This window comes from Arvicanthis niloticus, chromosome 13 (assembly GCF_011762505.2).
Source record: "Arvicanthis niloticus isolate mArvNil1 chromosome 13, mArvNil1.pat.X, whole genome shotgun sequence".
Taxonomy (NCBI): Eukaryota; Metazoa; Chordata; class Mammalia; order Rodentia; family Muridae; genus Arvicanthis; species Arvicanthis niloticus.
This window is the reverse complement of record NC_047670.1, coordinates 2,688,380-2,832,558: the sequence shown is the minus strand read 5'-3', so window position 1 is coordinate 2,832,558 and position 144,179 is coordinate 2,688,380. Positions and strand designations below refer to the sequence as shown.

At 39.1% G+C, this 144,179-nt stretch overlaps 3 protein-coding genes and 2 pseudogenes across 9 annotated transcripts; 3 read left to right on the top strand and 2 right to left on the bottom strand.

The window, feature by feature from the left end:
- The first annotated feature begins 8,912 nt into the window (after positions 1-8,912).
- LOC143434185 (solute carrier family 7 member 12-like) lies at positions 8,913-13,582 on the top strand (annotated as a pseudogene).
- Positions 13,583-37,882: 24,300 nt separating this feature from the next.
- On the bottom strand, positions 37,883-52,047 carry LOC117718658 (Y-box-binding protein 3 pseudogene; annotated as a pseudogene).
- Positions 52,048-52,418: 371 nt separating this feature from the next.
- On the top strand, positions 52,419-88,822 carry Lrrcc1 (leucine rich repeat and coiled-coil centrosomal protein 1). Of its 6 annotated transcripts, none has more exons than XM_034516450.2 (19): positions 52,419-52,654; positions 54,601-54,806; positions 55,078-55,143; positions 55,817-55,984; positions 58,314-58,489; positions 58,588-58,791; positions 61,905-62,101; positions 63,667-63,814; positions 64,532-64,680; positions 68,793-68,997; positions 69,949-70,088; positions 72,887-73,088; positions 75,448-75,633; positions 76,499-76,673; positions 77,865-78,028; positions 78,675-78,883; positions 78,974-79,111; positions 79,476-79,611; positions 88,546-88,822. In XM_034516450.2, exons 1-19 carry the CDS (start codon positions 52,566-52,568, stop codon positions 88,567-88,569), a joined length of 2,982 nt encoding a protein of 993 aa, XP_034372341.1. In that variant the 5' UTR covers positions 52,419-52,565; the 3' UTR covers positions 88,570-88,822. The 6 variants fall into 6 exon arrangements, with proteins under 6 accessions (XP_034372341.1, XP_034372339.1, XP_076767327.1 ...); XM_034516448.2 differs by lacking the exon at positions 88,546-88,822 and adding an exon at positions 82,226-82,589; XM_076911212.1 differs by lacking the exon at positions 88,546-88,822 and adding an exon at positions 82,226-82,545 and having other exon boundaries at positions 58,588-58,743.
- Positions 88,823-94,486: 5,664 nt separating this feature from the next.
- Positions 94,487-119,098, top strand: E2f5 (E2F transcription factor 5). Of its 2 annotated transcripts, none has more exons than XM_076911210.1 (8): positions 94,487-94,893; positions 103,396-103,505; positions 104,244-104,407; positions 113,763-113,804; positions 115,407-115,471; positions 116,357-116,624; positions 117,894-117,938; positions 118,383-119,098. In XM_076911210.1, exons 1-8 carry the CDS (start codon positions 94,696-94,698, stop codon positions 118,490-118,492), a joined length of 1,002 nt encoding a protein of 333 aa, XP_076767325.1. In that variant the 5' UTR covers positions 94,487-94,695; the 3' UTR covers positions 118,493-119,098. The 2 variants fall into 2 exon arrangements, with proteins under 2 accessions (XP_076767325.1, XP_076767324.1); XM_076911209.1 differs by having other exon boundaries at positions 104,244-104,417; positions 113,758-113,804.
- Positions 119,083-124,275, bottom strand: Rbis (ribosomal biogenesis factor). The gene is made up of 4 exons (XM_076911211.1): positions 124,135-124,275; positions 122,582-122,698; positions 119,971-120,087; positions 119,083-119,202 (listed from the first exon to the last, which is right to left on the bottom strand). Exons 2-4 carry the CDS (start codon positions 122,693-122,695, stop codon positions 119,140-119,142), a joined length of 294 nt encoding a protein of 97 aa, XP_076767326.1. The 5' UTR covers positions 122,696-122,698; positions 124,135-124,275; the 3' UTR covers positions 119,083-119,139.
- Positions 124,276-144,179: the final 19,904 nt, after the last annotated feature.

Genomic DNA, 144,179 nt, shown 5'->3' with positions numbered 1-144,179 from the left:
AAAGGACCACTAAATGTCTTCAACAAAATTATAGATGAAAACTTTCCTAACCTACAGAAAGAGATGTCCATAAATATACAAGAAGCCTACAGAACTCCAAATAGCCTAGACCAGAAGAGAAATACCTCTCCTCACATAATAATCAAAACATCAAATGTACAAAACAAAGAAAAAATACTAAAAGCAGTAAGGGGAAAAGGTAAAGTAAAATATAAAGACAGACTTATAAGAATTACACAAAAGTTTTCACCAGAGACTATAAAAGTCAGAAGATCCTGGACTGATATCATCCAGACCCTAAGAAAACACAAATGTCAGCCCAGACTACTATACCCAGCAAAACTCTCAATCAATATTGATGGAGAAACCAAGATATTCCATGACAAAACCAAATTTACACAATATCTTCCCACAAATCCAGCACTTCAAAGGATAATTGGTAGAAAACTTTAATACAAGGAGGGAAACTACAACCTAGAAAAAGCAAGAAAGTAATCTTCCAATAACCCCAAAAGAAGATAGCTACACAAATATAACTCCACCTCCAATAACAAAAAATAGCAAGAAGCAACATTCATTTTTCCTTAATATCTCTTAATATCAATGGACTCAATTCTCTAATAAAAAGACATAGACTATCAGACTGGATACATAAACAGGACCCAGCATTTTGCTGCATACAGGAAATGCACATCTGTGAAAAAGACAGACACCACCTCAGAGTAAAAGAATGGAAACAATCTTCCAAGCAAATGGTCCCAAGAAACAAGCTGGAGTAGCAATTCTAATGTCAAATACAATTGATTTTCAACCAAAAGTAATCAAAAAAGATAAGGAAGGACACTTCATATTCATCAAAGCAAACATGTACCAAGATTAACTCTCAATTCCAAACATCTATGCCCCAAATGCAAGGGCACCCACATACATAAAAGAATCTTTACTAAAGCTCAAAGCATACATTACACCTCACACAATAATAGTGGGAGATGTCAACACCCCAATCTCTGCAATGGACAGATCATGGAAACAAAAACTAAACTGAGACACAATGAAACTAACAGAAGTTATGAACCAATTGGACTTAACTGAAATCTATAGAACATTTCATCCTAAAACAAAAGAATATACCTTTTTCTCAGCACCTCATGGTACCTTCTCCAAAATAGACCATATAATAGTCACAAAACAGGCCTCAACAGATACAAAAAGATTGAAATAATCCCTTGTACCCTATCAGACAACCATGGACTAAGGCTTGTCTTTAATAATGACAAAAACAACAGAAAGCCCACATTCACATGGAAACTGAACAATGCTCTACTCAATGATGACTTGGTCAAGGAAGGAATAAAGAAAGAAATTAAAGACTTTTTAGAATTTAATGAAAATGAGAACACATCATATCAAAACTTGTAGGACTCCATGAAAGCAGTACTAAGAGGAAAACTCATAGCTCTAAGTGCCTACAAAAAGAAACCGGAAAGAGCATACACTAATAACTTGACAGCACACATGAAAGTGTTAGAACAAAAAGAACCTAGTATACCAAAGAGGAGTAGATGACAGGAAATAATCAAACTCAGGGCTGAAATCAACCAAGAAGAAACAGAAAGAACTATACAAAATATCAACAAACCAGGAGCTGGTTCTTTGAGAAAAGGTAGATAAACCCTTAGCCAGACCAACCAAAGGGCATAGAGACTGTACTCAAATTAATAAAAGCAGAATTGAAAGTGAGACAAAACAACAGAAACTGAGGAAATTTAAAAAATCATCAGATCCCACAACAAAGGCCTATACTCAACAAAATTGGAAAATCTGGATGAAACTGAGAATTTTCTAGACAGATACCAAGTACCAAAATTAAAACAGGAGCAGATAAACTACCTAAATAGCCCCATAACCCCTAAAGAAACAGAAGTAGTCATTAAACGTCTCCCCCACCAAAAAAATTCCAGGACCAGATGGTTTTACTGCAGAATTCTATCAGACCTTCCAGGGAGACCTAATACCAATTCTCTTCAAACTATTCCACAGAATAGAAACAGAAGGAACAATACCCAATTCGTTCTATGAAGCTACAATTACGCTCATACCTAAACCTATCAAAGATCCAGTGAAAAAATGGAACTACAGATCAATCTTTCTTATAAATATTGATGCAAGGGGGCTGGAGAGATGGCTCAGTGGTTAAGAGCACTGACTGCACTTGCAGAGGTCCTGAGTTCAAATCCCAGCAACCACATGGTGGCTCACAATCATCTGTAATGAGATCTGATGCCCTCTTCTTGTGTGTCTGAAGACAGCTACAGTGTACTCATATATAATAAATAAATAAATAAATAAATAAGAATATTGATGCAAAAATACTCAATAAAATTCTCACAAACCGAATCCAACAACACGTCAAAACAATCATTCATCATGATCAAGTAGGCTTTATCCCAAGAATGCAGGAATGGTTCAATATTCAGAAATCCATCAATGTAATCCACTACATAAATAAACTCAAAGAAAAAAACCACATGATCATCTCACTAGATGCTGAGAAAGCATTTGACAAAATTCAACATCCCTTCATGTTAAAAGGCTTGGAAAGATCAGGAATTCAAGGTCCATACCTAAACATAGTAAAATCAATATATAGCAAGCCAGTAGCCAACATCCAAAAAAATGGAAATAAACTGGAAGCAATTCCACTAAGATCAGGGACTAGACAAGGCTAACCAATCTCACCCTACCTATTCAATATAGTACTGGAAGTCCTAGAGAGAGCAATTAGACAACAAAAGGAAGTCAAAGGGATACAAATAGGAAAGGAAGAAGTCAAAATTTCACTATTTGCAGATGACATGATAGTATACTTAAGTGACCCTAAAATTTCTACCAGAGAACTCCTAAACCTGATGAGCAACTTCAGCAAAGTGGCTGGATATAAAATCAACTCAAACAAATCAGTAGCCTTCCTCTATTCAAAGGATAAACAGGCTGAGAAAGAAATTAGGGAAATGACACCCTTCACAATAGCCACAAATAAAATAAAATATATTGGAGTGAATCTAACCAAGCAAGTGAAAGATCTGTATGACAAGAACTTCAAGTCTCTGAAGAAAAAAATTGAAGAAGATCTCAGAAGATGGAAAGATCGCCAATGCTCCTAGATTGGCAGGATTAACTTACTAAAAATGGCTATCCTGCCAAAAGAAACCTACAGATTCAATGCAATACCCATCAAAATTCAAAGTCAATCTTCACAGAGATAGAAAGAGCAACTTACAAATTCATTTGGAATAACAAAAAACCCAGAATAGTGAGAACTATTCTCAACAATAAAAAAATTTCTGGGGGAATTACCTTCCCTGTCATGAAAATGTACTACAGAGCAATAGTGATAAAAACTGCATGGTATTGGTACAGAGACTGGCAGGAAGATCAATGGAATAGAATTGAAGATCCAGAAATGAACCCATACACCTATGATCACTTGATCTTTGACAAAGGAGCTAAAACTGTCCAAAGGAGCTAAAACTGGAAAAAGGACAGCATTTTCAGCAAATGGTGCTGGTTCAACTGGAGGTCAGCATGTAGAAGGATGCAAATCAATCCATTCTTATCTCCTTGTACAAAGCTCAAGTCCAAGTGGATAAAGGACCTTCACTTAAAACCAGATACACTGAAACTAACAGAAGAGAAGGTGGGGAAGATCCTTGAATACCTGGGCACAGGGAACAAGTTCCTGAACAGAATACCAATGGCATATGCTCTAAGATCAAGAATTGACAAATGGGACCTCATCAAATTGCAAAGCTTCTGTAAGGCAAAGGACACTGTCAATAAGACAAAATGGCAACCAACAGATTGGGAAAAGATCGTTAGCAATTCTACATCCAATAAGAAGGCTAATATCCAAGATATACAAAGAACTCAAGGGGTACAGAGCTAAACAAAGAATTCTCAACTGAGGAAACATGAATGGCCGAGAAGCACCTTAAGAAATGTTCAACATCCTTAGTCATCAGGGAAATGCAAATCAAAACAACCCTGAGATTCCACCTTACACCAGTCAGAATGGCCAAGATAAAAAACTCAGGTGATAGTAGATGCTGGCAAGCATGTGGAGAAAGAGGAACACTCCTCCATTGTTGGTGGGTTTGCAAGCTGGCACAACCACTCTGGAAATCAGTCTGGTGGAAAATTGGACATAGCATAGGAGAGCAACAATACCACCAACCAGAGCTCCCCAGGGTCTAAACCACCAGTCTGGGAGCATATAGAGGGACCCATTACCCCATCTGTACATGAAGGGGAGGATGGCCTTGGCAGGCATAGGTGGGAGAAGAGATTCTTGGTCCCATGAAGGATGAACACCTAGTGGTGGGGAATTTGAGTGTGGGGAGGTGGGAGATGGGGGGTAGGTGGGGCAGGAGGGGGGGTTGAGATAGGAGGTGGGTAGTGGGGGGAAGGGGGGAAGGGGATAAAATCTGAAATTACCTGACGATCCAGCTATACCACTCCTGGGCATATACACAGAAGGTGCTCCAACATGTAACAAGAACATATGTGCCACTATGTTCATAGCAGCCTTATTTACAATAGCCAGAAGCTGGAAAAAACCCAGATGTCCTTCAACAGAGGATTGATACAAAAAATGTGGTACATCTACACAATGGAGTACTACTCAGCTTTAAAAATAATGAATTTGAGAAATTCTTAGGTAAATGGATGGAACTAGAAAATATCATCCCGAGTGCAGTAACCCAATCACAAAAGAACACACATGGTATTTACTCACTGATAAGAGGGTGTTAGCCCAAAAGCTTGCTATAGCCAAGACTCAACTCACAGACCACATGAAGCTCATGAAGAAGGAAGACCAAGTGTGGATGCCTTGATCCTACTTAGAAGGAGTAACAAAAATACTCAAGGGAGCAAATATGGAGACAAAGTGTGGGATAGAAACTGAAGGAAGGGCCATCTGGAGACCATTCCACCTGGGTATCTATCCCATGTACAGTCACCAAAGGTAGACACTGATGTGGATGGCAGCTGTCTCCCTAGAGGTCTGCCAGAGGCTGACACATTCAGAGGCTGATGCTCACAGCTAACCACTGATCTGATCAAGGGTTTCCCAATTGAGAAGTTAGAGAGAAGACTGAAGGAACAGAAAGAGTTTGTTGTCCCATGAGGAGAGCAACAATACCACCAACCAGAGCTCCCCAGGGTCTAAACCACCAGTCTGGGAGCATATAGAGGGACCCATTACCCCATCTGTACATGAAGGGGAGGATGGCCTTGGCAGGCATAGGTGGGAGAAGAGATTCTTGGTCCCATGAAGGATGAACACCTAGTGGTGGGGAATTTGAGTGTGGGGAGGTGGGAGATGAGGGGTAGGTGGGGCAGGAGGGGGGTTGAGATAGGAGGTGGGTAGTGGGGGGAAGGGCGGAAGGGGATAAAATCTGAAATGTAAAAATAATATCTAATAAAAATAAATTAAAAAAGAAAATATATATATATACACACATATTTTTCTCTCAAACACGAAATTTGCATCTCTTGTAGAGCACAAAACAGTGTATACTGTGAGCTCAAAGGTTCACAAATCCAAAAATAAAGGACAAAACATATTAAAATTATTTTTAAAATAAATAAAAATGTTAGAATTCATTCCATAAATGAATATTAGAAAGAAAACAAAACTTTTAAGTAGTTAAGGAGATAAGTATGGCTATAAGGCATATTTCCTTGTAATAGAATTATAATAATGCCTTCAGCTTAAACTTCCCAGTCTACTTCCATAATCATTTATCTCTATCTTATCATAATGTGGAATTTCTTTTTGACATAAACTTGTTAAGTTTCAGTGATTGTCCTCTTCTACTCTATTAAAAACATTTATTCATTGTCATACTCTCCATATCTATCTACATTCCTATATCCAAATATTTCAACTATATTCGTACCACTCACTTGAACATCCTAACGCCCTTGTACTTGCAGTTAGAAAATATCAACACCAACTAATCAGATCATCATGACTTTTAATTTTTTCTATGTTTTTATGTATTTTTATAAGAATGATGTATCACTATTTTATTTGGTATATTAAATTCTCATGATATAAAATTATAACTGGTACACCTTTTGAAAAATTTAACTTATGCCTCGTCTGTCTCCCTGGGTTAAAATATGTAGAGCTGACTTGCATTCTGTCCCCTGATCCCCAATGTCTAGCTCTAGACTCTCTTTTCAGTCTGGAGGAGACTTGGTGGACTCTAAGAGCATCCTGCTTCCCTGAGGAAATAATCTGAGCCCAAAGGCTCAACAGCATGGAACCCTGCTCCATCAATCCCTTCCCAATAGGGTCTGCCTATAACACAGCCTGCAGAGTTGAGTTGCACTCAGACCTCTGAACTCCATTGTTAACCTCTGAGCATTCTCTTTGGTCCTGAGGAGCCTAATGAGACCACACAATTCTCCTACTATGACATATAAGACTGTGGAGACCCCAATATCTAAGAGTTTGGAACATTTCCCCACCAATCTGCTGCTTGAGGCAGAAACAACAGAGTCTGGTACCCTAACCTCCATTATCTGGCCTACAACTCCAGCAAAATGCAGATGCCTAAAGTACAGTATAAGAACACAATCAATGTGCTCCACTATGTTTACGGCAGCTTTATTTGTAATAGCCATAAACTGGAAAGTATACTGGTGTCAAGACCTTTAAAAATGTAGGGGATTATATCACTTAACTACTAAAAATGAGATTGTGCCTCTTCCTTGAAGAAAAATAATATTTTCTATTAACCAATTATGATCAGTCAGAAATGCTAGACAAAATCTGACAGGCCATGCCCCAAAATTCAGCAGCTATCTGAATCATAGGACTCATGGTCTAAAGTTTGACATCAGATGTCTTGGTTGCTTACCTTGGCACTCTATATTTTTCCTAGTACTATTCTTCCAATCTTGTCAGTCAAAATTCTAAATTAATTCGTTAATTTTTATCTAGATATTAAACTCTAATTATTATATCAAGATTTCAGATCAATCCTGGGACAAGATTCGAGTCTCATCTAGATCATCTAGGCTTAGAGTGTATGGTCCCTTGTAGATTGAGACAACATGTCTATGTAATTCGTAGCAGTTACTTAAAATGATGTCTCCCATGCTTCACCTTTTCAAAAAGACTGGCAAGGATTGTGTTTCTCAGTGATAGAAAAGATGGGAAAATAATGCCACATACATAAAATTATTAGCCATTAAGAAGTTATTCATAGGACTTAACAATAAAGAAAACACATTTTGGAATTTTTCTGGACCATCTCAAGGACTGTATAAACCTACTCCATACATAGCCAATAAATCATCTGTCAAGCCTAAAAGGATAACCCCTTCTAAAAGTACTCCATATCATTTATAAAGAATAAAAATGTTAGACTAGGAAAGATGAAGCTTTGAAGTGGCATGATTATTCAAGCTTGATACCATCCTGTGGAGATTCTTTATGCTTTTACTCTCAGCTTCCAAGAAAAAAAAATTCACCTAGTACTCCATATATTTCTCCTTTTATTCAATCTACAGAGAACACAGAAATCAGCTCAAAGACATACCACAGAGACCCTCTCTGTTAACAAAAGCATGATCCACTCATGTGTCAAACTCTCACATTTGAAATGCATTGGTGAGTATGAGTAACGTACATTAATAATTATAAGAAAATGAATTAATTTCTTGAAATTAGAATAATAGCATCTTACTAAAAATTGTTGAATGGCAAAGTGAAATTCAACTCTTTTCCAACTTGAATTCAAACTAAAGAGAATACAATAGAGCTTGAAGACACTTTTTTAATGTAAATGCATAAAGAAATATTTCAGGGTTGCATAAGGATATAACTGCAGTAACTCTTTTCTTCAGAGTTGTTCTTTGAGATTAAATCACCCCTTCAATACTGCATTCTACATTCTAAAGAAAAGCAATCCTAACTACGAGTTTCACTGTTGAATAATTGTGTTTTGATTGGCAGAAGCCAGAACATTTGCTGACCAGTTCACATTACATTGGTGGGAGTTTTTCACTCTTCAGTCATGTATATCAACTGAGCGAAAGTAGGTAAGCTGTCATAATGTTTAACTTGTAGAAAAATGCACTTGACTGAAGAATTCCAGGAATTAATTTCAGCAGGCCAAGATGAGATGCACTTTTCCTGACAGAGACAAGAAAGACAAAAACAAAATAGGAACAGAGCAGGCCTTTCCAAATAGCTCATCTTGCTACCCTTTGCATCACCTTATAAAAGCACATTCAAATACTTTACTTACCTGGGTTGACTATTTCTTTCTCTCTCTCTCTCTCTCTCTATCTCTCTCTCTCTCTCTCTCTCTCTCTCTCTCTCTCTCTCTCTCTCTCATGTGTGTACAACCAGGTAGTATGCACTAGCTGGTACAAGGCTCCCAGATACATATAGATCAGAGGGCTGCCTGGTCAGGCCTCAGTGGGAGAAATGCAACTAACCCTTGAGAAACTTGTGTTGCCTGGGAGTGGAGAGGGCTGTCTCAGGGTAACAAGTATATCCTCTGGAAGACAGGGGCCAGGGGGAATGAGATGAGGAGCTGCAGGAGGGAGAACTGGAGTGTAAAAAAAAGTAAAAGTAATTTTTAAAAGAGTATTAATAAGAAATCTGTTTGTATGAATCTGTTTAGAAAGAAGTCACAATTCTGCAGAATAATTCAAAAGTTAATTATTATCAAACCCAAGTTATGTTCAGATTTTTAAAACTTATGTAAAGAACAAATGAATTCCAAAGGCAAAATTCTGTTTGAAAGAGTTGTTCACAAATTGACAGAGAAGCATCATAAAGAAGAACTGCATTTTTCAGTACATGAAAGATCAAAAAAGGCATAACCATGAAACTCTTGAGGGCACTAGGATTCTTCCACGTAAACATGCTCTTACTTAGAGCCACTCTGGGGACAGGGATTTTTGTGACTCCTAAAGAAGTATTAAAATACTCCTCACTAAATATCCCTGTATTTTTAAGTATTTGGGCAGGCTGTGGCATGCTGACCATAATGAAATCTCTCTGTCTTGCAGAGATGGCAGCCATCTACCCTGTGAGTGGAGCATCTTATTATTTTCTCAGAAGAACTCTTGGATCCTCTGTTGCTTTTCTCAGTCTGTGGATTAAACTTTTTAGTCATTTTCTAGCCATTGGTGCTCAGTGCCTGCTAATAGATAGTTCTCTAATCCAGTGTTTCTATTCTGGGTGCCCAGCTCCAGAGCTAGCAACAAAATGTCTGGCTTCGGCTGTTTTGTGGTCATTTGGAATTCTCAGTGCTTGAGGGATAAAAAACAGTGGCTTGGTTTAATACCATCAGCAGTTTTATGAAATTGAGTATTGTTTGCCTCATTTCTCTAACTGGGATTGTGCTGTTAGTGATTGGCAAAAAGGAGAATGTGTCCAGATTTGAGAATGCTTTGGATGCTGAACTTCCTAACGTCTCACAGATTGCAGATGCCATTCTCCAAGTGTACTATTCATATCTAGGATCATCATTCCTCATCATCTTAGCAGGTAAATCCATTTTTAAAACTATCTGGCATTACACAGAAGGAATTGTCAATAGCGGGTAAATCCATTCATAAAATAAGCATAGTTCTTAATAAAAAGGCTAATATGATTGCATCATGTTTTATAGTGAAATTCAGTGTTCTCTATAATGCTCTTATAATTAAAACACCTATGTATATTCATACATGTAGATGACTGTATAGACTTTACCTTTCTTAAGTCATGTCTTTTGTATAAAACTCAGGCATGCTAAGAATTTTCAAAAGACAATTGAGATTATATATTATTCTCAATTTTATTTGATGCAACATTTACCTAAACATTTTAACTGATATTTCTCACTACTGAGCTTTTCAAGTGTCTCTGATATTTGCATACTAGAGAAAGTGGTATAATGAACATTTCTGAAAATTCAACATTTTTCTCTATGGTGCAATCTCATGCTGAAGTCAAAGTACCAAGAGAATTTGATAATAATTACAGACCAATCTGCCTGCAATATCTACGATTTAAAAAAGGAAATCATTACATATTGTGTACATTTTTATTTCTTTTTCTTTTCTTATTGAGGACAGATGCTCTTATCCTGATCACAATTTCCCCTCTCTGCACCCCACTCATCTCTTCTCTATCTCTCCTCCTCCCCAATTCCACTCAACCTGCATTTCCTCTCAGAAAATATCAAACTTCCAGGAGACAATAACCAAAGATACAAAACTGCTTAACATACAGAGTGATAAATTTCACTGTGGCATACTTACCCATCTCAGTTAGCATTTTATAGTGTTGTGATAGAACAACCATGAACAAAAGTACAAGTTGATGAGGAATGAGTTTATTTCACCTTACAGTTTATAGTCGATGATCCAGGTAAGATAATGGCCGAATGGGGATGATTTCTCAGTTTAGGTTCGCTCTTCTAAACTGACTAGCTTGTGTCAAGTTGCCATAAATCTCAGAAGCAGAAGTGTTATTGTACTCTGACATCAATTGGTTCTCTTCCCACTAACTTTCTTCCACTCTCTCTGCCACCCTTTGGCTCTTTCTCATTCTTCCTGATAGTTGTCCTTCTGTTTTCTTATCATATGTATTGTTATCCTTTTCATTCCCCTTCCTCAGCAAGCCTCCACTTCTTTCATGAATATGTTTCTAGGTTTATGACCTACAGAAACATGTATATACATATAATTATATTTTATGTTTTAATTGAAGTAGAATCACCTCAATTTTACCTACCATTTCCTTCCCCAGATATGCTTCCCCAAACTTCTCAAATTTCTTCTCAAACCCTCAAAGTAGATAGCCTCTTGTTCTTTAATTATTATTTTTCTGTTCAAATACAAATATAAATTTAAGCTGCTGAATTGGTCTCTATTGTACAATGTGTGTGTGTGTGTGTGTGTGTGTGTGTGTGTGTACACATATATAAGTTACAAGGTAAACATTATATATTAGACAACCAGTAAGTTGGCTTATTACTTAGAGAGTAATTCTCTTTCTCCAAATAGTCATTAGTTGCGTATTGTTCTTTACCTAGAGGTAGACCCTGACAATTTTGCACATCTCACCTTAAAATTTATTCAGTAATTCATAAGAGAAAATGTTTCAAAGTACATTTCCTTGTATTCTAATTTCTACAGTATTTGCACTCCCTTTTCTCCTTCTTACTCAAGCTACAGATGTAGGAGCTATAATTTAGATGTAGCCTTTGGGGCTGAGCTCACTATCACCTGTTTGTCGCTGTCCATTAAATCACTAGCCCCAGAAATCAGGCTAGGTTTCAACTGTCAAGCATGGTTTTTTCCTATTGAGTGGACCTTAAAGCCAATTGTACTTAAATTAATTGTTGCCATTGACATACTGTAAGTATCACTAATAGTGTATATTGGCTTTTTAATATAATAGATGTTATGTGGGAATGAGGTGCTTAATTTCTTTCTTCCTTGGTTTTTGACACAGAATTTTCTGGAATCATGGAACCTAGAGTACAGGGGAAAAGTTTCTGAGCCTTTGTGTTAATATCCACTTATTAGTGAGTGCATACCATGTGTATTCTTTTGTGATTGGGTTTTCTCACTCAAGATCCATCCATTTGCCTAAGAATTTAGTTCCATTCATTTGCCTAATAATTTCATGAAGTCATTGATTTTAATAGATGAGTAGTACTCCATTTTGTAAATGTACTAGATTTTCTGTATCCATTCCTCTGTTAGAAGACATTTGGGTTCTTTCAAGGCTCTGGCTATTGTAAATAAGGCTGCTATGAACATACTGGAGCTTGTGTCCTTATTACATGTTGAAGCACCTTCTGAGTTGTATGCTCAAGAGTGGTATAGCTGGGTACTCAGATAATAAATACTATGTCCAGTTTTCTGAGGAGCCAGCAGACTGATTGCCAGAGTGGTTGTATTAACTTAAAATCCCACCAACAATGAAGGAGTCTTCCTCTTTCTCCACATCCTCACCACCACCCGAGTTTTTAATCTTAGCATTCAACTAGTGTGAGGTGAAATCTCACAATTGATTTGATTTGCATTTCCCTGATGACTAAAGATGTTGAACATTTTTAGGTGCTTCTTGTCCATCCATATTCATTAGATGAAAATTCTTTGTTTAGCTCTGTACCCCATTTTTAATAGGGTTATTTGGTTCTCTGGAGTCTACCTTCTTGAGTTCTTTGTATGTATTGGATATTAACTCTCTACTGGATGAAATATTAGTAAAGATCTACTCCCAATCTGTTGGTTTACGTTTTGTCCTATTGACACTGTCCTTTGCCTTACAGAAGCTTTGCAATTTGATGAGGTCCCATTTGTCAATTCTTGATCTTAGAGCATACGCCATTGGTGTTCTGTTCGGGAACTTGTTCCCTGTGCCTAGGTATTCAAGGGTCTTCCCCAACTTCTCTTCTATTAGTTTCAGTGTATCTGGTTTTAAGTGAAGGTCCTTTATCCACTTGGACTTGAGCTTTGTACAAGGAGATAAGAATGGATTGATTTACATCTTTCTACATGCTGACCTCCAGCTGAACCAGCAAGATTTGCTGAAAATGCTGTCCATTTTCCAGTGGACGGTTTTAGCTCCTTTGTCAAAGATCAAGTGATCACAAATATGTAGGTTCATTTCTGGATCTTCACTAATGCCGAATCCAGCAGGCATAGTGGGGGAAAGCGCCTATGGGGAGATTGACCTGAAACTTATTGGGAGGTCGATTTCACAGAAATCAAACCTGCCCAATATGGCAACAAATATCTTCTAGTTTTCATAGACACTTTTTCAGGGTGTGTTGAAGCATTTCCCACCAAGAAAGAAACAGCAAACGTAGTGGCCAAGAAGATACTGGAAGACATCCTCCCCCGATTTAGAGTACCTAAGGTAATTGGGTCAGACAATGGGCCTGCCTTCATCGCCCAGGTAAGTCAGGGACTGGCCAGACAACTGGGGATAAATTGGAAGTTACATTGTGCTTTCCGACCCCAGAGCTCAGGGCAGGTAGAGAGAATGAATAGAACTATTAAAGAGACCCTTATGAAATTATCGATTGAGACCAGCGGGGGTGACTAGACAGCCCTTCTCTCCCTAGCCCTGTTCCGTGTCTGGAACACACCCAGACCTTTGGGACTAACGCATTTTGAGATACTGTTCGGTTCCCCTCCGCCTCTGTTTGAAACCCTAGATAGTGTGACACGCCCTGATGACAATAATTTTATACCTTCCACCCACCTTTTAGCCCGTTTAAAGGCCCTTGAGACGATCAGAAGAGGTATTTGGGAACAGCTGAAAGACACTTACACCGCTGAAGACCCTGCAGTTCCCCATCAGTTTGAGATTGGAGACGCCGTCCTGGTATGGAGACACCGGACAGGAAATCTCGAGCCATGCTGGAAAGGACCCTACCTGGTACTGTTGAGAACCCCAACCGCCATTAAGGTGGAAGAGATCCCCACCTGGGTTCATGCTTCACATGTCAAAAGGGCCCCTCCAGAAACTAGTCCAGATGAGTAGATTTTAGAAAAGACTAATCCTCTTAAGTTGCGTTTATGTCGTAAATGCAATCTGAGTCAGGACAGCAACCCCCATGCCCCGATGTGACAAACCTGGGAGGTGATTAATGAAGAAGGAAACGCTGTGTGGTCAATTACTGCTATACATCCTCCATGGACTTGGTGGCCAGATCTTACGCCTGATATCTGTAAGTTAGCAGCTAGATTGCTTACCTTGGATCTTCCAGACCACACAGACCTATCTAAACCACCCACTGAAAGACAGTGTGTTCCTAACGGGATAGGGAGCACACTTGGGTACTCAGGGCAATTCTACCGGGCTAATCTCCGGTCCTCGGGATTTTATGTTTGCCCTGGTCAGGGCCACAATCAGAAGCTCTGACACAAGTGTAGGGGGACCTCTGATTTTTATTGCGCTACATGGGGATGTGAAACTACCGGTGAGGCCTACTGGAACCCTACTTCCACATGGGACTTGATTACGGTAAAGAGAAACAGCAGCTATGATAAGTCCAACCAAGGAGAGAGAGAGATAGTTCTAAATATCCTGAGAATGAGTGCGGATTTGAAAATAGTCCCAATGGAGCCTGTAAAAATAGCTACTGCAACCCCATAGTTATAAGATTCACTAATGCAGGTAAACGAGACCATTGGAGTTGGCTTAAGGAAAACAACTGGGGATTGCATATAGATGCTGCTGGAAAAGACCCTGGGTTAATTTTTAAAATTAAGTTGACCCTAGAAACCCCCTCTCCAATGCCTTTGGGACCTAACAAAGTCCTTCTTGATCAGGGCCCCCCTCCAAAGTCCCTTACTCAAACACCAGTCCAACCTGCGCCAGTGACTGCTGGTCCTTATGACTTTACCCCCTCACAAGGCCCCAAAATCTTGACCACACCACCTGATCCTTCGACAAGACAGAGACTATTTAATTTGGTCGTTGGAGCCTTCCACGCTCTAAATAATACAAGCCCAGACTCTACTGAATCTTGCTGGCTATGTTTAGCAACAACACCCCCATACTATGAGGGAATCGCCATGAATGGTGCCTTTAATAACACCACTTCCCATCACTCCTACACTTGGAGAACTGAGAAAAAACTAACTCTAACTGAAGAATCGGGGTCAGGTTCAGGACTCTGCCTAGGTACCCCACCTGCCTCCCACAGACATCTGTGTAATCAGACAGTCTCTTGTCCTAAAACATCTATCACCTATTATTTGGTACCAGGGCCCAACCGATGGTGGGCTTGCAGTACAGGACTCACCCCTTGTGTGTCTACAAGTGTATTCGAACCAACTACAGACTTTTGTGTGCTTGTGCAGCTGGTACCCAGAATTTACTATCATGCTGTGGGTAATTTCAAAAATAAATTTGATATTAGGCCAAAAATATACAAGAGAGAGCCAGTTTCCCTCACTTTAGCCATCTTACTGGGTGCAGGCATTACTGCTGGCATAGGAACAGGAGCTGCCGCACTGGCCACTGGCCAGCAAGGCCTTAATGCTCTCGGTACTGCTATTGATGAAGACCTAAAAATACTAGAAAAATCTGTTTCCAACTTAGAAAAATCTTTGACATCTCTATCAGAAGTAGTGCTCCAAAACAGACGAGGGCTCGATTTGTTGTTTTTAAAAGATAGTAGACTGTGTGCAGCCCTTAAAAAAGAGTGTTGCTTTTATGCTGACCATACTGGAGTAGTCAGAGACTCGATGCAGAGGCTTAGGGAAAGACTAGATAAGAGACAAAAAGATCGAGATGCCCAACAGGGCTGGTTCGAGTCCTGGTTCTCACGATCTCCCTGGATGACTACCTTATTTTCTGCCTTAGCTGGACTGGTGATGATAATTTGCTTAATTTTGATTTTCGGCCCATGTGTGATAAATAGAGTTATGACCATTGTCAAAAATAGAGTTGATGCTGTCCAATTAATGGTGTTGAGACTACAGTGCCAACCACATGAAGATCCTGATAAGATAGAAAATGATTTTTAGAGCCTAGGCTAGATATTTTAAGGTTAAAATTATTCAGGAGAGGGAGAGGGAAAATAAAAGAAAATTTTATGGGTCCCATGAAAAACATATATAAAAGGGCCTTATAGATTCTTTCTCTCTAGCCTGAGTAGCTAAAGTCGCCCTTCTGGTTTGCCAACCAGAGGCCAGTTAATCCGTAAACAAAGAATGCAGAGTTACAGGACAATGGGCTACTGAGTCATCCCAGGAATGAAGATAAGAGATAAACATCCACCTGCAGGAACTGCTGCCCCCCCCCCCCAACCAGTTTGGCCAGATGTTCAAAATTTGGAAAACAACCAATCGTGTGCACCCGGGCAAAAGTTTCCCCTTTTCCCCACCCCGAGCTTATATTAACCCTAAACCCCGGAGCCACGAGGTAGATGCCCCTGTCTCCTACATTGAGACACGTGTCGGCCCGGAACGTTCCGCCATTAAACTACCTTGTGTTCTTGCAGCAAGTTGGTCTTTTGTGTGTCCTTTGGGTGCGTGCCATCCTGTGACTAGAGTGGGGTCCCCTTTGGGGGCTTCTGAGCCTTACAATTTGACCTGTGGAAGTAAATTAGATGACTTTTGATCATTAAAGAAATCTCAAACAAGTTGAAAAAGTGTGGACATATATCATGAATGCTAGACGGAAAAAGAATCATTTAAATAAAGAAGCAAGAAAATCTTGGGTTGAAAAGCACAAACATCATTTCAGTTTATTCCTGTTAGAGAGAACAAGCATTAAAAACTTGGGTTAAGGGTCTCAAGTGTGATTCTCTATTGTCTTTGGCAGATTTAAATGCAGTGGGGGAGGGCCTACTCTGCCACATGGTGGCTGGGTGCTCTAGCAGAGAGGCCCTCTGTATTCCCTATCTGTTTTTTCTTAGCTGGTAAATCCTAAATGTAGAGAAGGAGAAGAAAGGCCAACCTTGAAGAAAAGATTAAAGGAAGACGCATAGAAGCTTGATAGGAAAGTCAGAGCCAGAAGGAGTGAAAGGCTGTGGAAAAAACTTTACCCATGTGGTGAGACATGTAGAAGCTGGGTTGGAGCCTGCGCTTCTGAGAGCAGTTTCTCCAGGATTGGCCTAATGTTCTCAGCTGAGAGAAAGAAACTGTCTCAAAAGGAATATCTCAGCCAAAGGAAGGGGTCCTAGAACAAGGATCAGGTCAGGTCCTGCCATCTGAAAGGCAGCTGTTAGCTGTGAAGGAGCCCTCTCTGTGGAGCTGAGTGATAGGCAGAGAGTGAAGGCTAGGGGTCTTTGCCATCTTGCCAATGAGTTAGAGACTGTAGCTAGAGGTCAAAGGAAAGAAGCTGGCCAGGAACACATGGAGAGGGAGACAGAGAGTGGGAAGGACAGAGAGAGAGAGAGACCCAGACATATATCCACGTACCTATGTCCACCTGATTCTTGATAAAGAAATCAGAAATGCACACTAAGTACAAGACAGAATCTTCAACAAATGATGCTTATCAAACTGGTTGACTGCAGGTAGAAGAATGCAAATAGATCCATACCTATCATGCTGAGCAAAATTCAACTCCAAATGTATCAAAGATATCAACATAAATTCAGATAAACTGAACGTGATACAAGAGAAAATGAGGAATAGTCTTGGATGCATTGGTATAGGAGACTTTCTGAAAAAAATTACCAATAGCACAGGTACTAACATCAATAATTAAATTAAACCTCAAGACATTAAAATACTTGTGGAAGACAAAGTAAACTCTTTCAGGCAAAGCAGCAGTCTACATAGTGACAAAAGAATTTTACCAACTAAACATCTGATAGAAGACTGATATCCAAAATATAAAAAGAAATCAAGAAACTTTCTACCAAAAATCAAATCACCCAATTTAAATAGGAAATTTTCAACAGCTAAAACCCAAAATGGCTGAGAAATATTCAACCTCCATAACCATAAAAGAAACACAAACCTAGTTTTGATTTGCATTGAGATTTCACATATATTGACATTTACTTTGAGATTTCTTCTTACTACTTTCTGAATCCCTAAAATTAATAATAAAAGTGACAAATCATGGTGGAGATGGAGTGCACAAACAGAAACACTCCTCCTCCATGGCTAGCAGGAGTGCAAACTTGTACAAACCCTATTGAAACCAGTATTACATTTTCTCTGAAAATGGGAATCAATCTATGTCAAAACCCAGATCTACCACTTTTGGACATACACACCAAAGGACACTTCATCTTACCACAAGGACACTTGTTTAATCATGTTCTTTTGGTGCTTTATCCATAATAGCCAGAGATTGGAACTAACTTATATTTCTCTCAACAACAGAATGGATAAAGAAAATATGGTACAATTATACAATGGAGTAGATTCATCTCATAAAAAGAAATGACATTATGAAATTTTAAGGCAAATGGGTAGAAATAGAAAAAAGTCATCCTGAGTGAGGTAACTTAAACTCAGAATGATAAATACAGCATTTATGTCAGTATTATTTAACCAAACTTCAGTCCATAGACCCAGAGAGGTTAGACATTAAAGAAAGGACTAGTGAAGACACATTGATCTCCAGGGAAGGAGAAAATAGATTTTGGGGGCATATAATGGAGGCAGTGGAAGGGAGCACAGGAATGGGAGTTATCAGGAGGAACAGTGAAGAGGAGATGGGATTGAAGACACAGAGCTATAATTAAGAGCATTTGAAGAACATTTAAATGGTGGTATAGAAACACTGTGCAGTGAAAATCTCTATAACATAGAGAGGTGATCCTAATGAAGTATCTGAATACTGAGAATGACAGAAACACTATTGGCTATCTCTTTTCAGAAATGAAGTTTCAAGTGTCTGGATTAGGTTTCATTTCATTGAGTTGCTGGCCAAAGAATTTCCATGGAAATCTATAAATAACCCAGGCTTTAGCCAAGACAGTAGGTTGCTCACCGAAAAGCAAGTCCTCACTAATTAAAACAATATCCACAGAAATCATTAAACACAGAAATCATAAACCTAGTTAAAATGTCTATGACATGGAAAGGTATTTGGCATCTAACCCAAAGAAAAAAGCAAAGACCAAACCAACCACAAAATCTTTGATGTATATTCTGTCCTGCCTGCAAAAATCTGCTAGGGTAATGGCAGCACAAACCACATGGTAGTAACAAAACAATGTCTGAATTGACTTAAGACTTACTTCAGGAGATGGAACCTCTATGTGACAGTGCTTGGGTGACCAAGATCCAGAGTCTAGATAGTCCAGAGACATGGGGAAGAAGACCAAATTCCACAATCTTTTTTTAAGTAACAATAATGACTCCTAATGATATTCAAAAAAGCTCATAGACTCCTAATGATATTCTGAAAAGATTATAGATTGCCTTATTCTGCAATCATCAGAGAGGCTTCCTACTGCAACAGGTGAAAAAAAAATACAGAGATCCAGAGCCAGACATTACACAGACAGAGAGAACTTGGAGCTCAGAGAAGAGGAACACAAGGTGTGGAGAAAACAGGCAATGGAGCACACAAGGAGAACAAGGCCTACTAAAACAACTGAGTAAGGCTCACATGGACTCACAAGAACTGAAGCAGAATGCAAAAGCGTGCATAGGTCTACACCATATCTTCAGTATATATACTATAGTTTTAAATTTTGTACTTTTATAGGACTCCTAAATGTGTAAGCAAGTGAGTGTTTGATTCTTTTGACTTTTCTTGGGACTCATTTTTCTTTTGGTTTGTCTTGTCCAATTTTAATATGATTGCTTTTTATCTCATTATATTTTATTTTTTATGTATTATTGTCATCTCTTAGAAGCCTATACTTTTCTAATGAGACACAGGTGAAGAAGAATTAGAAAGAGTAGAAAGAAGAAAAACTATATTCAGATTATTTTATTTAAAAAAGAATCTATATTTAATAAAGGGGAAAAATAAAAAAGAACACAGCCCACAGGATCTCACACATGTTTCAAAAACCTCAGGGTTTAAAATGATATAACAGGAAGAATAAATAGGTAATTTCAGTTTGGTAAGACAAGCAGTATTGGCATATTGCATGTGTGACACTTATGTTTACTGTTTGGTTTGTTGCTGTGTATGGTAATACTAAACACTGGGCCACAAGATCTCAGCAGGAACCTCAGGGACAAGAAAATCCTCATATACACCAAGTGATGTTATGTAACTTTGCTCCTCAATTTAAAATTATTGATTAAAAAAGGAACTGACAGCATGTAGATGGATAAAAAAGGCAGGGCTTCAGTTGCAGGGCTTGAAGATACTAGGAGCTATTGGAGAGGAGAGAAGAGAAGAGGAGGGAAGGGGAGGGGAGGGGAGGAGAGGAGAGGAGAGGAGAGGAGAGGAGAGGAGAGGAGAGGAGAGGAGAGGAGAAGAGAGGAGAGGAAAACATGTCATGGGGTAAGGGATAGTGAGGTGGCCCAAACAGAACATGACAAGTAATACCTTGGTGTAAGTGACAGGAAAGTAGACAAAATAGTTTAGAGAGGTGATATCTTCCAAGCTCTAGTGCCATTAAGGCTTATTATAAATTTGTACCTCTTGTGAAAAAAAAAAAAAAAACTCAAGGCCAAGTGGATAAAAGACCTCCAAATAAAGTGAGATACACTGAAATTAATAAAAGAGAATGTGGGGAACAGCCTCAAACACATGGGCACAGGGGAAATTTTTCTGAATTAAACACCAATGGCTTATACTCTTAAGATCAAGAATCAACAAATGGGACATCAAAAACTTGCAAAGCTTCTGTAAGGCAAAGGACACTGTCAATAGGACAAAGGGGCAACCAACATATTGGGAAAGATCTTTAGCAACCCTACAACCAATAGAGGGCTAATATCCAATATATACATAAAACTCAAGAAGTTAAGACCCACAGAACCAAATAACCCTTTTAAAAACATGGGTTACATAGCTAAACAAAGAGAAAGCAAAGCATATTCCTCTCAACTGAGGAATATGGAATGGCCAAGAAGCATCTAAAGAAATGTTCAAACTCCTTAGTCATCAGGAAAATGCAAATCAAAACAACCCTGAGATTCCACCTCACACCAGTCAGAATGGCTAAGATCAAAATTTAGGTGACAGCAAATCTTGGTGAGGGTGTGGACAAGGAACACTCCTCCATGGTTGCTTAGATTGCAAGCTGGTACAACCACTCTGAAAATCAGTCTGTCCGTTTCTGAGGAAATTGGACATAGTATTATCCGAGGACCCAACTATCACACTCCTGGGCATATATCCAAAAGATTCTTCAACATATAACAAGGACAATGCTCCTGTATGTTCATAGCAACCTTACATAAAATATCCAGTAGCTGGATACAACTCAGGTGTCCCTCAACAGAGAAATGGGTACAGAAAACGTGATACATTTACACAATGGAGTACTACTCAGCTATTAAAAACAATTACTTTGTAAAATTCTTAGGCAGATGGATGGAACTAGAAAATATCATTTTGAGTGAGGTAATCCAATCATCAAAGAACACATATACACCCACTGATAAGTGGATAAGAGCCCAAAACCTCAGAATTCCCAAGATACAATTCAAGACTACATGAAGCTCAAAAAGAATGAAGACGAAAATGTGGATGCTTCTGTCTTTCTTTGAAGGGGAAACAAAATACTGAAGGGAGGAAATATGAAGACAAAATGTTGATCAGAGACTGAAAGAAAGGCTATCCAGAGACTGCCCCACCTGAGAATCCATTCCATATACAGTCACCAAATGCAGACACTACTGCTAATGCCAAAAAGTACATGCTGACAAGAACTTCATATAGGTCTGCTGAGAGGCTCTGCCAGAGACTGACAAATACAGAGGCAGATGTTCACAGCCAACCAGTGGACTGAGCACAGGGTCCCCAATGGAAGAGTTAGATAAAGGACTGCAGGAGCTGAAGGAGTGTGCAACCCCATAAAAAGAACAAAAGTATCAACCAACCTGACCCTCCCTGAGCTCCCAAGAACTAAACGACCAACCGGAGTACACATTGAGGGACCCATTGCTCCAGCTATATATGTAACAGAGGATGGCCTTGTTGAGCATGGGAGAAGATGCCCTTGGCCCTGTGAATGCTCAGTGTCCCAGTGTAGGGGAATGCCAGCACGAGTATGGGGGAAGTGGTTCGGTGGGTGGTGAAACACCACCATAGATGCAGGGAGATGGCATAGGAGTTTCTGGGGAGAAAACTGGGAAAGGGGATAACATTTGAAATGTAAATAAAGAAAATATCCAATGAAAGAAAAAAATTAAATTAGGACTGCTAAGTACCCTGCTCCCCTGAAGACACCACAGCTGAGGTATCCCAGGAGATCTGCTACACACAGGGCAACTGAGCAACTGATCACCAACATGTCTGCTCTCCTAAAGACACCACAGCCTGAAGGCATCCCAGGAGTTCCTCTGCACAAAAGGCAACTAGGCAACCAACACCACACACTGAAAACCTTCAGGGGGCTCCTGAGCATATAGGGCAACTGACCAAACAGATTGAAAGCCTCCATGGAGTTCTGCTGCACACAGGGAAACAGAAACCAGAATTTTAATCCTTCCTGGGAACAGCTTCACACAAGACAACAGGTTGACTGCTTCTCTGAAGAGCCAACAATCTGAAGGCCTCCCAGGAGATCTGCTGAAGCCAAAGCAACAGATCAGCAACTTCTCTGCCTTTTTGAACACCTCATAGTCAGAAGGCCACATAAAATGTATGCTACAGATAGGGCACAGGTCTACCAGGAGATCTGAAGCAACCCAGGGAGAAAAGAGGCAGGCTCCAGACAGACACCCAGACCAGCAAACACCAGGGATAACCAGATGGTGAGAGGAAAGTGCAAGACCATCAGCAACAGAAGCCAATACACTTGGGTATCATCAGATCCCAGTTCTCTCACCCTAAATATACCAACACACCTGAAAATCAGGAAGCTGACCTAAAAATCTGATCTTATGAAGATAATAGAGTTCTTTAAGGAGGATATAAATAACTCCCTGAAAAAAAATTTAGGAAAACACAGGAAAGCAGGTAGAAGCCCTAAAAGAAGAAACAAATCCCTTAAAGAAACACAGAAAAATACAATTAAACAAGTGAGGAATTGAATAAAGCAGTTTAAGACCTAAAAGTGGAAGTAGAAACAAGAAATAAAACATAAATGGAGGCAAACCTGAATGGAAAACATAGGAAAGAGATCAGGAATTACAGTTGTAAACATCACCAACAGAATGCAAGAGACAGAAAAGAGAATCTCAGATGTAGAAGATACCATAGCAGAGATTAAAAAAAAATTTTTTAAACATAAAAAACTCCTAACCCAAAACATCCAGGAAATTCAGGACACAATGAAAAGACCAAATCTAAGAATAATTGGAACAGAGGAGAACAAAGATTCCCAGCTCAAAGGACCTGAAAACATCTTCAACAAAAATCACAGAAGAAAACTTCCCCAACCTGAAGAAAGAGATGGCCATAAATGTACAAGAGGCCTATAGAATACCAGATAAATGGGACTAGAAAAGAAAACCATCTCATCACATAATAATCAAAACACTAAATGCACAGAGCAAAGAAAGAATATTAAGAGCTTCAAGGGAAAATGTCCAAGTAATATACAAAGGCAGACCTATCAGAATTACACCAGACTTCTCACCAGAGACTATGAAAGCCAGGAGATCCTGGTCATGCAGACTCTAAGAGAACACAAATGCCAGCAAGGCTACTATACCCAGCAAAACTCTAAATCAACATAGATGGAGAAAACAAAATATTCCAGGACAAAAATCAAATTTAAACAGTATCTATTAATCCAGCCCTACAGAGGAGTCTAAAGGGAAAATTCCAACACAAGTAGGATACTGACACCAAAGAAAAGACAAGTTATTAATTATCTCAAAACAAAGGAGAGAATCATATGCACATAATGCTACCTATAAAAATATAACAGTAACTAACAATATCTGTCTTTAATATCTTTTGATATTAATGGACTCAACTCACCTATAAAAAGACATAAGCTAAAAGACTGTATACACAAACAGGATCCAGCATTTAGCTACATGCAAGAAACACACCTCAATATCAAAGACAGACGTTATCTTAAAGTAAAAGGCTGGAAAAAGGTCTTCCAAGCAAATGGTCCCAAGAAACAAGCTGGAGTTGCCATCCTAATATCCAATAACATAGATTTTCAGTCAAAAGTTATCAACTGAGATGAAGAAAGACACTTCATATTCATCAAAGGGAAAATCCCAAAGGGAATTCATCCAAAGTCTGAATTCTGAACATTGATTACCCAAATGAGAACGCACCCACTTTCTTAAAAGAAACTATGCTGAAGTTCAAAACACACATTGAACCCACACACAATAATAGTACAAGACTTCAACACCCCACTCTCACTAATGGGCAGGTCATTAAAACAAAAACTAAATAGAGACACAGTGAAACTAATAGAGGTTATGAACCAAATGGATTTAACAGATATCTATAGAACATTTCATGTTAAAACAAAAGAATATACCTTCTCAGCACTTCATGGTACCTTCTCCAAAATTGGCCATATAATTGGTCACAAATCAACACTCAACAGATACAAGAAGATAGAAATAATCCTGTGCACTTTATCAGATCACCATGACCTAAGGCTGGTCTTCAGTAACAACAACAACAACAAAAACTAACAACAGAAAGCCTGCATATACATAGAAACTGAACAAATCTCTACTTAACAATAACTTGGTCATGGAAGAAATAAAGAAATTAAAGACTTTTAGAATTTAATGAAAATGGAGGCACAATATACCTAAACTTATGTGACAAAATGAAAACAGTGCTAAGAGGAAAACTCATAACTCTGAGTGTCTCCATAAAGAAATTGAAGAGAGCATTACTAACAGTTTAACAGCACATCTGAAAACTCTAGAAAAAGTAGAAGCAAATATACCTAAGAGGAGCAGATGGCAGAAAATAATCAAACTCAGAACTGAAATCAACCAAGTAGAAACAAAGAAAACTATACAAAGAATCAAGAAAACCAGAAGCTAATTCTTTGAATCAATGAAATAGATAAATGCCTAGCCAAACTAACTAAAGGGCCTAGAGAGTATCCAAATTAACAAAAGGAAGACATAACAACAGAAATATAGAAAATTCAAAAAAATCATCAGATCCTACCTATATACCCATCAAAACTGGAAATCTAGATGAAATGGATAGTTTTCTAGGCAGATACCACATACCAAAGCTAAATTAAGAGTGGGTAAACTATCTAAACAGGCCCATTTCTCCTAAGGAAATAGAAGGAGTCATTAAAAACCTAGCAACCAAAGGGAAAAAAGGCCCATGGCCAGATGGATTTAGTGCAGAATTCTACCAGACCTTTACAAAGACCTAATTCCTCAAACTATTCCATAAAATAGAAGCAGAAGAAACACTAACTAATTCTTTCTATGAAGCCACAATTACTCTGATACCTAAAACACTCAAGGACACAACAAAAAAGAGAACTTCAGACCAATTTTGCTTATAAATACTGATGCAAAAATACTGAATAAAATTCTTGCAAACCAAATCCAAAAACACCTCAAACCATCATTCACCATGATCAAGTAGGCTTCATCCCAGGGATGAAACTTTGGTTCAATATAGGAAAAATCCATTAACGTAATCCACTACATAAACAAACTCAAAGAAAAAAATCACATGATCATTTCCTTAGATGTGGAAAAGCATTTGACAAAATACAACACCCCTTCATGTTAAAAGTATTGGAAAGATCAGGAATTTAAGGCCCATAATTAACTTTAATAAAAGCAATTTACTGCAAACCAATAGCCAATATTATTAAATGGAGAGATACTTGAAGCAATTCCACTAAAATCAGGGAAAAGACAAGGATGCCCACTCTCCCCATTTCTATTCAATATAGAACAAAGTTCTAGCCAGAGCAATAGGACAACAAAAAGGGATTAAGCAGATACAAGCTGGCAAGGAAGAAATAAAGGTATCATTATTTGCAGATTATTAGTATACAAAAGCAACCCCAAAAAATTCTACCAGAAAACTTCTCCAGCTGATAAACAACTTCAACAAAATGGCTAAATATAAAATTAAATCAAATAAATAAGTAGCCTTCCTTTATACAAATGATAAACAGGCTGAGAAAGAAATTAGGGAAACAACTCCCTTTACAATAGCCGCAAATAATATAAAATATCTCAGGGTAACTCTAACCAAACAAGTGGAAGATCTATATGACAAATACTTCAAGTTTTTCAAGAATAAAATCAAAGAAGATCTCAGAAAATGGAGAGATCTCCCATGCTCATAGATTGGCAGAATTAATACAGTAAAAGTGGTCATCCTACCAAAGGCAATCTACACATTCAATGCAATCCCCATCAAAATGCCAACACAATTCTTCAAAGACATAGAACTAACAATTCTCAAGTTCATGTGACATAGGAAAAAAAACAGAATAGTGAAAACAATACTTAACAATAAAAGAATGGCTTGGGGAATCACCACCCCTGACCTCAAGCTTTACTACAGAGCAATAGTGAAAAACTTCATGGTGTTGGTACAGAGATAGACACATTGATCAATGGAATAGAATTGAAGATCCAGAAATAAAACCACACTTTGGGACACCTGATCTTTGACAAAGAACCCAAAATATACAATAGAAAAAAGAAAGCATCTTCAATAAATGGTGCTAGTCTAACTGGCTCTCTGTATGTAGAAAAATAAAAATAGACTCATGTTTGTCACCTTGCACAAAACTCAAGTCCAAGTGGATCAAGAACCTCAAGAACCTCAACATAAAACCAGATACATTGAATTTAATAGAAGAGAAAGAGGGAAAGAGCCTTTAACTCATTGGCACAGGGGGAAACTTCCTAAACAGAACTCCAATGGTTCATGCTCTAAGAAATCATAAATGGGACCTCAAGAAACTGGAAAGCTTCTGTAAGGCAAAGGATATAATAAATAGGATAAATCAACAATGTACAGATTGGAAAAAACTCTTTACTAACCCAACATCCAATAAAGGGCTAATATCCAAATATATAAAGAACTCAAGAAGCTAACTACCAAAAATCCAAACAACCCACTCAAACATCAGAGTATAGAACTAAAACAAAGAATTCACAACAGGAGAATCACAAATAGTGACAGTATATGTCAAGGATGTGGAGAAAGAGGAACATTCCTTCATTGCTGGTGGGAGTGCAAACTGGTACAACCACTCTGGAAATCAGAAAATTGGAAATAGATCTACCTGAAAACTCAACTATATCACTCTTGGGAATATATTCAAAAGATACCCTATCAAGCCACAGGGGAATGTGTTTTATTATGTTCATAGCAGCCTTGTTTGTGATAGCCAGAAGCTGGAAACAACCCAAATGTCCTGAAGAATGGATAAAGAAAATGTAGTTCATTTACAGGGTAGAATACTACTCATCTATTAAGAACAAGGACATCATGAGTTTTGAAGGCAAATGGATAGAACTATAAAATATCATCCTGAGTGAGGTAACTCAGACTCAAAACAACATGCATGGTATGTACTTACTAATAAAAGGATATTAGCCAAAAAAAAAAAAAAAAAAAAGACATATAGTTCACAGAACTCAAAAAGGTCAACAAGCTGAAAGGCACAAGTGAAGATGCCTCAATCCCATTTGGGAGGGAGAAGAAGGCAATCACAAGGGGGGAGGAGTGAAGAACTTGGGTGGTAAAGGTGACAGCATGGAAGAGGGGAAGAGGGCAATATGATCTGGTATTGGGTGGGAGAAAAAGATAGAAGCCCTGAGGGCCAGCAAAAAGAATGGAAACAGGCAACCTTGGGAGTTAAGAGGTGAGGGGAACCCTCCAGAGTATACAAGAGACCTGGGGTTGAGAGACTTGCAGGACTCAAAGATGAAATGCCCTACCCTGGGGAGAGAGAACTTGTAGAGCCCACCTCCCACAGAAAGTCAGGGTATCAAGTGACTGATGGAGTTGCCATCCCACAGTGAAAACTTTGACCCATAATTGTTCCTGTCTGAAAGAACTGCAGAGAACTGGAGAATATTAATATCATCTTGAGTTGTTTTTAATATAGTTATTGTTCTTTTGAATATTTTGGACATTCTTCAAGGTCATTTTCACTGGGTATATTACTAATGGGATTAGTAATTTTGGAAGAGACATGGTGAATTTTCACAAATTTTCAAGTTATTTCTTTCTGGATCTGAGTTACCTCTCATTCTGGTATCTGCAAATAAAAATATGTTGATTTTTTTCTGTTCCAATTTGTGTTTCATTGACCTCCTTCAATCATCTCTAACTAATACTTCAAGTACTATATTGAATAGATATGGAGAAAGTTTTATTTTTGACTTATTCCTGATTTTAGTAGAATTTCTGTAGAAGGCCAGATTGGAGCTGGTGCTGATAGAACCTGACAGGACTCCCCTACTGATATAGTAACAGGCTATTTACCAGCCAACATTGGTAGTGCTGATTGGAGCAAAACATAATCTGGGGATTCTCTGTGACCAGAGAGAAAGTCTGGTTTAAACATTTTAAACTCTTTGGGGGCTGGCACAAAAGAAAAGGGAAGAGAGAAAAGTCATATACTCACATATACAAACTTAGTGGATAAAGCAAAGCAGACTCTAACAACTTCACACATACAAATAAATTCATACACACATACAGGCACACATATACACATTCACATATTGAGTGGATGAAGCAAAGCTCCAACAAGCAAGCTCCAAACATTTTGCACATACACATATATACATTGTAATGCTTTGAATATGCTTGACCTAGAGAGTGGCACTATTAGGAAGTGTGGCCTTGTCGGAGGAAGCATGTCTCTGTGAGGATGGGTTTTGAGACCTTCATTCTAGATGCCTATATACAGTCTTCTTCCTGAGTGCCCTCAGATCAAGATGTAGAACTCTTAGCTTCTTCTCCAGCACCATGTCTGCCTGGACACTGCCATGCTTCTTATTATGATGATGGACTAAAACTTTGAAACTGTAAGCTCCCCCCAGTTAAATGTCTGCCTTTATAATAGTTGCCTTGGTCATGGTATCTCTTCATAACAATGGAAACCCTAAGATATATATATATACACATATACACATATACACATATACACATATACACATTTGGTGGATGATGCAAATTCCAATGAACTGGCTCCAACTACTTTACATGTATACACACACACACACACACACACAAATACATACAGTTCGTGATTAGAGCAAAGCTCTACTAATCAAACTTTAACAACTGTTTTTCTTTTAGCCTTTTTATATCCCCTAAGACAAAGTTATCTAGAAAAAAAAATACCTTATTCAAAACAGATAAAATCATCACACAAGAGGGAGTTACAGCAGTATTATGGATTACATATTTTCCTATTAAAACCCACAGCTTGTTGGGAGCCACAGTGCTAAGATGGCGTGGACATCCTGTCCTCCCACTTGTAAACAACTGACTGCGCAGGTGCAAAAGGCAAAAGGCACGCCAAAGTCACTGCCCATCCCGGGGCGTAATATGGGGTGATGAGTGAACAGCCAATCAGAAGTGAACACGCCACTCTAGGGTATATATAGCAGTGCCATTCCCGGGCTTGGGGTCTTTTCCGCTTTTGCTGTTACAAGAAGTAAAGCCTCGTCTGTAGTGATACCCGATTACTGCCTCTGTGTCCTTATTCGAGGGCGAAGGGGACACAGAAGAGGTGCGCGCAACAACTGGAGCCGAAATCCTGGAATTTCAAGGCGCCGCGGAAGACCACCCAAGTTTTGGGGCGGGTTAAAAAAATTACAGGATACGAGGTACACCTTTGGAAGGTATGCTTGGGGTAGAAACCTTCGTTGCGGGTGGATATTCACCCATTGCCACCGCAGCAATAGCTAGCCTCTTGTTTGCGTTGCTTTCAGCTATTAGGGAAAGTCAAGAGGTTTCAAGAGAGGTCAGCTCCAGGCTATCAGAACCAGAGTGTGTTAGTGTTAGCCGGCATCAGGCCAAGGAGCCTGGAGGTCAGGCCAAGGAGCCTGGAGGTCAGGCCAAAGAGCCTGGAGAGATAGAGTACTCAAAAGGAACAAGGGCTACCGCAGAGTCCATTAAGCTTGAGGACCCTCCACCGGATGGTGGAGAGAGAACGGAGGTCAAAAGGACCCCCCTGTACTTCATTAAGGAGCCTGACTCCATAAAACCGGGCAGCTCCGAGGAGGAGAGCATAGAGGAGGAAGTAGTCGCTTGTGCAAAGGATAGCCGTTCTGAGATAAGACTAAGAAAGATCTTAAGTCACTCAGCCCAGCCCCACCGACCTCTGCCGGTGCCAGCGGCTCGCTCGGGCTCGAGGGTCCCCTGCCGTGCTTCTCGCCTTGGGCTGTGGGAACAGAGTCCCTGCGATGGGGCCTGGGTCAGACCGGTTGCAGAAGCGTCTGTGCTCTGCTACCAGCGGCGGCTTGCAACAAGGCAGAGCAAGAGCAAGGGTGTGGGGCGGCGGGCACACGGGGAGTGTCCTGCGGGCTTAGAACAGGCAAGGCCAGTGATGAAACGTATGATTTCTGAGGATGCCGCGGCTGAAGGCCGTGCAGCCAACGGGAGGCTTCGGGATTGGCTAAGGGCTTGCTGTGGCCCAGGGAGGGGGGCTGTTTGTGCTTATTCCACAGGTGAAAACAATTCAATTTGGGTCCCTACGTGGCTGGTGCAGATTGTGAAGAATGAAGCTAGGTTGCAAGATTACGGTTCTGAGTCTCCTGACACTGCCGTTCGAGTTGGTGATAAGTATACCACTGTGGGCCATAGTCAGATCTTAAACTGTTCTCTTGCCAGTATATTCAAATGCTGAAGTACTGCCTAGTTCAAAGCTATTGAGAGTTACTTGGTTGCCCTGGCCTCAGGCGCATCCACCAAAAGCCTGGGTCATAAATGCTACAAGTTTTCCATTAGATTTTACACTTTGTTTTGTGGCAGCAAACTTTATAACTAAAGGTAATCCACTTGGTGTTGATTTGAGAGAAAATAGATTGCTTACATCGTTAAAGATTGGTTTTTTGATTTGCCTATGTTTATAGAGAAAAGATACAACATGTGTCTTTTAAGGTTTACAGTTTAAATTTAAGGTTCAAAGCTAAAGCCAAAATACACAATTCGGCTTAGCCAAGCCTCAGAGAGCAGGCCTGAGGGAGGTTACATTTACATTTGAATTAAGACAATACGACTGAGCTGCAGAAGCTCAGGTGTTAAAAGCTCCTTTTGTTCTGGGTCTTCAGACCAGGCCCTAGAAATGTGCTTAAGGGAATTTGTCTTTTGTTCTCATTGTTTCTTGTGAGTGGAGGGGTAAACCTAAGACCCAAAGATTTTACAACAGTCTGTGGGCTAAAGGTTATGATTATGCTGCAGAAATTAAATTTATGCCTGCTTCCCTCCATGAGTATAGCTGTGCCTGCTGATAGAATATGGTTCAGGTTGTTTTAATTCCTCTGTATTTGGAATTGTTGAGGATGAGATGCTTTGGATTCCTCTAATATATATGTAACAATTATTGGAGAATAAGGTTGGCTTTTATCCGATATTCTCATTGGACAAAAAAAGATTGGTTATTAAATTAATCCAAAATAAAGTTCAAATTTAAGATTTATACAACCTAACTTGTCTATTCCAGCTGCCATTTTAATAAATGCTTATAGAATTTTATAGATATAAAAGATGTTTTTTACCATCCCTTTACATTTCTGGTAAAGGAGAAAGGTTTACAATTAGTAAATTTATTCATAATTTTTAAGAGCCCATGAAGCAATATTTGTTAGAAATAATTGCTTCAGAAAATGGTTAATTGTTTTACATTTTATATATATACAAATATTGTTGTTGCTTTAATACAAAAAATTAAGAGGTTAAATCTTTTAGTGTATATTATTCATTGTGTGATACTTTATTAGTGGATTTCTCCAAAAGAAATTTTTTCTGCAAGCTATTGCTTCAATATAGCGAGCTTTAAAAATTTTTTAAAATACTTGTTACTTCAAAAAAAGGATTCAAAGACAGTGTCTTTCAATATTTGAGTCAATTTGGCGTTAGAAATAGCTCAGCCATTAAAGGCTGGACTTAATTTTAAAAATATAAAGGCTAAACTCCCAGCGGCCACGTGGTGACTCACAACCATTTGTGGTGGGGATCTATCGCCATCTTCTGGCTTGTGAGTGTACATGCAAAGGAAAATAGTTTACTTTTAATCTTGATTTGCTCTTAGTGATTTTAAAACTTGTTAAGAGATATTAATTGACTAAAACCTCATCTTAAGCTTAACATAGGAGGATTTAAAACCTCTGTTTAATGTTTTCAAAGGGATGCAAGTCCTAAATTAAATCATATGTGTATTTTCTTGAGTTTATCTTGCTTCAACACAATTAAATTATGTGTTGTAGCCACTGTTTTAAATGTTAAAAAGGGGTATATCTGCCTTTGTCTTGTTAAATATGTTTCATGAAGTGCAGAATGTTTCGGCTACAAGATTTAATATCTCTAGCCATTTAAATAACATTAAAATTAATAAAATGTTTTGGGAATGCATCTGCACAACCGGTGTTGGTGTGTGTAGACCCTTCATTTTTCTTTATGTTATCCAACTTTCAGAATAATTCTGATATCTTGGATTGTAAAAATGTTACATGCTTTTAGCACAATGCTGGAATGGATCACTAGACCTAGCCTTGGTTGTGCATGTGCCTACCTTTGTGTCCATCCCAGTACATCATTATGGAGACTTAAAAGAGACTTTGGTCAATCAGAGTTGATTGGCTCCGAGCCCATGGGAAGCAGCTCACGGATGTGGTTCAAATAAGCTGTGTGTCAGCAGCCCCACATCCAGGTGTTACACCTCTGAGATTTGTGAATGATGCATTTACTTAAAGCCATAATCTTTCTGCTTATTTAAAAGGAAAGTGGAATGGGAAGCTGGACCAGGTACAACACCAATTACAGATCCGGATTTCGAGCCTTGTTGGAGCACGAGTGGAATCTGTTTCCCGTGGAGATTTTACTTCTTAAATTTCTTCTGCCTTTTCTTTCTTTCTTTCTAAAGAGCGGGAATAGGCCTGTTTTGATACAGCTCTATGTTGTGGATTAGTGTTCATGATGGTTGGTCTGTAAGCTCAGAGCCCAACAAAAACGTGACAAGGTCGCTATCGCCCAAGCACTAGTAGTCTTGGAGCAAGCATCTCCCCCTGAAATTTGGCTATCTAGGCCAAGAAAGTAGCTGATGACTGAGACCCTCAGTCAATGCACCCCAATTGCACTGGGGTTCAGCCCATTGCACTGGGTCGATGAGAGGTCTAAGTCCAGCCAGCCCTTGCCTGAATAACTGGTACCTGAATATTTAGAGGTGTTTGTGAGTGGGTACTCGACAGGGAATGTTCCACGAGTGTGGATAGATTTCCCGAAAGTATGCCTGATTGCACAAAGGTTTGATGCCAAGAAACCTCCCCTGGTGGCGCCCCAGGGTGGAGGCTCCCTTTCCCCGTCAAAAGGCATCGAGATGGGTATGGGAAGTAAACCCATTACAATATCTCATTTTGCACAGGGGATCAGGCCTCTGCTTTCCCTCACTGAGTTGGTGCCGCGCTTGATAGGCAATAGGCTGTTCCATCTTAAATATATAGATAGGGGGAGATGTTGGGAGCCGCAGTGCTAAGATGGCGCGGACATCCTGTCCTCCCACTTGTAAACAACTGACTGCGCAGGTGCAAAAGGCAAAAGGCACGCCAAAGTCACTGCCCATCTCGGGGCGTAATATGGGGTGATGAGTGAACAGCCAATCAGAAGTGAACACGCCACTCTAGGGTATATATAGCAGTGCCTTTCCCGGGCTTGGGGTCTTTTCCGCTTTTGCTGTTACAAGAAGTAAAGCCTTGTCTGTAGTGATACCCGATTACTGCCTCCGTGTCCTTATTCGTGGGCGAAGGGGACACAGAAGAGGTGCACGCAACAATAGCTAACTAAACATTTTTAATCTATGTTTTATCCTACAAGTTCTTGATAAACTCAAAGCAATAGTTTTTATCTTCTACTTCATAAATTTATTATAACTTCAGGTAAGTTTTATCTACCTTTTATTCCATATGTTCATGATAAGTTCAAAACAATATTTTTTATGTCATAGGCTAATAAATGTTTTTACCAAGAAACAGGTCATCTATCTTATGTCTTATTTATAAGTCTAGCTAATCATCCATTTTTTGTTCTTACACTCATAATAAAATTGTTCATGAGTGGGTACTTATCATGGTTCACACCAAGATCTGTGGCCTCATCCCTGGACCTAACATAGAATGAATTTTTTTCCTTGATCATTAATTTATTCCAAGCCTATTTTTCTTCCTAGTGCAATTTACATTCCTGGAATGCATAAAAGCTTACTTTACTCCTTTCATAACTTACCCAGCCTTTGACCTCATGCTCATTATGGCACATGTGTGTGCACACATACACATTAAGAAATATAAAAATGGTGCCGGGCAGTGGTGGTGCACGCCTTTAATCCCAGCACTTGGGAGGCAGAGGCAGGCAGATTTATGAGTACGAAGCCAGCCTGGTCTACAGAGTGAGTTCCAGGACAGCCAGGGCTACACTACGCCATTGGGGACTTTTACTTATTATTCTGTAAGGAGGAAGTACATTCTAGTCTTGATTCTAACTTTATCATATATTTCTGTCAAAATAACTTTAACCATCTCCTCAAGTTTTCTATCAATTACTCTAATTTCCTAAATCTATTTAACTCAAATAAAGAATTCTGCAAATTCATTAATTCATCTAAACAATACTATTTTTGGAAGTTCATCTTCATATTGATCTGCAAGAAAATTGCCCAATAAAGTAGACAATCAGCCAGGAAGAAATTACACCAAACTATAGGCCGTGAAGATCTCTTAATGCGCGATAACACTATGCCAGATATATGAGGAATACAGCAATGACAAACCTGAGAAGGAACATCAGCTGCAAAAAGCAGTCCTGGAACAAACTCCCTGAGGTTGTGCCTCTCAGTGATTCACCCACCATAGCCATGCAAAATGGTGAGCCATCTCCGGGAGGCCCACTTGCCCACTGCAGCTCCTCCTCCATGGTGTCCATCAAATTGCTTTGAGTTTTTCTCTGTTTAAGCTGATGTTAGCTATAGGCTGACTATAAACTGTCTTTATTATGTTTAAGATGTTCCTTGTATGTTGTGTGTAATTTTAAAAACAGTCTTACTCTTTCTTAGAAGCTCTCCCCAAGTGCCTGGCTATGCTCTGATAATAACTGCCTTTATGTTGCCAGCTGGCATTGCCCCCACTCCCAGAGTGCTGCCTCTTCCTCCAGCTGGCTTTGCTAAGCTGCATGACAACTGCCCTTCCTAAAAACGCTGGGAGCTGCTGTTCACATGCTAGCTCTAGCAACAGCCAACTGCCGCCCTTTCTCCTGCCCACCTGAGTCACTGCTGATGGAAAACACCAGAGTGCCTTAATATTTTAAAACTGGCCAGATAACACAACTGCTGGGCAAAGAATATCCTGCCCCGTCTTCCTTAGCCTCTGCAGGCAGCTGTGGAGGCAACAAACTATCGGTCCCTAGACCTACTTGTCTGTCCTTATCCGCTCAATGGCCTGGTCCAAATTCCCAATCCTCTCTGCATCCCTTTCTCTTCCACCTGGAACAGTAGGGTTTATATGTCTAAGTTACTTTATTCTTTATTTAACTTGAGTAAGTAATACACATCAAGAAAATTATTCTTTTATTTTAGATTTTCCAACTTGATTAAGTAAAAGTTATCCTTATGTTTCTCTAGATTTTCTTGGTATATGCTGTTAAAACCCCTTTTCACTTTTTAATTTTTTTTAATGTTGTCATCTCTCTTTCCACTTTTTAGTTATTTTGGATAAGTGTTGTCAGTGTCATTGACTTCATCAATGAACCAATTCTTTGTTTTATTGACTGGCCCTGCTGTTTTTGGTTTGTTTCTATTTTATTAATTTTAGTCCTGTGTATATTTCTTGTGGTCTACTCCTTTGGGGTGTGCTTTCTTCTTTCTGTTTTAGAACTTTCAGGTGTACACTTATGTAGGAAAAAATATGACTGGGGAACCCAAGGTTCCTCCCGCCATGCTGTGGGTAGTCCGCTGGGAATGCTCTGGGTTCCTCCAGCTGGAAGTTGGGCCCAGCTGCTCATTAACTAAAGGCCTCTCCACGGTTCTTCACGGTTCCTCGAGGAGCAGCCCCAACACACGAGGAAGTCCTTGGGTTTCCAAAACCAGTTTATTGACATGGTGGATGGTGGATGAATCTGGATGCACACCCTACAAAACCCAGGGTGGACCTGAGTTAAATAGGGAGGGGAAGAGATGGGAGGTGCAGGGGAGGAATGCTTAATTGGCTCCACCCTCTGCCTTCAGGTACCTCATTAGTATGTAAATCTCTCTAGTGCCTGTTCATTGAGCCCTCCACCTGTGTAAGTGACTGAAGGGTGCAGGTTGAATGGAGATTAAACCTCATGACAGGAGCCTGGGTTCTGGGGGCATGGCTGAACCCACAACCCAAGAACCAGGACACCCTTCCATGGCCTGACATCCCACTCTCTTTTCTTTCATAAAAGGAGAGGCAACTCTGTATTAATGAGAGATGTGGACCACATGGAGTAGTCTGGAATCCGGAAGCATGAGGAGATATAAGCCATCCCTGACAGGTAATGTCCTGTTGGGTCCCCAGCTATTTCAAACCCAGAGCTCTACCAGGGAGACCAAACCACCTCTTTATGGCCCAAACCTCACTCTTTTTAGTGAAAATTTTGGATGAAGGGGTTAAAAGAAAACACTATGAAGGCCATAGGGTGTGGCACAATTAAGCCAAAGGGTAAGGGGAGCTGGGAGTGGGGGTTAGGAAGGCAAGAGATCATTGAAACAATTGAACACAGGTGGTACAGTTTGAGGGTAATAACATCTGATTAATCTAAATAGACATTATGTTTTCCTTACTAACATGTAACTTTAGCTATGTGACTTTGGCAAAAGAGTTCATTTGTAGCTGGAAGGTCTGGATCTGTCTTCTGTAGGAGTGCCTCTGGGTCTGGCATGTGTCCCTGGAGCCTTCAGCGTGTGTCTCTGGATCTCAGCATGCATGTCTGGGTCTCAATGTGAATCTCTTGGGGACTTCAGTCAGAAGAGGTAGCTGGAAGAAGGCTGTGTCACAGTCAGGTTCTGTAGAGTGAAAAATTATAAAGGCCATTTTATGAAATATGTGTAGATTTTTCGCCTTACAGAACTCGGAACTGAAAATAAGATTTCAGGCCTTCACATTCCAGGTGAAGGACACTTGCTGGATTACATTCCCCAAGCCTCGCCCAAGGCAGGAAGACATTCCTGATTACAGATAAAGATGCTACCACCTAGGTGGGGCTATAGCCCTATAGCCGGAAAAAGTAAAGATAGTAATCTGAAATGGCAGGATAGGGCACAATGGCATGGTAAAAAACACATTTTTGAGAAGAATGCAGGGCGATTTCCACATGACACTAATCATTTAGAGTGAGTACCTCTGAATTGTTCCACTGTTTTCATGTTTTGTATCTTTGACAACCCCTCACCCCCTTCCCACTCCCCTGGTTTGTGGTTTTTCCCTTTAAAACCCTCCAAGGACTGGCCGAGGAGGTCGGACCTTGACTCCAGCGCGAGTACCTGGTCAGACCGCTGACTGCCAGCTCTTTCCCTAATAAACCTCTGCTGATTGCATCCAGGTATGGTTTCTTGTGATCTTTGGGTGGCCGCAATGTCCTGAGGTTTGAGGAAGGGTCTCCAGAATTTGGAGCTCTTCAGTTCCAGGAGATGGCGTTGTCTCTGCTGGACTTGTGGGAGCACCTATAGGATAATCACAACAGGGAAGCAGCACCCTGGCAGGGGGATGTCTGCAAAGGGTGTGTAGCAAGCATTAGGCTACTTGGGAGCAAGCATGTCATGGTCTGTCGTTGAGATCCTAGAAAAGCAAAGGTGTTTGAGGAAATTTAGTCTTAGAAGGCACCTTTCAGTCTGCTTTGGATGTCTGAGGAAGAAAACCATCATGTTAATTATGTATGTGGGGTAGGCAGCAACAGTCTGTAAAAAGAAACTAGTTGTTAATTAAAAGCTGAAACTGGTGATCAGTATGTTGATTTAACCTGTGGAAGTAGAGTAGATGTCTGTTGAACCTTAAAGAAATGTTAAAAGTTGAAAAAAATTTGGACATGGATCACGAGTGTTAGACAGAAAAGGAGACATTTAAACAAAAACCAAGAAAATTTTTGGTTGAGAAGCACAGGCATTGTTGCTGTAGGTGTTCCTGTTAGGGAGAAAAGGAAACATTTAAATTTTTGCTTGAAAACCAGGAACAGGTCTTCCTGTTGTGGAGAAGCAGTAATGGTGGGTTTAGAAGCAGTGGGGGAGGGGCTTGCTCTGCCATGTAGAGTCTGGGTGCTGTGGCAGAGAGCCAAGAGTCAGAGAGAGTGAAAGGTTGTGTCTATGGAAGAGACACGTGGCAACCAGGTCGAGCCTGGTGTATTTAGTTGAGAGGAAGAAAGGCGGAGGTGGGGAAGGGAGCAAGCAGGGTCTAGGACCGGCTGCTTTGTTCGGTGGCTGGAGCGGGGTTCTCAGTTGGTGCTTTACCTGCCGTGCTCTCTTTGTCATCTTGTGAAACAGGTTGAGGGGACAGGAGCGGCGCCTATAGTTGTAGCATCGTCAAAGTCCATGGTGGGCAGATGGCTGGTTTGGACCATTGGCCGCTTGCTCATTTTTATGGGGAGGTCCACAGCGCCCGCCATAGTAGCCACGTCTGTACTGGCACCATTCAGCAGCATAGGGACTCCCTTCTACAGGAACGCCATCTGGGCCAGTCACATTTGCTGCTTCAGCACCCTTTTCTCTTTCAACCACATCAAACTCTACAGTTTCTCCATCCCCCACATTTCGCAGATACTTGCATGGATTATTCCTCTTGATGGCAGTCTGGTGTATAAACACATCTTTGGCGTCATTTCGGTTTATAAATCCATATCCATTTCTAAAGTTGAACCATTTGACAGTGCTAAGGACTTTGGTGGTGAGAACTTTCTTTTTTTTTTTTTTCTCTTTTTTTCCCCTTTATTAAAATAGGTTATAATATTTACATTTCAAATTTTATCCCCTTACCCCATTCCCCCCACCACCCAGGAACCCCTTATCCCATCCCTCTCCTTTTGCTTCTATGAGGGTGTGATTTTCCTGTTTCTATGATGCTGTTTCCATTAACATAAACTGTCTCCTAAATTTCTAAATCCTTCCCTTTGTGTTATTAAATCACCTTTTTTCTTTCTTTTTTCTTTCTTTTTTTTTCTTTTATCTTTTTTCTTTTTTTCTTTTTTTTCAACTTATTTTTTTTTAAAAAATGGGTATTATATTTACATTTCAGATTTTATCCCCTTACCCCACTTCCTCCCACCACCCAGAAATCTCCTATCCCATCCCCCTCCTCATGCTTCTATGAGGATGTGCCCACACCTACCCCCCCGCCCCCACTACCCCCTCCCCACCATCACATTCCCTCCCACTCTGTGTTTCTTTTTCATGGGACTACAAATCTCCTCTCCAACCTATACCCAACAAGGCCATCCTCCCCTACATATACAGCTGGAGTTATGGGTCCCTCACTATGTGCTCCCAGGCTGGTGGTTTAGACCCTGGGGGGCTCTGGTTGGTTGGTATTGTTGCTTTCCTCCTGGGGTCACAAACCCTTTGTGCTCCTTCAGTCTTCTCTCTAACTTCTCAATTGGGAAACCCTTGATCATATCAGTGGTTAACTGTGAGCATTGCCTCTGAATGTGTCAGTCTCTGTCAGACCTCTAAAGAGACAGCTATATCATGTTCTTGACAACATGCACTTCCTGACATCCACCTCAGTGTCTAGCTTAGGTGACTGTACCTGGGATGGATACCCAGGTGGAATGGTCTCCTGGTGGCCCCTCCTTCAGTTTCTGTCCCGTGTTTTGTTCCATATTTGCTCCCTTGAGTATTTTTGTTGCTCGTTCTAAGTAGAACTGAGGCATCCCCTGTTGGTCTTCCTTCTTCATGAGCTCCATGAGGTCTGTGAGTTGAGTCTTCTCTATTCCAAGTTGTTGGGAGCCAACTTTTAGCAGAAAGTGGCTAGATTATCTTTGCAGCCATCTGGAACCATATACCCTGATAAGAGATTTGGTTTTCAATAGCCTACAACAGCTGAAGCACACTCTGATATCCCACATATTTTGTGTTGCTGTTTACTGCCCCCAGCTGCAAGGCGCACGTGGTATCCAAGCCTGCAAGGTGCTCGGTGCACATGCTGACCACACTATAGACGCCTGTAAGGTTTAGGTCATATCAACACCTGCAAGGCATGAGGTATCCACGTGCCTACAAGGCACGTGGCAAAAGCGTATAAATATCTCAGAATTCCCGTCAATAAACAAGACTTGATCAGACTTTCTGTCTTGTCTCCATTCTTCGAGTCTCTTCCCCTTTATCCCCAATCTCTCTCTCGCTAGACCCTGACCCTTGGACCGGAGCGGCAGCTTGGGCCAAGACACAGTGGCCGCCAAGCGTGGAACAGAACAGGCCACAACATTTTGGCCCACAAAGCCGGACAGTATGGACCGAGACACCAAGTTTTTGGGCTAACATCCGGTTATCAGTGAGTAAATACCATGTGTGTTCTTTTGTGATTGGGTTAACTCACTCAAGATGACATTTTCTAGTTCCATCCATTTACCTAAGAATTTCTCAAATTCATTATTTTTAATAGCTGAGTAGTACTTCATTGTGTAAATGTACCACATTTTTTGTATCCATTCCTCTGTTGAAGGACATCTGGGTTCTTTCAAGCTTCTGGCTATTATAAATAATGCTGCTAAGAACATAGTGGAGGATATGTCCTTGTTATATGTTGGAGCATCTTCTGTGTATATGCCCAGGAGTGGTATAGCTGGGTCCTCAGGTAGTGCTATGTCTAATTTTCTGAGGAACCTCCAGACTGATTTCCAGAGTGGTTGTACCAGCTTGCATTCCCACCTACAATGGAGGAGTGTTCCTCTTTCTCCACATCCTCAGCAGCATCTACCATCACTTGAATTTTTTTTATCTTAGCCATTCTGACTGGTGTCAGGTGGTATCTCAGGGTTCTTTTGATTTGCATTTCCCTGATGACTAAGGAAGATGAGCATTTCTTAAGGTGCTTCTCAGCCATTCGAATTTCCTCAGTTGAGAATTCTTTGTTTAGCTCTATACCCCATTTTTTAATAGCATTATTGGGTTGTCTGGAGTCTAATTTCTTGAGTTCTTTGTATATATTGGATATTAGCCCTCTATCGGATCTAGGATTGGTAATGATCTTTTCCCAATCTGTTGGTTGCTGTTTTGTCTTATTGACAGTATCTTTTGCCTTAGAAAAGCTTTGCAATTTTATGAGGTCCCATTTGTCAATTCTTGGTCTTAGAGCATAAGCCATTGGTGTTCGGTTCAGGAAATTTTCCCCTGTGCCTAGATATTCCAGGGTCTTTCCCACCTTCTCTTCTATTAGTTTCAGTGTATCTGGTTTTATGTGAAGGTCCTTTATCCACTTGGACTCGAGCTTTGTACAAGGGGATAAGAATGGATTGATTTGCATTCTTCTACATGCTGACCTCCAGTTGATCCAGCACCATTTGTTGAAAATGCTGTCCTTTTTCCACTGGATGGTTTTAGCTCCTTTGTCAAAGATCAAGTGACCATAGATGTGTGGGTTCATTTCTGGATCTTCAATTCTATTCCATTGATCTTCCTGTCTGTCTCTGTACCAATATCATGCAGTTTTTATCACAACTGCTCTGTAGTACAGTTTGAGGTCAGGGATAGTGATTCCCCCCAGAAGTTGTTTAATTGTTGAGAATGGTTTTCCTTATCCTGGATTTGTTGTTGTTGTTGTTGTTGTTGTTGTTGTTGTTGTTGTTGTTCCAAATGAATTTGCAAATTGTTCTTTCTATCTCTATGAAATTTATTTGGAATTTTGATGGGGATTGCATTGAATCTGTAGGTTGCTTTTGGCAAGATGGCCATTTTTACTAAGTTAATCCTGCCAATCCAGAAACATGGGAGATCTTTCCATCTTCTGAGATCTTCTTCTATTTCTTTCTTCAGAGACTTGAAGTTCTTGCCATACAGATCTTTCACTTGCTTGGTTAGATTCACTCCAAGATATTTTATATTATTTGTGGCTATTGTGAAGGGTGTCATTTCTCCAATTTCTTTTTCATCCTATTTATCTTTTGACTATAGGAAGGCTACTGATTTGTTTGAGTTGATTTTATATCAAGCCACTTTGCTGAAGTTGTTTATCAGGTTTAGGAGTTCTCTGGTGGAAGTTTTAGGGTCACTTAAGTATACTTATCATATCATCTGCAAATAGTGAAATTTTGACTTCTTCCTTTCCTATTTGTATCCCTTTGACCTCCTTTTGTTGTCTAATTGCTCTAGCTAGGACTCGCAGAACTATATTGAATAGGTAAGGTGAGATTGGGCAGCATTGCCTAGTCCCTGATTTTAGTGGGATTGCTTCCAGTTTCTCTCCATTTAGTTTGATGTTGGCTACTGGCTTGCTGTATATTGCTTATACTATGTTTAGGTATGGACCTTGAATTCCTGCTCTTTCCAAGACTTTTAACATGAATGGATGTTGAATTTTGTCAAATGCTTTCTCAGCGTCTAGTGAGATGACCATGTGTTTTTTTTCTTTGAGTTTATTATGTAGTGGATTACATTGATGGATTTCTGAATATTGAACCATCCCTGCCTTCCTGGAATAAGGCCTACTTGATCATGATGGATGATTGCTTTGATGTGTTGTTGGATTCGGTTTGCGAGAATTTTATTGAGTATTTTTGCATCAATATTCATAAGAGAGATTGGTCTGTAGTTTTCTTTCTTTGTTGGGTCTTTGTGAGGCTTAAGTATGAGCGTAATTGTAGCTTCATAGAACGAATTGGGTAGTGTTCCTTCTGTTTCTATTCTGTGGAATAGTTTGAAGACAATTGGTATTAGGTCTTCCTGGAAGGTCTGATAAAATTCTGCACTAAAACCATCTGGCCCCGGACTTTTTTTTTGGTTGGGAGATTTTTAATGACTGCTTTTATTTCTTTAGGGGTTATGTGGCTGTTTAGATTGTTTATCTGCTCCTCATTTAAGTTTGGTATCTGGTATCTATCTAGAAAATTGTCCATTTCATCCAGATTTTCCAATTTTGTTGAGTATAGGCCTTTGTAGTAGGATCTGACGATTTTTTTAATTTCCTTTGGCTCTGTTGATATGTCTTCCTTTTGATTTCTGATTTTATTAATTTGAGTACTGTCTCTGCACCCTTTGGTGAGTCTGGCTAAGGGTTTGTCTATCTTGTTGATTTTCTCAAAGAACCAGCTCCTGGTTTTGTTAATATTTTCTATAGTTCTTTCTGTTTCAACTTGGTTGATTTCAGCCCTGAGTTTGATTATTTCCTGCCATCTACTCCTCTTGGGTATATTAGCTTCTTTTTGTTCTAATGCTTTCAGGTTTGCTGTCAAGTTGTTAATGTATGCTCTTTCCAATTTCTTTTTGTGAGCACTTAGAGCTATGATTTTTCCTCTTAGTACTGCTTTCAGTGAGTCCCACAAGTTTTGATATGATGTGTCCTCATTTTCATTTAATTCTAAAAAGTCTTTAATTTCTTTCTTTATTTCTTCCTTGACCAAGTTATCATTGAGTAGAGCATTGTTCAGTTTCTAAGTGTATGTGGGCTTTCTGTTGTTTTTGTCCATGTCAAAGACAAGTCTTAGTCCATGGTGGTCTGATAGGGTGCAAGGGATTATTTCAATCTTTTTGTATCTGTTGAGGCCTGTTTTGTAACCAATTATATGGTCTATTTTGGAGAAGGTACCATGAGGTGCTGAGAAAAAGGTATATTATTTTGTTTTAGGATGAAATGTTCTATGGAGTTCAGTTAAGTCCAATTGGTTCATAACTTCTGTTAGTTTGTGTCTCGGTTTAGTTTTTGTTTCCATAATCTGTCCATTGCTGAGATTGGGGTGTTGAAATCCCCCTCATTATTATTGTGTGAGGCGTAATGTATGCTTTGAGCTTTAGTAAAGTTTCTTTTATGTATGTGGGTGCCCTTGTATTTTTGGCATAGATGTTTGGAATTGAGAATTCATCTTGGTACATTTTTCCTTTGATGAATCTGAAGTGTCCTTCCTTATCTTTTTTGATTACTTTTAGTTGAAAATCGATTTTATTTGACATTAGAATCGCTACTCCAGCTTGTTTCTTGGGACCATTTGCTTGGAAGATTGTTTCCAACCTTTTACTCTGAGGTAGTGTCTGTCTTTTTCACAGATGTGCATTTCCTGTATGCAGCAAAATGTTGGGTCCTTTTTATATATCCAGTCTGATAGTCTATGTCTTTTTATTGGAGAATTGAGTCCATTGTTGTTAAGAGATATTAAGGAAAAATGAATGTTGTTTCCTGTTATTTTTGTTATTGGCAGTGGAGTTATGTTTGTATAGCTACCTTCTTTTAGGGTTATTGGAAGATTACTTTCTTGCTTTTTCTAGGTTGGAGTTTCCTTCCTTGTGTTGGAATTTTCCACCAATTATCCTTTGAAGTGCTGGATTTGTGGTAAGATATTGTGTAAATTTGGATTTGTCATGGAATATTTTGGTTTCTCCATCAATAATGATTGAGAGTTCTGCTGGGTATAGTAGTCTGGGCTGGCATTTGTGTTCTCTTATGGTCTGTTTGATATCAGTCCAGGATCTTCTGGCTTTTATAGTCTCTGGTGAGAAATCTGGTGTAATTCTTATAGGTCTGCCTTTATATGTTACTTTGCCTTTTTCCCTTACTGATTTTAGTATCTTGTCTTTGTTTTGTATATTTGATGTTTTGATTATTATGTGACAGGAGGTATTTCTTTTTTGGTCTAGTCTATTTGGGGTTCTGTAGGCTTCTTTTATATTTAAGGACATCTCTTTCTTTAGGTTAGGGAAGTTTTCCTCTATGATTTTGTTGAAGATATTTAGTGGTCCTTTAATTTAGGAGTCTTCACCCTCATCTCCTCATCTATACTTATTATCCTTAGGTTTGGTCTTCTCATTGTGTCCTGGATTTGCTGGGTGTTTTGTGTTAGGAGCTTTTTGCATTTCACATTTTCTTTGACTGTTGTGTCTATATTTTCCATGGTATCTTCTGAGCATGAAATTCTCTCCTCTATCTCTTGTATTCTGTTGGTTGCTTATGTCTATGACTCCTGATCTTTTTCCTAGGTTTTCTATCTCCAGGGTAGTCTCCCTTTGAGATTTCTTTATTGTTTCTAATTCCATTTTTAGGTCCTGGATGGTTTTGTATAATTCCTTCACCTGTTTGGTTGTGTTTTCTTGCATTTCTTTAAGGGCTTCTACCTGTTTACCTGCATTCTCCTCAAATTCTTTGAGAGTGTTGTTTATGTCTGTTTTAAAGTCCTCTATCATCATCATGATAAGTGATTTTAATTCTGAGTCCTGCTTTTCTGGTGTGATGTGGTGTTCAGTACTTGCTATGGTGGGGGAATCTGGGTTCTTGTGATGCCAAGTAACTTTGGTTTCTGTTGTTTACATTCTTACACTTGCCTTTTGCCATTTGGTGAGCTACTTGCACTCACTGGTTCTGACTGGAGTCTGTCTTTCCAGTTATCTTGATTGTGTCAGAACTCCTTGGGGTCTGGATGTCTCCAGCTATTCCTGAGCTCCAGCTATTCTGGGTACAGTGGCTCCTCTAGGATATCTCAGGATATGGTGTCTCCATGGTAGTAGACCAGCTAGGTGTTTGCTGCTCTGAGTGTAGTTTCTCCTCTAGGATGCTCCAGGATATGGTGTCCCCTGTTCTGCAGCTCTGTGGTTCGTGACCTCTCTAGGATGCCTCCAGATGCAGTTTCCTCAGGGAAGCAGATCAGCTGTGTGACTGCTCCAGCCTCCCTGGGATCCGAGCAATAGGCAGAAGGGGAGTGGTTTTCTGCAGGGGCATGTTCTTGTTGCCAGGTGCGCTCTGGGGGCTCCCTACTGCCAGTTGTGCTTCTGGGGCCTAGGGCGGTGTGCTGTCCTCCTACCTGCAGCTCTAAGCCTCCAGATGCAGTTTCCTCAGGGGAGCAGATCAGCTGTGTGACTGCTCCAACCTCCGGGGATGTGGGCAATCAAGAACTTTCTTCTCTGCGTCCTCGCTGCCACAGGCGCTGATGAGGCTGGGGCGGGCGGGGGGGGGGGGGCCGGGGGGATGTGTGCATCTCTGCCAGGGCTTCCTGCAACCAGCATGGCAGGCACCGCTGGCCGCCGGGCTCTTAGGCGCAGGGTCTGGGGGCGCTGCGGAGGGCATGTCAGCCATGGCCTGTGGGAGTGTGGTGCCACCAGTAGTGCCTCACTCATCTGGCTCCAGGGTGGGGGACGCACACTAGCGGTCTTGCTGGGTCTCCCAGCCCCTAAGATGGCAAGTTGTAAGGCATTCATCCTTCCATTGTCCTGCTTCTCCATATTTGAAGCAGATGCCTTCTGTTTTTACTGCTGCCACAAATGCCTGAGCTATGGATGCGACCTGGTGTGATGAGGTTCCTATTTCTAGGGTTGCTACAATCCACCTATTGTGATTCTCTTACCAGAGACTCTGGCAAGCTAGCCTAGACTCAGAAGTCATGCCTTCCCAAACAATGTTTTTAAAAAGAAGGTCTCTAGCTGTGGGGTTGGAGATTTTTCTTTCTAAGCTCATTTTAGTTCTGAGAATAAAATCAGATAGGGATTCTTCAGACTTCTGATGAAGGGAGAGCAGGGAGTGGGCAGGGTCTTGTGACCCCGAGGGTGAAGTGAGCCTGTTCCAGGCTTGAATGGCACAGAGGTGGACCTGCTCATAGTACCCTGCTGGCTGATTTGCCTGCTGTGTCCCAGTAGAGAAATCTTCCTGGCCAAAGAGTTCTTTAAAACTCCATGGAGTGGCATTGCCCCTCTGCTGGTTTTGCCTGACTTTTTGAAGACATTCATCATGATAGTAGGCTTTCCACTCTAGAAACATTGGGCTAGGAAGAGCAGAATGGCATATATCTCTCCAATCTTGAGGGGTGTTTAAATTGGCAATATGGCTCTGTAGGAGAGATTTTGTCCATGGTGCGTGAATGCCATCTTCCTTCACTGCTTGTCTGAGTTCTTTTAGGTCCAAAGCTTGGAGTGGGTACCAATTAAGTGGTTTAGCTCAAGTGGGGTGGATATTAACTGGGAATACTCAAGCAGTTTGGGTTTTAAGTTCTGTATCAGATTCCTGAGTATTATGGGAGGCAGGGTTATTTTTTGAATGAGAGTCCCTGAAATTGCAGAGTTGTTGAGTGGTTGGTGGTTGAGTATGAGGGACTATGGGATTTGGCAGGGTTTTATTTTGAAGGTCTGCTTGAAGAAGGGGGAGAGGATTTATCTCCCTTTGGTTGAACAGGAGTTGGTGGAGTAAGGGGAAAGGCAGATAAGAGCTCCTTTGGCATTTTAATGGAGCCTTGCCTTTGGGCAGGGAGGGAGGGGCAGGAGGAGCAGATGGTTTAATTGGCATTTCCTCCAAGGCATAAGGGAAGAGGAGTGGGTATATGGATTTTATCTCTCTTATTAGTTGGGTAAGGGCCTCAAGGTCCGAAACAAGGTGATTTTGGGGATCTTGATCTTTGGGTTCATTTGACTAAGGGGGCCCAGGAGCTGTGTTGTTGTTCTCAGTCTGTCCAATTTTAGATGATCCTATACATTGCCAAATTGCAGCTAAGATTGGCAAAAACTCACAAGGAGGTTTTTTATCTCTGTTTTTGATAAGGGAAGCTACTCTGCTCCATGAGTCTGGACTGTAAATATTGTCCTCCATCATGCATGGTGCTATCTGAAGGACTCCCTCCCAAAACAAGGAGGCTTGTTTTTTGCCTATTTTTATTCCGTGGGACTTTAGTAGGGCATATATTTGCCTGGCCTGGGGTGATTTTTTTATGTGATGTGGAGTTGCCCATGACAGGAAAGAGGAGAGACGCTTTGTCCAATGGGAATGTTCCCTGGGCCTATTGGCTTTGGGGGATTCCACAATGGTCTAAGAGCGCCAAGCCTTCCCTCAGATTTAAGGATTGGCAGCCGCCCTGTGGCTTTTAAATGGTTGCTGCATTACCAGGTTTTTTCTTTTTTGTTTTAAAGAGAGTCTAGATAGAGAGTCTTTGTCAAAGCTTGTCATGGGCTGTCAGGATTTAAGCAGAGGCCAGAGGAACCTTCAACCAACACCAGAGAGTGCTCTGGCCAGGGGGTATCAGTTGTTCCTTCAGCTTATTTAAATCCACCTTATGGCTCTGAATGAAAACACAGGAGGAAAAAACAGGTTGCTTGTTTCCAGAGTTGGGGGGCTTACCTTCCTGTGGTATCAGTTCCTGTGGCTGCGTGGCTGTCTGAGCCTGACGTTTGGAGTGCCAGCTGTGGGAAAAAATATGGCTGGGGAACCCAGGGTTTCTCCCACCATGCTATGGGTAGTCTGCTGGGAATGCTCTGGGTTCCTCCAGCTGGAAGTTGGGCCCAGCTGCTCATCAAATAAAGGCCTCTCCACAGTTCCTCAGGGTTCCTCATGGTTCCTCACGGAGTGGCCCCAACACACGAGGAAGTCCTTGGGTTTCCAAAACCAGTTTATTGACATGGTGGATGGTGGATGAATCTGGATGCACACCCCAGAAAACCCAGGGCGGGCCTGAGTTAAATAAGGAGGGGAAGTGAGGGGAAGTGCAGGGGAGGAATGCTTAATTGGCTCTACCCTCTGGCCTTCAGGTACCTCATTAGTATGTAAATCTCTCTAGGGCCTGTTTGGGTGAGCCTCCACCTGTGTACATGACTGAAGGGCACAGGTTGAATGGAGATTAAACCTAGTGACAGGAGCCTGGGTTCTGGGGGCATGGCTGAACCCACAACCCAAGAACCAGGACACCCTTCCATGGCCTGACACACTTAAGTTTCTAATATGAGATGTTTTCAATTATTTTATGTGGGAAATTAGCACAATGAACTTACCTCTCAGAAGCACCTTCACTGTATCCCAAATTTTCAGTATGTTTTGTATTTATTTTCACTCGGTTCTATTGAGTCTTTAAATTCTATCTTGACTCATTTTTATTCAGTAGAGCCTTGTTTAGTTTCCATGGCATTTTAAGTTCTCTGTTGTTGCTGAAATCAGTGGTGTCAGACAGGATGCAGGGAGTTAGTTCTTCTGTCTGTTAAAACTCACTTTGTTTCCAAATATATGATCAATTATAAAGAAAGTTCCATGAAGCACCAAGAAGAAAGTACATTCTTTGTGTTTAGGTGAAATGTTCTTTAAATATGTTAGGTCCATTTGGTTTATAACATCTGCTAGTTGCTGCATTTCTTTGTTTAGCTTTTGTCTGATGACTTGTCCGTTTGTGAGAGTGGGCTATTGAAGTCTCCCAAGATCAGTGAAGTTTCTGATTTAAGTAGGAATGGCTGCTGGACTTTGGGCCTGAAATAGCATAAGTAGGGCGAAAGTTTGGAGGGACGGTCTATGTGATCTGCTGGAGAGGGGAACAGAGAGAAAGAGGAGGCTGCATCTGATTTGTGGGTGAGACTAGGGGGTTGGGAAAGATTAAGGAGCAGTGAAGAACTGCAATTAGGCTACCTGCTATCCTGTTGGAATGTACTAGGGGTCCCAGGGAATGCCTGCTGGAGGTGACAACTCATATAAAAGTATGAGTAGGAGGAAGCAAGGTTAGAGGAGATCTGTGTGTGTCACTGGAGCTGTGTGAGGAATGGGGTACAGAGCTGGGAATGAGCCTGGGTAATTGGATTTGGAAGAAAGAGAATAGAGGTGAATATCTGTAGTTAGCCTACCTGCTTCCCTGACCAGAATCGGTCTTTGCAGTTTCAAATGTATCACTGGCCTTTTCAGTTATGTAAGTGGAGCTGAGTGAAGAAAGTCTTACAAACAGCCTAAGTAAGTGCTCTTTCCTGCTTGTCACAGACTGCTAATCTACTGCAGAACTTTACCTCAGCTATCAATATAAAACCTTGATTTTTAAAGTTTTTTTTCTTTTCTCTGTGTGTACTTATGTGTGTTTATACATGTGTGTGGTATATGCATAGCCATGTGTAGATATGTTCACAAGTATGATCCTGAGATCAGAAGAGGACTTTGGGTGTCCCACTCAAACACTGTTTGACCTGTGTCCTTGAGAAAATGTCTCTCTGGAGCTAGGCTGGCAACCATCATGTCCCAGAGACTCTCCTGTCTCAGCTATGGATAGTGCTGTGGTTACAAGCCATGCCTAGCGATGACTCAAATTTTATGTGTTCTGGTTTTTAAATCAGATTCAATCACTTCCACAGTAAATATTTTTAACCGCTTTGCCATTTCCATAGCCTCAAAACTCTCTTTCAGAAATAACATAAGATTTTAAGGAGTAATCTGTCATAAGATCAATCACAGGATCTTGAGCACTCTCAAAATGAGTTACTGTTGGTGTCCAGCCTCAACACAGGATTGGAGCTCTTAAATGGAAGCAGGAATATCTGGAATACACATAATAAATAGACACAGAATACTTTTTGGGTACAAACTGACAGGTAATTTTTTGAGGCTAAAAGTTTCTCTCTCTTTCCTCTCTCTCTCTCTCTTCTCTCTCTCTCTCTCTGTCTCTCTGTCTCTCTGTCTCTCTGTCTCTCTCTCTCACACACACACACACACACACACACACACAGCTTGAGGCTGCACTCTGCTTTTCTCCTTTGTGCTTTTCTTTTCTCAAACTCTCACATTCCTATACACCTGTGTGTTCCCCTTTCACTCACACTCACACACACACACCACATGCACTCTCTTTTCACTCACACAAACACTTTCACACACATCTCACATTCTCTCCTCATTCCCTTGTCACATTCTCTCCTCACTTACTCTTCACATGCTCTCTCGACTTTCTCTTGCCCCAGGCTTTTATTGATACTCCAAAATTAGGTAGAAAAAAAGACATTGTAAAATGATTCCCAAATCAAATTCAAAAGAATAACTACATCCCACCAAGAATCAAGAATTACAATTGTTTCCCAAAGTTTCAAGCTTTCTCTATTCCCAGTCCTATAGCCAAAATAATAATAGTTGCACACATCATTATTTAAACTTTAACTTTTGACTTATTATATTTCAGAGATCTGAGTCCAGCTGCTTGCATTTTCTTGTGAAGTTCTAATGATAATTGACATGGGCAAAGCTGCCAGGCAATGGCCAGAAAGAATCAAGTTAACCCTTAAGTCAACGATAGTTCTGCTAGTTTTCCGCTTCTGTACATTGCACACAATGACTCTCCTAAGAGTCCCAGTGTTTTGACTTAGGTTTACTAATATATAATTTTATGTATTCTTTACTTTCTTATCCAGAAATCACTCTTAAATTATGTGCAAAACTTATTTCATAACTTTAATCGTTTTTTTTTTTTCCTTTCTTGGAGTCCCAATGTTGGCTCTAATTCATTTTCTAATAATTTCTTCAAACTTTCTTTGCAACTGAGGCATTAATCTGGAACTACCACTGTGCAGTTATTGCATTGTTTCCAAGGTGAGAACACACAGCATGCACCTGGGCCATTAGGACTGTGCTGTGCTGTGCCCTGTGCCTCAGTTTTTAATTGTTCAAGAATCATTACTTCAAGGACCATCTAGTTTCAGACAATTTATCAGAACAAAAGGAGAAAAAAAAAATAGGAAAGTCAGATATAATAGAATAATTATGCACACCAAGGCCTACTGAAAAAGTCACGCACAAATGAGATCTATACAGCTGTTGTCCAGGGCTAAGGTTAGGAAAAATTGGAACAACTGGGTTTTTTTTGTTGTTGTTTTGTTTTTTGTTTTTTGTTTTTTGTTTTTTGTTTTTAGAAAGAGCTGCAGCAAGCTACTAAGATGTCTCCACCCCAGCCTACTGCTAGCATTCTATGTCATGGTATGCTGTCCCCAACAAATTATGTATGTGGTAGCCAGGAAAACTGTATTTTGGTGGCTGTCTCCTTATCTTTGCAATGCCTTTGTGTGGCTACACATCCTTGAGGCTGTAGATAGGTTGTCCCTACTATATAAAAAACTAAAGTATCAGGACATTTTCCTACATGTGTGCACTAACAAAGTAAACAAACACTTTGGCTTCGTTAGAATATCTTTTTCAACATAGTCTGAGCATCCCCTAACATTTGGTGAGATTTTCTGAAAAACTGTGGAAATACAGTCCCTGAAAGGAGATCAGTCCGTGAGTTGTGAGGGAAAGGATCAACTCATTTCATGACTGTCATCACCTACCAAAAAGAATTATTTTAATCCACAATGGAAAACCATCGTACCGCCAACTCTTATCTTGGAACATCTTTGGAGTGTTTGCTTTGCAGAGGCATAAAGAGTGTCTTCTCAGCGAACTCATTTAAAAAGCTGAACATTTTTTCTCATCACAGGGAGACCAACATACATAAAGGCATTGCACAAATACTTAACGATCTAACAGGAGCGTCAGTGAACAAAAAGGGAAACGTTACTATGACTGCAAGATCATGTCACGAAGTACAAAACCAAACTATTGTGAAAAACGCCTTCATATGGCAGTAGGCTATAAATAACGATCACATACAAGGATCTAGGATAGGCCCACTCATCCCCAAACCAACACATGGAAAGCCTGTACTTTAAAGGCATATGCCGTAAAAGTCAAGCCTTCTTTGAGCAGCACGATCGCCACGCTTTGCGGCCGCGCAGGGCAGGAAAGTGCAGCGGGCGGTTGGAGGCCACGCCCCACCCCTTGCTCACGCCCCGCTCCCGCACTTAGAGGCCTGAGCAAGCTGGGACCCAGCGCTGGGCGCCGGTTAACACCCACTCCCCGTCGCGGGTACCATGGAGGCGGCGGTGTGTACCGACATCGAACCGGAGGATGGCGACAGCAGCTGCGGGGATGTGTGTTTCATGGACAAAGGCCTGCACAGGTAGCTGCGGCCACCCGGTCGGGCCTCCGGGTAGCTGGTTTCGGGGAGGGGGTTTGGGGTGGCCAATGGGTTCCTCTCTGTCCTCCCAGCACGGCCCGGGGCTCCTCCTCTCTGTTCTCCCAGCGCGGCCCAGGCTTGTTCCCTGCTAAGCCCGGAATCCCTCCAGGCTCACTCTGCTGAGCCCGGGGTTCTTCCGCATCCTCTCCGCAGATCCTGGGGTTCCTTTCTCTCCTCCCACCCAGCGCAGCCTGCGGTTCTTTCTTACCCCGCTGCCGAGCCCAGGCTCCCTCCTTCCCCTCTTCTCGGCCCCACTTTCGCTCCCCCTTAGCTGTTGCTCTTCCTGGCCTCCTTCCCTAAGCCTGAGATGTGTCCCTAGGGCTTGCAGCCAGTAGCACAGCAAGCCCTGTTTACACCTCTTACTTCAGTTCTCATCCCCATTTGCATAAGGCACAATCAGAAACATATCCATATGCTTGCTGAAGGTACCAAATGTAACTTAGCTGACCGTTTTTATGTGGCCCAGGCAGTTCAGTGGTTTGTTGTTGTTTGTTTTGTTTTGTTTTTCTGGCTCCTGGATATTCCATGCTCTTTGAGTCCTGTTCACCAGTTCAACCTAGACCCTTTCTTCAGTTTCACAGGACAGCTAGCAATTTCTGAGATCAAGGCATTTCCGTTACAGTAGTCTCTGTGTCTTTGTGGAGGTGCCTGCCCTACCTCATCTGAACCCTGGTATTTATAATATAATGAAAACAGCTTAGTCTCAGTCCTGATATAAGGGTTGCCAACGAAGGTTTTTTTGTTTTGTTTTGTTTTTTTCAAAAGAATGCTTAATTTATACTTAATCACTTCGAGGATGCTGTCTATGTGAATGTTATATATGTGTTATATATGTGTTATATATGTGTTATATATGTGTTACTAATCACCACAGCAGTTAGGCAAGATCGTTTTTTTTTTTTTTCTAGTAAGCAATGGATCGGGGAATTTAGACTGCAACTAGTGAGCAATTAAATTCAAAGGTATTGATTTCTGATATCAGAAAACAGATTGCTATTAAGATCGTATAATAATACGATAAAATCTGTCCCTAAATAATTCTGTAAATAATAGAAGCTAGATAATGGGAAAATACTTCAGACACCTTTAGAAATTGGTGTTTTGAGGTTTGCAAATGTTTCCTTGCTCCCAGTTAGTAGGTTTCTGCAACTTTAGAGTAGCCAGCACAAAAATCTACCACAGATGGCCTTGACATTGTTTGTGCTGTTCCAAACTACTTTTAGCACCTCTGAGCAGTGCACTATAGTTCTAGGGGGAAAAAAAAACCGTTCTACTCTGCAAGTTCAACTTATAAGTGGTAATTGAGGGAGTAAAGAGATGATTTCTGTTTGGAGGAAATGCATTCCAGCCTGCATTTGGAGAGGACCTGAGCCTTTCCACCGGGAAGAGCAATAATTAGTGGGGGGAGGGATTGGGGTTTTTTTCTGTTGTTGTTTTGTTTTTAGAAATCAACTACATTCTGGACTAACTAGCTATCATTGACAGTAAAGAAAATAAAGTTATAAACTCGTGCATAAGATCTGGATTCATGTCCGGTCAGCCTTGGTCTGTTCAGTTAGCACAACCATATACCAACTGCTTAAGAGTTTGAAAATTAAGTAAGAAAATAGCTTTAAAGCTTGCAGTTGCTCATTTTTAGTGACCAGAAGGTCAGTTTTCTCTAAGAATAATAAGTCTACCATACTCTAGTAGAAGGCTGCACATACAAGGATATTTGGGCCACACACGTTGGTCCTAATTGTGAAAACAGTCCAACCAAAAGGGGTCTAGGACAGATTTTTTTTTCTAAAGTGAGTAGAGCAAATATTCATTATAGTCATTCTACTTAATTGATTGTTACTATTTGGTTATGCTTTTTAAATATGTTTTTACAATATTTTCTTTTATAGTATATCAGAGTTATCTTTAGATTCATCCCTTCATGCCATCAATTTGCATTGTAATAACATCTCCAAGATCTCATCCATTGACCACATTTGGAACTTACGACATTTAGATCTGTCATCTAATCAAATAAGTCAAATTGAAGGCCTGAACACACTGACAAAGCTATGCACTTTAAACCTGTCCTGCAATTTGATCACAAGAGTGGAAGGTTTGTAAACAATTGCATGTGGTATTTTCTGTTAGAAAAAAATGAAAAATAATATTATGTGTGTATTTTCTTCCAATAAATGGAATTAATAGAATCATAAGCTTTTGAAAATTGACCCTAAAACCACCTAAGCACTTTTTTCCCGTAAACCTGCCTTTTTAAAAGTTAAATAACTACAAAAATGGCAGTTGATTTCACTATCAATGTGAAGCAACGCTGTGGCTTTGTTTAAAGTTTATAAAGGCTGTGGTACTTTCCCCCTCCTTTTTAGGACTTGAAGCACTGGTTAATCTGACGAGACTGAATTTGTCTTATAATCACATAAGTGATCTTAGTGGTAAGTAGATTTGTTTGTATTTTTATAATGCTGAAGCTTTGCAGGTTATGAGAACTTAGCTCATTGTTGGAAAACTGCAAACAATGATGACGTTGTGACCGAGTGTTTTATCTGAGTGATATACTTATATTAAAACCTTTGTTGCTGCCAAAATAATACCTGAGTAAAACATAGAAATGAAGACAAGTATGGTCAGTAGCAGAAAAAGCTAAAATGAGGAAACCTACTTTAGGAGGGTTCTGCTTAATCTTCAGTGGGTATTCACTGTACTCACATAGGAAGAGGTGGCTCCAGTAGAATGTCAGATGTGATGGAAACTTTGGTGCCCTCTCACTTGTGGCTGCCAGTAGTCAGATGTGACTATATTGACTTGAAATTTGATGGTTGTACTGGATATCTAATTAAATATTAATTTAAATATAAAAGCAACTAGTGACTACTACATTATACAATATAGATATGAATGATTCCAGGGACTTGTATCTTAAAAGTTAAAATCAGTTTTTCGTGTGCTTTACATGTCTAAGAAGATTTTGAAATTATTACCTGTTTTTTATTAAAGTGATATAACTGATTTACAATTTTAGAATTACTTGTTGGAAATAACAAAATTTCACTGATTATCCTCATGGGCTGTTTCTTTGCTTTAAAACATGTGTTTTTCCTGTTGCAGGGTTGATGCCCCTTCATGGACTGAAGTACAAACTTAGATATATTGACCTACATAGTAATTATATAGATAGCATCCATCACTTGCTTCAGTGTACCGTAGGATTGCACTTCCTAACCAATCTTATTTTAGAGAAAGATGGAGAAGGTAATCCTATCTGTCTTATACCAGGTATGAAGTGATTAATTAAATATATTTCTTAATACTTAAATGGGAAAACATTTATCTCCTGAAATTATGACCCCTTCATTTTACTCTAAAGCTTTCCATACACATACATACATGTTGGGGCGGGGAATTGGGTATGTGTATGTTTAAGAAAACATAAAGAATTAATTGGAAAAAAACGAAATTGCTTCTGTAAACGTTTAAAGTATATAGGATTCCTCCCCTCCTGCTTGCTTGCTTGCATGCTTGCTTGCTTTTCTTTTCTTGTCTCATTCCTTTTTTCCCTGAGACAGTATCTCTTACAGCCTAGGCTGGCTTCAAATTTGATGTGTAGTACAGGATAAGCATGAACCTTCCTCCTCTCTTGAGTGCTGGGTTCATAGTCATGTACCTTTGTGCCCAGTTAAGTGGTGCTGTGAATTGAACCCAAGGTACCATGGGAATTGAACCTAGGTATCATGCATCAAGACAAACAGTCTACTAAGTGAGCTGCATCCCCAGCAGGGTAAATAGGTTGGTGGTGTTATTTAGATAGTTTATATATCTGATGGTGAATATTTCAAAATTTTATAACTATGGTTTGTCTTAGTTGGGGTTTTACTGCTGTGAAGAGACACCATGACCATGGCAACATCTCCTTGCTTTCTTTTATCTTAATATAGCCAAGGATAAAGGGAATGTATTTAATTGGGGCTGGCTTATAGTTCAGAGGTTTAGTCAGTTATACTCATGGCAGGAAGAACTGTGGCATGCAGGCAGACATGGTGCTGGAGAAGTATCTGAGATCTGCATCTGGATCCATAGGCAGCAGGAAGAGAATGTGAGCCGCACAGGGTAGAGCATGAATATATAAAACCTCAAAGCCCAGCTCCTAGTGACACACTTCTGCCAACATAGCCACGCCTACCCCAACAAGACCATACCTCTTAATAGTGCCAATCCCTATGAACCTATGGTGGTGGTCCATAGGGATTCTATTTTTATTCAAACCATTACAATTATACTCTAGTATTATAATATTATGTCACCATGAAAAAAGAAAGTAGAATATTTTTATCTACTAATGCTCCTTTATCCCCGGGTATACTAAGAGAAACAAAAGCAAGTAATATTTATGTAAAAAGTAACACCACTCTTCCTATTACATATATATATATATATATATATATATATATATATTTAAATGTAGCATACCTATATATTGATATATATGATATCTAGAAGATTGCACAGTAACTCCTGATAACAGGACTTAAAAGTGGGAATGTGAGTATCAGGGAAGCTCTATTTTGTAGCTTTTGGGTTTATGCCATGTGAATTCATTGTATTATTAATAAATGTGTCTTTTGAAAGCTTAAACTTACAGGTTCATTTCCCAGCAGCTGTATGGTGGCTCATAACTATACATAGTTGCAGTTCCAGGTGATCCAATTCCCTCTTTTTACTTTATAGTCACCAGGCATGCATGTGGCACATACATACAGAGGCAACACTCAAATACATAAGATAAATGTTTTAAAAAGTTCTAGCCCTGATTTTCTAGACCTTACTTTTGGAGTCTTTCCAATCACTTAATTGATCCTTTTTAGAAATATTTAGTATTGAAGTTACTTGAGTGGTTAGTGAGAGGATATAGCTTGCCAGCAAGCCCTGTGACCTGAGTTCAGTTTCTGGAACCTCCATGGTAAAAGAAGAGAAATGACTCCCACAAGCTATCCCTTGATCTACACAGAGTGAAAAAGGAAGGAATTGGTTGAGGGGTTAAGAGAGATGGCTTGATGGTTAAGAGCACTGGCTGCTCTTCTAGAGAATCTGGGTCATTGGTTATATGTATACCAATGTAATGTTAATTTGACAGATTTCTCATTTAATTGTTCTTAAGAAAAGCAAATATATTTTTCTTTAATATATGATATATTGCATATCCTAATATTAACAATGTATAATTAAGAAGAAAAAGTTTCATTAATGTCTCAGCTATTTCATTAATGTCTCACTATGGAGAATTCTGCCACTCTAATTACAATTTTGATTCATTTTATGATGGTCATATTAAACTAAGCAAAAGCCCTGTTTATCTTCCTTCTCAGAGTAGAATGCGTTTATAATCTTGAGGTAATTTTTCACATCATATGGTTCAGTGATCTGACTATCAGGAATGGTGCTTGGGATGGGGCAGGACTGCTTCGTCTCTTCTATATTTACTGACTGGATGTTGAAGGTGTTGAGTTCATAATGTTTATACCCATTCAGCCAATATACCTAGTAGCTTGGTTGGTTTTAGACATAATCCCTTAAAGTATTTATTTTGATTTTGAACTCTGTTTTCAAGGGTACAGAGCAATCATTCTCCAGACTTTACCACAGCTGAGAATCTTAGATTGCAAGAATATATTTGGTGAGCCAGTAAGTTTGGAAGAAATAAACTCATCACACCTACAATGCTTAGAAGGTCTTTTGGATAACTTAGTTTCTTCTGATTCCCCCCTGAATATAAGTGAAGATGAGGTAAATTATTGATGTTTTTCTAAGAGAAATGACAGCTTCAAGAGTTAATGTATCAGAATATGAACTTTAAAGGACATTGGTTTGTTTCTGTTTCATAGGTCAATGATAATATGTCAGCACCACCAATGGACGTGTTGCCTCCTTTGAAGGAATATACAAATACACCAGAAGAAAATGTTTTGGCCTCACTTTTATCTGTGTGTCCATCTTCTGAACCAGAAAAAATTAATCATGAAAACGATTTTCAGAATGAGGTGAAACTTCAGAAATTAGATGATCAAATTCTACAGCTTCTCAATGAAGTAATTTATTTTTATTTTATTGAAGAAAAATTAGTTAAGAAAGTATAAAGTAGAAATTGTACATAAGTTGACCAACAAGAAACATCAGATTGACTGTATCTGTATTTTTTCTTTACAGAAATAGAATTATGTACAGTAACAATGGCAGAAAACAATGGAAGATATTTTTCACTCATTTTTTCTGTTGCCTTCCTTCATGAGTGTTAGTACCTGTATTGCCAATGTGATTTTCTTGTTCTGTATATGTGATATCAGTTCATAGACATTTGACTAGTAGTACTCTGGCAACTGGATGATACTACTATAATACTACTATTCAAGTTTTTAATTGGATACCTACATGTGCAATTGCTTGTCTCTAGCTTATGGTTTTAAGAACTGCCAGGTTTTTCAGAGTTGCTGCAGTGTTCTATGTCCCTAATGACAATTCATGAAGGTTCTAGTTTTTCTTTCCTTAGTTGCTTTAGTTTTCTAAGATGAGGTCTTACTGTGTAACACAGACAATCTTGACATCTTGCCTCTGCTTCTGGAATTCTGGGATTACAGTCATATACCACCATACTTGACTCTGATTTGTCTTTTTCGTTATTGTTTTTCTTCCTGTTGAGTTATAAACCCCTTCATCTCCTTCAGTCCTTTCTCTAACTCCTGCATTGGGGATCTCAGTCCAATGGTTGGCTGAGAGCATCAGCCTCTGTATTTGTCAGGCTCTGGCAGAGCCTCTCAGGAGACAGCTATCTCAGGCTCCTGTCAGCAAGCACTTCTTGGCATCCATAATTGTGTCTGGGTTTGGTGTCTGTATATGGGATGGGTCCCCAGGTAGGGCAGTCTCTTGATGGCCTTTCCTTCAGTCTCTGCTCCATACTTTGTCTCCATATTTCCTCCCGTGAATATTTTGTTCCCTGTTCTAAGAAGAACTGAAATATCCACACTTTGTTCTTTCTTCTTCTTGAGCTTCACATGGTCTCTGAATTGTATCTTGAGGATTCTGAGTTTTGGGCTAATATCCACTTAAAAGTGAGTGCATACCATGTTAGTCTGTGTCTTTTAATTAGGGAATTGACTCCATTGATATTAAGAGATATTAAGGAAAAGTAATTGTTGCTTCCTGTTATTTTTGTTGTTAGAGATGGAATTATATATGTGTGGCCACCTTCTTTTGGGTTTGTGCAAAGATTATTTTTTGCTCTTGCTAGGGTGTATCTTCCCTCCTTGTGTTGGAGTTTTCCATCTGTTATTCTTTGTAGGGCTGGATTTGTGGAAAGACATTGTATAAATTTGTTTTGGCATGGAATATCTTGGTTTCTCCATCTATAGTGATTGAGAGTTTTGCTGGCTATTTGCTGGCATTTGTGTTCTCTGAGGGTCTGTATGATATCGGTCCAGGATCTCCTGACTTTTATAGTCTCTGGTGAGAAATCTGGTGTAATTCTTATAGGTCTGCCTTTATATGCTACCTGATCTTTTTCCCTTACTGCTTTTAATATTCTTTGTTTTGTGCATTTAGTGTTTTGATTATTATGTGATGGGAGGATTTTCTCCTCTGGTCTAGTCTATTTGGAGTTCTGTAGGCTTGTATGTTCATGGGCATCTCTTTCTTTAGGTTAGGGAAGTTTTCTACTATAATTTTGTTAAAGATATTTACTGGCCCTTTAAGTTAGGAATCTTCACTCTCTTCTATACGTATTATTCTTAGGTTTGGTTTTCTCATTGCATCCTGGGTTTCCTGGATGTTTTGGGGTTAGACGCTTTTTGCATTTTGCAATTTCTTTGACAGTTGTGTCAATGTTTTCTATGGTATCTTCTGCCCCTGAGATTTTCTTTTCTATCTTGTATTCTGTTGGTGATGCTTGAATCTATGACTCCTGATCTCTTTCCTAGGTTTTTTTATCTCCAGAGTTGTCTCCCTGTATGATTTCTTTATTGTTTCTATTTCCATTTTTTAGATCCTGGATGGCTTTGTTCAATTCCTTCATCTGTTTGCCTGTGTTCTCCTGTATTCCTTTAAGCGAGTTATTTGTCTTTTTTATAGTCCTTTAGCATCATCATGATATGTGATTTTAATTCTGAATCTTGCTCTTCCGGTGTGATGGGGTATCCAGGACTTGTTGTGGTGGGAGTACGGGGTTACTGATGATTCCAGGTAGCCTTGATTTCTGTTGCTTATGTTCTTGCTCTTGCCTCTGGCCATGTGGTTACCTCTGGTGTTAGTTGGTCTTACTGTCTGTGACAGAAGCTTGTCCCTCCTGTGGTCCTGTGAGCCTATGATCTTAGGTGTGTCAGCACTCCTAGGGAGACCAGCTCTCTCCTTCGTGTGAATTGGATGTGGTGGGCTATGGGACAGCCCTAGCTCAGGGGTACAGATGGAAACCGGAAGGATCCTGTTCCCAGCTACTCTGCTGTTCCTATGCCCTGTGTGCTCCTGGAGGGTCCCTCTTTGGACAGTTATTGAAAAAGTGGTGATCTCACCTCTGGGCTTAGAAGTGAGAGGACTCCTGGGAGACCAGCTTTCTCCTGGAGGGATTTGGGTGCAGAGGGCTGTGGGACAGCCTTAGTTCCAGGGCGCAGATGGAGACCGGGAAGTTCTCTTAGGGTTCTAAAATGTTGGCATTCTATTATTTAGCACAATTTGATTTGACTTTAACTCTAATTTTGTCTGTTGATTTCATATTTCATTGGACTTTAGAAACTGCCTTTTATTGTCTCTGGTTTTCAGCCCAAAAGTCTTAACGTTGAATACCTGGCAGTCAAAATTTCTCTGTAGTAAACTGATAGTCTCAGATTGAAGCATGGTCTCATTCTGGTCCATTTTGCTAAACTAGTCTTACCTTTTATTTCCACTTCTGAGGTCTTTAAATAATTTTATCTTTTTCTGTTTTTGTTTTCTTTTTCATTTTCCCAGATTTGAGTTACTAAAACTCTTTCCCCACCCCCCACCCTTTTTTTTTTTTTTCCTGTGCCAGAGCTGGAGTTCTTGTTTTCAGTTTCAAAAATACATAATTTATAAATCTTTAATCTGATAAAATATCTTAATATTTAAGAAGGCATTAAATTTTAATTAGTTATACTGAGAAGAACTTTTAACAGGCTTCCTTTCTGTTTTTATATTCTAGACTAATAATTCCTTAATAGATAATGTTCCTCAGAAAGACCTCAGACCAAAAAGAGACACAGATGTAACTTCTGAAAGTGACTATGGAACCAGAAAAGAGTGCAGCAGAAAAGTTCCTAGAAGAACAAAAATCCCATATTATGCCAGAACTATTCAAACTATTAAACACCACAATAAAAACAATGGTGCTTTTGTAAGGTACTTGCTTTGGTCTTAGTAGTCTAAATAAGTCACACAGTTAGGAGTAACTGACTGGCTTCCTACTTGCTGTTTCATGATGATAAACTTCTCAGTTTACCGACATAAAAGATTTTTTTTTTTCTTTTTAGCCTGGCAGCTCAGATTTGTTCAGCTATCGGCCCCTCATATCCTACATTTCTGTGTCCATGTATTCAACCAACCACTGATCAAATAAAATCAAACCAAGAATTACACCTTTACTAATATGGACTATTTACTAGGTTTAAAATTATTGCTTCTGATTGAACATTCACAAACTTTTTCTTGTCATTCTTTCTTAAATAATAGCGTATAATAAATTAGCTTTATTAGGTATTATGACAGATATTATGTTGATATTAAAATTTGTCTAGACAGTTTGATATACACTCAGATGTGTTATATGTAAAAATGCTATGCCATTGTATGTAATAAAGTAAGCATTTAGAGATTTTGGTGTTTTCAGGTGGTTCAGCACCCAACCACTGCAGAAACTTGAGAACTGTAAACTCATAAAAGATTGTTTTCTCTTCGAGAAATTAATGTATAATACCAAACAAAAGGCCACTGTAGTATTTGCAGTGAGTAGGAGGTGAGGCTGATACACTTGCCTTTACCTGACTAATTTCAACTCTGTCTGTAGACAGATCTAGCTGGGAGGCCAAGGCCTAATTAAACAGTACAACTAAGCCAAGATCAGAGGCAGACAAAAGGATTATTTTTTGATGTGCAGATGTAGAAATCTAATGTCTGTATTTTCATAGCTGGGCTATCAACCATGATAGCTGTTAAGAATTTACCTCAGAGTAGGTATAATCCACTTTTTACCTGCATAATTCTCTTTTAAATGTACTCATTGGTTATTTTAATTCTCCATAGTGATCCATTTATAAAATGTTATGTATTAAAAAAAAATCAGTCCTTTAAAGTTAGGATATGCCCAAGAATTTCTTTTTATTCTGACTATTGATACAATCTATTTACTCTAGTATATTGTGTCAATTTAAAACTTTTAAGTGCCATAGGGTAATTAAATCATTTTCTTCAAATTTTTCTATTTTATGATCGTAGTTTATTTCATCTTGAGTATGTTGAACACTACACATATAAAGTCATTATTTTTTTGAAAGCTCTTGAAACTCTAAATAGTGAATCAGCAAAGTACATCCCTTATAAGATTCATGAATTAACTTTCCAAGTTAACTATTACCTTACTTAATACATTTTTTGTTAAAACAATTATTGTATTGGTATAGTTGTTTTACCTGCGTATATGTCTGCACCATGTCTGGTGCCCACAAATGACAGAAGAGGGCATCAGATCCCCTGGACCTGGGTTACAGATTGTTATGAGCTGCCATTTGAGTGCTGGGAATTGAACCCAGTTTCTTTTGGAAGAGTAGCCAGTGCTTTTTACCACTGAGATATCTTTCCAGCCCCTTAATTAATATATTGTTTTAAATACTAGATATGTGGCTACAGGTGTTTCTACTGGAAAACATAAACTGTACTTTTGATTATGTTCTGCCTTTAATTCTTTGCAGTTGTAATCGTAAAATGAGACAACCTTACTTTAAAGATTTATATGTAAGATCATCTTTAGTAAACTGTAATAACGTAAGAGACATAGATGAGCAGAAGACTGGCATAATTAAAGTAGACAAAAGTGTCTCGGACGACAGCACTTATCGGGTATGGTTTAGAAAATTAAGAAGAGTTAATAATCTTAGATTTAGATACAGAGTCCTAGAAACTTAACAAAATTTTTATGAGCAATATATGTTGTTAATAGTTTTATCAGAGTGATTAAAATTAGGTAATTTTACCCTTCCCAGTTTCTAGATTTTGTGTAATATTACTGCTTTTAAATTTGCTAGATCAGTTGAAATGACGTTACATTAGGAAAATTCCAGTTCTTGTTTCCCAAACTAATAGTTCGTGCTTTGAGAGGGGATACTGGAACCCTTCAAATAACAAAATAAATCTCTGTGTTTTCTCAAAGAAATATTCTTGATACATACTGTCTTGTTGGTTGTCCTGAAAACCAGTTTTGGAAAAGGATTCAGAGATGCTGAAATTATTTTAAAAATTTAATATTCATTGAATATATTAGTTAGCATGCCCTCATTTTACATGTTATAGTATTGGTTATTCTACTATGTACTGGAAAAAATAGAATCTAATAATAGGATTGCTTTCTATAATTGTCATGACAGTACCAACCAACACTCTTTTGAAGTGATTATGTACCCAGCACTATCTACTCTCTTCTGTGTGCTTTATGTCCAATATTGTAATTCTCATTGTGACTTCTTACAATAAGTTACTGTAAAATAAATGAAAGAAATGGGGTGGTGAGAAGTTTGCTGACTTTTTTCAAGTTCATGAAGCATTGCTGTTTTCTTTTAGTCCCTCGTGGAACAGTTAGACCAAGAGAGAGAGATGAGGTGGAAAGCTGAGCAAACGGAAAAGAAACTCATGGATTACATTGATGAGCTACATAAGCAAGCAGATGAGAAGAAAGATGTTCACAGCCAGGCTCTCATCACCACAGATAGGTAAGGCAGGCAAAAATAGGACTCTAAATCCTGCAGAAGAGGGGAGGAAAGGACCTTGACCAGTGAAGCCAAGGACATCACAAGAACTCCCACAGAACCAACTAACTTGGGCTCATAGGGGCTCACAGGGACTGCACTAACAACCAGGGAGCCTGTATGAATCTGAGCTAGATCCTCGCATATGTAGCTGTGGGACATGTTTCCTCCTACTGAGTTACCTTGTCCATCCTCGATATGAGGGAGATGGGTAGTCTTTCTGAGACTTGATATGCTGTGTTTGGTTGATCTGTTACTGAGAGGCCTGCACTTTTCAGAAGAGTGGATGGGGGAGGGGCACTGGGGGGAGAGGAAGGAGGTTAAACAACATTGTGGATATAATATATAAGAGAATAAATTAAGAAAAACGAAGGAAAAATATGAGTCTAAAGATGTCTCTCAGAGCATGAAGCTTATTGGGCTTAGAATAGGAATGCCTTGATGTAAAACAGTGAGAGTTAGGAAAATGCATGTATGTGACATTCATTTGATTTGAAGATTTAGTAATTTGGTCAGGCTAACATGCTTTGTAGAGTGCCATATTTGTAAAATGGGCTGGCATTGGCAAATTTCTTTTTAAGTTTTATCAATCCTAGTCTCTTTTAACATATTCATTTCCTGTGTTAGCTTTGGTAACTACATAAACCAAGTTCCTTAATTCTTTTTTTCTTGTCCGTTGAGTCTCCTATTTGCCTAAGGAGTTTTTCACGCCAGTAAATTCTTATTCCCTCCCCTTTGATTTCTATAGTTAATAGTTAGGTTATCCCTTTCTTCAAATAGTTATTGGTTTTTTTCACCGTTACTTTTTGGTTCCATTTTTTTTCTTATCTTTAAGGGAACACTAAGTCTACAGACTTGGTATTGGCCATAAGTAAGATCTGGAAGTCTTAGTTCAGTTTTGTGTCTATAAAATGGATAATTCCTCTTACAAGATCTCATGTGAATATTAAATTGAGGTAAACAGTTTCCAACCTAATCCCTCATTTATTTTATACATTTGGTTGTGTGATACTGATACTTAAAGAAAACAGAAAAACACTTCTCCTACCTGCTTTTATATGTTGTGCCTGTGTGAAAAGAGAAAAAGAAGCCATGCTACCTAAATATATTCACTGTGAAAATCACTGTAACTGGATATTTTGGTGTATTCTGTTCTTATGTGAGTACATCTGTCACCATCTGTCACCATCTTTGGTGGTTTGAATAGGTATGTTCCATATCTCATGTGTATGCTAAGCCCATGGAGAGTAGCACTTGTAGGAGGTGTGGCCTTGTTGGAGGAAGTGTGTCACTGTGGGAGCAGTCCTTGAGGTCTTCTGTGCTCAAGTTGTGCCCAGTATGGAACACAGTGATCACAGGAGTGTTCATGTAACTGGGTTTAATGCTGCCCATGGATGAAGATGTTGAACTCTAAGCTCCTCCAGCACCATATTGGTCTATATGCTGCCATGCTTCCTGACATGATAATAGACTAAAACTCTGAAACTGTAAGCCAGCCCCAATTTAATGTCCTTTATAAGAATTGCCTTCGTCATATTGTCTCTTCACAGCAATAAAACCCTAAGACACCATCTTTATTTGTGTTTGAGGGATCACTGTTTCTAAATGGATAGAAGAAAATCCTGGTCAGGAAATGAGAATGGCATGAAAAAAGGAATAGTGCTCAAACTTCTTCAGAACAGCCCCATTACATGACAGGCTTATAGAGATCCCAGGATGTGTCACAGGGAGACTGTACAAGACAAGAATCCCCTTGTCTTTAGAATGAAGCAAAACTTGTTTTAGGAATTGTTTTTATTAAATGTTATTTCCCTTTGCATTATAATTGAAATTCCTTTTAATATTGGCATACTTTTTGTTTTGTTATGTTGAATTTTTGAGGCAGTGTCTGACTTTGTAGTTGTGGCTGGCCTAGAAATCAGAAGATATCTATCTGCCTCTGCCTTCCAGGTGTCTGGAATTACAGGTGTGCACCACTATCCAGTTTGACATTCTTGATCTTTTCATTTTGGCTATATGCAAATAGTTTTTGCTTTATTTTAGGTATAGGTATTAACTGTGGTATATTAGAAAAAGTGTCTTAACTGCTCACCAGATTGAATTTGGGAGGTTTGAAACATACCACCATGCTCCTTGCTCTCTTAAACAGTCAGTCTCAGTTGTTCTTACACTTCTATCCATACTCATATTTGTTGGTATAAAATCTTGAGATTAATGCCTTCCAGCTCTTGATGTTCTTGTGTGTGTCTTGTATCCATTGCCCTGAATACCAAGTCTTTGACAGCTAGATGCCACCCTCTGAATAATGTTATGTCAATAAGTGAATCTCATGTACTGTGCTTATTGTTTCAACCTTCTTGGACTTTATTGATCTAGTTAGTTACTAAAAGTGCCTCTCCTACATTTCTCATAAGTGTTTTCAGGTTAGCCCATCCTGAGGAAGAACCATCTTGTGTCTTATTCTGTGTTCTTTGCCCTACTAACTGGTATGCCATGAATATTTTGTCTGCTAACAAAACTAGAAGTAATTGTTCTGCCACCTCTTTCTTAAATCTCAAAGCTAGTTGGTCTTGATATCTTCTTGATTCTGTTTTTTTAAAATACCCATTTCCTCTACATCCTAAAACTGTACCCTTGGCTTATGATTTATTACTTAGATAATTATTTGTCTTATCTACAGCCCTTATCTGTTATTTTCTCATGTCAACCTAGAATTGACTGAATAAAGGAATAAAGAAGTATTTTTTAAACTGTTCTCATTAAAGACAAAAGGAAAGAGATAATAAGAATTGAAGAAATTATCATCATAGAGCAGTTGATGGATACATACATATATAACACACACATATGTATGTATATATATGTATAGGTGTGTGTGTGTGTGTGTATACATGTATCCTAGAAATTACAGTTGGTAAACATTGAACTACTTTAGCTCAGTACTTAATTCATGAGACTCTTCCACAAACTAGAGTTATATCAACCATTTAGCTGCTTCTTGTATTTGGATAAGGTATGAACTGAAAACCCAAGTTAATAATATAATAGCATGACACAATGACTGGTTCATGGGATACACATATAAACTAAATGAACTCATCTGAGCCTCTTATGGCTCTTCTAAGTTGAATTAAACAAAGATCGTTCCTGTTGTGACTGTTAGAATGTAAACCCAGGGCTTGCAGAATGGCTTAGTGGGTAAAAGAACTTGCCACACAAGCCTTACGCCTGAGTTCAATTCTAGAACCTTCAGTGAAAGGAGAGACCTGTATATGAAAATTGTCCTCTGACCTTCATGCATGCACACACGTCCACACACATATACAAATGCTCTTAACTGCTTGCCACACTAGGAGAAGCTGAAACTGGTTCCTGAGAACTAACTCTGTGGTATAGAATCCTAAAGGGATTCCGTGCTTGGTTTCAGTGGTGTCTCAGAAGAGTACCAGCCAGCCTGTCTAAGTTTGGTTGTGTATACCAGTAAACTTTTCCTTTTTGTTTACATAAGTTTTTAGTTGCAAGCAAAATATTCTAGCACATACAAAGCTGGCATCAGTACTTTGGTCTGGGGAAGATATAAGGAAGTCAGAACTGACCAGCTACTTATATAACACTTCCATCTCCTAGCTTTAGTGATTCCAAATCAGTTTGCTCTGCTTGGCATTGAGCTCTTTGAGGGCAGTGACTTATAACTTAGTTATACTGAATGCTTATTTATACTGAATTTTTAAAAATTCACATCTAGCTCAAAACTGAAACACACTAGGGGCAAACCGTTACTGTGAAATAATAAAAGTTTATGTAAATGTCTTTAGTTTATGATGAATGTTTTTCCCTTACAGGAAAACGTTATTTTCAGGGTTGGGACAAAGGCATATATATACTGCTTTGTAGTCGTTTTTTGTTTTTTGTTTTTTTTTTTTTTTAAGTATAATTAGAGTTTGACAATACTTCAGATATTGATCACTGTTTTCAGCCTTAACATTGACTACAATTTTCATTATTTTTAAACTTGTAATATTATTATTATTATTATTATTATTATTATTATTATTATTATATACTTTATGCTCCAGACTAAAGGATGCTATTTTTAAAGAGAGACATTGCAAGGCTCAACTTGAAATTATAGTTCACAGACTTCAAAATGAAGTTAAAAAACTAACTATTGAATTAATGAAAGCGCGAGATCAACAGGAAGATCACATCAAACACCTGAGAACCCTGGAGAGGGCATTGGAAAAAATGGAGAAGCAGAAAGCACAGCAGCAGCAGGCACAGGTATTGCTGAGTGGATCAGTGATATGAATGAATGGATTAATGGTTCTTCCTAAAACTAATTACATACCATAGTAGGCTCAAAAGATGCCAGCCTGTATGCACAAATTAAGTCACTGTTATTTTTAATATCGCAATCATGCAGCCTGCAGGTTACATCCTTATTCTACCAACACTACTTAAATAAAGAATTGGTAGAGTTGGTAGAAATATTAGAAAGAGATAGGTTCTTGCTTTGAGGTCTGTGGGGTACTTGAAAGACTTTCAGTTTCATGCTGTTGGCATCAAATTCCTGTCAAAAAATGTATACAAATCAACAGTAATTCATGCCAGTACAATTGCTGCTTCTATATTGGTAATGCCATTCTTAATTCAATAAAGTTTGAAAACAGCTTAATTGTTAGGCCATGCGATTTAATGAGCATTTAGAGGAACTGGTATTAAAATAAAAGCAGGGACAGTTACTGGGGTGGCCATGAAGCTCTGAGGTAGGCCAGTCTTTCTGAGGAAGGACTTTCCCATTTTCTTTCCTGTTTTTGTTTCCCTGTCTTCTTTCAGATACTGGCCTGAATCTGGATATGCCATCCCTACCACTTTCAGCTTCAGCATTCCCCAAAGCTGCCTCTCACTCACAGTGTGGCCAGCCTGCCTGACTTCCAGGCCTAACTCTAAGACATAACTCCTTTAACTTTTTCTCTTCCTGTTCTCCATCTTCCTCCTTCAGACAGCTGAAAGATCTGCAGCTTGCCTACCCTGTGGCTTTCTTCTAAACTAATGAAACTGCTCTTGTCCTTTAAACAAATCGACCAAATAGAAACTAGAAGCAGGGGAATGTCTGTGTAAGATCTGTGACCATGTGTACTTCACTCAGATAAGGCTAGGAACAGGCTAAGGACAAGAACTAGAAGGAAGAGGCATGCTTGTGTAAGCTCTGACCATGTGTACTTCACTCAGATAAGACTGATCCAAGAGGTGGAGCTTAAAGCCTCAGCTGCTGATCGAGAAATAAACTTACTTCGAACCTCTCTTCACCAAGAAAAACAGCAAGTGCAACAACTTCATGAACTTCTGGCATTGAAAGAGCAAGAACACAGGTGAGTGAACATATATCAAGATAATACTAACATTTAAAAGTATAAAAGGGAATTCCTGGCTCTTTTCTTGGTCTTCCTTACCCAGTGATTGACCATTGGTGAAATCTGGCAGAATTAACCCACGGAGGGCAGGCAGGATGCTGCCTTAGTCCCCATGCTTGAAAGGTGTGGTTCCTAGGATCCACTTGATAGGAAGAAAGCCAACTCCCACCTGGTGCCCTGTGCCTTCAGTGCATGACAGACATACAGGCAATTCATCAATCGGTGTAGTTAGAGAAAGATTAAAATCAGAATTAACTCTTAGACAATACCGTGTTTGCTTCTATATTAGATTCAGTCCTATAGAAATGCAAGGAGCTAAAAATCAAATATATGACTTCAGTGTCGGTATGAGAGGGGCTTATAATAATGCATCTTGTTTTTATATTTCTTCAGACTTGACCAAAAATGGCTCATCATATAGAGAGGACGCTATCCTAAATGACTTCCAAATAACTCTATAAAATTTCTCAGGATTGATTCTGCTACAACAGTAGACTATAAACTTTCTCTGTCTACCTAAGTACCATTTCTGTGATTTAAAAAAAGGAACTTGTTTTCCATTAACCTTGGGTAATGCAAAATGTTAATAGTTATTTAAAGACCATTGAGGGATTTTTTGTTTTTGTTTTTTGTTTGTTTATGACTTTTAATGTTTTTACAATCCAGTCATTATCACTTTCTGGTCCACCCTCCCACAGTTCCTCATCCCATTCCTCCTCCCAACCTGTCTGCAAGAGGATGTCCCCACCCACCAGGCCACCCAACTCTGTAGGGCCTCAAGTCTCTCTAGGGTTAGGCACATCTTCTCTCACTTAGGCCAGACCTGGCAGTCCTCTGCTGTATATGCCTCATACCAGCTACTGTATGCAGCCTAGTTGGTGACTCAGTGTCAGAGATCTCAGGGATCCGGATTAGTTGAGGCTGCTGGTCTATGGAGTCACCCTCCTCAGCTTCTTCCAGCCTTTCCCTAATCCAGCCACTGGGGTCCATGACTAAAGTCCATTAGTTGAGTGGAAGTGTCTGCCTCTATCTAAGTCAGCTGCTTGTTGAGCCTCTCAGAGGACAGCCATGCTGGGCTCATGTCTGTAAGTACACCATAGCATCAGTAATATGTCAGACCCTGGAGCCTCCCCATGAGATGAATCACAAGTTGACCTGGTCACTAGACCTCCTTTTCCTCAGTCTTTTCTCTGTTTTTGTCCTTGAAGTTCTTTTAGATAGTAACAATTCTGGGTCAGTGTTTTGACTATGGGATAGCAACCCCATCCCTTCACTTGATAGGGTCTTTCTACTAGAGATGGACTCTGCAAGTTCCCCCTCCCCATTGTTGGGCATTTCATCTAAGGTCCTTCCCTTTGAGTTCTAAGAGTTTCTCACCTCCCAGGTCTTTGGTACATTCTAGAGGGTTCCCCCAGCTCTCATGTTCCACTCCTCAAGTTGCATATTTCCATTCATTCTGCTGGCCCTCAGGGCTTCTCTCCTACCCTCCCCACCCCAATACCTGATCATGTTCCCCTTTTCTTCTCCCTCTCCCCTCTTCCACCCAGTTTCCTCTCTCCCTCCCTCTGCCTCCTGTGACTGTTTTCTTCTCCCTCCTAAGTGGGATTGAAGTGTTCTCACTTAAGCCCTTCTGATTGTTAACCTTCTTGAGTTCTGTGGATTGTATCCTGGGTATTCTGTAATTTTTGGCTAATAGTCACTTATTAGTGAGTACATACCATGCATGTCCTTTTGGGTCTGAGTTACCTCACTCAGGTTGATATTTTCGAGTTCCATCCATTTGTCTGCAAAACTCATGATGTCCTTGTTCTTAATAGCTGAATAGTAAGTATTTCATGTAAATGAACCACATTTTTTGTATCCATTCTTCTGTTGTGGGACATCTGGGTTGTTTCCAGCTTCTGGCTATGACAGATAAGGCTACTATAAACATAGTAAAGCACATGCCCCTGTAGTATGATGGGACATCTTTTGCGTATATGCCTGAAAGTGAGTATAGATGAATCTATTTCTGAGGAACCTCCAGATTGATTTCCAGAGTAATTGTACCAGCTTGCAATCCCAATAGGAATGGAAGAGTGTTCCTCTTTCTCCACATCCTCACCAGCATCTACTATCACCTGAGTTTTTGATCTTCTGACTGGTGTAAGGTGGAATCTCAGGTTCATTTTGATTTGCATTTCTCTGATCAGTAAAGACTTTGAACATTTCTTTAAGTGCTTCTCAACCATTCGAGATTGCTCTGTTGTGAATTCTCTGTTTAGCGCTATACTGCATTTTTTATTAGGTTGTTTAGGTGTTTTGGGTGTTAACGAATTGAGTTCTTTATATATTTTGGATATTAGCTCTCTAGCAGATGTGGAGTCAGTGAAGATTTTCTTTTCCTAGTCTGTAGGTTGACGGTTTGTCCTATTGGCTCTGTTCTTTGGCTTACAGAAGCTTTCCAGTTTCATGAGGCCCATTTATGAATTCTTGACCTTAGATTGTGAGCCATTGGAGTTCTGTTTAGGAAATCCACCACCCCCACCCCCCCATGCCAGTAGGATTAAGGCTCTTTCCCACTCTCTCTTCTGTTAGATTCAGTGTATCTGGTTTTATGTTGAGGTTCTTGATCCACTTGGACTTGAGCTTTGTGTAAGGTGACAAATACAGATTTTCATTTTTCTACATACTGACTGCCAGTTAGACCAGCACCATTTAATAAAGACCAGTGAGTTTTATTAATGTGAATTGCATTGCTTTGGTTTTCATTTCAGGCAAGAAATTGAAACTCGGGAGTTTTTCACTGATGCTGAGTTCCAGGATGCATTAGCTAAACAATTGTCCAAAGAAGAAAGAAAACATGAGCAAGAAGTAAAAGAATACCAAGAAAAAATTGATGTATTAAACCAGCAGTATTTGGATTTAGAAAATGAATTCCGTATTGCTTTAACTGTTGAAGCCAGAAGATTTAAAGATGTAAGAATTGATATCCAGCTCACTACTGATGAGAGGACATTTTAGAAACCCACCCAAAATGAGATGATGTTTAAAAAAATGAATTTGTAGAGTTTTCATTTCCTTATATAATAGTAGCTATTTTTATTGCTGGTGGGAAAACTAATTATGGCAATAAGTGGAAATCTAACGTGAGAATCAGAACAGGAGTGAGGAACCTGAACTTGTAGAGAGGGGCCAGCACAGCTGACAGTCCCGCATCCGCTCCTGGGCCAAAGGTGCTCCACTGCCTAATTAGTATTTCTTTATTATTAATTAACTTACTGTATATCTCAATCACAGTTTCCCCTCCCTCCTCTCCATTCATTCTCCCCTCTCCCAAAACCCGCTCCCCATTCTTTCTTTCTTCTCAGAAATGGGGAGGCCTCCTGTAATATCGGCCCACCTTGGCATATCAAGTTGGAGTAGGACTAAAAGCATCTTCTTCTATTGTGACTAGACAAGGCAGCTCAATTAAGGGAAAGGGATTCAAAAGCAGGCAACAGAGTCAGAGACAGCCTCTGCTTCTAATGTTAGGAGTCCTGCATGAAGACCAAGCTGCAGAACTGTTAAATATGTGCTGAGGGCCCATGCATGCTATCTGTTTGGCAGTTCAATCTTTGAGCCCCAGAGGGCCCAGGTTAGTTGATTATGTGAGTTTTCTTGTGTCCTTCTCCTCTCTGGCTTCTGCAATCCTTCTTCACCATCTTCCATAGGATTTCCCAAGCTCCACTTAATGTTTGGCTGTGCTTCTCTGCATCTGTTTCCATCAGCTGCTGGGTGAAGCCTCTCAGATGACAGTTATGCTAGGCTCGTATCTGCAAGTATAGCAGAATACCATTAACAGTGTCGGGGTAGGCTCCCTCTCATGGCATGGGTCTCAAGCTGACTCAGTCTTTGGGTGGCCAATTCCTCAATTTCTACACTATCGTTACAACCCTGAACAGCTTGTAAGCAGGAAAAATTGTGGGTCTAAAGTTTTATGGCTGGGTTGGTATTCCAGTCCCTCCATTGGAAGTCTTTTCTGGTTACTGGAGATAGCAGTTTCAGGTTCTGTATCCGCCATTGCTAGGAGCTAGGGTCACCCCCATAGATTCCTGGGAGTATCTGTTGTTCTAGGTTTCTAGCTTGTCCTATAGATCCCACTGCCACCATCAGTTCAACTTGTCTCTCCCAGTACTCTCTCCTGTTCTTCCTTACCCTGTTCCATGTCTTGTTCTTTTTCCCTTCTTAGTGAGATTCAAGTGTCCCTCTTGGGCCCTCTTTGTTACTTAGCTTTTTGGGGGGTCTGTGGATTGCAGTGTGGTTATCCTGTACTTTATGGCTAATATCCACTTATAAGTGAGTGCATACCTTGTCTTTCTGGGACTGGGTTAACTCACTCAGGATGATCTTTTCTAGTTCATCCATTTGCCTGCAGATTTCAGGATGTCATTGTTTTTAATAGTTGGGTATAAATCTTTTGCCTTTTACTAGTTGGCATATCTCTTAAACTGAAATTTCTCTATATTTACTTCAAGTCTTTCCATCTATATTAATGCTATTCCCAGGCCTCTAAGTGATTGTGTGAAAACTAATGCTCCTCTTTTTCTGATTCTCATTGATGCCTCTTTCTCTGATATTCCATAACCTCAAGAGCTTCTTATAATAATTATATTTTTAAAATAGTCTTCTTTCTTACCACCTTTGTGTTAGAATGTGCAAGTTAGCTGTATGCCACTCCTCGTATACCTTTGTTCAGAATAATAAAACTCTTTGTATTCTGTCTGATTTCATGCTCTGTCATCTTTCCACTCATGCCACTCTAACATCACCATGTCTTCTAATGGGACTTGTAAGCACCTTCCTGCCTGAAACACCATCCCTTATAGCCTTTTATTCCCTGTTAACCTCTTGATAATAATGGTCACTAAAATTAAACATTCCCCTTACAATACTGTGCATCCCTCTCAGCTTTTCTCAGTAAAGGCATGTTCTTTCTATATAGTTTCATAGTGCACAGTTTGTTCCTATTGCTATATTGTTATTCCCTACCTTCTAGAAGACAGATGAGTCTGTTTTGTCCCCTGATCATTGTGGTACCAAACAGTGGCTGACGTACAGCAGTTGCTCAGTGAGTTATGTGTCATACAAATGGATCTTGGTTCTTACATTCAGTAGAGATTAGCAAACTCCCTAGGTCTGCGTTTTACTTTCTAGATACTAAGTACATTGAAACATGATACCTCTGAGTTTTGTTTTACTAAAACTTAAGTTTTAAAATGAAAAGTGTAAACTATTTCTAGAAGCAGATATTTTCTACTTGGAAAGCTTCTGTTTATAATATGATTTTGAAATGCAGGTTAAAGATGGCTTTGAAGATGTTGCAACTGAATTAGCGAAGAGTAAACATGCTCTTATTTGGGCTCAACGTAAAGAAAACGAATCTTCATCTTTAATTAAAGATCTGACCTGTATGGTGAAGGAACAAAAGACAAAACTCTCAGAAGTCTGCAAATTGAAGCAGGAAGCAGCAGCAAATTTACAGGCAGGAATCTGCAGTGTGCTTTCCCTTGGGGCTTTCACATCATCTCACGTGTGAGCAGTGACTTTTAGGAAGTACTCAGGAGTAACTCTGAGATTGTATTATTCATACATTGGTGTTCATTATGAAAGTATACCTAATGAGATTCATGATTTCATAGATGATACTGCTTTCATCAAAATATCTTAAGAATGCTAGGTATGGTGGCATACCCCTTCAGCCCCTGCTCTTGGGAGGCAGAGGCAGGCAGATTCAAATCCATTGTAGTCTACATTCCGAATTCTAGACTGACCAGATCTACATAGTGAGACCCTGTCTCAAAAATAAATAAAGATACATGAATAAATGACAGTAAATTTATTCTATATACTAGTCACCAGTTGTACAGTGTTATAACAAAATGGGAAACTGATACTGAAAAGGTGCTAAGCTTTGAGAAACACTACTCATATTACTAGTAACTGGATGGTATAATGGTATTTTCAGATACATTTAACCACAATAGCTTTGAAATTATCTCTTAATATTTGTGCTATTTCACCTAAGAAATCAACTTCTGGAAAATAAATTATATATAGATGCTGATTTAAATATTTCCTGAGAAATTTTGACAATTACAGATTCAGTTTTTCTCTTATAAATATGAAGTAAAACTCAATGTTAAAAAGTAGCATTTTAAATGTTAGCATTTTGTTTTACAGTGTATATCTTAAAACTTTTGGTGTAAAAGTTGGTAATCATTACTTTTTAATTGCTTAAAGAGCATTTTTTCATAAGATACAAAAAAGAACTACTTTAATAATTTATAGCATATATAATTTTAATGTTTGTAACTAAGTGAAATAATTTGTGTTTTGGGGTTATACAGAATCAAATCAACACTCTTGAAATTTTGATTGAAGACGACAAGCAGAAGAGCATTCAAATAGAACTTCTCAAACATGAAAAAAACCAGCTGATTTCTGAACTGGCAGCCAAAGAGTCGCTGATTTATGGCTTACGGACGGAAAGAAAAGTATGGGGACATGAACTGGCATGTCAGAGTAAGAGTCTCAAGTTTTTCAATGGAAAGTAGCCATTATTACAAAGCAGTATATCTGGATATGGAAGAAAAGGATGCTTCGCTGCCTCCCAGTGAAGCTAAGTTAAAAAGAATGTATTGTCTAGCAGGCAATGTAGGCATTTACCAGCCAAACAGGAGCACAAGTCTCTAGGGTGTTCCGCGCCCCTCCGTGTCCCCTTCGCCCGTGAAAGAGACATGAGAGGCGGTGTTCGGGTGGTTACCACAGCGAGGCTTTACTTCTTGTATAAGCAGAAGCGGAAAAGACCCCAAGCCCGGAAAAGGCACTGCTTATATACACCCTAGAGTGACGTGTTCACTTCTGATTGGCTGTTCACTCATCACCCATAATACGCCCCGGGATGGGCAGTGACTTTGGCACGCTTTTTGCCTTTTGCACCTGTGCAGTCAGTTGTTTACTAGTGGGAGGACAGGATGCCCGAGCCATCTTGTAATGGCAAATGCTGTCACGCTCACGCGGCTCCTAACACTAGGGAAATAAGGCATTTCAGTAATTAAGGTGTTTAAGTGGCCAGGAATGGAGATACATGCCTTTAGCTGCTGCTGCTCTGGAGACTGAGAGAAGTCACTCAAGAGTAGCTTTTTCACTGATAACATAAAAAGATTAAAGTTGAATATTTTCATGAGATACTGTGGTAATACTGTTCTTTATATTAATACTAAAGCGTCTAAAATGAGTGTCCATATTTGTAACATTTTCCATATTTTTCATGGATAGAAATAAAATTGCACATGAATGAAAATCACTGTAGATTTTAGGTAAACCCTTAGTCTTCTTTCTGACTGCTGTATAGCAAAAAATAAATACTATGTCTTGACATTAACAGATTACTTAAAAATTATGAATAATTGGGGGTCAAAATAAAGCATTGCTTATTTATTTTATAGTAATCTTCTGCTGTAATTGTGTTTGCTTCATTTTACCTAAATAGAGTTTTTAATAGCTCAGATGTTTAATAGCTCAGATGTTTAAAAGACTTTCCTTTTCCTGTTGATTTGCATCATTGTATACTTTGGGCTTTAAATCAGTTTTTTTTTTTTTTTTTTTTTTTTTTTTTTTTTTTGGATGTTTTTCGGCTTATTAGGTGGCATTTTATAAGTACAAAAAATCCCAAGGTATATATTAAGTTCCTAACTGATAATTCTTTCTTAGGCTCGTCACTATCCCAGAGTCGTGGGAAATTAGAAGCCCAGATTGAAAGTTTATGCAGAGAAAATGAATCTCTAAGAAAAGCCCATGAAAGTGACTGCGATGCATTGAGAATAAAGTGCAAGGTCATCGAGGACCAAACTGAAACCATCCGGAAACTGAAAGACGTAAGCCTCACGTTGGTCCTTTGAGATAAGAGAGGGTAACAGGTTTAGAAAATGGTAATATACCTTTGTGATCCTCGACTGTTGTAGATTTTAAAGACAAAAGGAATATCATGTTTCCTTTTATAGTTTCTCAGCTTTGCTCTTAAAAGCAGTATCTGAGCCAGGCGGTGGCGCACGCCTTTAATCCCAGCACTTGGGAGGCAGAGGCAGGCGGATTTCTGAGTTCAAGGTCAGCCTGGTCTACAGAGTGAGTTCCAGGACAGCCAGGGCTACACAGAGAAACCCTGTCTCGAAAAACCAAAAAAAAAAAAAAAAGCAGTATGTGATGCTGATGAAGTTGAATTCTACTTTGACTTTATTTTGTTGTTACTGTTTGTTGAGATAGGGCCTATGTATTCCTGGCTGGCAACCAAGTGAGCCTCAGACTCAGAGAGATCTGACTACCACTGCCTTGAGTGCTGGGACAAAAGGCATGTAGCACCAAGCCTGCCTTATTATTATTGCTTGGGAAATAACAAAATACGAGTCATCAATAAAAGATTAGACATCTCAAGAAACCTTAATATTTTTATGGTCCATTTCCTTTTAGATCTTCACTTATACCAATATACAACATCTAAAATAAATGACTGCTTTTCTTTTTAAGTGTTTACAAGAAAAAGATGGGCAAATCAAAGTGCTACAAGATCAGATCACTTTCATAGAAAAATGTTCTCAAGAGCAACTTAATGAAAAGTCTTCACAACTAGATTCTATAGTTGAGAAACTGGAGAGACACAATGAAAGAAAGGAAAAACTAAAGCAACAGTTGAAAGCAAAGGAATTAGAACTTGAAGAAATCAGAAAAGCTTACAGGTATTATACAGTATTGCCAATGAGAAAAAGGGTTAGATGAGTGATTTCATGTTCCTCACTTAATTCTAAAGTTATTTCTTGTCTTTCTAGCACACTAAATAAGAAATGGCATGATAAAGGAGAACTACTCTCTCATCTTGAATCGCAGGTAAAAGAAGTAAAAGAAAAATTTGAAAACAAAGAAAAGAAACTGAAAGCAGAGAGAGACATAAGTCTTGAGCTACAAAAGTAAGTATTAAGTTATGGAGAATGTGGGATCTTTTAAACACACATACTACACTGGAATGGATGAAATACATGTAAAGAAAAAATGCCAAAGATCTGGAGGGCATAATTCACTAAGAAAGTTATTTTTATTACACCTCTAAAATAAGAAAATTCCCCATAATAATTCTCATGAAAAATAGGTAATACAGTGTAATGACTAGTTTTTATTTCAAGATGTAGAATGGTATTAATAATAGAGCCTGCAAACAGCTTCTCACTAGAAAGCCCTCTTAATCTCTGTGGATCCATATGCATAGGAATTATTTTCTCTCTCTCTCTCTCTCTCTCTCTCTCTCTCTCTCTCTCTCTCTCTCTCTCTCTTTAGGGATGCGATAGAAAAGCTTCAAAACATGGATGATGCCTTTAGAAAACAAGTTGATGCAATTGTTGAAGCTCATCAAGCTGAAATAACACAGCTAGCAAATGAGAAGCAGAAGTATATTGACTGTGCAAATTTAAAGGTACAGTAAGCTAAGATTTATTTTACTAATGTTAAATTATTATGGTTAAACAAATTAGATTTTTGGAAACTAAAAGAGGAAAGGCTGAACATTTTGATGACCTAACCTTTAAAGAACATATTGCCAAAGTTATCCTGAATCTAGGCAACATTTCAGGCATTAGCAGATAATAACTCCAGGGAACTGAGTAGTAAGTTAAAACCCTGCTTGCAGCACTCTATGATCTCGGCAGTGTCCGTGAACATCCCTATGGAAGTGCAACCTACACTGCCTGGAGAAAGCTCTCGGTGATCACTTCCCTGTTCATTAGGGTTTAAGCCAATCAGATTTGTCATCTTGATGAGACTAAGTTTCTGGTGCTTCTGAGACAAACATCATAGGCTTTAACCTCAGGAAGATCAAGGTATTTTAACAAATACACAAATATTCTGATTTTTTTGAGGTCCACTACATTCAAAGATACTTAAGAACTTCTCATCAATTTTCAAGTGGTAATGAAAAAGCCAACAAAAAGAACTAAGTTATGTAAGATTCAGAAATAAGCAACCAAAAAGCATTCAAGAACAGAGACCACATGGTGCATGCTTATTCTGTAATCTCAGTTCTTAGGGTGAGGCAGGAAGATCAAATATTTATGCCAGACTGAGCTAAGCAGAAAGACCTGTCTCCAAAATGGTGGGGGGAGGAGGGGAGACTGAGAAGATGGCTCAGCTGTTAGGAGCACTGAGCTCTTAATGAGGCCCAGAGTTTAGATCCTAGCACCCATGTAACAAGCCAGGTCGCTGTACTCTATAAATGCCTATAACTGGGTCTGAGGGATCCAGTGCTATATTCTGGCCTCCGCACTCATTCACAAATGTGGTTACAGACAGTACTAACACATAAGAAAGTTTAGATACGAAGGAAGAGTCAATGTCAGAATGTGCTTAAGGTAGAATTACCCTTAGGACTCAGCGAGGAAAGATGACAGTCTTATTTAATCAATTATCAGGAGCATAATGACCATGTTATTTCACTTGTAGTCAGTGATGATTTCAGGTATTTTATTTAACATGATACAAAGGTACTGTGGGCAATACCAAATAAAACATGAATTGGGCTTGTGACTGAAAGTACTGAGTATAATGTTGGACCTACTACCAACATGATTTGGTAAAGAGTTGAAGAAATGCTTTCTTAAGTTGTTTTTGACAGACAGGAGACTTAGTAGAGTCTTACTACCTGAGGTTTATCACACGTTCAAGTTTGCGTTATATTAGAAGTTACAAGCCTTTCTTTTCAGGATGATGCCAAGAGACTCCCTGATGCTGCACAAGTCTGTTTCATGATGTAATAAGTTCTTGAGAATTCTTAAGTCCAAAGGCTTTGCTCCTGATTGTCCTGAAGATGAAAAGCAGTTGCTGTTCCCAAGCCTCTGAGATGAACAAAAAGGACATGGATGCTAAATTCTACCTGATTCTGATAGAGCCGGATTCACCGATTGGCTCATTATAAGCTTAAGTGGGTCTTTCATCCAACCGGAAATATGAGTCTTCCTCAGCCTCTGCTCTGATGGCATAAATTTTCCTTGTATACTAAAACAATAAAATCACTTTAAATTTAAAAAAAAAATTAGAAAATAGAACCAGAGCTTAAAAATAATAATTAGGCATAGAAAGTATACAGATCTTGAGGCACAGATAGGTAATAATTTAAAGTAGGAGAAGTTGGGGCTGGAGAGTTAGTTCAGCCTTTAAGAGCACTAATCACTCTTGAAGAGGACCCAAGTTCTGTCGCCAGCACCCACATGGCAGATCACAACCATCTGTAACTCTAGTCTCAAGAGATCCAATGCCCTTTTCTGACTTCCATGAGTCCTAAGCATGCTTTTGCAAAACATGCATATATGCAGGCAAAACACTCTTACACATAAAATAATAAAATCTAAAAAAATAAATAAATAAAAATAAATAAATTAGGAAAAGTCATTTTCTATGGGAAAAGAAATTAGGAGATCTCTATTAAGGGAATGTAGTAGCAGAAAAAGATTGTCACGGTAGCTGTATCTGTCAGACATGTCGAGCTAAATACAAGAAAGTTTCAAGCAAAGGTCTGTAGTATGCAGTACACAGATCTTGGGGAAATCTGGGCTAAGAATGAATGGTAAAATTATGTCACAAAGAGAAAATGCCGCCAGAGCTTTCAGAAATGCTGGAGGGACCACATTGAAAAGATTGCTTTGGGAGGAAGCTGTGTGAGTTGCAAGTCTTTAAGGCGTGGATGTTTTAAGTTAAACTGAGCATTGACAGGCTGCTCAGGACAATGGGATGATGGAATCAGAAAACTAGGTTTCTGTTCTCTGTAAAATAGGAATTTCACATTTTCTAAACTCAAAATGCAGTTAAAATACATTACTTTATCCTTTGCAGGAGAATCTTATGAGGACTAAATAGGTAATACACATGAAAGTACTTTATATAGCTTTCCATTTTATCATTTGAAAAAAGTTGCATCTTACTAACTTCATTTAATGAATCACAACTTATAGAGTACATAAAATACAGCGTTGACTTTTCAAAATGCACTTAAAAATATTTTTAGAAAATTAAAATGTAAAATGTATACATTGGTTTAGGTTCAACAAGTTGAAGACGAAATGCGAGGACTTCTGGAAGAAACATGCAAGAACAAAAAAATGATGGAAGGAAAAATTAAGCAACTTGCTTTTGCTATAAGTGAGATACAGAAAGAAATGTGATGTTGGTGGGAACAAGTTTAGTTGAAACGGGCCAACAGACCTATTGTAAAAATTATTAAATACTGTAACAGTAGTAACTGCTGTGACTTTGAAATGTCTCTTTCTACACATTTTATTATGAATATATTTTAAGAGACTTGATGAAATATTGTATATGTGGGGTTTTTATAATAAAGTATTATTAATTATGTTTATTAGATGGACCTATCATAATAACTAAACTTAAAGCACTTTTCTTGTCTCTGTGCTGTACCTGTGATAATTAATTACACACTTACAATTGACTATACACTTTGACTATAGGAGAGATACAGAAAGACACATGGTTGAGCTTGTGCTAATGAAGAACTAGCTGTATTTACAGGTTATCCATTACTTGATGCAACTCCCTTTAAAATGTCTATAAGATGTAGCGAAAAAATATTGAAAGTCTATAGGATAAACAAAAATGTGTTCTCATTCAGAAAGGTCTAGCTGTCTCCACATGACTCAGTTTCCTCTTTTCTGGCACATTTGTTCATTAAAGGTGAAATGTGTAGTTTTATAAATATTGCCTCATCTATAAGAGCACAGCCGTTCACCCTCATTCACACTTCCACTCACTGCGTGAAGAGACTTCTGACTCTGCAGTGGAAACATTCATTTCACTTTCTATCTAGTTTCATATTACTAATTCACTGTCGTCAACACTTATGTTGGTAAATATATGTCCTTACCCCTGTGCTGTTTCTAAGAGGAAGAACATATAACACATTCAAAAACTAATATCATTAATAAACTAAATTTTAAAAAGTAAACAGAACCCAAATAATCTTTAAATATTCCTAAAGAGAAGGTCTCATGGTGTTTTTATAGCTGAGCTACATGCTTCAGTCAAATGGTAGGTTACAGTCTAATTCTTACCTGAACCAGTCAGTGCCTGACACTTCCAGTTTCATGCATCCATAAGTTTTTTGTATAATGGCAAGCATGGAATTGAGTTGGCACAGATTTGTGAACACAGATGCTGTAATACAGAAGATGTTTCAGGAGGGCTGTGGAACCTTTGGTGTTCTCTATAGAGGTAAAGATTTCATGCACTTTGCTTAGTTATTACCACATCGCATTCCTGAGTACTCCATTTCTGCTTGTTGACAGAGTACTGGGCTCCCCTATCTGTGAGATGGAGGACTGGAATGCTGAGGTTCACAATAGGAGGATAGATTATGGTATGATTGGATTGGTGTGTGTGTGTGTGTGTGTGTGTGTGTGTGTGTGTGTGTGTGTGTAGTTTTTTTTATTGTTTTGTGGTTTTTGTTTCTAGCAGGGGCAGGAGGAATCAGATAATCCATACATTCACTGAAATACCAGTTTTAGAAATCATTCAGTTTTCTGAATCTAGGGGATTCTCCAAGAATTCTGTCTACCAACTTACCTTCAGATCTAAATTCTTGACTTAAAAGCACCTCAACTTAATGATCTTTGAACTTACATACTATGACATGAACTTGGGTTCTAATACATACTTACATCCCAACGTGGAACTTATTCATACAACTAACCAAATTCTCAAAGCCAGGATCTCCTCTCCAAGACCATTGAACTCCTGTGATATTAGATTCAGAGGGCTAGTTGAGTACTTTGAGTAATAACTAGGAAAACATCTACTGTTATCCATTGGAATCCCAATATACTTGTGCATGGGGTAAGATCCTGGATGTGTTCAAGGATAACAGATTAACTCTTCACTTCTTTGTCAAGGTGTCCAGGAATACAGAGCAGTGCTCCCAACTCTAATAGTTTTATGTATCACTCATGTGGCTAATGACAAATATCTGTAGGTTAGTATTATTACAAACCATTTAAACATTCCTGAGAAAAATAATAGAGAAATGTATATATGGTAGGGTAAAAGTAAAGTTGCCAACACTGGTAACGGTCCAAATAACTATGGATGACTCATCTGACTTACATTTATGGGCATACTATGCTATAAGCAGATGTGAAAGAATGAGAATGATAGGGTAGTCCTAAGTATCTCTTGTCCTCCTGCTGGAAATTTTCTTCTACTCCCCATTAGCCATAGTGTTAGGGACAAGATACAGGTTTCAGTGGCATCATCTTCAGTAAGGGACCACAATCTGGTTTTCCATTTTACCCACAAGAGTAGACTATTGGGCTGCTGGAGTTTAAGTAGAAGCTTCCAATATATTCTTTTTATATTTTATTATCTTCTTTTCTGTATATGAATGTTTAGCCTGCATATATATCTATGTGCCACATGTGTGCCTGGTACCCATGTAGACCAGAAAATAGTATTGGAGATGCCCTGGACTCAGAATTGCAAATAGTTGTGAGCTGCCATGTGGGTGGTAGAAACTGCAACCAGGAAATCTAGAAGAGCAGCCTATGCTCTCCCTCTCTCCATTCCCTCCATTATACTTTTGTTGGATTTGTTTTGTTACAACAAACTTACATTTCTTATATTTCAATGTGCATCATTTCTATGCATGAATATGATTTCAGGCTTCATTTATCAAATAAGTAATAGGATAGTGAAGGTGAAGATTAAAATTCTCGCTGGTGAGATGGGTCAGCTTCTAAAGGCATTTGCTGCTAAACTTGAGTACCTCAGTTTGACCCCTGACCCCTCAGTTCACATAGTGGAAGAAAACTCCCACAAATTGACTCCTGACCTCACACGTGTATGAACACACAAATGTAATACAATTTTAAAAACTTCAATTTTACAATAGAGAAAGAACAAAAGAAAGGAGAGGAGACAAAGAAAGAATGAAAGAAGAAAGGTGACCCAGGATAGAGACAGCAAAAGGAAATGCAGAAAAGAAAGAAGGTGACCTAGGAGTGAAATACATATACCATTAAAATTAAGATACAAAAGAAAGAATTGAAGACACAAGAAGATCAAAAGATTTCAAGGATTGGAAGAACTATGAAAATTACTATACTATCAAAAGCAGTATATAAATTCAATGCAACCCCCATCAAAATCCCAATGCCATTCTGCACAGAACTAGAAACTGTCCTAAAATTCATATGGCAGCACAAAAATCTCTGAATAGTTAAAGCAGTCCTTTTTAGAAACAATGGAAAATGAACAATATTTTACGTCCACTGACATAATAAAGCCTAGTAACAAAACAGCATAATGTTGACAAAAACAAAAAACAACATGTAGGCCTAAGGAATAGGCCAGAAGACTCAGAAGTAAATCCATAGACCTAGAGTCACCTAACATTTGATAAATCTCTTTAAAATAAACATTAGAGAAGTAACAGCCCCTTTAAAAAAATGATGCTGGGGAAATTGGGCTTATAAATGTAGGTGAAAGTAGGTCAATGTCAACTACCTTCCACAAAATCAACACAAAAATGGATTTAGACCTTAATGTAAGATCTGCAACATTGAAACTTGCAAAAGAAAACATAGCTAATGTATCTTGAAATATAAATATAGTCAAGCATTTTTTGAAAGACTCCAATAGCACAAGAAATAACTTTAAGATTTATTAAAAATAAGAATTGCATGAAATTAAGTTTCTGCACAGCCAAAGATAACCAAATAACCAAGGGAGTGAGAAGATACCTTACCGAATGGGAAAACAGAAACTTTGCCAACTACATATTAAGCAAGGGATTAAATTGAAAAGTACATGAAGAATAATGAAAGTTTAGCACCAAAAAATTCAAATCATTTAACCAATAAATAGGTTAAATGGTCAATATGTACCTGAAAATGTATTCAACATCCTTCACCATCAAGGAAATACAAATTAAAACTGCTTTGCTAGTCCATACCACCCCAGGCAGAATGCTATCAGTAAAATAAATGGTGGCTGGGCGGTGGTGGTCCACACATTTAATTCCAACAAAGGCAAGCAGATCTCTGTACTTGAGGCCAGCCTGATCTACAAACCAACAGCTAGGGTTACACAGAGAAACCTTGTCAAAAAAAAAAAAAAAACAAGCAAAAAACAAAACAACAAAAAAAAGGAGGAACAAAAGAAAAACAAGGAAGGAAAGAGAAAGAATGAGAAAGGAAAAGAAAATGCTAAGGATGTGGAAAAGAGAAAAATGTTGGGAAGAAGAGTTTAATTTATCAATAATTGGGAGTGTCATTTCATGCAAGCACTTTGGAAATCAAGCATGGAGGTGTCTACCATAGAACACAGTTGTACATTCCTGGATATATACCCAAAGAACTCTGAGTGAACATACCGTACATATACCATATGTATGTTCACTCAGAACATACATATGATATACTAATGCCATAGTATTAGTCACTACAACTATGAAACGGGTCAACAGATGAAGGGATAAGGAAAATGTAGTATGTAAGCACAGTGGAATTTTATGCAGATGTACAGAAAGAAAAATCACATCTGTAGGGAATTAGAATCATTGCTAAGCAAAATAAGCAGATTCAAAGAAAAATAACATTTCTCATATGCAGAAATTAAATTTAAAACTGTGTGCGTACATGCACATATGTGCATGCATGTACATTTGTAAATCATAATCAAGATGAGGGTAATGAAGAGGAGACCTTAAGGGGGCAGGAACTAGAGTAATGAAACACATGTAATAGGAAAGCAGAAGGACTAAGGGGACGTAAGAGTTATAGAAGGGGAGGGCACAAGGAAAACCAGTGGAGAGGATAATAAATGAAAAAAAAAAAAAGAATAGTGACACGTACATATGAGGATGTCTTGATGAAAACAATTGCTATGAATGCTACTTTAAAAAAAATGTCAAAACATTCTCAGTTCCATTCTTCCAGAGCAAAAAAAAAAAAAAAAAAAATTAATTATATACTATATTATATACTCCTTTTGTAAGTCGCTTTGGAAAGGCAAAAGAGAAGAGTATGAGACTACAATCATTCCACTGCACATTCTGTGTTTAAATACAGTCTGTACTTCCTGTTTGTAATTGCTGGATATACACTTTCAAAAGGCCTTTGCATTGTCTGTCAGATTGCTATGCTAGGAGTGCTGTGAGCAGGAGCATTTAGCATGAGAGGATTAACTACCCTTGAAACATCCTTTAATCTAGAAAATGCAGAAGAGAAGTGTTTCTATGCTGCGAGCATTTGAAGGAAAAATAGCCAAAGTTGAATTTAGAAATGTGACAATGAAGAGTTATTATATAGAACCTCTTGATGGATCATTAGCGCAAGGGAGATCTGGCAGTTGAACATTGATATTATCTATGATCATTGAATAAGATTATTTATTTTAAACTTGCTCAGTTATGTTTGAAGACACAACTCAGTGTTAGGGCACTTATTTAGCATTCACAGGGCTCTGGGTTCAATCCTCATACCTCAGTACTTCTTCCCATGAAGATGGGGAAGTGGCAAGAAGGAGGAGGAGGAAGGAGAAGAAGAAACAGTGTACTGCCATCATCAAATAAAAACTTATTTTCTTAACTATTTACTATATTATAACACAGTGCACATTTTAAATTTATTCTATGTATATACGGATGGTGTATGTGATGTTACACAAATGTCATATACTGTAAATTCAATAAGCTGTGAACTGATAAATTATTCTCTTTATTACAAAAATACTTGCAACTCATCCCTCAACTCAATCCTGAATCATAGTCATTTTCTAAATGCATGTAAAATTACTAAGTAATATTACAACATGTCACGTTATAGTCCAAATAAATCTATGTGATTAACTTAAATTTATTAAAAGATTGCTGGCATGCAAATATTACTCTACAGGTCAATGAAATACAGGTTAGTTCCATTGTACTAGCAAGTGCACAAACATCTGACTTGGAGCTTGCCAACTGGTTTGAACACTGACTTGAGGTAAAGATTTCTGAGGCCTTTCTCCAAAAAGGCACACATAAGTGTGTAGCAAGTTGATTCTTTTTTGAGTACTGTATCCTTTATAGCCTCCCCCCCAAAAAAAAATTGAAATCAAAGTCAGACTAAAACTAAAAGCATGATGTTTATAGTCACTTAATATTTGTTAAGTGAACAGTATGCAATAGTAACCAGTAGTAGCATCTTAAATGTTTTTTTTGTATTCTGGTTTCTAAATATTGCATTATCAACAGAAATTTCAAAAAGGTCCAGCAGTATTAGAAAGATTTTTTCACCATCAATCTCATTTTCAGCAATGTTTGGGGAAAAAAAACATCATTATTTTTCACTGTGCTGTTCATTATTCACAGGGGGACTATGCACGTGAGGACTGAAACTGAAAAACACCACCCTCCAGGTCATGTTTTCATCTCAGTTGCGGATGTGCTTCTGAGAGCTTGGACTTAAGCACCGACATTGTTCTGTGTTTGACAATGCTGATGACAGTTGCACTGCTCTATATATTACAACCCACAAAGACTGAATTGTATTGTGTATAAATTTTACATCTATGAAATGTTTTTACAACAAATAAAAGAATAAAGGCAAAAGTCTACATTTATAACAGTTTTCTCTCTGAAATTAGGGAAACAGTAGTGTAATTTTATTTTCAATATCAGGCAACAAAACAAAACATTTTGATGGCTAATTGAAATGTTTGCTAATTTGTTAATACATTTATACTTGAGACCCAGAAAATTTAAACAAATGAATATTCTATTCTGAAAACCACAATTACCAATCAAAATTTTAGAGTTGATAGTCATATTTCTGTTTTTAAAATATCTAAACTATTATATTAAAATATGTTTACAAAATTACCCAGAAAATTGTAGAAAAAGTAAAATTATATGGTTGCTTCCCCAAAACTGTTTTGAAACTCTAATGCACTCTCCAACCCCCAACCCTCTCCTTCCTTATGGTATTTATAAGATCATTATCATTAGATGTCATCATGAGAGTGAAGTTTGCATGGTGGCATTAGTGACTTTGTAGAAAGAGAAATTCAAAGCTGTTTACTAGCCCCTCAAAGACAAAATGCAAAAAATCAACCTACCATCCACAAGCCAGCCAAAGGTTCCTAACCAGAGCTAAGGAGGTTCTATGCCTTGGTCTTAGACTTGCAGCTTCCTGAACTGTGAGAACATTTTCAGTTTAAATAACCAGTTTCTGATGTAGTAGGGAACATGAGCTAAATAAGACACACAAAAACTGTCTTAGAAATAGCAATCATTTTATTTCACAGCAATTTCTGACCTAGTATATATAGCAGAATGTTCCTTAATTAAAATCTCAAGAAACAAAACATAAACACATATACACACAAAACCACTAACGATAGCTACAATGAACTAGCACGAATTAACAATCTTGGTCATTGACATCTTTCAATAACAATGGACTCAATTCCCCAACAAAACAACACAGAATAAGAGAATGGATGCAAAACCAAAATCCATCCTGCATACAAGAAACATACCTCTACATCAAAGATGTAGAGTAAAAGGTTAGAAAACTTTTTCCAAGCAAATGGACCCAAGAAATGAGCTGGTGTAGCTGTTCTAATATTTATCAAAATAGACTTAAACCAGAGTTAATCAAAAGAGATGCAGAAGGACACTTCATACTCATCAAAGGAAAAATCTACCAAGATGCCATTTCAACATCTATGTCCCAAATGCAAGAGTGCCCACATTTGTAAAAGAAACATTACCAAAGCTTAAATCACACATCAACCTTCACACATTGACAGCAGGAGACCTCAAAACCCCACTCTCACCTACGGATAGGTAACACATTCATAAACTTAACAGAGAAATAATGGAGCTAACATTATTAACCAAATAGACTTGACAGATACGTACAGAACATTTCACCCAAACAAAATAATATACCTTTTCAGCACCTCATGAAATGTTCTCCAACACTGAACATTTACTTGGTCACAAAGCAAGTGTCAACAGATAAAAGAAAATTGACATAACCTCCTGAATTCTATCAGAACAGATTAAAGGATTTCAGCAATGACAGAAATAACAGAAAGCCTACAAACTCATGAAAACTGAACTCTATACCGAATGACCACTGGCTTGTTAGAATTCAATGAAAATGAATTCACAACTACCCGAATTCATGGGACATGCTGAAAGCTGTGCTAAGAGGAAAGTTCCTAGCAAGCACTACTTGCCTTCATAAAGAAATTGGATATCTTATACTAACAGCAGCACACCTAAAAGCTATAGAACAACAAGAAACAAATATATGCAAGAGGGGTAGAAGGCAGGAAATAAGAAAACAGGGCAGAAATCAATAAAATAGAAACAGAGAACATTATGAAGAATCAATGAAATAGAATTGGTTCTTTAAGAAAATCATCAACAAAGACAAACCCTTATCCTAACTAAAGGCAGAGAAGGAATACCCAAATTAAAATCAGAAACAGAAAGGGGATATAACAACAGACACCAAGGTAATGCAAAGAGTCATTAGGTCCTACTTCAAAAACCTGTATTACACAAAATTGGAAAATCTAAAAGAAACGGACAGTTTTCTCAATGGTTACCACTTACCAAAGTTAAAATCAGATAAACAACTTAAATAGACCTATGACCTCCCAAGGAAATAGAAGCAGACATTAATATTTCCCAACCAATAAAGGCCCAGGGCCAGAACATTTTAGCCCAGAATTCTATCAGAGTTTCAAAAAACTAACAGCAATACTCCAAAATTATCCCACAAAATAAAAAGAGAAGAAAGATTGCCAAATTAATTTTATGAGGTTATAGTCACCCTGACACCTAATCTACACAATGACTCAACAAAGGGAATTTATACAGTCATTTTCCTCATGAACACTGATGTAAAAATACTCAATTAAAAAAAAAAAAAAAAAAACAAATACAGGGTTCGAGAGATGGCTCAGTGATTAAGAGCCACTAACTGCTCTTCCATAAGTCCTGAGTTCAATTCCCAGCAACCACATGGTGGCTCACAACCATCTGTAATGGAGTCTGATGCCCTCTTCTGGTGTGTCTGAAGACAGCTACAGTGTATGCATACACATAAAATAAATAAATCTTAAACAAAAACCCAGGCAAACAAACAACCAAAAAACAAATCCTAATCCAATCATGGTGGTACATGCCTTTGGCAGAGGCAGACGGGTCTCTGAGAGTGCAAGGCCAGCCTGTTCTACAAAGTGAATCTAGGATAGCCAGAGCTCTGTTATACAGAAAAACCTTATCTTGAAAAAAAAAATCCAAGAACACATGAAAAAGATCATCCATCATGATATAGTAGGCTTCATCCCAAACACACAGGAAACATTCAACACATAAAAATTTGTCAATGTAATCTACCATATAAGCAAAGCAAAAGAAAAATATATGACCATCTTATTAGACACTGAAAGAAAACTGACAAATTCAACACCCATTCATGATAAAAATCTTGGAGAGGTCAGGAATATAAAGGACAAACCTAAACATAATAAAGGCAATTCACAGCAAGTCTATAGACAATATGAAATTAAATGGAGAGAAACTCAAAGCAGTTCCACTAAAATCAGGGACAAGACAAGGCGGCCTACTCTCAATATCTATTCAATATTATAATTGAAGTTCTAGCTAGAGCAATAAGAAAACTAAAGGAGATCAAGGGATTCAAATTGGAAAGGAAGAAGTCAATTGCTATTCACATATGATAATATGTTATACTTAAGAGACTCCAAATATTGTATCAGACAATTCCTTCAGCTGATAAACACCTTCAGCAAAGTGACTGGATACAAAAATTAACTTGAAAAAAAAAAAAAAAACCAACCAAAAACACCAAAAAAAAAAAAAAAAAAAAAAACCCAATAGTTCTCTTATATACAAATGACAAAAGAGACTAAGACAGAAATCAAGGAAATAATACCCTTCACAATAGCCACAAGTACTACAAATCTTGGGTAACTCCAACCAAACAAGTGCAAGATCCATATGATAAAAACTTAAAGTCTTTGATGAAGGAAATTAAAGAAGATTTCAGAAGGTGTAAAGATCTCTTATGTTCATGAATCAATAGAGTGAACATAATGAAAATATCCATCATAACAAAAGCAATCTACAGATTCAACACAACCCCCATTAAACTTTCAACAGAATTCTTACAGACTTTGAAAGAACAATGTTCAACTTCATATGGGGGGAAAAAAAGAACCCAGGATAGCTATACCAATCCTGTATAATAAAAGAGCATCTAGTGGTATCACCATCACTGATTTCAAGCAGTTTTACATAACAATAGTAATACAAATTGTATGGTCTAGACATAAAAATTGACACATTGATTAATGGAATTGAAGACCCAGAAGTAAATTCATACACCTATGTAATCTGATTTTTGACAAAGAAGCCAGAAATATACAATGAAAAAAAGAAAACACTTTCAACAAATGGTGCTGGTTTACCTGGATGTCTACATGTAGAAGAATAAAAAATAGATTCATATCTATTACCCTGCACAAAAATCAAGCCCAAGTTGATCAAAGACCTCAATGTGAAACCAGACCCACTGAATCTAATAGAAGAAAAAGTGGAGAACAGCCTTGAAAGCAATGGCACAGAAGACAATTTCCTGAACAGAACACTAATAGCACAGGCACTAAAATCAACAATGATAAGTGGGACCTCATGAAACTGAAAAGTTTCTATAAGGCAGAGGACAGGATGAATGGGGGGAGGGGGGGAAGCAAGCAAGCAAACAAACAAACAAAAAACCTGGCAGCCTACAGAACAGGAAAAAATCTTCACCAAACTCCACATCTGACAGAAGGCTAATATCTAAAATACATAAAGGACTCCAGAAATCAGACATCAACAAATTAAACAATCCTATTAAAATGGGGTAAAGATCTAAACAGAGAATTCTCAACCAAGGAATTTCAAATAGCCAAGAAGAAACACTTAAAGAAATGGTTAACATCCTTAGCAAGCAGGGAAAATACAAAATCAAAACAACTTTGAAATTCCATCTTACACCTGTCAAATGGCTAAGATCAAAAACACAAGTGATAGTTCCTGCTGGGGAGTGGGATGTGAAGTGATGAAAACACTCCTTTATTGCTGCTTGGGAGGGGAAACTGGTACAGGCTCTTTGGAAATCAATATAGTGGTTTCTCAGAAGATTGGGAATCAACCTACCTCAAGACCCAGCTATACCACTCGAGGGCATATACCCAAAGGATGCTACATCCTATTCCAAGGACGGACACTTGTTCACCTATCTTCACAGCAGCTTTATTCATAAAAGTCAGAAGCTGGAAACAACCTACATTTCCCTCAACTAAACAATGGATTTAAAAATAAAACAAGTGGTACATTTTCACAATGGAGTGTTACTCAGTTGTTTAAAAAATGACATCATGAAATTTGCTGGTAAATTGATGGAACTCAAAAGCATCATCCCGAGTGAGGTAACCCAAACTCAGAAAGATAAATATGGTACATACTCACTTATAAGTGGATATTAGCTGTAAAGTAAAAGATCATGCTACAATCCACAGAGCCAGAAAGACTAAGTAACAAGAAAGGCTAAAGGGGGGAACATAAGGATCTTTCTGGGAAGGGTCAGTGAAATAGAATTTGCAGTTGGATTGGGGACTGAAGAGAATTTTAAGTGTTGCAGCTCTGAAGGAAAATGCTTCCCCTACAGAAGTTTTGCTACAGCCGCCTAAAAATTTTTTTTTGTTTAAAATGGCTTTCAGGATTTACTAGTTAATGCTGTCAATTTTCCCTCTCATTTCAGTGATTTTTTTTCTCTACTGTTAATTTGGGCATTCTTGCATGGAGGATATGTCTTCATTAATTCCTACCAAATGGTGTTTTTAGTTACCTATTTGTTAAGTGTGAACGATATTCAACAGGTGCAAATATCAAGTTGTTTATGGTCTTTTAAAATTGTTTTACTCATTTACATTCCAAATGTTGCCTCCCTTCCAGGTAGTTCCTTCAAAAGATCAGAGTTCAAAAACCTTCCGGGACGCAACGTTCTCCTATTCACGCAAAGATGAGCCTTGCAATACTTGCACCTGATTAGGGTGCAAAAGAGACACCAGGGACGCGAGAGCTCCAGGCCTGACCGCAGACTCCGCCTTAGGGCGGGACTATAGACAGTCCCCGGCACAGCTCGGCGGCGAACCCGACTGCCCCGCCCCTCCGTGGAGAGTGCGTTACTAGGCAACGAAGCGCGGCGTCACTTCCTGCCATTTAAACTCAGGCCCACCCTCGCGGTGCCGGGCGCTTGCGTGAGTCCGCGCGCTCTGTGGTGTAGCGCGCTGTGCGGCGCCGCGCGCGAGCTTCGCGGCTCCGGGGACTGGTGGACGCGAGGGTCGCCGCGGGCCGGGAGCGGAGTCCGCGCACCTCCTCTGCCGGAGGCCGAGCGGCTCCTGGCCAGCGGACGGCGGGGCCGCGGCGGTGATGGCGGCAGCGGAGCCCGCGAGCTCTGCTCAGCCCACGCCGCAGGCCCAGCCGCCGCCGCAAGGGGCGCCATCCTCGCAGCCGTCCGCGGGGCTCGCCGTGGGCAGTAGCCGGCATGAGAAGAGCCTGGGGTTGCTCACCACCAAATTCGTGTCGTTGCTGCAGGAGGCGCAGGACGGCGTCCTGGATCTCAAAGCGGTGAGCGCGGGCGGGGATGGGGAGGGCGAGGCCTGAGGGAGCTCGGTCCGCTGCCCTCACGCCGCCGAGACTCGGGACCCGGGGATGCCTAGGGATCGGAGGGGCCGGGATGGATGCGGGGCCCCCACCGACCGGCCACCGCGCGGCCCTGGCCACAAAGGAGCACCCGGGAATTCGCGCTCTGCTCTGGGCTCACTCGGGGTTGGTTTGCTGTTGGAAACTGATGTCTTAATGGACCGCTCTGCAGAACTTCATTCCTGTTTTGAAGAACTTTCATGTCAGTTCTTCGGAATGAAAGAGGGAAAGAGAAAACTTTTCACACCTCCGCTAAAGTAGTAGTTTTTAGAAGGGGAAATTCTCCGTCGCTGCTTGGGAAGTAAGATTGGATTTGTTGACTTAATTTAGGATCTTTGTGCTTTTTTTTTTTTTTTTTTTTTTTTTTTTTGGTTTTTCGAGACAGGGTTTCTCTGTGTAGCCCTGGCTGTCCTGGAGCTCACTCTGTAGACCAGGCTGGCCTCGAACTCAGAAATCCCCCTGCCTCTGCCTCCCAAGTGCTGGGATTAAAGGCTTGCGCCACCACCGCCCAGCATCTTTGTGCTTTCTAGACCTAAGATTTGTGGTCACACAGGAGAGTGGTCATTTTGTGACTTTCAGACTAAGCGGTGGAATTACTTAGTAAACTTTATCTGGTTTTATAAGGATGTTTGCTTCGTTCTTTGCTATGATTCGGATTTTTTTTCAAACAACAACGTGCATTTGAAGCTATTCAGTCATAGTGATTTAACCGTTCCTGCCAAGACTTGGAAGAATTCCACAGCTCAGGGAGGGGAAAACAGTATGGATTTGTGTGAATTAAAATTCAGCCAGTACGCGGAGGTTCAGAAAGAGCCAATACTTAAAAATAAACAAAGTTGCTAGTTTATACTCACAGCAGATAGCCTCTTATGACTTCCCTGCCTGGCTGAGAAAACTACTCACGGCACCTAGAGACTGAGTATCATACCTAACCTTCCTGACTTGAAGCTCTTACCATCCTCAAGACCATGGCCAAGGCATTGGAAATGAAGAATCTGAACTGAAGAAGCCTGCCTTCCTGAACTCTCCTGCCTAGTGGTCTGTCTGTGGCCCAGTGGCAGACGCTGGCTTGTTGGCACTTGGACCCCCCCTTTTCCTGGGTGTAGATGCCAGTTGGTGACCGTTCTTATTTGGAAATGTTATTCTTTGGACTTTTTTCCACTTTTGAGAATTCCTTGTATTCCCTCCCCCCCCTCCCCGCCTGCAATCCCTCCAGGATCTCTTCTTTGCCTTCTTAAAAGGGTTTTAATGGACATCTACAGTACTCAAATTGTAATGAATTCAAATGGTACGGTTTCCAGTTTCACTGGCATTAGTGAGGTCAGCAGAGAAACACCTGATGTTACCGAACGCCCATTGAAATCTGTTCAGAGTTAAAGGCAGCAGTAGTGGATGACTGCATTTAAAAAAAAAAGTCAGAGAATTTCGGGGCTTTCCGGGTAAAAGTGGGGTTTGATGGTTTCTCCTGAAACATGCTCGGAACTCAGAAAATGATGAACTCTGTCCTTCTAGATTTGGTTGTTGGGCTTACTTCACGTGTATAGCCGCAGGCTCTGTCATTGAATAGCAGAAGTCTGATATTCAAGAGTCTTTGTTTTTGTTATCTGGATCTATCCTAAAGAATCAAAGACTTCTGTAGTAATAAATAAATAATTACTAAAAATAGTGAGTAATGACTTACAGAGACCCGTATGCCATTCTTTTTGCTAGGTAGAAAAACATTTTACCTATACATACTTCTTATGTATATAAATACATATAAAACTGTATGTATAAAAAAGACACTGAAGTATTATTCCTAGTGATGCTTCTTATAGTAGTACATTATTTTGAGATATTGAGATATTCTAATAGCACATGTTAAAGATAGTCCTATACTTATAATAAATTTCTAAATAGAAGTTTTAAAACATGTACTTCGTTTTTTAATAGAATCTTTAATTTTTGTGAAAATCACAAATATAGAAATATATTGTTTTTCATTAGATACCCTGAGTGGCCATAAAATATTCAAGACTGTAGATGGTAAGCCTAATATTCTCACCCAAATGTGTGCCTGATACACTAAATTTAGGAAAGTTCTGGGTTAGGTTTGCTAAGTGAGACTGAACATTTGAAACTGGACTATTTATTACTTTCTATGCTTTACTGCCTTTAAGAACTAGTAAGTTCTTGAAAATAAACTTGAGTTTTTATGTATCTCTATTCTTTATAGATTTTTTTTTTAAAGAAAAATGAATAATTTTACTCCCTTGAGTAAACTAACATGTTAGGTGATGGGCCTCTATTTGAAAAGGAGAGCACCGATGGCAGATTCTATAGAAACAGATTAAACTAGTTTTTATTTTTCTGTAGCGTAATCACTGAACTGTTAAGGAATATGAGTATCTGTTGCTCTGAAAATTACTGTTCTGTTCACTTTACAGGTGAGTTTCTATGTTTCGTTGGCCATTTTAATGCCATCATGAACTTTGAAAGGATAGTCTGGATTGTGCCTGTTGTGTTATTACTATTATTTAAGTTACAGATTACTTGAATGACACCTAAGTATTCTCTCCCATATCCAGACACATACATAACAAATGACCTAAATGAAACCTAGAAAAGACATAATTCAGCCGCAGGCTTTTAGTAGGTAACAAGGTTTTTGAGGTAATTGGCATAAGGAGAGATGTGTGGCGCATAGCAAGCCTGTATTCGTGTAATCTATGTTCATGTCAGTGTTACTCAAATAGTCAGAAGTTGGGCAACTCAGATGTCTTTCAGTGGGGAATCAAATGACGTTCAGTAAGTGAAAGAAAAATTCTGACATGTACAGCAGAAATGACCCTTGAGCATGTTATATTGAATAAATAGACAAATGCTGTAGGATTCTTTCTTAAACTTCACATGTATGTCTGCGCTACATATGTCTGTGGAGGTTGCAGAGGCCATAAGATGGCATCAGATGCCCTGACTGGAGTGATAGATGGTTGAGAGCCACCATGTGTATACTGGGAATTGAATCTAGGTCCTCTGGAAGAGCAGCCAGTGCTCTTAAACTGCTGACGCACTTCTTCATCCCCTACTATATGGTTCTTATTTGAAGTATTTAAGAGTACTCAGCTTCTTAGAGACAAAGCAGGAGAATGTCTGCCAAAAGATATGGCAGTATAGGATGAAAGTTGATTAATGGAGTTATAGGCTGAACTGTGCTCACTTCTTGGTGCTCTTCTAACCCCCACTGATTAAAATGGAACTTCATTTGAAGGAAGGTCCTTAAAAAGAAGTCTGAGTTAAATAGCAGTATCAGAATGTACCCTAATTACATCTGATGGGTGTCCTATGACAGCAGATTAGGATACACAGAGACTGCAGAGGATTTTACACATAAATCATGTGAGACCTCAGCAAGAGGGGGAAAAGATGGGAGATGAGGGAGAGCAGTGTCAGGTAAGATAAGGGGGTGTCAAATAAGAGATTAAATATAATGACAGATGTCACAGTGAAACTTTTCTTTATATGCCAGCCAAAATAATAATTATATAAAAGGATTTCCAAACTATACCATTGTGGATATAGGCAAACAATAACTAGAGATTTCAATTGTAGATTTCAGAGGATTAATGTGATTTTCCTAATTAAATAAACACTATCAAATATTTTTTTCTCTCTTTTGATTATTTGTTGGTGACCTGTATGAGAAAAATAGAAATGAACTTTCTTAAAACAATAAAAATATAAATATAAATGTATTTCAGAATACATAAGTACAGTAGCAGAGTAGTCAACACAGAGGGTGTGTTTAGGTGCAGTTTCTCTGCAGGACAGCATTGATACAGATCTAAACACACTGTGTCAGTGAATGATGCTGCTTCAGGAAGGACCCTTGTGCCCTTAGTGTCAGCAATTCTTTGGTATTTCATTTCCTTGTTTTATGGCCCCTACAGACCCATTAGAAACAAAGTGGCTGCTCCCAGGAATTTTCTCTTGCACTCACCCTAAGTACTCCTGTTTCTTCACCAGCTTATAACATTTTAACATCTCCAGTGTAAATGACCTTCTCTCCTTGCCCCTCTTTGTGTGTGTGTGTGTGTGCGCGCGCGTGCACACACATACACAAGGGATTTGTACATTTGGCAAGTATGGACACTAATCTTTGGAATATTCTTTCTTTTTAAAAATTCAATTTCTTTTTTTTTCTTTTTAAAGATGTGTTTATTTGTACTGTTGTTTTGCCTCCTGTGTCTGCATTGGATGCCCAGGGAAATCAAAAGAGGTGTCTGGATTCCTTGGAACTGGAGTTACCCATGCTTGTTATCATCTTTGTGGAATATAGGAACCAAACCCAGATCTTCTGGAAGAGCAACAAGTGCTTTTCTTAAGGCCTAAGCTACTTCTTCGGCTTCCGTTGTTTAGCGTTTTATATACTATTCTATGAGATATTGTCAGCATAGGCATAAACTTAAGTATATATGCTTTTTTCAATAAGCAAACAATAGAAATAAAATTTCTGCTTTTATGCCATTCTTTTAGTCTCCTCTTTATGGAACCTATAGACAAGTTGTACTTGAATTTCCTGTTCAGTACAAGGATATAACTGAATTCATATATACAAATTATTTAAAGTATTTTAAATTGCATAAAACTTGTTTCACAAGTTTGTTTCATAAATAAGGATTAATGTCAAACATTGTCATTATATTGTCAAAAATAATGTTGTTATTCTTTAGCCTTTTGGGCTTTTCTATAAAATGAGAACATCTACTTTGTAGAGTCATTGTGAGCTTTACCTTGGGCAGTGTTATGATTTACCTCCAGAAGTACTTTGGTAAGTCAGAGTGACGGCATGCTGCAAAGAGATCACACCGTGCAGGTGCAGCAGATCTCACAGGAGGGGCTTCTGGGGGAGTGAGGTATGCAGAGGCTGCCTGTGAGTGAGGGTGAGGGGAAAGAGCAGGAAAAGAAGGCACTGGCTTTTTAGAAGGGGTATAGCATATGTGCATAGGGAAAATCTCCACCTCATGGCAACAGTGGAAATGTGTTGCATTTTGGTGACCGATGATAACATGCCACTGGCACTTAGCTACTGAAGCTGAATTTAGGAGTGGCGTTTTTCAACACGTAGTATCTGTAGAGTTTTGTTACAGTTACCCTATTGCTATAAGCTAAAAATTAAATATTTTATATATTAATTATGAGTTTGAAATTAGGCAATAGTTAACTAAGGAAATGGATGAATATAAAATGTCATGTGCCATGTCTGAAGTGTTAAAGTTTTTATTATTATTATTATTAAAATATTTTCTGGCCCTTCTTGGTATGTCACTTGAGATCCTTTTGCCTTAATACTTTGAGATTTATTTTTTCTTACTTTTTTGTCCATTTGTGTGAGTGTCTGTATGTGTGGAGGTCAGCAGAGGGCATTGTGAGCTGTCCCATGGGTGCTAGGAATTAAACTGAGGTCCTTCCAAAGAGCAGCAAGCACTCTTAACTGCCGAGCCATTACTTCAGCCCTCCTCATCATTGTTTTTGGTGAAATTTCCTTGATTTTATTCAGCATTGCTGTTAGAATACTTTGATTTTGAATTATGGCTCCTATCTTAAAGTAAATTTCTTAATCTCAATCATGTATTGTATGCATATTTGTTAACTGTTGTGACCGAGAAGAGAATAAAGAACTTGCCTTGTAGGTAGAGAATCTGAAGTATAGGAAATTGTCTGAACTCATTTTTAGGTGACACCCCTTTAAATGGAACATTGTGGCACTTAGACACTGCCATACCTGTTCTAGTTTATTGTTTATTTTGCCTGCCTACCTGGTAACAGATTTTCAAATTTGAATATTATTCTGTCTGTAGATATTATTTGCTTCTCATTTGTGAGACAATCTTAAAAAACAACTAATATTTAAAAGGGAGCTAGTTTTCTTCAAAAGGATTGTCTTGGGGTTTTTACTATAAACTGAGTTGTATGATAGATGCAGCTTTTGTGGCTTTCTTTATAGTTCCTATTTTGGCTATCAAATCCCACTATACAAACTGTAATCTTTTTAAAATAAAACCAATGCTGTACTATAGAAAGTTGAGATGAGGGTGGTGATTCTGATCCCTGCCCAACAACTTGTTACACCTGAGCAGTTTGAGGACTAGAGAAAATGCAGTGATGTCACATGTAATTTGAATGAAAATGACCCTTATAGCCTTAAATATTTGAGCACTTAGGCCCCTCAGTTGGTGGCACTGTTTGGGAAGCTAAGGGGGAGTGGCCTTGCTGGAGGAAGTACATTACTGCTGGCAGGATGAAAGGAGAAGGGCTTCTGCCACTGTTGCTTGTGCTCTTTACTTGAAGATTGTGTTTGAAGATCTGAGCCTTCAGCTCTCTGCTCTGGCCAGTGTGCCTGCTGCCCTGCCTCCCTGCCACGGTGGACTCTTATTATCCCTTTGGAACCATAAACCAAAATAAACCCTTCTTTAAGTTGCTTTGGTCATGGTGTTTTATCACAGCATCAGAAAAATAACTAATAGATTAAGGATCCCTTTAAATTCAGGACACTAACTTTGAAGGGCACTAGTACTGTCTAGTACCCGTGTGCACTGCCCACTATTTTATGTCAGTATCTCACTTTCTCCTCTCCTCCCGTCCCTCCATCCCAAAGCTGATGAGAAAATCAGACATAGTAGGAAGGAAATATCTGCTCTAGTTTGTCTACTAATGTATCTGTATTTGCACTTAGTCAGAACTAGGCCATTACTAATATACCTGCCCTCTGCTTCGGAACAATCTCCTTAGTTACTGCCCTTCCTTCTGTGATTACCTCTCTCTGTCACATTAGCCCCCATCAGCATGAGTTGAAATAGCACCTATCTTTAAAAGAGAAAAAAAACTTGAGACCAGACAACTCCTGTAGTTATGGCTTCCCATCTCTGTTCCTTGTTGCAGCAACACCCTTGAAAGACATTGTCTACACTATCTTTCCTTCTGTTCTTAAAGCTCCTCCATTATAGGGAAAAAGGCTTGGGGCTCCTGCGGTTCCTCCTGCCATGCTGTGGGTAGCCGGCTGGGAACGCTCTGGGTTTCTCCAGCTGGAAGTTGGGCCCGGCTGCTCATTAACTAAAAGTCTCTCCCTGGCTCCTCACGGTTCCTCATAGCGGCGCAGCCCCAACACACGAGGAAGCCCTTGGGTTTCCAAAACTGGTTTATTCACATGGCGGATCGCGGATGGATCTGGATGCATCCCCTCAAACCCAGGATCGACCTGAGTTAAAAGGGGAGGGGAGAAGGGGGGAGAGGCTGGGGAGGAATGTTTAATCGGCTCCACCTCTGGCCTTCAGGTACCTCATTAGTATGTAAATCTCTCTAGGGCCTGTTCACGCCCTCCACCTGTGTACATGACGGAAGGGTGGAGGTGAAATGGACATTAGACCTTGTGTTAGGCCCAACACTCCATGAGATCCCCCTCCCTCTGACAGAACAGTTGTGTTCAAGTGATGTCTGAGATTTGCCTAGCTCCAGTGCATGGCAAGTCCATCCTTCACTCCCTTTCTTTGGCGCCACTGCTCCTGCATGCATGGCACATTGTGTCAGTGTCAGGGTGCTCTTCATTTCTCACACACTTTGTTCCCATGTTAGGTGGATTCCACCTGTCCCTCGGATGTCTGTCACCTGAAGACAGTCCAATTGATGTCTAGCCTGTGCCTCCCTTGTAACTTTGGCCTCTCTTCCATGGCTTATGCTCTTTTGTCCAGTGATCTCCTTTTGGATATTACAGTCTCTAAGGTTAAGTTCCTGACTTCCATCATGTTAATATTTTGTTACTCTAACCTTCTCTAGACTTCTAGGGAAAAAACTACCAAGATTTTGTAAAGCATTGCTAGGACCACGACTATGATACATATTTTTATTTTTTACTAATTTAATGCTGTTGGGATGAAATAATTCATCCATGCTTTGTTATGAGCTTATAAAATACAAATTATTATTAAATAGGTTCATAATTTGTAAATATAATTCTGAATCCCCCTATTCCTTAATTGCCAAAAGGTCCACATATATGGACCTTATATATATAAGGCTGTCTTTTGATGAGATTCTTTTGAATAGAGAAATAGAAAGTGACAAAGACTGAAAATTAGTAGTTCTTCCTAAGCTTAGTACATACATTGACAAGGAATTACTATGTTCTCTTATTTCTGTGGGCCGTAGGTTATGAACTTAATTTTTTTTTCTTCTCTCCAACATCTGGTAGTATTTAGGTGGAGTAATTTCTCTGGTATTGGCAAAGTCTGCATGTGCTTCAGATATACCTAGCTATTGTTCTGAAGACACTGAGCGGATCGGATTTGGGATTAGACTCATGTAGTGACCCTGACAGTCAACATTCTCTTTGACTTTAAATTATAGACACACTGACTACTATGCTCTCTTTGCTCTCATTGTCTTAAACAGGCTGCAGATACCTTGGCTGTGAGGCAAAAGCGAAGAATTTATGATATCACCAACGTCTTAGAGGGAATTGATCTAATTGAAAAAAAATCAAAGAACAGTATCCAGTGGAAGTAAGTCACAAACCTTACTCAAACCCTGTCCCTGATACAAATCAAACTTTAAACTTTTCTTTTTCGCATATGCTCAGTTTTGGTCCTGTGATCTCACAAGACCTGTCTTACCTGGTCTTACCTGGGACCGACCTTTGGCCCAGCCTCCCTGTCCGTTGTATGTTGGATGTTTCCTTGCCCTCTGCACTGTTTGATGTGTTAGCTATGGTATGGTTGCTTGCTTATGACAAATAAGTTGTTTTTAAAAGTACTTCCTTTGGCCTTAGTGTTTTTTTCTTTGTTAGAATTCTGCCCAAATACCAGAAGTTATAGTTAACTTTACCAGCACCTTATTGTACATTAGGAGACTTTTAAATTTCACTATCAGAACTGATACAGTTTATTTATTAATATGGGCATTGGTATTTTGCTTGCATGTATGTCTATGTGAGGATGCCAGATTTTCTGACAGATAGTTGTAAGTTGTCATTGCAGGTGCTGGGAATAGAACCTGTGTCTTCTGGAAGAGCAGGCAGTGCTCTTAACTGCTGAGCTATTTCTCTAGACCCTGTCAGTAAAATTTCCAGAAAGTGAGTTTAGAGCTTTGGTGTTTAAATTTTGTAAGGATTTTAATGTTTGATTTTTCAGAAGAGTGTAAACTCATTTTGATTAACCTATAGGTCAGTTTTATTACTACAAAAATGAAATGATATTAAATGAGTGTCTGATCCTGTGAGTATTTATTCTCATGCTTGTAAGGGGTGTAGGTGCTGGCTGTAATACTAAAGAAGTTATAGATAGATTAAGATATCTTAAAGCTGAAATTGAAGATCTGGAATTGAAGGAAAGAGAACTTGACCAGCAGAAGTTATGGCTACAGCAAAGCATCAAAAATGTGATGGAAGACTCCATTAATAACAGATATCCTTCTGAGTAAGTTACATATATAAGCTGTATAATGTATATATACAGTGCTTCTTTAACCTCAAGTGCTTATGCAGTTAAGCTTTACAAATGAATATAGCATTTATAATTTTCTAATAACTTAGACTAGTATTTTTTTTTTATTTTAGGATAAGAGGTATAAAATTTTACTTTTTTTTTAGGTTATATTTAAATTTCTTTTTTTTTTTTCAAATTTTATTTAATCTTTTTTTTTTCACTCCAGATTTTATCCCCATCCTGATTCACTGTTTCACATCCCATACCTCCTCCCCACCCCCTATCTCCATGAGAATGTCCCCATTCCCCAAGCTCTGGGACCACCAGTCTCTTGAGGGTTAGATATCTCTAACTAAACCCAGACCCAGAAGTCCTCCGCTGTATATGTGTTGGGGGCCTCATATCAGCTGGTGTATGCTGCCTGGTTGGTAGTCCAATGTCTGAGAGATCTTGGGCGTCCAGATTAATTGAGACTGCTGGTCTGAGCACAGGGTCACCCTCTCCTCAGCTTCTTTCAGCCTTTTCTTAATTCAACCATAGGGGTCAACAGCTTCTGTCCTTTGGTTGGTTGCAAATATCTGCATATGACTCTTTCAAGCTGCTTGTTGGGTGTATCTGAGGGCAGTCATGATAGGTCCCTTTTTGTGAGCACTCCCTAGCCTGAGTAATAGTGTCAGGCCTTGGGGCTTCCTCTTGAAGTGGATCCCCCTTTGGGCGTGTCACTAGACCTCCTTTTCCTCCAGGTTCTTCTCCATTTTTGTCCCTGCAGTTCTTTCAGACAGGAACAATTATTGATCAGAGTTTTGACAGTAGGAGGGCAACCCCATCCTTCACTTGATGCCCTGTCTTTCTGCAGAAGGTAGGCTCTACAAGTTCTCTCTCCTCACTGTAGGGCATTTCATCTTAAGGTACTTTTCTTTGAGTCCTGAGAGTCTTTCACCTCCCAGGTCTCTGGTATTTTCTGGAGGGTACCCCTTACCTCCTACCTCCTGAGATTACCTGTTTCTATTCTTTCTTCTGGCCCTCAGGGCTTCAGTCCTTTTCCCCTACCCAATACATGATCATGTTTCCCTCTTCTCCTAACCCCTCCCCCCATCCCCTTTCCCTTCCAGGTCCTTCCCTCCCTCCTCACTTGTGATTACTTTCTTCTGTCTCCAACTGGGATTGAGGCATCCTCATTTGGCATTTGGGTCCTTCAGCTTGTTGACCTTTTTTAATTTTGTGGACTGTATTTTAGGTAATCTGTACTTCTCTTTCTTCTTTTCTTTTTTTTCCTTTTTTTTTTTTTTTTTTTTTTTTTTTTTTTTTTTTTTTTTTTTTCATACCATGCATGCCCCTTTGGGTCTGAGTTACCTCACTCAGGATGATATTTTCTAGTTCTATCCATTTGCCTGCAAAACTCATGATGTCCTTGTTCTTAATCGTTCAATAGTATTCCATTGTGTAGGTGAAACACATTTTCTGTATCCATTATTCTTTTGTGGGACTTCTGGGCTGTTTCCAGCTTCTGGCTATCACAAATAAGGCTGTTATGAACATAGTGGAACACATGCCCCTGTGGCATGATGGGGCATCTTTTGGGTATATTCCCAAGAGTGGTATAGCTGGGTCTTCAGGTAGATCTATTTCCAATTTTCTGAGGTTTCTGATTTCTAAGGTAGTTGTACCAGTTTACAGTCCTACCAGCAAAGGAGAAGTGTTTCTCTTTCTCCACATCTTTGCCAACATGTTCTGTCACCTGAGGTTTTGATCTTAGCCATTCTGATTGGTGTAAGGTGGAATCTCAGGTTCCTTTTGATTTGTATTTCTTTGATCACTAAGGACTTTGAACATTTCTTTAAGTGCTTCTCAGCTATTTGAGATTCCCCTGTTGTAAATTCTCTGTTTAGTTCTATACTCCGATTTTTGATTGTGTTGTTTGGTTTTTTGGTTGGTTAGCTTCTTGAGTTCTTTATATATTTTAGATATTAGCCCTCTATCGGATGTGGGGTTAGTGAATATTTTTCCCCAATCTATAGGTTGACGATTTGTCCTATTGACTATTTCCTTTCCAGTTTCATGATGCCCCGTTTATCAATTCTTGATCTTAGAGCATGAGCCTTTGGAGTTCTGTTTAGGAAATCCCCCCACCTGGGAAGCCAATGATTCCAAGGCTCTTTCCCACTTTCTCTTCTATTAGATTCAGTGTATCTGGTTTTATGCTGAGGTCCTTGATCCACTTGGACTTGAGCTTTATGCAAGGTGACAAGTATGGGTCTATTTTCATTTTAATACATACAGACCAGCCACTTAGACCAGCACCATTTATTGAAGATGCTTTCTTTTTTTTCCATTGTATATTTTGGGCTTTTTTGTCAAAGATCAAGTGTCCATAAGCGTGTGGTTTTATTTCTGGGTCTTCAGTACTATTCCATTGATCAACGTGTCTGTCTCTGTACCAATACTATGCATTTTTTTCACTACTGCTATGTAGTAGAACTTGAGATCAGGGGTCGTGATTCTCCCAACAGTTCTTTTAAGAATTGTTTTTGCTATTCTGGGTTTTTTTTTTTTTTGCCTTTCCAGATGAAGTTGAGAATTGCTTTTTCCATGTCTTTAAAGAATTGTGTTGGCATTTTGATGGGGATTGCATTGAAACTGTAGATTGCCTTTGGTAGGATGGCCATTTTTTCTATGTTAATTCTTCCAATCCATGAGCATGGCAGATCTCTCCTTTTTTTGAGATTTTGGATTTCTTTCTTGACAGACTTGAAGTGATTGTCATATAGATCTTTCACTTGCTTGGTTAGAATCACACCAAGATAATTTTATATTATTTGTGGCTATTGTGAAGGGAATTGTTTCCCTAATTTTTTTCTGAGCCTGTTTATCATTTGTGTAAAGGAAGGCTACTAATTTATTTGAGTTAATTTTATATCCAGCCACTTTGCTGAAGTTGTTTAACAACTGGAGAAGTTCTCTGGTAGAATTTTTGGGGTCACTTATGTATACTATCATATCATCTGCAAATAGTGATACCTTTATTTCTTCTTTGCCAGTTTGTATCCCCTTGATCTCTTTTTGTTGACTTATTATTGTTCGAGGTAGCACTTTGAGTACTATATTGAATAGATATGGGGAGAGTGGACATCCTTGTCTTGGCCCCGATCTTAGTGGGGTTGCTTCATGTATCTCTCCATTTAATTTTGATATTGGCTGTTGGCTTGTAGTAAGTTGCTTTTATTATATTCAATTATGGGCTTTGAATTCCTGATCTCTCCAATACTTTTAACATAAAGGGGCGTATATTTTGTGAAAGGCTTTTTCAGCATCTAAGATGATCATGTGATTTGTTTTTGAGTTTGTTTATATAGTGGATTACGTTAATGGATTTTCACATATTGAACCAACCTAGCATTCCTGGGATAAAGCCTACTTGATCATGATGGATGATTGTTTTGATGTATTCTTAGATTTGGCTTGCAAGAATTTTATTGAGTATTTTTGTATGGATATTCATAAGTGAAATTGGTCTGAAGTTCTCTTTTTTGCATGAGTGCTTGTATGATTTAGGTATCAGAGTAATTGTGGCTTTACAGAATGAATTAGGTAGTGTTCCTTATGTTTCTATTTTATGGAATAGTTTGAGGAATATTTATATTAGGTCTTCTTTGAAAGTTTGGTAGAGTTCTGCACTAAATCTGTCTGGTCCTGAGCTTTTTTGGTTGGAAGGTTTTTAATGACTTCTGTTTTCTTACGGAATATGGGCCTGTGTCCAGGCCAGCTGGACAATGAAGTGGGACCCTTAGACCCTGTGGAGAGGACTGAGATGCGAGAGAAAATAAGGAGGCACAGCAAGTCAAGAGGTCTGATCAAGCTGGCAAAGATTTTATTGTTCACACGGGTTATATACTCTGCAAACAGGATATGGGGAGGGGTAGGAAAGGAAAGAGGGCTTTGTAGGTGGAGGAAGCTAGCTGCAGCTGCAGGGTCTAAGTTATTCTCACAAAGCCTTTCTGTTACTAGGGGTTTTAAAAACATCTATCTAGCGGGATGTTGGCTAAATCTAGAGATCAGGAGGAAGGGTTACTAAGGTGGGTTGCTATGAGGCCTTGTTTGAAGTTATGAGAACTGACAAGTGAATCATGGAAGGTAAGCAGAAAGAAGAATAGTAGATAGGAGAGCCAAGGGTAAGTGTTTGCCAAGAGTAAGGCCTTGCCATGGCTTCTCACAGGCCTGCTTAGTTCACTGGCTCTTGATTTAGCTTTGGTATATGGTATCTGTCTAGAAAACCATCCATTTCATTTAGATTTTAAAGTTTTGTAGAGTATAGGCTTTTGTGTAGGATCTGATAATTTTTTTAATTTCATCTGTTTCTGTTATGTCTCCCTTTTCATTTCTGATTTTATTAATTTGAATACTGCCTCTAGGCCCTTTAGTTAGTTTGGCTAGGGGTTTATCTATTTTGTTGATTTTCTCAAAGAACCAGCTTTTGGTTTTGTTGATCTTTCTATTGTTCTCTTTCTTTCTATTTGATTGATTTCGGCCTAAGTTTGACTATTTCCTGCCCTCTACTCCTCTTGGGAGTGTTTGCCTCTTTTTGTTCTAGAGCTCTCAGGTGTGCTGTTAAGTTGCTAGTGTAAGATCTCTCCAGTTTCTTTACTAGGACACTTAGTGCTATGAATTCTCCTCTTAGCACTGCTTTCATTGTATTTCATAAGTTTGGGTATGTTATGTCAACATTTTTATTGAATTCCAGGAGGTCTTTAATTTCTTTATTTGTTCCCTGATCAAGTTATCATTGAGTAGAGAGTTGTTCAGTTTCCATGTGTATTATTTTTGTTGTTTTGCTGCTGTTATTGAAGACCAGCCTTAGGCCATGGTGATGTGATAGGATGCATTGTATTATTTCAGTCTTTGTGTATTGGTTGAGGGTTGTTTTTTGACCAATTATATGGTCGATTTAAAGGAAGGTACCATGCAGTGCTGAGAAGAAGGTGTATTTTTTGTCTTAGGGTGAAATGTTCTATAGATATCTGTTAAATCCATTTGGTTCATAACCTCTATTAGTTTCACTGTGTCTCTGTTTAGTTTTTGTTTCAATGACCTGCTCATTAGTGAGAGTGGGGTGTTAAATTCTCACTCTATTATTGTTTGGGGTTCAATGTGTGTTTTGAGCTTTAGTAAAGTTTCTTTTATAAATGTGGGTGCCCTTGCATTTGGAGATGTTCAGAATTGAGACTTTCAGAATTGGGACTTTCTCTTGGTGGATTTTCCCTTTAATAAATATGAAATGTCCTTCCTTATCATGCTTGATAACTTTTGGTTGAAAACCTGTTTTATTGGATATTAGAATAGCAGGTCTTACTTGTTTCTTCTGACCATTTGCCTGGAAGACCTTTTTCCATCTTTTTACTCAGAGATAGTGTCTGTCTTTGCTATTGAAGTGTATTTCCTGTATGCAGCAAAATGATGGATCCTGTTTGCATATCCAGACTGTTAGCTTATGTCTTTTTATGGGTGAATTGAGTCCATTAATACTGAGAGATTAAAGTTAGTTCCTGTTATGTTTGTTTTTGTAGGTGGCACTATGTGCATGTGGCTTTGTTGTGAGATGATTAATATCTTGTCTTTTCTTTGTAGGTACCTTTCTTGTGTTGAAGTTTTTCTTCTAGAATCCTCTGTAGGCCTGGGTTGGTACATAGATACAGTTTGAATTTGATTTTGTTCTGGAATATTTTGGTTTCTCCATCTATGTTGATTCAGAGTTTTGCTGGATATAGTAGCCTGGGCTGGTATTTGTGCTCTCCTAGAGTCTGCATGACCTCTGACCAGGATCTTCTGACTTTCATAGTCTCTGCTGAGAAGTCTGGTGTGATTCTTATAGGTCTATCTATGTATGTTACTTGACCCTTTTCCCTTGCAACTTTTAATATTCTTTCATTGTTCTGTGCATTTAGTGTTTTGATTATTATGTGACAAGAGGATTTTCTTTTCTGGTCCCATTTATTTGGTGTTCTTTAGGATTCTTGCACTTTTATGGCTATTTCTTTCTTTAGGTTGGGGAAATTTTCTTTTATGATTTTGTTGAAGACATTTTCAGGTCCTTTGAGCTGGGAATCTTTGTTTTCCTCTATTGCAGTTATTCTTAAATTTGGTCTTTTCATTGTGTCCTGAATTTCCTGGATGTTTTGGGTTAGGAGTTTTTTATGTTTTGAATTTTCTTTGGCAGTTGTGTCAATCTCTTCTAGGGTATCTACTACACCTGAGATTCTCTGTTTTATTTCTTGTTGTCTGTTGCTGATTCTTATATCTGTAATTCCTGACCTCTTTCCTAGGTTTTCCATTTTCAGGGTTGCCTCCATTTGTGTTTTCTTTATTGTTTCTACTTCCACTTTTAGATCTTGGACTGCTTTATTCAATTCCTTCACCTGTTTGTCTTTTCCTGTATTTCTGTTATGCCTAGATTGTAAAACAACCCCAAAGAGACCACCAGGAATCATACCATCAATGTAAGCATATGAGGGTCTTTATTGAAGCTCAAGCTTGGGCCACCAACCCTCCTGATGGAACAGAAAGGAGAGTGAACCTCCAGGTCTTTATAAAATTAAAAACTGCAAGTGGGGGTTTCCAATCCTTGGCATTACATGAGAGGGTAAAGTAATGCTAGTCTTTAATGTTAGTCTACTTGGTTTACAGTACCTGGTTCAACCACAAGGAGTGAGCGTACATCAAAAAGGGACATCTTGACCTGGGAAAGACTTATGTTTTCTTAGCCCACTCTGTTGTTACCAGCCAGCTGCAGCTGCTGTGGCTATTTTGCAACTGCCAGGGACATTTTGTGATTTCTCTCAGACCTCAGGGGAGGAGCCCATGCCTCTCTAGGACAAGTTAACTTAGAATGGAGTCTTAAAAACAAAATGGAGTTTTATTTTGCTACCTCAGTCCCTTCATTTCTTTAAGGGATTTGTTTCTGTTTTTAAGGGATTGTGTTTTCTGTTTCTTTAAGGGCTTCTACCTGTTTTCCTGCATTTCTTTAAGTGAATTATTTGTATCATCCTTAAAGGACTCTATTATCTTCATGAGATAGGATTTTAGGTCAGCTTCCTGATTTTCAGGTGTGTTGGTGTATTCAGGCCTTGTTATGGTGGGAGAATTGGGTTCTGATGATGCCCACATATATAGGCTTCTGTTGCTTTTGGTCTTGCGCTTGCTTCTCACCATTTGTTTATCTCTGGTATTTGCTGGTCTGAGTGACTCTGTCTGGAGTCTGCCTCTTTTGTCCCTAGGTTGCTTCGGGTATCCTGTTGGATCCTCTGACTGTGGGGTCTTCAGAGGGGCAGAGGAGCTGCTGATCTGTTGCCTTGGCTGCAGCAGATCTCCTGGGAGGCTTTCAGACTGTTCGTCTTCAGAGGAGCTGTGAAGCTCTTCTCCGGGGGAGCCTACAAACTGTGTTTTCTGTTTCCCTGTGTAGCAGAACTCCAGGGAGGCTTTTCAGTCTTTTGGGTCAGTTACCCTGCATTTGGCAGAGACCCTGGGAAGTCTTCAGACTGTGGTGGCAGTTGCGCTGTTACACAGGGACTCCTGGGATGCCTTTAAGCTGTGGTGTCTTCAGGGGAGCAGACAAGCTGGTGATCAGTTGCTCCGTTGCCCAGTGTGCAGCAGATCTCCTGGGATGCCTCAGTCTGTGGTGTCTTCGAGGGAGCAGACTAACTAGCAGTCTGTCCCAGCAAGAAAGGACTGGCCAGAAGGGGAGTGGAATTTGTCGGACAGGGGTTTTGAGGCTTGATAGTTCCGGAGTCCATTAGGCTCCCTGCGTCAGCTGTGGGACTTTTAGGGTTCTTACCAGATGCCCTGAGTGCAGCAGATCACTGGGATGCCTAGTATTTTTAACATACTAGCATTTTAAGTTGTATGTATTTAACATACAGGATGAAGTATTGTAGCTTAGCACAGAGGTCCGTGAATATTATTATTATTGTAAGGTTCCTTAAATAATTACGTTCAGTTCTGAGGCAGTAAGAACTGAGTAGCTTTCAGTTTTGAAAAATTAATTTGAGTTTAAAGGAATATCATAAATTTATAGTCCATGCAGCTTCTACCTAATACTACCCCAAGAATGTTTATTGTGATGTGGTCAGTATGTTCTTTACACATGGCAGTCTTTCCTTAGACACCGTGGAGATTTCTTTTGTGTGCTTGTTTATCATACTTTTTGTTTGTTTTGTTGAGTTTTTAATACACAGTTTCTCTGTGTAGCCCTTGCTATCCTGGATGTTACTATGTAGACCAGGCTGGACTTGAACTCTTGCCTCTGCCTCCCAAATGCTGGATTAAAGGCATGTGCCATGATCCCCTGGCTGCTTACCCCCTGTAATTTTTTGGAAATTTTGCAATTTATCTTTACTCACCTCACAGAAATATTTGAGTAAGGTATACAATGCATTCCTTATATTGTCTTGTTAATTTTGTGTGGGGGTCAAAGCTCCATACTCATGTTAGACTAGTGGGAATTTTCAAGCTGTGTTCTGTGAAACCCAAAGATTCAGAAACCACTGAGGTGATCTAGTGTTTGTTGCCCTGTTTTATAACTTTGTAAGATTTTGACCATGCCCAAGTCTCTATGATTTCACTAATTCTTAGAATTGGCAAGGGATCATCCAGGAGCAGAATTGTAGGAGTAGACTATTTAGTCCTAAACCATATGAACCTCCATCTGACCACATACAAGATGCAGCAATCCTATGCCTTCCTCATCCAGGGGCAGGCAACCTAGGATCCTATAGTAAAGAGTTGGTCAAAATTATTCAAAGTAACAACTTCTAAAATGTTTCTCCTTCTCTCCACCTTGCTTTTTATATGAAGACCCTAACAACAGCTCTGGACTGATGCTCTCTCATGTCTTCTAATCACACTGTTCTATTTCCCATATGGTCTCCGACACCTTTGTCTCTAGGAGCTACAAGCCTCTTTGTAGCCATTTAATTCAAATAAAAGATAAGTAGTTATCCAAGAAAATTGAGCCTGCTCTCCACCAGTGTTGATGCTCTTTCCCATCCATTCTCTGTGTACACACACACCCCGTGTGTGTGTGTGTGTGTGTGTGTGTGTGTGTGTGTGAGAGAGAGAGAGAGAGAGAGAGAGAGAGAGAGAGAGAGAGAGAGAAAGAGAGACCATTTTCCATCATACCCCAGAAGTCCTCAGAAGTCATGAACCAGAATCACTACTTACAGGATTGTATTTTGTCTGTGTGACCATGTTGCAGCACTTTTCATTCATTGAATTTCAGTTTGGCATTTAGGTGTAGTGTGTAGACCTTGATATAAATGTTTTTCCTTAACTCTTACGACAGTACATTTTCTTACGTAACTCACGAAGACATCTGCAATTGCTTTAATGGTAAGTACTGTCAGCCTGTTTTTATAACTTTTTATTCTTATTTATTTTTGGTTTTTGGAGACAGGGTTTGTCTGTGTAGGTCAGGCTGGCCTCTGGTTCTAGAGATTTGCTCCCTATAATTAAAGGCATGGGCCACTACCACCTGCTATATTTTTTGAACAACCTGTAGATTCTCACAATTCCCCATATACTCAGCCTGTCAGTATTTTCAGGAGTTGGGAATGTTTTTCCCTTTCTCTACAGTGGCATGTTGATAGGCTGCTTCTGTTTTTCTTTTCATGGCAGTAACCTTTTTCACTGCTTTTATTTCATGTGCGGGAGGGCAGGGCAAGCAAGGGACAAGGATCTTAAATCAGCAGGATTTAGCAGGCTTTGGAAGGTCACAGTAAATAACAAGGCTTAAGCTGGATACAGGGAATGTGAAATGTAAGAATTGTCATGAAACTGAACAGTAGGTAGTAGTCACAGGTGAAACCTGGTGAGCAAAGTTAGGTGAATCTGTTTTATAATATTATTTCTAATCCTGTGCCACGTTTACTGCTTGAAATGACAATGTGATGTATTAACTAAGGTGAAGGACACTACATCCAAAATTGTGAAATAAAACTCTGTGCTTGTTTATATTATGCAGGTTTTCTAAAGGATAGCATGCGTATTGCCCATCCACAGTAATCAATTGGCTAAGTTATCATTTCAAATATAAACTGAATCTCAATGAAAAGACTGTTGGAAATACAAATGGCCTTGTCTTATTTTACCAGCAGTTTTTATGCATTTTAATGAAGTTTGAGGAAAGCTTTACAAATCGGAAATTGCATAAAAGCTTTGTAATATGTGGCTTCAAAATAAGTTTACTTAAGGGCAACCTGTTACTCTATTATACCTAGTCTCTAGTGTCCTTTTGTTTCAATGTTTGAATGCTTTAAGAGACTAAAAGGGTGTAGTCTCAGAATATACAGAACACCAAGTAAAAGAAAATAAGGATCTGAAAATTTTAGTGAGAATAGCAGCTAAGTCTAAGAATGCCTTTATGAGCTGATGTGTCTTCATTTAATGTGCGGAGTGTAGCAGCCTGTTACGGCCTTCATTTTACTGAATCTGATGTCATTGGGCCTAGGTTTCTGATTGTTTTTTTTAAAGACAGGGTCTCAGGTTGGCCTCAAACTCTTTGTATAGCCAAGGATGACCTTCTGGTTCATCCTGCCTCTTCCCCTTTGCGCTGGAATTACAGGCATGTTCCATGACCATGACCTATGACTTATGACCTAACTGGTGTTGGGGATAGAACCCAACCCAAGGCTTTTTTTAGTAGACTGGCTCTCTACCAAGTGAGAAACACCTCCAGCCTGTGTATTGTCTTTCTGTATTTTTTAGATAAATTCTCAAGTAGCCCATGGTGGCCTAGAACTCACTGTTTAGCAAAGGTTATCCTGGGATTCTTAATTCTCCTGCCTTCACCTCCCAAGTGCTGAGATTAAAAACATGCACCACCTAACCCAGTATCCTGGGACCAAATCTACTCTTCTGATTTCCGACCTCTCATTCTTAAATCTCTTATGATCTACAGCATTCTTACAGTTAAGTATTTATTTATTTTGCCAGGTGATACGCTGTTGGCCATTCAGGCACCTTCTGGTACACAGCTGGAAGTACCTGTTCCAGAAATGGTATGTAGCATAGCTGTTATACAAGTGGGAAAAATAGATCTACCATTTTATCAGAGACAAATGTGTTTTTTGAGACAAACAAGAATTATTAGAGTTTGAACATTTTTGAGTTATTGCTATTAAGATATATACCTAAAAACATTGATATTGAAATTTGAACATCTTCACTACTTTGGTAAAAGTGGCTGAATGAAATCTGTACTTCCCTTCTCCCCTAATCTTGAAGTATTTAGGAATTTACATTATTTGTTAAAGCCTCAAGAAGCAAATTACCTTTTTGAAAAAAATTTTCTTATCTATGTAGGAAATCAAGTCAATTGTCTTTTGCTTGATGGGTGGAAAGGTTTTGGTTTGTGAAATTTGTAAATTCAAACAGGATGTTGAGATTACCAGTCGTGGTAGCTTACTTCAGATTGGAGTTCATACATGTTGAGAAGTTATAGAACATTACTGAGCACCACCAGATAACATCACAGACAGTGAAATGGATGGCACTGTGTCCCTGTAGTAATCATCCTAACATGTGAGACACTGAGGTTTGACGCCAACCTGGACAACGTAATAAAAGGCTATCAAGTAGTGATGAAAGTGTGGAACAGGAAAGAAGTAGAAGGGGGAAAGGATGAGACAGGTTATTTGGTTAGCATTCTACAACTACTTCTTTGATAACTACCATTTGAGCAAAATTTGCCATTAAGGCACAAGTGGCTTACAGACCTTAGAATCCCTGTTCTCTTGGTCAGTTTTTCATGTGTTTGCAACCAAGTGACTTTGTTATGCGAATTTAGGTGTTAGATGCTAATGACTTTGCTAGTCTTTGCTTTAATCTTTCAAGTTAGCTAGCCGTGATTAATACTTGCTTGTTTATACCCAATAACTTCAAAGGGACAGAATGGACAAAAGAAATACCACATAAATCTGAAGAGTCACTCAGGACCTATCCATGTGCTACTTATAAATAAAGAATCCAGTTCATCTAAGCCGGTGGTTTTTCCTGTCCCCCCACCTGATGACCTCACACAGCCTTCCTCCCAGTCCTCAACTTCGGTGACTCCACAAAAATCCACCATGGCTGCTCAAAACCTGCCTGAGCAACATGTTTCTGAAAGAAGCCAGACTTTCCAGCAGACACCAGCTACAGAAATATCTTCAGGTTGGTAGAGAGGCTTTGGTCTAAAAACTTCACATGAAAACATAATTGCCATATGAAACAGCTCAGAGAGCTAGTCTGAATTTGTCACTTCTTATATCTGAGGCAAAATAATCTTACTCCATTTGGTACCCTCTATAGTCTATATACCTGTCACTTGAAGAGATATAAAGATTTTATGGCATGTCCTTTCTGTATTACTAGATACACACACACACACAGAAAAATTTATTCAGTTACAATGTTTAGAACTCTTTATTCTGAGCAAATACAAATGTCACTGCAGATGTTAAAAGCTGTATTATATATAACTTGTATTGTTTGCTAATGGAATACTTCATTGCTTCCACTTCAAGATTTCATAATCAATAATAATGAAACTAGATTTTTACTTTGACACGGGTCAGTGTTTAAACTCTGTGTTGCCTATGCATATCTTGCTGCTTTCTGTACTTTTTATATTATAGCTGAAGAGCTGCAGAAGAGAAAGTATAGTCTTTAAGAAAGTACTAGTTAATTTCAATTTAATTGGAACATATAAGGCAAAAAAAAACTATATGCTTTAGATTAAACCCAGTTAATACTGTTGGTTTCCACCAAAATTTTTAAAATTTAAGTTTTAAATTTAAAAATATAACAACAAACTTAAGAAAATTGAGTATTTTCTGTGTATCATTCAGTATAAAGAAAACGCTTGGGGACACATTAGACTTTTTGGGCATCAGATGAAAATGCTAGCTAATAATAAACCTGTTAAGATTTTTACATGGGAACGTAGAAGTGAGATTTATGCAGTGATGAACATGGGAGTGGGGGGACTTGGAAACTGTACTTTTGGAAATCCGAAGGTAGCCTTTCAGGAGCTTCAGAGACAGAAAACTAGATGTTTGCAGTTAGAGCAGTGGAGAGAACATTAAGGGTATTAAGGGTAGAATAGGGTGCTACCAAGGGGGATAGGAAAGAGAATCAGCAGATATGAGAAATACTGTTTAGGCAAAGTAAGTTTTGATGTATAAGATAGAGATAAAATGAACAGGAGAAATGAAGTGTTGTTGAGTCAGTGGAATTATATCACTCTTGTGACACAGACTAAGTTTTAGAAGAATGGAGACACTTTGCCCCTGTATCGTTAGTTTGGTGCCAAGAAAGTAATAGGTACTCATGAGATTTGTCTTTTCCATGTTCTAGTACCTTTATTCTGCCCATCACACTATTAATGTGACTATCATTATTAAAACTTAAATGCCCCTATTACATTTCTGTTTCCAACAGGATCTATTAGTGGAGACATCATTGATGAACTGATGTCTTCTGATGGTAAGAAGTTGAAAATTTTACTACCGGATATACATTACTAGAGTTCAAACACCAAGTGACTCAGTATTAAGGTGTAGAATCTTTTAGAATTTTTACTTACTTGCATTTTTAAGAGAAAGAACCTGTAAGGAATACTTTTATTAAAAACTATTGGCACACTGGCCCAGGAGTAACTGAATAGTATGTCACAACCAACAGTTTTGTATGGACTCTCACCACAGGCTATTTCATGCTGCCCACCTCAATCACTGGACTATAACTAACGTTAGCCAGGGTGCTTTTTGAAATGTATGAAATGATTACTATAAGTCAACTGTCTGTAGTATGCTATTTAAGTCTCTGGGCTTTTGTGCAAGTTTTTGGACTAAGCTGTGGAAAATTTTATGTTAACCATCATAATTCATGTAGAAACCAACTCTAACAATGAAACTTTTTCCTTTGCAGTGTTTCCTCTCTTACGGCTTTCTCCTACCCCAGCAGATGACTACAACTTTAATTTAGATGATAATGAAGGAGTTTGTGATCTGTTTGATGTTCAGATACTAAATTATTAGATTCCACGGAAACTTGGGACTGTTATCTACCTCTAACTTTAACATTTTAGGATTCTTAATAACCTAAGTATTTAAAATTATGAATGTAACACCTTTTTAGTTCACTGACTCTGAAATGTTCTTCCCTAACATTTTATTTTATTTTTTACTTCACAAAACTTGAAAGGGCTCTGACTGCTTGTGGGGGGCATGATTAACTGTCCACCAGCACGCCCCTCCAGTGATTACATTGAGTTTCATTTAGTGCTGAATTCTGTAGCTTCCTCTCCTTAGAGGACAGTTACAGCAGGCTTCAGTTCATCACAACAAAACATTGTCCAGAAGATCACATATTTGTCTTTTGTTTTTACTGCCTCAAAGCTGTTTCTATGTATCCTTTGAACAGACATTCACTGCCATATATAAAGTGAAGGATATCACAGTTGAGTGAACAGATTTTGTGAAGTGCCTTCTGTTTTAGCACTTTAAATCTATCAGTTTGTTGACTTCTGACATTCCACTTTCCTAAAGTACAGGAAAGATCTGTTTATGTAGTTTGTTTTTAATATGTGCCAATGCCTGTACATTAACAAGATTTAAAAAAAATAAAGTTTTATGAAACGTTGAGTTTATTGATCTTCGGGGAAATGTGATGCACTGTCACTGTATTACAATTGTGCCAATAGTCGTGTTGCTTCATCAACGTTAGCTGCTTCATTTTTATGGTGCTTCTGAAAAATCAAAAGGAAGGAAGTTAAAAACAAAGTAAAACACCTAAGTAGCAGCAGACCAAACCTCCTTGAATACAAACTGTTACCTAGTTTAATTCCTCTAGTTTACTTGTTTCCCTTTGGAAATACAATACAATGCATATTTAAACTTAATGTTTGAATATGGCTGAATGTACCATATGCAACAAAATACTAAGTAAAAATTATAGTAGAATTCTAGTAGAATCAGTGTACTTAGTGTACATTAGAATGAACCAATTGTTTTTCATTGTATCAAGGGTAAACAGCAGAATAAATAGATATTTTCTAGAAGGACTGAAACCTTGAAGAAATTTTTTGTGGCAAACTTTTCTATGAATTACAGAATTATTTCTCTGAAGGAGTTTTAGAGCCTTTACAAAGACTGGTCAGAAAATAATTCTGGCACACCTGGAATATCTTGCATTATTGGGTACTGCAAACAGTGTACAATAAGCTTGTGGGGGTGTGATGTTTTCCTTCACAAAACAGGTTAGATCAGGGGCTTTGATTTGAAGAACTTATACCCAAAAAACTACTCTTATGGACCATTCAGTAAATATGCTTTTGCATGGCTGATGGAGATTCAGTCCATGGAGGTTGTATTTCCTTGCTTCCGGCAAGACCTTAATTCATCCTCAAGTGACCTTCTTTCTATGATTGTAGCTTGTGACCCAGAACAAGGACAACAACATACACTTCAGGAGTAATAGCCTTAAATGTCAGGAAAACTCCTTAGTTTCTACTTACCAGCTCTTTCTGCACAGATTTAAGAGAAAGGCTTTTTGAGAAGTTTGCAAGTTCTTTCTGTATATTTACAAAAGCTCTGTTCATTCTGTTGATTTTTTCATGATTCACAATGTTTATCTGTTAAAAAAAATTATCCATAGTCTCATAACTATTAAAGATAAAATGACCTCATCATTTTATCTTGTTAAGCATAAAAAAGTTAAGTACTGGATTGCCTAGATATCTCAACAGGTAAAGGCATCTGCTGTACAAGCTAGGCCCTGGGATTTGACCCTCTGCCCTAAGAGATTCTCTAAGCCTGCAAATGGCATGCACACATGCATGCATGCATGCATGTATGTGGCATGCACGCGCACACGTTTTTTTTAAAAAGCATATAAATTCTTTACTAAAATTCACAAACTACAGTTGTCTTATGAGAGTCAGAAAGTTTGTATTTTTAAAAACAATCATTTTGATTTATCTCACACTTAAGATTTTAAAGATATGAACGGATTAAAATATGGGATCTGGGATTAGAAAGACGGCTCAGGGGACAAAGTTCAGTTTTCAGTTCCACATTGTTGTGGCGCACAACCATCTCTACGGGTCTGACATCCTCTTCTGGACTCTGTAGGCCCACACAGAAGTGACACATGACACACATTAAGGAGAGCAACATTTTTTTTAATGTGACCAGTCCTAGCTATGTTGCTTATATAAAGTAAGAAACGTGGATCAAATTTTAGTCTCTTCAGATATTAAACTACTGAGCCCTTTCTGGATCACTTTCTCTAGATGGATGCTCCAGTAGCCCTCCTGAATCTAAGCATGGAGAAGAAATGGTACATTAAACACTGCTACCAGTTTCTCCTTAAAAGCCTTGGTTCCTTCGTACCACCATCTTAACCAGTACTCCTCCCTGACTACTGTCACCCATAAATACCACATTTATTTGCTGCTTTGTGAAAAATTCAAAACACTGGCTATGACCATTATATGTATGGAATCACTGCTTAATGAGTTCAACAAACATAGTCTAATGGCCTGTTCATCACAAAGTCCTGAGCAGTCAGGCCTTTTTCACAATCAACCTCTACCCCCTACTCCTCTGAGACACCTTCAGCTCACAGTTCACTTGTTCTCGTCACAATAGGCATTCATTCACTCAAAAACTGTTTTTAATCCTCGCTGTTCACCTTCACTAGCATGGATTCCAAACTGTTAACCACTTATTTAGAGCCATTTGTTTTCTCCCTTGACAAAATTTGCTTAGTAACCCGGCTAAGTGCAATTGAACTGAGTCCAGATGTTAAGCTAACTAAAGACACAACTGGCTGCCTGGCTTCATTAAATTAATTATCACAAATTTTAGTCTATCATAGAGATCAAGTCTTAAAAAGCTACTTTCTGAAGATATGAACTCTAAGCCACCTACTTAGACCCTTACTCTGATCCTATCAGCCTGTGTATTAGTATATCATAGTTTAACAAAGTAATCTTCCTTAAATAGACTATACTCTTTCCTCGCTTGGAGTGATGAATGTTCTCTGTAGAAGATGCTGCTCCCAGGATTCCCCAGCTCTATAGAATTAACTCCTCACCTTCATTCAGGTCTTTTAAACTACAAAGACAATCCTATGGAAAACTCCAGAGTTACATCCAGTTTTACTTCCTCCATAGTTAGGAAATCTCAAATCTCCTTTAGAAACTATATCCCAGTTCTTGAGAGAAACAAGAAAGTTGAACCTTTTTAGTTTTACAGGTATTTTCTGGGAGGGGAAGAGGGCTTCTCTGTTAAACAGCCCTGGTTATCCTGGAACTCACTTTGTAGACCAAGCTGGCCTTGAACTCCTAGAGATCTGCCTGCTTTTGCCTCCTGAGATTAAAGGTGTGTACCATCACTGCCTGGCCAAAAGTGAGTTTTTAATGGACTGTTACATCCTAGAAAGCTGGCTCATTATTTAAGCTAAAGTATGATCTACTTAATCATTAAAAATTTTTCTCATATATTTTGAAGTATAAAGACTTAGAATTTTTATGTGTATGTTGTACATCTGCCTAAGTTTATGTCCACCATGTGTATACATGGACCAAACAAGGTTATCAGATCCCTAAAACTGGAGTTATAGTCAGTTGTAAGCCATGGTCCTTTGCCAAAGGCAATAAATGTTCTTAATGCTAGGCCATCTCTCAAGCACCTATTTTGAAGAATAAAAAAAATATATATTTCAGCCAAATTCTTCATTTTATAGGCTTTTAAATTCCAATCTACTAGCTGCCAAGCTGCTGGCTCACACTGTACACCTTTGTTAGTAGAATCTTGAATATGTTCAGAGTGAACTAGTAAGAACTGCCCTTCATATTGTCTGAACAGTGATTTCTATAGTCTCATACAGCTCAGTAGGCTATTTCGTAGGATCTCATATATGTGGAGTTGGGGGTGGGGGAGTTGGTTTTACCCACCTCTTGAATTTGTATTTTAAAAGGGAGGGTATTTACCTTAATATTTTTAAAAAGTCTTGCCTAGTAAGAAAGGCTGTGAACTTCTGTTAAGTAACAAAATCCCACAGAATCCCACTGTTAGTTTACATTTTGCTCATAAGCAATCTCAGAATACTTAAATACTTACCTTCTTAAGATTAGTAGTAACTGGTTTTGCCTTGTTTTTAGCCTTGAAAGTTTTGTGGCTAGCTATATGAAATACATTCCTGGACTTCTGCCCTTTTAGTTTGTTCTTTGCCATTGTCTAGAAAAAACAAAGGGATTCAGTTAAACTGCTTTTATTTTGAACCACAAGTCAATTTAAAATTTTAAAGTCCATCTTAGTTCAGATTATTTTAAAAGTTGTCACATAAATTCCCTGTCTTTCACTCCTGGACATTTTGCCAGGTTTTGAGATATGAGGCACACATATCTCAATTGTTCCTGCATCACTAGCACCAGGTCTCTGGCACCTAGTTATGTTGGTTGTCGACACACACAAGCAAGCAACCCTTTGTGCGAAGTACCATTATTCCCATTTTAGAGATTTAAAAAGTCATGCAAAGATTTAAAGCCATACAAGTTAGACTAGAGGTCATTATACTATACTGCTTCTCTCATGAACAAAAACCTGCAACATTTTCTGCTTTTGTTTGATTAGATCATAAACAAAATCATGCTAGGCACCTGTTGTATTTAAAGTTTGTTATCTTCACTTCCACTATATGTTTTTGGGTGCTTTTCTGCTGTAACTCTGTCGATTTTTTTTTAATCTTTCTCTTTACTGAAAGTTCTCCAAGTTTTTGCACAAGTCAACTGCACACAGTGGTAATCCAGACATACACGGGGCAATAATGCCTTGGTCTGTTCAGCTGTCGTACTCTTGATTCTGGCCTAAAACCTGTTGTATCTTCCCTTTGCATTTTGCTCAAACTTTCTATCTTGACTAAAACTTCCACCAATACAGCCTCAGTGTGCATACACAGGGAGTATACATACACAATACTTATTACAGGTGCCTGGCATGTTTTGGTTTATGATCTAATCAAACAATATGGATACACAATATGCAGTGTGTGTATGTGTGTGTATATATGTATGTATATATATTTCCATATATTGTATATATGGAAACAACACACTCTTGAACCCTAACGGTAAAAATATAATTATAAGCTTTAAAATATAATTAACAGTAGAAAATACATGAGTAAAAAGAAATAACAAAGACATTCAACCTATTATCTAACCTCCCCCATCTACCCTCTCATCTAGTATTCACTAGTCACTTACTAAGTATGAAGTAATAAAGACACACAAACAGCCAGATAGGTATTTTACATGCACAGATATTAACGTCAACATGAAGCATACAAAAAGCGTTACAGACTCGAATGACGAGAGACGCTTACTAAGATGGAAACACAGAAAAGTTCGAGAAGACAGCAGCCTAACTAAAGCCAGGTTTTGAGAAAACTGCTACTTTAAAATTGTGAACTGTTCAAACACCCTGCCAAGGGGTGACTGCAAGGTTTCGGGCCTGGGCACCCGGGTAGTTCCATCGCCCACGAGGAGTCGATAGAGGACTTGAAGTTAACAGAAAGGCCTCGGAGCCGCGGCTGCCAGCATTCCCACCACGCCCTGCCTGGGCCCCAAACATTTGTCCCCAGCGCTCCAAAAAAAACCTCACTAGCTTCTCACCAAGGTTCACGAGGCTGTTCAGGTTCGCAGTGACACCATCCACAAGCTCAAGACACAGGAAGTTCCGGAAAGAGGAGCCAGTCAAGTGAGCGCTTTACAGCCGTAACCCCACCCACCGAACGGACCTTCCCCCCTGAGCGGGGCCACGCCCCCAGTTCCTCTAGTGCCTCTTAGCCCCGCCCTTCACAACAGGCCCTCACCGCGGAGCCCGGCCTCTTTGCCGTGACCCCGCCCACTCTGAAGGAGCCGCCCTCAAAGGGGAGGAGAAGTCGACTCAGCAGCTTTTCGCCTACACTCTCGCCTAGAGACCTCGCACCGGAGAAGTCTGGCCTTCCTTCCTCAGATTCTGGGTGTCACCAGTCGAAGCCGCGGTCCCTGCGGTGTCCAGGAGGTGGTGCTACGATCGCGGGCGGCGTCCGTACACTGAAGAAAAAGTTCACATTCTTTTCACGTTACTTTCTTGTTCCAAAAAGAAAATTTCCTAAGCACAGCAGATGTACAAGAAATCATTCATTATACAATATGCACATATATATGCAAAATAAGGAACCTTTGAGAAAACTCGGACGAAGCCCTTTTACCTTCGTTCTTTGTCGAACTGCGCGTTTCTGCTAGGTGTGTTTTAGAAAAATCTATTCACATTTGCCAAGAGGCTATTCACATAGCTGTTTCCACATGTTCCTACTTATTTCGTAGATATCACAGGGAAAACAATTTTCAAATAAATGAAGTGTTCTCATTTATATGTAATTTTGTACCTTAGAAGCATTCTGCCTGCTGTTTGATCCATACCAAAATGCTGCAATCATACCACCCACCCACCCACTTCTGCAAGTGAGGTCCCCACTGAAGCACAGGGCTTAAGCCACTTCCAGCAGTCCACCACAACTGGCATCCTCTTAAGTCCTGTTTCCACTAAATCAGTCCTTCATCTCCTTGTAAAAAGGTCAACTTATACAATCAATCATATATTTTACCTGTCACTGAATAAATTCTGGAAGGAAATGCAATTGCCTGTTAACACACATTTTGTATTTTTTTTTTTTTTTGAAAGATTCACTCCTTTTGTTTGTCCGGGGAGTGTTGGTCGATGCTTTGTTTTTGAGACACTGTTTCTCTGTGTAGCCCTGGCTATCCTCGAGCTAGCTCTGTATACCAAGCTGGCCTTCAACTCAGAGATCTGCCTATCTCTGCCTACCCAGTGCTGGGATTAAAGCCATGTGTCGCCACCAAACCAGTTGTGCAAATGTATTCAATTTGTATTCAAAATACCAGTGAAGTTCTAAAAAATAATAATAATAAGTACCTGTGAAACTCATGTCACATATAATGATGCCCTTGGATTAGATCCCCTTGCCCCAAGCAAGGCAAAAAATGAAAATAAAAGTCTACCTTGTGTGAGTGTGGGAGTGATGGCATAAGTAACCAAACTTCTAGAAAAACATTAAATTATTTTGCAAAACCAGAGTTACAAATACTGATGCAGATGAGAGGGTCATAATTATGTTTCTTAAATGTGAACTTATTGACATGTTTGTACAAGGCAAAGCAACATATGTAAAAGAATGCCGTTCTGGTTGTAAAATCTGTGGAGTGTAGCTTTTAGTTTAAAATGGTGACATAAGACATATACCAAGGAAAAATAGTTGTACAGGTAAAAGCAGAGGAATTATACAAGGCAAAGATGTTAATATTCCGTCTAAACTCCACCTCCACAGTTACCTGGCAACTGCCAGGTAGGCCTGGTCCACTATAAAAGGGGCTGCTTGCTCCCCTCCTTACTGTTTTACCCTCTCTCTCTTAATCTCTTACTCTTACCCTCTTGCCTCTCTGTCCCCTCCCCCCTCTTTCTCTCTCTCTCTCCACGTGGTCATGGCCAGCCTCTACTTTCCTCTACTTCTCTCTTATCCTTCCATTTTCTTCCCCCCACCTTTGCCCTATCTCCTGAATAAACCTGCCCCCCCCCCCCTTGGAACCGTGTAGTCTGGAGTGGTCTGTTTGCTGCAGTCAGACTTCTTATAACAACTAACAAAGGAGACATCAGATTCTGTGTTATTTTCTATCAGCTAACAAGATAAGCTAGAAAAAGTCAATTTATTTCCCTCTGCCTCCTATGTAGATGGCTACTGCCCGCTTCAGACATTATTTGCTCAACACCCTTTCTGGGTAACCGCTTTTACCACATTGAGTTGTCCTTGTCTGACGGAGAAGGCTGCTTTAATTAAGTCCTTCTCCGGGGACTTCCCAAGTAGAGCTAGTGGGAATCCTGTTGCTTGGGCTCAGTGGTGTCTCAAGAGAACGCTGTGAACCTGGGGCTTCAAGCAACCATCCCATCCATCAACTGGGAAGAACATGAAGGCACCACAACGGGAAAACAACTGGACTTTTGAAATATGGCCTGGCACTACGACTGGTTTAAGTATTATGAGCAAGAAATTAACAATGTCTTTTGATTCCCTGGCTTCAGTCATAGCTGGAAAAACAAACTTCAAATATCAGAGATAAAAGATCAGGCATAGAGCCGGGCGGTGGTGGCGCACGCCTTTAATCTCAGCACTCAGGAGGCAGAGGCAGGCGGATTTCTGAGTTCGAGGTCAGCCTAGTCTACAGAGTGAGTTCCAGGATAGCCAGGGCTACACAGAGAAACCGTGTCTCAAACCCCCCCCCCCCCCCCAAAAAAAAAGATCAAAGATCATGCATACTTTGAACTATTTTTTTTATCCTTTGTACCTGAAGGGATTTTGACTCTATTACTTATTTCAAGGAATTGTGAGAATTAGTGAAGTCTAAACCACAATAGGATGTTACTATGATAAAGATAGAGAACATGTTAACTCAATTAAAAGGTTAAATAACAGTAGTAAGGCAAAAGAGACCACACATAATTAAAACCACCTATCTGTCCTGATGATACTCTAAAATCACTCCATTAATATACAGATTAATACATTAATATATTAATTACATTTATTAATTAATTATTAATTAATAATTAATGTATTAATATATTAATACATTAATATACAGATTCTCTTCTGAACTGGGTGAAACTTCAAAGCCTACCCCCACAATGACACACTTTCTCCAACAAGGCCACATCTATTTCAACAAGGCCATACCTTTTAATAGTGCCACTCCCTGGGCAAGCATATTTAAACCACCACACTCAGGCTCCGTGGGACCTACATGAAAGGTAAAACACATTCTCTTCAAGAGGTCACCATAATCTAGATTATGGGAGCACAATAATAATAATTCTTAAAATATCTGTAAAGACTATAATAAATGTACAAAAGTATGCCACTTATGAAAGAAATAATTCTAAATTGTAGAAACCTATTTGTTGTGGCTCAGGAGTTGCCCCACAAATCACATGAACACTGATCTCAATCATACAGGGACAGTTTATTGAGCGTTAGTCCCAGAACTGATTGATTAGAGCTGCAGACTAGAGTTGAGAACTGACTGCCAGAACATTACAGAACTTTAAAGCATGAATTCCACAAACATCTGTGCTAAGTTATTCAAGTTATTCCACCAATCAGAATTTAGAGATAGGAGACTTCCTTAGGAAAGTGTCTTTCTGTATACTTACCTTGTTCCCATTGGTTGAGTCATTCAGTTTTGGTGGGGTGGCTTGACTTGCCAACCAGGATGTCAGTTACCCCCGTACATGTCTTGTTCTGCCAAGAACAACATCAGTGTCCACAGAGGTCTCAGGAACTTAACATTTTTGACCCATATTCAAAATGAAAGTTTTATTCTAAATGCCTTCTTATATTGGTGTCTTCCACTTATGTTGGGGTCCATCCCACCCAGAGGTAGTTTATAAAGGTGAAAGCCATTAAAGCTCATACATATGTGCAGGAACTGCTGCTGGAAGGTTGATTCAGGTCTAACCTTATTGTGGATAACTATACAAAGCAGTTCTCAATGACCTCTGCTGTCAGTGGATTACAACACCAAGTCATAGAACATAACAGAATATGCAATCAACTCCAGCCCCAGTGTTCACTTTTATACAGCCCACACACTAAAAATGATTTTGCATTTTGAAAAGGAGACGAATGAAAAGGAGAACCACATATGATAGTGTTCTATTAAATCTTTACGTCAGTAGCTAGTGTGTCATGGCACACAACCAAGCTCATTGTGCTATTGTCAGCTTCCATTGCCCAATGGGAATGCTCAGTGAGGAGTTCCAGCAGCACCACAGAGCAGAAAAAGCCCAAAATACTGTCTACGTGGACCGTTACCAACTTTAAAGCTTTTAAAACTTTCATCCACTACCATAGTAGAAGGTGAACAGCCAAGTATAATTGGTTGAATTATTTGGGATTTGCACTTAAAGCTATATACAATCTCAAAGAACTAAAAGCATATTTCAACAAAAAAAAAATTCCATTAATTTGATCACCTTGCCTCTGATGATTAACCATGATATTCACGTTCTGGGCTGAAAACAAGAGATCTCAGATGTGCTGAAGACACCAGAGAGTGATGGAAAACTGGTAAAAAAGATGAAATTCCCTGGAAACTGAGATGGAAAGATGTTGTTAAGATCCTTATGAGAAAGTTTAAGGTCTGTGTCTCCTGCCATTCACTGCTCTTGCCTTGGGGAGCATAGCCTACAATCTACACACTTGTACTGTCACAGAGGGGTGTATCCTGTCTTCAGATGGATTTAGATGATGCTGAGTAATTACTATACTTCTATTCCATTGCAACTAAAAGTCTTCTTCTCTACCAATTTGTATATTCATCGTTTTGTGTATATCAGTATGGGATTGTGGGTTCCTGTCTTACGCAGTAGATTAAGATCTTTTTATTGTAATTATCTTAATGTTCATACTGCTCAGTTTGGGCCTTTAAGCAAGCATTCAGCTAACTGTCACATGCCCTCACCTGCATTCTTTTACAACCTCTTACTTTCTAGTGTAACAACATATTTTAGACTTATCTGGCTTCTGTGCTTTCCCAACCCTAAAACCAGTCATGTGTCTGTGGAGCCCTGGCTTTCTTTAGTTAAGAATATATAGATACCATGAATAGGGGTGTGATGCTTTATGTCTCAGTAGACAGAGCTGGCCAGTATCTTTCTTGTGTACATATTACTTGTCTATTACACTTGTCTATAAACACAACAGAACTCAGCAACTGTCTCTGCCACTATATGTTCAAAGCTCCAGTCATGCTAATCCTACAGTTGCAATTGGATGCTATAAGGTTTAAGCTTTCTAACCTATTATTAATGCTATCTGATATTTCCTTCTTTGCTAGTAAAGAACTTGATTTTCATTATCATTTATTTATATTGTAGAGTGGAAAATTATAAAGGCCATTTTATGAAATATGTGTAGATTTTTCGCCTTACAGAACGCGGAACTGAAAATAAGATTTCAGGCCTTCACATTCCAGGTGAAGGACACTTGCTGGATTACATTCCTCAAGCCTCTCCCACCTATGGGTGGGAGAGGCCCAAGGCAGGAAGGCATTCCTGACTACAGATAAAGATGCTGCCACCTAGGTGGGGCTATAGCAGGAAGAAGCAAAGATAGTTAATCTGAAATAGTTGGTAAATAGCAGGATAGGACACAATGGCATGGTAAAAACCACATTTTTGAGAAGAATGAGTGTGCAGAGTGATTTTCACATGACTCTAGATCATTTGGGCTAGATTCCTCTGAAATGTTCCACTGTTCTTGGTTAACCCTCCCTTGGTCTTCCCAGTGCTATGTTCAAAATTTGTAAAACAACCAATCATGTGTAAGCGGGAGAAAATGCAACCATTCATGTGTAAGAGCGCGAAAATGCCTTCCTTCCCCCACCCCATGCTATAAAAGACCCTTTAACCCACCACTCGGGGCCAAAACCTTGCTCTTGGAGCTAAAGAGCTTGTTGTTTTGACCGCCAGCTATTTTCCGTAATAAAGCCTCTGCTGATTGCATCCAGGTATGGTTTCTTGTGATCTTTGGGTGGTCGCGATTTCCGGAGACTTGAGGAGGGGTCTCCCGAGTATGGGGGTCTTCAATATGTGCATTTATTTAGTTTATTTTCCTTTACTATTACCACTTAGTTCCTTTACGTACTCTAGGCAGGTACTTCCTCACCTGCATTAGGCTCCCATCAGCCTCCTGGGCTTCTGTAATCTGCATATTCTGTTACCAATGTAGATGATTTCCACACTAACTTGCCCTGGGCTGTTGCCATCTTTTTATCTTCCTAATCTAAGAGTTGTTAGGACCTAGGTAAAATATTAAGGCCTAGACGGAATATTAGGACCTAGGTAAAAGTTCCCTGGCTAGTCTGTTATTACTCTTATATGTTTTTGCTGTTACTAAGAAACTTTTAATCCCCAAGATTGGCTACACATTCTTTTCTATTCTTTTCCCTTGGAAACCAATCTCAATAGAAGTCAGTAGAACTGTTTTGTGTAGTCACCCACAATAAGTCTGGACCTGAACCAACTACCCAAACAGCACTTTCTACACCTATGTATAAACTTTTAATGGGATTTGCCTTTATAAGCTGCTTCTGGGATGGACCCTAACATAAAGAGAGACACCTGCACAAATATAAGAAACTATTTGAAATAAGACTCACATTTTGAGTGGTGATTGAGTAAAGTTCAAGTTTCCAGGACCTGTCTGGGAACTGAAATCCTACTTGGCAGAAAGAGACTTGTACGTGGGTAACTGGCATCCTGGTCGACAAGTTAAGACATGAATATTAGACAAGGCAAGTACCCTGCCACAGTTGAATATCTCAACCAATGAAAGCAGGATAAAGGCACAACAAAGATGTTCCTAAAGAAATCCCCCTATCTCTAAATCTTGATTGGCGGAATAAATTGAAACAAATGTTTGTGGATTTGGGGCTTTAAAATCCTGTAGGATTTTTAACTCCAGGTCATGATTTAGTTTCTGAATCTGGACTATGGCCCTGGTTAATCTGTCCATTGAATAAATTATCCCTATATGACTGAGATCGGTGTCCGTGTGATTTGTGAGGTGATTCCTGGACCCTAACAGAGTAATATTTTCTAGACTGATTTAGGAAAGAAGGAAGGGAGGGAGAGAAGGAGGGAAAGAGGAAAGGAGGGAGGAGAACAGAGTTTAAGATTTTACTTTATGGTTTCAGGCAAGGAGACACTGGCATAGGGAACAAATGCTAAACTCTAAGGAGGTAAAGAAGGCCCTTAATTGACTGAGCTCTGGCTGTGGCTCCTCTTAGTATCCAGTGAATGAAGCACAGGCAGTAAAATTGTATATATTCTGAATCTCTGTAAAGTTTGTTGGTTTATTTATTTTTGTTGCTAATGTTTTGGATTTTTGTTTTGTTTGTTTGCTTGCTTTTTTGGCATGGGAAATAAATAATAAACCTCCCTGTCCAATGAATTTTGCTTTCCTCCTACAAATCTGAAACTGGAGCATAAAGAGGTTCATTATTGATTGTGGGAGTCTAGTTTTAAAGCCCTCATTGGCAGAAGTATTTATTTCTAGTCAATGAATGAATATTTGTTACATGATTTATATAGGATTCTTAACCTTGCATTCTAGTTCAGTTCCCAAAATCTGAAAGTTAAAAATGAATTAATAAAAGAAATGGTTAACTTCATAGGTGATGGAAAAGTGACTTGCTTCGGTTTACAGATAAGAAACTATAAACTAGATCTTTTACCTTTTACTTTTACCTTTTTTTTTTTTTCCTATTTTAAAACACCATATTATTCTCATGCACTCTTCACTCTTGGATTACCATTCAGATTCGTGTATCTCCATTGCTTCGCAAATGCCTTTGCTGAATGAAATAAAATTCTTTGCAGTGTGACAAGCAGGAAAGTACTAGCGACAATGCACTACACATTATTTTAAAGCACCTTTATTGTTAGTTTAATAAAGACATATCTAGAAGAAAGTTTTATCTTCTGGAGCCATTCCTTGGAATAGTAATAGGTGTGTCACAACATTTCTAATTTAACCAAGAAAATGTATCCAGAGCAAAATACTAGCCAGATACCCAGAAATCTTGAACCTGAACTCTCTAGAGTAACTGTTAGGTTTCAAAGCCAGGACAAATGGCCAAGGTGCCTATTTAACACTTCAAAGCAGACCTGGCTGCTAGGTTCTCCCTGCATCCTTCAGCTCTTACCAGTTAAATGGCCCTCTTGGCTGGCATACCCCACCTGCCAGCTTAAATTTTTCCAGTTCAGGAACCAAGCTGCCCTTCCCCCAGCTGCCCTTTCCTATATAATCCAGTCATTTTGGCTTTGCCAGTCTCTTGTTCTACTCTCTTTGGGCCTCCTGGCTGCTGCTTCTGGTTCCCCTCTTACCCCTCTCTTCTTCCCACTTTCTCCACATGACACAGCTCAGTCTGGCCAAGCCATATTTATTCTGGACTCTCCCAGATGTCGCTGACTGTGACTATACTCCCCATTTTATCTATAATAAGCGTTCTCCTCTACCATACCTGGAAGCATTCATGTCTGTTGTGTGTTTTTAAAAGCCAGGATATGTTTTTTAGAGCATGGTGTGGTGACGGTTACATCAGCAGGCCCATGCAGAGGCAACCTTCTCCCCCACCCCTCCCCCACCTCTCACCCCCGAGTTACCAGCCATAAGACATGTCTAGTATAGAATAGAGTTTATTTAGGGACATGAGAAGGGGAGTTGAGAGTAGAGACAGAGAGAGAGAGAGGGAGGGAGAGAGAGAGAGAGAGAGAGAGAGAGAGAGAGAGAGAGAGAGAGAGAGAGAGAAGGCCTGCCAGGAACAAGTGGAGAGAGATAGGGAAGGGGAAGAAGAGAGAAAGGGGAGCAAAGGGAATCAGGTCATAGAAGTCAGAGAGAGAGGAAAGGGGCAGAGGTAGCAAGGAGGGGACAAACAGTCCCTTTTATAGCAAGCCAGGCCTACCTGGCTGTTGCCAGGTAACTGTTGGGTGGAGCCTAGAAGGAATGCCAACAATGTCCTTTTTTTTATTTCTTTTTTTTCACTGGTCTGGTGCCGAAACCAAGGACCAGTCCTATCCTTCTTTTATTTCCTTTTTATTACTTTTTTTCATTCAGTAACAAAGAAGCGCTTGAGTATGAAATAAGTAAAGATGAAGGATAGTCAAATACATATCACACAGATGATGAAAAATATCCAAGAGGTGTATGAAGTTCCTTCATATTTTTGTGGTACTGAATTAAAATTTAGGTAATGGTTTAAAATTAGAGTAAGTATACAATGTTTAACAGATACATGTTACAAACAGAAAACTCTCAAAAGTAAGAAAACAGTGTACCATCAAATTACATTTTGACATTTTAAATTTTAGGACAACAAAAGTTTTTCTAAAAGTGCTATGCAGTGCTTTGTAATAATCAAATTTACTTGAGAATGTAAACTCTAAAGCTAAGACTTGCTAAGATTTGGCTCTGGAAAACTTTTGAGGAATATGAAAATGAGCAACATTCTAACCTAATCCACATTCTCTCTTGCTTTACTATAATCCCTTCCTAAGTGGTCTGCTCAGTTAAATAGACAGAAGGATTAATGCTAGAGTGTTAACCAGATTTATCCTTTCTTATCCCAAACTTTCCTGACTCCTCTAAGCATTCAGAAAGAAAAAAAAAAGAGCCACATGCTCTGAGACATCTCACATAGCTTTACTCATAAACTGTGTTCCGACAGCTTAGCTCTTACCAAATGCTAGATCCAGAGACTGCAAAATAGAAAATGATGATTGATATTTTGAGCTTTGGAAATGATTGGTAATTTGGTATGACTGTGCAACATTAGAAAACTAAAACAGTAACAAACAAAACAAGATGAAAAGACCTGCTTGTATAAAATGTTCTAGCAGGAGAAAACAAGACAAGTCAGCCAGCCATGGCAATGGATGCCTTAATCAAGAGGCACAAATAGGCAAATCCCTGTGACTATGAAGCTAGTTTAGTCTACATGGAGAGTGTCCCAGGTCATCCTGGATGACAATGTGCTGGTGAGGTGGGTTTTTGTTGTTTGCTTGTTTGTTTTGTCAGCTTGATATAAGATAGGGTCATCTGGAAAGAGAAAACCTCATTTGAGAAAATGCTTCTGTAAAACTGGCCTGCAGGGAAGTCTATTGAATATTTTCTTCACTAAGCTTCCTGTGGGTAATACCTTCAGGCAGTCCCCAGTTGTAAAAACATTGGTCTGGGCCCCCTTTTATTCTTATTTTCCTCAGGATGGCCTATAAACTTAAGCTAAAGTAAACTGTCTCATCTCTAAGTTGCTTTTGGTGTGGTGTCCCTAACCCTAGCCACTATGCCTTGAGGGAGTGTTCTAGACTGAAAGGTCAAAGAACAGAAACATATCTGGCATGAGTGATGAACAATAAGGAAGTAGCAGGGGCCAAAAGAACTCTTGAAAGGCTTGGCTTTTTTATTTTTATTTTATTTTTTTTCTGGCTCAGGGTCTTTTGAAAGGTTTAAGTTAGATATTTTCTTTTAGCTAGAAAATCTGCTTCCAAGGAACTTCATGAACATCTATCTGCAGGCTGGTCCCCACTAGATCCACGATGATCCATGTCCTTACCAATGAACCTCTCATAGAGCCATCCCATGTCCTCATGGCATGGCAGCTAGTGTCTTTAAGACCCAGTGTTGCAAGACAGTCAGGGAAAGCTGACAGTTTTTATGAATGGAGCTTGAAATCACCACCATTGCTTCGATTCCATTCATTTGTCACATTTGTCACCTTCAACTCAGTGAGGAAGATGCTGCACAAAGAACTAAAAACAAGATGAGGTCATTGTGAATGATGTAGCAGGCTGACTAGTGCAGCCTCTAGCTCACTATCCTGAAACAGTGCCTGGCACACAAATGGAGCTCAAATCTTTTAGATAAATGAGTGGATCCTATCACTCAGCTTATTTTGATATATTTCTACAAAGCTCTTTCCCGCACTGCCATTGGGGAAAAAAAAAAAAAAAAAAAAACCTAAAGGGAAGTTAAGTTATGAAAAAATATTATTCAGCTCCATTTGGTTACCTTAAATCCAAATTGGAGTGGCTGACTCAGTGGACCTCAAACTGCGCTGCTGGTGCTGGAGAGATGGCCCAATGCCTATGACCATGTGCTGCTGCTGCAGAGGACCTGGGTTTGATTTTCAGCAGCCAAACTGACAGTTCCCAACTGCCTGTAAATCCAGTTCCAGGGAATAAGACTTCCTTTTCAGCCCTCTGTGGGTACCTGCATGAAGGTGGAGCACATACACAAAAGGCATAAAAAGAAATCTCAGAACTCTGCTTTCTAGGAGCCAGTAACCTCATGTGGATGGTCTGAACTGACATATACAATTAAGTAAACACCAGATTTAAAACGTATTGTATGAGAAAAAGGACGTAAAATGTCTAATTGCATTGCCACTGAAGAGCCAACTATTACATGGTACAGGAATGGTTCACGGTAACAATCTAGTCACTGTAACCTAGAGTGAATATGTAAAGATAGTCAGAATGCATACTCAGTAGCTATGGAAGTTTCTAAAGAGAAGCACATTTGCAAGTCAACCTATAGTCTAAGACTGGATTCACACCATTGAGGAAGCTGTGGTTATAACTCAATCAATAGCAGAATTTCCTGATCTAGAGCTGACCCATGGTTGCCAAGCAATGAGAGAGTGCCACTGCAGAGATGAGGAAAGGGAGGGCTGGTGTGGGGACACACAAGAGTGCTGCAGGATATAAAGCACAAGCTGTGTGAAATGTGACACTGACTGCACAGCTTCCTGTCAAGGTGGTCAAGATGGGCAGTTGATGAGCAGCCTATGGAGAGAGGCAAGGAAAATCCTTATCAGGATAGTGGCATGAGGCTGGACTGTATGGAGTTAGTTTAGGGAGAGGTAACAAGTTGGTCACTTGGCTTGGGACTAGGCCACTGATGAGAGACTGCATACTGCTTTCACTGTGACAACAGATTGACAGCAGCTCAGCAGGAGCCATACAGCTGTCCTCACAAGAGCAGGCTCTTTAAAGAAAGACACTTGAGCTTCTCCCACTGACTGAGCAGACTATTGAAATAATGGTCCTCATTATTCAGGGGTGAAATTGGAATTTCCCCCTTGAAGGTTTGAATATACTTTGTCCAGGGAGTGGAACATTAGGAGGTGTGACCTTGTTGGAGAAAGTGTGTTACTGTGGAGGTGGCCTTGGTGACCACCCTCTCAGATATCTAGAAGATAGTCTTCTCCTGTCTGCCTTCTGAACAAGATGTAGAGCTCTCAGATCTCCAGTGTCATGAGTGCTTACACACTGACATGCTTCCCATCATGATGATAATGGACTCAACCTCTGAAACTGTAAACCAGCCCCAATTAAATGTTGTCCTTTAAAAAAAACAACTCTTTTAAAAAGTTGCCTTGGTCATGGTGTCTTTTACAGCAATGGAAAACCTAATTAAAACAGAAGTTGGTACCAGGGACTTGAGTTATTGCTGTGTTAGGCCTGACCATGTTTTTGTTTGGAGGAATGTGGATTTTGGGGAACTTTAGATTTGGAAAGAAATGGAATGTTTTAAATGGGACTTAATGGGCCATCCTCGTAGAAATATGGAAGACATTGGTGCTGATGGTAATTTGAACTCTGGAGATTATCTTAAGATGTTTTGGAGAAGAATATTGCTGCTTTTTGCCCTTCTCTGAAGTGTCTGCATTAGGCTAAGGTAAAGAGATTTCAGTTAATTGCATTGACAAAAGGAAGTCTCAGAAAAGCCCAGCATAGATTTTGTATTCTGGTTTACTCTCATAAAGAGCGATTTGTTGAAGCATAGCAAGCATAGAAAGAAAAAACACAAAATGTATGATAGTAGTAGACTGACCTTCTGAACCTGTAAGCCAATTAAATGTTGTCCTTTATAATAGTTGCCTTGGTCATGATGTCTCTTCCCAGCAATAGAAACACAAGAATCTCTTGCTAGAGGATGAGAAAAGATGAACCCTGGTGTTGCTAGAGAAGAAACTTACCTCCAAGGATGAGGTTTCACTGAGTTCTGACAACTTAGCAGACCACCTTGCAGGAGAGATGGCAGCTAAGGGAATGATGTGTCAGGCATGGACAGGACCACAGACTGTCTAGCCATGCATACTTCTTTCTATCCCTATATTTTGTGATGATGCAATATTCTGAAAATGTCTCTTACACTCTAAGAGATGAACTTTTGCTGGGTCTCAATTCAAAGTTAATAATATACCTTGAAGTCACTTAAGACTGCTAGCTTGCTATGTACTCAAACTGTTTGTTTAACCTACCTTTAAGAGAACAATATAAAAACCAACCTTGGTAAAAATAGATTTCTTAAGTAATCTATTTTAACAACCTAAGCTAACACATAGCTGTAGTCTTAAATCATGTACTCTCCCTGCCTGTGTCCCAGAATAATGCATGTGTATCATTTGCTGAAAGAAGCAACTATAAAAGTTGAAAATAACTTCCTAAAATCTACCACATAGGTTGATAAACAATGTTGTTTGTTGTCTGGTTCTGTTGGAATAACTTAGAGCTAGCGACATAATCCCTTGTAAAACTCCGTTAAAGATTTTGGTAAAGTATCCCTTCCCCATGTGACACTCATTATGCTGTTACATAAATACAGAGTGTTAGCATTCTGTCTATACTCCATCCCCATAGTTACCTAGCAACAGCCAGGTAGACCTGGCCCACTATAAAAGGGGCCGTTTGCCCCCTCCTTTCTCTCTTGCCTCTTGCTTCTCCCTGTCCCTTCATCCCTTTCTCCTTCCCTTCCACCCTCTCCTAATGCTAATGCTCACTTCTACTTCTTTGCTTCTCTTCTCTCTCTCTCTCTCTCTCTCTCTCTCTCTCTCTCTCTCTCTCTCTCTCTCCCTCCCTCCCTCCCTCCCTCCCTTCCTCCCTCCCTCCCTTCTTCCCTCCCTCTCTCCTTCCTTCTCTGCCCATGACCTATAAAGTAAGTGTGCTCTCGTGGTGCTGCCAGACACAAGAGTAGCTAGAACTCACTGGGTAGAGCTGCCCTGCAGTGGTGCGGACCCAACCCCCAGCACCTCTGCCTCAGCTATGGGGCCCATAGCACAACCTTGGGGCCATGAGCTATGGCCCACAGCCCCAACCCCGCCGGCCATACAATTGTATGCTACTGCTGCCAGCTTTCTTATGCTGGTCCTGGCCAAATGTTTGTTTGTTAATACAAAAATGTGCTTCTCTCAACCTACACAACCTGCCAAAGTTACTTAATACTCTTTCCTATCCTGTCTTCATAGATTTTTACTACTGCCGTTAAATTCTACTCAGTTACGGCTTTCAATCTTGTCAGAAGTCTGCTAATAGTATTTTTAAGTTTATGACCGAAAGAATTCCCAAAGCCTTTAACAGTTGACCCAAGATGGTTTCAGAAGATTTGGACACCTAGGAGATACTGCCTGGATTGTATGCAATTGATATAGTCACTAAAAAACCGCAGTGGATAAAACTGGGTGCCCTGAGTCAAATGACTTGGCTAAACCAAGGTAAGTCATTTCTCATATAACACATATCCATTCCACAGAGAAAAAGCCCTGTGTCTTCTGTGTTTGAAAGCCAGACTGACTCCACCCAAGAAACCATGGAGACCATGGGAATTGTTGGTTAGTGGACTCTGTCATTTTTAAAAATAATATATAACTGATAGAATGTTTACGCTTTTCTCAGACTTCTGACTACATTGACAGCTAAACTTTCTCAGATGTAATCTGTTACCTCATTACCTAAATTTAGTTTCCATCAATTAAATGCTTCATATTTCCTCTTCTTGCTATGCCACTGTCCTAAATTATCTGAGTTTCTACAAACTTGCCTAACTCTAATAAAACATTCCACCATATGATCCAACAAAGGCTCATTTTAAAGACTGCTCATGTTGTTAACTCATGCTGTTATCTCTTTTGTAAACTTATAAGCTATTGGAAACCCACTCAGATCTACCTCTCATGGGCCCAATAGACTCCATCCAGATAAGTACATCTGCCTAAAGTTCCCACTTACTACCTATTCCAGAGGGTGGGATTCCTCTGGGTTTCAAATGTACATCCTAGAAAAATTTTCTTTCTCCAAAATGTACTTAATCTTATTTCCCTACATTTTATCAAGTTCAGGCACATCCAAAAACAGCTCCAGAGAAGCAACTTCCAGATGCTCCATCTCCTGTCACACATACAGGCGCTTCTACTTGACCTGTTCCTTCTGACCTATCCTCAGATGGCTCCATGGACCCTGGACAGCAGGAAACAGTAAACTCTCCTAAGACTGGACAAAAAACATCCCCCATACTCATTCTCTTCTAGGTTCCCTAGAGACACATCACCCTCAATGCCAGCAGGAAGTAGTCAGATATAACAATGACTCTATTCCTGCTTCACCATCATGTCTTTCTCATTTTTTTAAATTAAACCAAAACAGGGGAATGTTAGCTTTCTGTCTAAACTCCATCCCCACAGTAACCTGGCAACAACCAGGTAGGCCTAGCCCACTATAAAAGGGATGCTTGCCCCATCCTCTCTCTCTTATACCTCTCTTGCTCTCTCTTGGTCTCACTCTCTTGTTCCCTCTGTCCCCTTATCCCTTCCCCTGTCTCTTCCCCTCTCTCCATTCTCCATGTGCTCATGGCTGACCTCTACTTCTCTTCTCTTCTCTTCTCTTCTCTTCTCTTCTCTTCTCTTCTCTTCTCTTCTCTTCTCTTCTCTTCTCTTCTCTTCTCTCTTCTCTCCTCCTCCTCCTCCTCCTCCTCCTCCTCCTCCTCCTCCTCCTCCTTCTTCTTCCTCTCTCTCTCTCTCTCTCTCTCTCTCTCTCTCTCTCTCTTTCTATCTGCCTCTACTACCCTTTTAACTCCCCTCCCCATGCCCTGAATAAATTCTATTCTATACTATGTGTGGCTGGTTCTTTAGGGGGAAGAGATGCCTGACATTCCCTTCCCCCATACCTCTATACACATACTCCTATTAAACATACTCTCTATCCCTTTATCATTTTATAAACACATCACAGAGTGAAGTGCTCTATGACAGACACTACTCATAGCCATAGATACAGATACAGCAGCCACACAGCACTCACACACCACTCACACACAAGACAGACAGATACACATAGGGATGCACACACAGACACAGGGACAGACAAATTCACAAGACAGCATTCAGGTAGTCATAAATTTAAACTGATATACCATACTGAGAATGAAAAACACAGAGAACATGAGGTAGAGAATTCAGAACTGGACTTGAATGGCTCCAAGGGGAAGTTTTTTGTTTTTTTTTTTCTTTCTTAATGTGAAGCCAATGGGTTAATGGCAACTCAGACTTAGTTAATAATGCATTATAGTCTCTGTTATAGTTAAACCTACACCTTATGCCAGTATCTTGAAGACAGATTTGTAGGCCATTGGACACTGAGTAACTGTCCTTTCTCTGCTTTCATTACTACTTGTTTCTTTGATTGTTATAGTGAAGATGAGGAGTTGTATCTGTCTTGTCAGGATGTAAAGGTTCAGACTTTGATCCTAAATTCTCTGGTAACAAGAAGAAGAAATTATGAAGGCAGGATTTCTGTAACCAGGAAGAGCCATTTAGTTTTTCTGCAATGCCCTTCTACTGAAAAAAAAAAAAAAAAAGCTCAGCACAGTGCTTACATTGAAGAAAAATTCTCAAATCTCATTATCACAGAACCACGAATATGTGGGGAGGTCAGAGTTGAGCTGAGGGCAGACACAGCCAATGATTTGAAAATATGGATTTATGTTAGAGTGATAATATTTTGTATCTATTGGATGAAATAACAAATCATTAGGACTAAGTTCAGTTCTCTCTTTTTACTTTCAGAATTGTAGCTAGTATCATTTTAAGATGTATACAGGTCTTGAACTCATAACTCAAACTGTTTCTTTTGGATGTTTCTGAAATAAAAGTCAAAGCCAGGGACACTGTGTATGTAGAAATTGTTGGCAGTATTGAAGATGATGCAATAAGAAGAGAGACAGATCCAGCTCTCACTTTTTAAACACAAAGGTTGGTATGATGGTTGATTTTATTTGTAAATTTGGATGAGGCATGAGGTACATAGATCTTTGAATGAGTGGGTGGGATGAAATTGGTGTTTGATTCAGTTGAGTAAGTGAATAGGGTGTTCTCTTTAGTGTGCATGGGGCTTCTCAATTGAAAGCATGAGTGTTATAACAAGGCTGACTTTCTGAGAAGAGTAACTCCTCCTCTAGGTTGCTTTCAAGATGAGCGTTGTCATTTTCCTATCCTGGCTTTCAAATTGAAGTGCTGACTCCTACTGCCTAAATCTTAATGCTGCCAGCCTTATTAAGCCTTCAAATTTATCTTGCACATTGTGGGATATGTAGACCTTTGTTATAAAATGAACCAATACCTTAGATACATCCTCTCCCACTTTTCTCCCTCCAATTCCATCTTTCCTCCCCCTTTTCTCTTTTCTCTCACATACTATATTTTTTAGAGAACTTCAACAAATAAAAATGAATATCAAAGAAGATACCCAGAATGAATACCCAGAAGAGCTATGGAAAAATGGGTGGTTAGCAAATGGAAGAAGTGTATATTTTGAGAAAGTGATTACTCCCTTAAAGATAAAAACATAGAACATGGCATATGCTAATGGGAATGGTCATACATAGGGCAAGAGCTGGTGATGTAGGATACACAATATTTGTAGGTGTATTGGTGTGAACTGCAGAGCTTTGCTAGGTGTCTAGAGCTAGTACAGCAAGCCTTCAGGATTAGGAGGGTTATATCCAGAAGGCAAGCCTCTTGGAATGAAGATAATACCCCCTTCTTCAAGAGAACAGCTTGCCCTGCCCTAGCAGGAAGAAACAAGTAGATAATATTATATGCGTTGATGAGAGAATGCTCAGAGCAACCTTTATTTCTTCTCTGCTCATAGTTAAAAGAATTGATAGCTATAGAGTAAAACTGAATTACCTGATTCAATTCAGGAACTATTACCTATTTTTTGAAGCTAATTATTTTGTCCTGGTTTTCCTTTGCCTTTCAACATTGATTTGATGTTTATACAAATTAATTTTCATTTAAGATACTCTTAGCTTTGTCTTTTGTCATTCATGTTTTACCTACTTCTATTATAGAACAGGATATGGATATGTTTCTATAAGAAAGTTGTGTGATTAGATGAAACACTTAAATTTTGGCATGAGAACCCTCATCTTGGCATGGCATCTAGGTCACTTGAACAAGTCTTTAATCTTTGGGAGGTATTTTGTGTGTTTTTTTGTTTTTCTTTTTTAATTCCTCATGCATATTCTTTTTTTTTTCTTTTGGTTTGTTTGTTTAGTTGTTTCAAACTTAGTATTTTCTCTTTTTTAATTGGATATTTTTTTATCCTTCTTCAGATAATTTGATATTACCTCCTTCACATAATTTGAATGGGTTATACAGCATCATTCATTGTTCCAGATACCTATATAAACCCTTTTGTATACTCAATAGATTAGTAACATTTTTTTGCTAGATGGTTAACAAAAATAGTACAGATGTCATCCCCTTTCCCCATTCCCCCTCCCTAGAATCCTCCATCATATACCCCCTCTTCCTTTTTGCTTTTATACCATTTTGATTACATGCATGTAATAAGATCAGTTTTAGGTTGAGGGTTTAGCAATACAATAGATGCAAATAGTTGAGGAACAAGCAATACAATAAACACAAATAGTCAAAGAAAAAGCAAGGCATTAAACCCAGTTACATGAACACTCCTGTGATCACTGTTTCCAAAGGCTTATCAGGATGACCAAAGTATCTGAGCCTACTTCCCTATCCTAGCCCAAGGTCATTTTCATGTCTGAAGCCTACTTCCTTGTTCTAGTCTAAAATTTAGAATCCTGTCTGAAATTACTTCTTTGTTCTGGCCTAATATTTAGATTCCTTCCTGAGATTACTTCTTTGTTTTAGCCTACGATTTAGACTCCTATTTGAAATTATGTCTTTGTTCTAGTCTAATGTCTGATTCCTGCTTGAAGCCTACTTCCTTGTCCTTGGCTAAAGTCATATTCCTGCCAATCAGCCCCTTTCCTTGTCCTTGGCCCATGTCAGCTTCTTGCCAAGCAGCCTCAAAGGCTCTCCACCTCTCCCCCTTTTTTATTTTGTTAACAAGACTGAGCCTGTCTTAGGTCATTCTGACAATAATGCCTTCCTTACTACATCATGAAATATGCATTATTAAAGGCAATGCACCTCTGTCTTAGGTTAGTAAGGATCTGTGCAGAATCTTACCCATCCTTGGCTTGCCAGCCTGTTAATTTAATAACTTTGTCTGGGGGTCCATTTTCAGGTTTAAGCCATGTAATTTGGCTACCAATATGTTGATGTTGTTAAAGATAAGCTTTAGCACAATGGGCAGGAATAAAAATATTCCCAGGACAAGAAGGGATAGCCAGATCAAGCTATATATGCCATTCCTGAGGTTTGTCCATAATGGAAATACTGAGCTGAGGCCATGGATAATTTTATCAGCATTATCTGCAGCATCAAAGGTCAACAGAGCAGCATTCTTTAAATTCATAATCTCACTATGCAAAGTTAACACAGACAGAGAGGTGTTAGGATTATGCCAAATATCCTACAGTTGTCTTTAAACTTTTTTCCAATTATAATGACAACCAATTTGAATTCCAAAAGTAACACTACTTCAATGATATTTGTCATGACACTTAAGATGGCTTCTAACTGTTGAACCCTGAACCTCCTTCAGATAATTTGAATGGTTGTTATTTGAATTTGAATTTGAATGGGTTATAGAGCAACATTCATTGTTACAGATACCTATATAAACCCTTTTGTATACTCAATAGACTAGTAACATTTTTTTGATAGATGGTTAACAAAAATAGCTGTCTTAACTCCTTGTGTCAATGCTATTGCAGAAGCAGTGGTGTTAGCAATTAATGGAATTAAAGCTGTTATACCAGCAGTAATCAAGCCTGCTACAATCTTGCTTCTGCTTAAAGCCTAACTCACTTCTTTCTACACTTTCAAGCTTTTTT

Coding starts and splice junctions, on each gene's coding strand:
- Lrrcc1 (XM_034516448.2), top strand. CDS start 52,566: ATGGAGGCGGCGGTGTGTACCGACATCGAACCGGAGGATGGCGACAGC. Junction 54,807..55,077: donor TTTGATCACAAGAGTGGAAG/GTTTGTAAACAA, acceptor CCTCCTTTTTAG/GACTTGAAGCACTGGTTAAT. Junction 70,089..72,886: donor TTGAAAGAGCAAGAACACAG/GTGAGTGAACAT, acceptor TTTTCATTTCAG/GCAAGAAATTGAAACTCGGG.
- Rbis (XM_076911211.1), bottom strand. CDS start 122,695: ATGGCAAAGAACAAACTAAAAGGGCAGAAGTCCAGGAATGTATTTCAT. Junction 120,088..122,581: donor TTACTACTAATCTTAAGAAG/GTAAGTATTTAA, acceptor TTTTTTTAACAG/ATAAACATTGTGAATCATGA. Junction 119,203..119,970: donor AATCTGTGCAGAAAGAGCTG/GTAAGTAGAAAC, acceptor TTGATTTTTCAG/AAGCACCATAAAAATGAAGC.
- E2f5 (XM_076911209.1), top strand. CDS start 94,696: ATGGCGGCAGCGGAGCCCGCGAGCTCTGCTCAGCCCACGCCGCAGGCC. Junction 115,472..116,356: donor AAGTACCTGTTCCAGAAATG/GTATGTAGCATA, acceptor ATAACTTCAAAG/GGACAGAATGGACAAAAGAA. Junction 117,939..118,382: donor TGAACTGATGTCTTCTGATG/GTAAGAAGTTGA, acceptor TTTCCTTTGCAG/TGTTTCCTCTCTTACGGCTT.